General features: G+C 39.0%; 4 protein-coding genes and 1 non-coding gene across 8 annotated transcripts; 1 reads left to right on the top strand and 4 right to left on the bottom strand.

The window, feature by feature from the left end:
- The first annotated feature begins 38,869 nt into the window (after positions 1-38,869).
- On the top strand, positions 38,870-49,150 carry PTGER4 (prostaglandin E receptor 4). Its single transcript, XM_059493178.1, has 2 exons — positions 38,870-39,757; positions 46,989-49,150. Exons 1-2 carry the CDS (start codon positions 38,924-38,926, stop codon positions 47,580-47,582), a joined length of 1,428 nt encoding a protein of 475 aa, XP_059349161.1. The 5' UTR covers positions 38,870-38,923; the 3' UTR covers positions 47,583-49,150.
- Positions 49,151-52,667: 3,517 nt separating this feature from the next.
- Positions 52,668-97,005, bottom strand: TTC33 (tetratricopeptide repeat domain 33). 2 transcript variants are annotated; one of them, XM_059492567.1, is made up of 5 exons: positions 96,973-97,005; positions 96,558-96,786; positions 72,904-72,985; positions 64,557-64,688; positions 52,668-55,956 (listed from the first exon to the last, which is right to left on the bottom strand). In XM_059492567.1, exons 2-5 carry the CDS (start codon positions 96,776-96,778, stop codon positions 55,612-55,614), a joined length of 780 nt encoding a protein of 259 aa, XP_059348550.1. In that variant the 5' UTR covers positions 96,779-96,786; positions 96,973-97,005; the 3' UTR covers positions 52,668-55,611. The 2 variants fall into 2 exon arrangements, with proteins under 2 accessions (XP_059348550.1, XP_059348552.1); XM_059492569.1 differs by having other exon boundaries at positions 96,908-96,987.
- Positions 97,006-98,046: 1,041 nt separating this feature from the next.
- Positions 98,047-119,870, bottom strand: PRKAA1 (protein kinase AMP-activated catalytic subunit alpha 1). Of its 3 annotated transcripts, XM_059492192.1 has the most exons (10): positions 119,671-119,698; positions 119,046-119,128; positions 113,914-114,055; positions 111,984-112,077; positions 110,137-110,281; positions 108,379-108,466; positions 107,272-107,496; positions 103,710-104,196; positions 103,205-103,331; positions 98,047-101,162 (listed from the first exon to the last, which is right to left on the bottom strand). In XM_059492192.1, exons 2-10 carry the CDS (start codon positions 119,122-119,124, stop codon positions 100,918-100,920), a joined length of 1,632 nt encoding a protein of 543 aa, XP_059348175.1. In that variant the 5' UTR covers positions 119,125-119,128; positions 119,671-119,698; the 3' UTR covers positions 98,047-100,917. The 3 variants fall into 3 exon arrangements, with proteins under 3 accessions (XP_059348175.1, XP_059348174.1, XP_059348176.1); XM_059492191.1 differs by lacking the exon at positions 119,046-119,128 and having other exon boundaries at positions 119,671-119,870; XM_059492193.1 differs by lacking the exons at positions 108,379-108,466; positions 111,984-112,077; positions 113,914-114,055; positions 119,046-119,128; positions 119,671-119,698 and having other exon boundaries at positions 110,137-110,230.
- Positions 119,871-127,904: 8,034 nt separating this feature from the next.
- On the bottom strand, positions 127,905-130,637 carry RPL37 (ribosomal protein L37). Its single transcript, XM_059492384.1, has 4 exons — positions 130,435-130,637; positions 129,644-129,779; positions 129,236-129,320; positions 127,905-128,016 (listed from the first exon to the last, which is right to left on the bottom strand). The coding sequence occupies exons 1-4, from the start codon at positions 130,435-130,437 to the stop codon at positions 127,947-127,949; spliced, it is 294 nt and encodes a 97-aa protein (XP_059348367.1). The 5' UTR covers positions 130,438-130,637; the 3' UTR covers positions 127,905-127,946.
- Positions 128,117-128,198, bottom strand: LOC132087148 (small nucleolar RNA SNORD72). The gene has a single exon (XR_009420462.1). It is a non-coding gene; the product is annotated as a small nucleolar RNA SNORD72 (small nucleolar RNA).
- Positions 130,638-144,179: the final 13,542 nt, after the last annotated feature.

The following is a 144,179-nucleotide window of genomic DNA, read 5'->3' as shown; positions in this document are numbered from 1 at the left end:
CTCTTAATGTGAAGAAAAGAGCAGAAATATTTGTTTTATTTCCATACTCAGATATAGAAGGAGGCCACAGTTCTATTCACCCTGTTTGAGGTTAGTTCACCAATCAAGAAGGAATTATAGGGTGGGGTCATTTTTTAAGATTAAGATTAAGATGCCAGTGATCCTCCGATATCACCTCCCAGTCTCCAGTGTATGCACTCTTCACTGTTTGTTTTCTGATCAGGGGAGAGCACACAGAGCCTCCACTGCAGCCAAGGGATGGAGGGCACAGCAAATTGCAGAATCAGGTAAAGACCTAATTGGTTACAGCATTCCAAGGCTGTTTGGGAGGGTAAGAGGAAATCACTTGCTCACGTGAATGAATTGTACAGGTAAAAACTTGGGAATATATCGCCGAATTAGGACCGATCTGAAACTGGAAGTACTATGTCCTTCATGCACTTGTAAAGAGAATGGTCAATGAAAAACTGTCTACCAGTTTATGTAAAAGTACCTGCCTGTTTTTCCATGGCTACATATGGAAAATTTCTGGGAATAAAGGCTTTTAACAGGAATTTTTTACCTAGTTTTTAACAATTTATCATCAATGTCAACCATGTTTGTTAGAATTCACATTTCATGAGCAATGTAGCAAATTTTAGAATTCAGTCTTCTTAACATTTCTTTTCACTTCAGATTCAGTTTGCTCCGCATATGCACCCTAACCTAGCTCCAAGAACTTATGCAAATGTTTAGTATTAAGCACAAAGTGTTCTGTGGTGCCATGACTATGCACTCATAGAAGTGATCAAACATTATAGGATATAAGTATGAAAATATTCAATTAAGCCATACCTAGTTAGTATAAATTTTCCATCTCGGGGAAGGAGGCAAATCTGCACCAAGAATGTAACAATTTAACTTCCTGTTGCGCATTCCAGTCCTCAGAATCTAAAGGGAGGTCTCATGTAATCAAAAAAAAAAAAAAAAGAAGTAAAAATGTAGTGCTTTTCAAGACATATAGTTTTTAACAAATGCCTCATTTATATGGATTTGAAGTTATAATCTCAGAACAGACAGTTTAAGAGACTAGTCCAGAGACTCTTTAATTCCCCATCTCATTCAGATAAGCCACATGGTAAAATTCCTTATCACAGAATATTCAGAATTGGAAGGGACCCACAAGGAACATCAAGTCTACGGGGATCAAACCCAAAATCTGGAGTGTTATTAGCACAATGCTAATGCCAACTGAGCTAACCTGGCATCTGCAGACAAGATGACTCATCATCCACCCTTTTACTATCATCCTGATCAAGAATCTTATTCAACATTTGTGGGAAAGGTCTTCTATGAAGACAAATGGGGAAAAGATTGTTCCCACATCTCCAATCAGTCACCATGATTCAGATTCTTTAACTCAAACAAGGAAAATCTCTTATCAAGAAAAGAAAAAAAATTACTTCTTTGGGTTATCTACAAATCACTTAGTAGAGATTAATCCTTTCTAATGGGTAACAGAGGATCTGGTACCTCTGTTTTTAGGCCCCTTTTGATAGATCTATAATTACCTGAGACAGAACTTGATCCAGGAATTGATCCATTCTTCATTATGAGAAACACTCCAATCTTCCATTTACTCATGTCCACTGTGGACATATTCACTACGTTTTCCCTACCAGCATTCTGCTTTCACCCAAGCAGAATTTTTTCTAGGATTACTTATCTTTTCCCCTCCACTTCTTTTCCTTTGCTTTGTCAGCCGTTGAGCAGAACGCCGAGTACGTGCTCAATCGTCATTTCACTTGCGGATAAGGGCTCATTGTTTTCCACTCAGACATGGAATTTCTTTACGAAAACAGCTTGGATTTTCAGTCTCTTCCAGTCCACTTTACTGTTAAAATTTCCCTTACTCACTGTCTTCATGTGGTTTCTCTCCTATAGGAATGACTCTTGCCGGGTCTCAGGAGAGCGCCGCTGTGCCGCAGCACCTTTCTCGGCTTGCGTCACTAGAACATCACAGTCTGGAACCGGTTTTCCATCTTGCGGTTCACCCATTTTATTTCCCCTGCCCGCCCTGAATTCTCAACGAGGAGATTTTTTGTTTTTTCCCTTTCTTAACTGTGGGGCTTAAGGGATCACGATGTTGCAGTTATTTGTGGCTTGGCTTTCACTCTCTATTTCTCTCGTCTTACAATGCTGCTCTCCCACCAGTTCAAGCTTCTAAGGTAGTTAGTTCTCTCAAGTCATAGAGCCAAGAAAAAAAAATTCCTTCTGGTTCTTTCTGTTCTCATTTAAAGCTATTGCAAGTGAAGTGTCACGGTACCATCTGGCAGATAGGGAGATGCCACTGTATTCTAATTACCTTTGTTATCTGTATGCAAACTCAAAAAAAAATCGAAGGGACGTGGCCCTTTCTGCCTTGCTCCAGCTTTTGCATTAAGACTGCTAATGCATAAAGCTTTAGTTAGAGACATTTGTTCTACCCACTGAATTCATACTTTTGTCAGCTGCATCATCTGTATAGGAAATTTTCCATGAAAGAAGATACTAGGGAGGGAAATTTAAAGAAGGAAGTTTTTTTTTAAAGTGTATTCATCTTTACATACCACTGTTATTATACTTGGATTACACTTTCGCATTTCAGCATTTTAACAAGAGCCTATTTAAAGACATTAACCAACTACTAAGACAGAGGCAATTACTATGTAAGGGATAGTGATTACTTACCTATCCTCTATTTGGAACAAATATGCCCTATGATAGAATACCCTCCATAAAGATAAATAAATATGGTGAAAATTTCACACATGCCTTTTACTTAACAAAAGGATAGATTTTAATTTAAAAATGCAGTGAAACCCCTTTAATAGAAAAGTAAACGTGATGCTGCTGAAAATTCAAGGCACCTAAGTTCACACCTAAGTTCCTGGAGATGATACTGCTGGGACTGACCCAGTCTCAGTTCTTTTGGCAGATTTTCAGTCTGATTAAAAATGCTTATGTGCAAACAGCATTAGGTGAACATCAAGCCCCTGAAAGGTAAAAGGAAACACCAACTTCTGTAATACAAAGTATGTAAGAGAGTTTTCAATCTAATGATAAATAACTAACAGTGGAATTGCTTTTTATGCAGCTTGAAAGCCTAAATAGCCCCAGCATGCAACTGTGAACTCCGTGCGTTTTTCCAGCTTCCTGATGCAATTTTACTTTCCTCAACAAATACCACAGTCCAGTGTGGCAACACAGCCACACTACTTTAGGGTGAAGGATTGAAACACTGAATTTGTTACTTTTAAATATTAAAAGCTGCACATTTTATGGTGGATTACAGCCCTGTTTTAACAGAACAAATGTTCTCCACATTTATCTGAAGCACGCAGTCTGCTCAGATGCACAATAAAGAATTTAAATTAAGGCCTTTAGAATGCCACCCTCAAAGTGGACTCTCAAGTAGGCTTTACCCTTAGAAGCCCATGCAGTCATATAGTTCATTTATAGCAATAAATCTCTTTCAGCCAGTCACGTTTCTCCCTTGGCTCCAATGAAGGCTGGATCACATCCTTAAAGAAAATCAGTTACAGAAACTGCCGTCTATAATTTTGAATAATAACAATAAGAAAGAGTGCAGCAAGGATAGCCCAACAGATGCAGCTACTCAGGCAGTCAGAAAGACCCTGTTCCTTCACAAGGAGGAAAAACACATGGAGGTCTCCTTGATGAATTGTGGGACATTGTTGACATTTCTCTCAGGAACAAAATGCAGAGGGCACAGTGACTGCTACACCACAATAAAATATGAAAATAATCATTATCTAATCATCAAAGCTTCTAGGTTTTGGCTTCTAATGCTTGTAGTCTTTCCAATGCTTTTTAAAGCACCTTATTCCATTTTCTCTCTGAGGCACCAAATGGTACCTAGAAGAGGTTGACAATTTTTTCAGTCCAAAGATTTTTTCCTGAATTCAAATAAACTGTGAATTATAACACATTTAAAAACAAAATATAAGAAGATAGCTACCCATTGCAAATGAAAATGCATAAAGGAACAACATTTTTCATGTTACAAGTTGTATTCCTTATTTATAGTCAAGGTTGTTAAGATCAAAGATACACATTCCTACAGGATACAAAAATTTTCCAGCTACCTACATTGTGAAACACATGTTTTTTTTCAGAAAATTGTACTGGCTTCACAAAAAGTTTCAGAATCAATGATTTTTTTGCTGTGGCATTGCTGTTTTTAAAAGGCAGACTAAATCTGGCATTTTGTGTTTCTGTTTGAACTTTCTCATACTTGCAAAAGATGCTGATGTTGGCATAGAGGAATAAAAACCTTTTCTTCCAGTACTGAAGATCTTTTACAGCTTTGAGAAGCACCTTTCCACCATCACTCAACTTATTTAGGAAATGGCAGTTTGATATTGCCGGTTGTGAAGCAAAGAATACTTCATGGAAATAGTTTCCTAAGAATTTGTCAAAATGCAGACCTGAACTGAAATTGATAATAAGAAGGCCTTATTAATTATCCAGCAATCTTTCCCACTGCCATGTAGTACCACTCTCACTACATTCCACTTCCTTAAGTAGTATCAGTGGCTTATGCCAGACTAAAATGTTATGAATTTATTGTACCCATTTGATTTTTTGAGAAATATTTTTGGACTTGGTACAGATTTACAATAGCTGTGAATTTTACTTGCTCTAAAAAGGCTCTACATGTATGACAGCAGAGCAGCACTGGAACAGGTCACTAAGTTGTGGAATCTACATCCTTGCAGGTTTTTCAGACTTGGCTAGCCAAAGCCTTTGCTGACCTAATATTGATAGTCTACCTTGGAGCACAAAGTGTGACTAGAAACCTGCAGAGTTTCAACCACATTTCCATGACCCATGACCGAGGTACTGAAACAAACCTGGTAAGCACTCAATTAAATAAGTCTCTCACTCTGCAGAGACAGACAGACCCAGCATTACCTCTCAAATCTACAATATCCTTACAAGGCAGATTTTCAAAATACTCCATAGATAGTAAAAGGGAAAGTCATTTATGAGAGTTATACAAAACTAAGTTTTACTTCAAATTACATTTTCTTTTCCTCACACTTATGTTCTCAATTACTTGATTTTAATTGTACCAAAAACATGGTTATCAGATTGGCTCCTTTTTGTGGAAACCCACCCTAAGAGTGGGCTTTAGGAATAAGGATACCCCACATGTTATTGCAAGAGGCTTGCAGTACACCACTGCAGTGGGGAAATGACTGCCCAGCTGCATGAGGAGGACATGGTCATGCAGGAGGCAGTCTAACTCGGTACAGGCCTCAGAAGAAGTGCTGAGAAGTAACAGGGATACTTGAAGAAGACAAAAAGAATGGGTCACTGATAGAACAGCATGCACAAAGGCAGACCAGCTGTAAGATATGATACGGAATATTCCACAGTAGCAGACATCTTTTCACTCTGTAATCGCGAAGTTATTAGATTATTTCTAATTTAATATGAAAGTGAAGATTATGGTGATGAGACAGGAAAGCGAGGGTTACTGAAGAGTTCTTAATGTCCAGGGTATTTCCTGAAGGAGTCTCTTTTCCAGGCTGCATGGAGTCCTGTGCATCTAGAAACAGCAGCAATTGATTGCTCGGCCAATGCACAAGCTCTGTCCAGGTGGCACGGTTATAATGCATTCCCAAAAATGCTAATGGAATGATGTTCATTAACAATCATGAGCTTCTAAGTCTCAGCCTTAGAGCCCTAAGGCTTCAGCTAACAGCTTAGAGCTCAGGGCTTAGATTTTGATCTAGATCATTTTAATAACACAGGAATAACTCCAAGCACCTGAGCAGTCCCGGTGAGGTCCATGCAAGCAAGCACGGAGACATCTGCCTGGACTGACTCACACAAGAGCTAACAACCGAAACTCTGAGTAAGGGCTGAAATAAGACCCTTAACAGTACTCCCTAACAGCCTTGAAAATATCACCTCACCACACCTTTTGAGAGCTTTGTTGAACAAACATCTGATAAAGTTCATTCTGAGCATTTTCTATACATGCTATTTTTTCACAGTACGCTAAGCAAGATTACCAATACTGCATTTGTTTAAAACAAGGTGGTAATCTATGCTTTTGATTAACAAATATTAAATTATACATCTCTTCACTTACACCTTGTGGCTGCACAGCTCTGAAAAGTTGATCCACCTCACAGTTTTTAGCCTCCAAATGCACCCATTCTTCTATTATAATAAACAAGTGGGCTATACCCACTGTACAATTTGTTAACGTCATGTGCAGAAAATCTACATTGCACATTTTGCAAAGTTCTGTCAAAAAGATTTGGAACAACTCTTCACAAACACTAGAATAATTTCCCTGAATAATATTTCAGAACAGTGACTTTCTTATCAAAATCCACTGTTGAGAAAAAAGAGCTGCCACATTACAGGAGCTGTTATTATTTCAGCTGATACTGGTTTTTATCTTCTCTAAGTTTAGAATGCTTATATCACCTTTTAAAAAATAAATCATACAAAGCATTTGATTGAGATAATACCAATTCCCAGCAGTTCCAAGTTAGCAACTGTAATGTTACTCTCATTTTGACTAAATGGGTTTACATTTTTATACGCATAAACTGCTAAGCAGCAAAATGCATGTACTGAAATTTGGGGTAAAATCTGCTATGAAGTGTCACTGTATGTCAGAAAAATATTTTGATTACAGAAAAAACAAAATATTTGGAGTAGCAGGAAAAAAACCCACCAGAACCAGCTGTCACTTTCACCAAAATAAAAAAAATACCAAAACACCTCAATAAGCCCTGATTATGTAACTAGGCCAACCTGGATGGAGCTTTGAGTAGCCTGGTCTAGTGGAGGGTTCCCTGTGAATGGCAGGGGGTTGGAACTAGATAATTTTTAAGGTTCCTCTCAATCCAAACCATTCTGTGATTCAATGACTGTACCAGTTCTTCTATTTTCCTGATAATTTTAAGAAATATAGTAAAAACTGCTTGTTAACAAAAAGCAACAACCTTCCTATCCAACAAAAAAACTCCTTTAGAAATAAGGAAGGTTGCAAGCATTGGAATATGAGTTCTCTAGTAGTCTTTTGCCGAGTGGAATTGATACATCCCATTTCCTTCAGATTCATGATTTGTTTTACTATGCATCCCACTGCAGTCCTCCTTACCTTCCAGAGATTAATAACCAAATAGGTCTAATCAGACAGAGCTCTGATCAGTGCTCTTGGAGCCACCAGGACAGAATGGTCTTGTGCATTTGTTGGTCCAGCAGCAAACACTGATTAAGCTGATCACACTTGCATATGGACAGAGCAGCATTCCCTCAGCCAGCTGGGTCTCTGCAGTAACACCACCTAGCACTGTAATCTAAGAGAAAGCCACAGTTACGTTGGCCTGCTGCGACTCACCACAGAAAGAAGGAAAAAAAAAATCTGGCCAGAATTACTAAAAGGAAAATATTTTTAAAAGAAACAAAAAGTACTTTTTAAAACTCCACACCTTTTCTTACACAGTTAAATATAGTTTGGCACTCTTAATAAAATCCTTCTATCTGATGTCCTTCCCACCCAAGAAGCAGCATTCATGAGCACCACTGCAGGACTTTTTATTGTCAGGTTAATACTCTGCTGACAGAATCCAGGATAGCCATGAATTTATGTGCAGGAAGATTCTCAGTTGCTGGAACAGTTAAGTGTTATATTTTAACTCCAGCCATTTCTCAAAGCTTCAAAGAAAAATTCAGATGGTTCTCTTTGGCTTTTCAAGGATTTTACATTAAATATAGTTAATAAAAACAAAGCACTTCCTCTGTTAAAGTCAGAGGGAGGTCCTTAGCTGACATCGCTGGAACAACACCAAACTATTCTTAAAATTATGGAGAGGTATTATCCTAAATAAATAAATAAATAGATTAAATTTTTAAAATTCACTTTCTTGCCTAATTCATCATCAGCCCTGCATTTAGAAGATGAGATCTGAATTTATGATCCTGCTTATCCAGACTTTATCCCAAAATAGGAAGACTGGTATTATAAACCCCTGGGAAAACAGATGCCTAAAGGAAGTGTGCCTGTATTGATCATCTGTGGGAGTCAGCGTATGTAGGTTGCAAAACCCCTTGATGGCAGGAGCATTTCACAAGAGCATTTCACCTGGCTTGTGAGCTTCCCAATGCAACACTGGAAACTTCTCCCACTTACCTTGGGAATCCACATCCGAATATACCAACCTTAGTAATCAAGATTTGGTGTAAGCTGTGCATGTTTGCAGAACCAGAACAAAGTTTATGTATGTATTCAGCTTTTGCTTAACAAGTGGGCTGAGCCCAAACAATGAGTCTTTGCCTTATGCTGTACTATCAATGTCTCAATTTTCCTACTTGCTATGAAAAAAACAGTTTTGCTGTCTAAGTAGTCTGTTTTGAACAAAATATTCAAATTAATTGCTACTCACAGCAAACAAGAGTATACAAAAGGACCGATTCACTGTATTTTAAAAAAGAAATTAAATATTATTCTACAGTTATGGGCAGGTTATTAGAATATTAGAATATTAAAATTTATTGTATTATTATCTCTGTGGACAACTTATGACAATAATTTAAGAATACTGATAGCCCTAATTGTCACACTACAAGTGGAAAAATTGCATTTTCTTCTAAAAATAAAAACAGCCTAATTTTAAATACGACAGAAGACATTATTCTTTTTTAAAAATCAGTGAAATTATGGTGAATGAAAATCAAATAAATTCACATTATTGTGTCATGCATGCAACACTTGGAGGTTGAAAACCTGAAAGATTGATGATTCCAAATAAATATTTCTAGTTTGCTTTATCCAGAAAGCTATTGCCAAGTGCTTTTGAAATCAGTTACCCTCATTGCTAAGCTCAAGTGGAACATCACATGTAAAAATTTTAAAATTTAACGTTTTAATCTTGCCTGTATAAAAGCACAGTTACTGAAATGATTAAAAATGAATTAAATAGACATTGGTAGATGTAAGAGGAGATTCCCTAAATTTCTTCAGACTTCAGGCATCTACATCCTCTTAAGATCTGAGTTTGCATTCAGTGTGGAAAACAACTACCTGAATCTGATGAAGAATCTGTGAGGCCTCTTACATGCTCCAATGTAGGTGGGTGCTGGGGCTGTGTGGGTGTACGTACTTACCAGCTTTGTGCCTCATTATTTGTCTGTTAATCTTTTTATTAATTAGACGAGTTAATCTCATATTTCTGGCATGCGATCAAAATATTAATATTTTCTCAATCAAATCAGATCAGACATACTTATACAGCTGAACTGTACACCAGACATGACCCACTTTAATGTCATCAGCTCGCTGGTTTCCCTTGTTTCAGTGCAGCCAGAACCAAACAGGAATGACACTGGCAGGATAACACCTACCTACAGAATCCAGAGAGATATTAATTATACACATATTTAAATATGAGTGATGCCAGCTTGAGGAATGAGCTGAGAAGTTAAATTCCTCAACGGGCTTGTTGTCATTTGCCATGCAGAAGAAATCACTGTGGAGCTCAGACAGATCTAATGGATTTATCAGAACCTATCAGCATTCTGGAGAAACACCATTTGCATGAAGCATGTTACTGCAAGCTTCTGTCATTTTTCTCCTGTTCCTTTAAAATCAATTTTACGTAAGCATTATTTCCAAATATGCAAGTTATTCTGGCTATAAGTCTAGCTTACATCCCAGGGATAAGGGATATGAACCTGGTGGTTTCAGTCACCTGGATTTATTGGTCATCATGTCATGACAAGCAGTTTAGCATCACAACAGATGCCAGCACAGATATCAGTGAGTAGGCTGGGATTATTTTTTTCCCTAAGGAAGAAGGATTAATCTTCCTGCCTGATAACTTTTTTTTTTTTTTTTGTGAACCTCAGGCTCATTCTTAGTGCCAGACCTTGTCATTCCACTATGGAGCAGATGGCTCCATTTGTCTTAGGAATAAATTCTGCCTCATGTTTCCAAATTAGTCTACAAATATGGACATCTGCCTTAACGAGAATAAAAGAAAAGAAAAAGCATTCAGTCATACTGATGTCACGTGAGCATAATAGTGCAATAGAAAATTAATAGGTCCATGGGCAGAACTGGTGTTGTATAATTTATCTCATCATAAACCTAAAAAAGCAAGGATACTTATATTTGCTGTCATGACAGAACCTATCATGGCAAAAGCTGAAACAGTGATTGCTCAAACAAATAATTTTGGAGTGGACATTTTTTATCATTGAATACTTTTGCAACAACATGGATTTTGCATTCGATTTTGCTCTTGTGCCTTGTGTCTCAGCTTTATGGCATACCTGTCTTATGCATTTGAAGTAAGATCTATCTTGAAATACATTGGTTAAAAAATGCTAACAAGCTGCATTGATTTAGCCCAAACAGAATGAAATAGCTGTTACAAATGACAGCATAAACCCTTTTCCGCACATTCACAGACTTGGAAGAACAACCTTTCTCAAGAGAGACAGTGAAACAGATAACAATTAAAGCATAAACTGAGCCAGAGATTAAAAGCAAAGTTCACAGAGAGGTAAAAGTGTGTCAATGCAGACAAAGCAATGCCTTTCAGGGACAGCAGAAATGCTTCCACACATGCCACCTCCAGAGCTAGAAGCAGTGTGGTGCTGGCACAGAGCTCTTCGGGCTACAGCCTAACTCACACTGAGCTGGTAATCGTGGGCACTGCTACACCAGGAACATCCCAGGCTAGATCCTGAGAAACAGCTTAAACTGGCTCTGCCCAGCGTGTCCTGAGCCACAACTGCACAGGGATCTCACTGCACAGGGTGGCTTTGGAGCTCAAGGTCCAACACGGCTGGTCACTGAAAACTGGTTGTAGGAAAGGGTAGAAGAGGGAGAGCAGCAGATGCACAAGTGAGAGTTTTCTCCCAAGAGCAAAGTGTTGAATATCTTGGAACCTGTCTTCAGCAACTGTCAGCTGGCACAGAACCATCAAAATCTCAGAGCTCTGCAAAATGCCTGTGGTTGGGACATGGTCACGCAATAGAATCCAGTGCTGAGCAGTTACTTCTGAATGTGTTTACTTGAGCGTTATGCACTGGGCTCTCCTCTCCTAATTACAGTAATCACCTGTGTAGCCGCCAAGATGTGTTGTATATGTTCCTTAAGCATTAATGTACCCTTTCAGAAAATATTGTCCTAAGGGTGAGAAATAAATGTAGACATCCAAAATTCACAGATGTTCAGACTGCTTAAAAGTGGGAGAATTTTATCTTTGAAATTATATCTATGCACATTTAGTAAGAGCTGATAGGTGATAGAAGTCAATTACAGAGTTAACAAGACCAGCAGGATATGTTTAGAAATAGGATGGGAGACTTATGCAAACAAAACCGAGGATGATAAAACTGCCAGGTAGAATAATTCACTGATTCTCAGACAGCCACATCATCTGACTATGCAAGAAGCAAAACAGATGGTAAATGTTAATACAGATGGGTTTATAGGCAGCTTATCATAATGAACAAATATGTACTGTGCAGCATGTGCAAAGGACATTCAACCTATATTGTCCATCCTGTAATAGGAATTCTCTGGATATAGTACAGATATTTCATATCCAAGTTGTGTGAGCAAAGATATGTGCATGTCAGTTGCAGTTGAAATGCAGGAAATCAGAGGTTACCAGGTCAAGTTTATGCATTTTCTGCAAGCCCATGGAACAGAGGGCAGAACCACAATACAGACTTCCCAAAAATATCTACATAGTTTAAAAATAAAAAGATAAATGTGCTCATATTTTCCTAATGGAAATACTTCAACAGTGCTATCGAAAATCTTGACGTATTTAGACTGCATTTAAGAGACTTATTACACCTCATTTACAAACACCAGCTGGCCTGGGAATAGATAGAACAGTACCTGGGGTAGGAAACTGCAACATGCTAGCTGGCCATTTGAGGTTTACATAGCTTTCCAAACACACACTGCATTGCAAGCTCAGCCCCACAGTTATGTGGTTATCAGCAACAGAGCTACTTAATTCTGGTTGGGCATGTTGGTGTGAATTGCTCTCATGCCTAACACTTCAACACAGATTCCTCCTCCCCACCCTCCCCGCAAGAGAGCCTGAAAATCAATTGGTGAAGTTTTAGAGCCCAGGCTCATTAATGTCTGACAATCCTAAAATCCTTGTCAATATTCGAATGCCAGCAATATTAGGACTGCTCTATCTTGCTTGATTCACATAAATAGTGACTTTCCAAGAGTTCCTCAAATTCTGACTTTTATTTAAAGTTACAATGCCTAAAATACATTACAACCTTATCCTCTTCTATAGGATACATCATAAGAACAGCTTTCTCCACCACAATTTGCCAACCTCTCTTCACAGACAAACTGAATTATGTGGGATCTGTAAAGGAAGTGTTACATTTTCCACAAATTTGCTCCGTTACTATACAACAATAGAATAGGTGTAAAAACTGTAATCTAGTTATTTACTAAAAAAGTTGAAAAAGTTTAAGCCAATAATTTACACCAGAGAAGGCATGGGCGTTCTTATTTCCCCCAAATAAGGAAGAAGAAGAATCAGCCCACTAATGAAATGAATACAGTCTTTTATTTTTTCATAATCATCTTCCTTGAAAGCTCTTAAAAAACCCCAAAGATATTTAGCTCAGGTATTTCATAGACTTTTAAACATTGTGTGGAATGATACTGCAGTAGTACTTCTACAGTGAAACTATCAGCTGAGATGCTCAACAAAATCATAATATATAATGATAAAAGTAAACAAAGCCAAATTTGCTGAAGCTATTCATGCAACCTGTCCCAGCAAATACACTTTTCAGTCCCAATAGCAAAGTCTCAGGAGACAAACTGAGATTCAGACGTCAGCTGATGACAGATATTTGGGAACATCAATGGAACCTTCCCCTTGGAAGCATTAGTGGAACAAACTGCAGATTTGGGGCTTTCCTTCTCTCTGACACTCTCAATGTTTTTGATTTCCAATGCTTGCAACTGCCTTCCTGAGATAAGCTTTATGTTACTACCTTCTTTGGCTCTGCTCAGCTTTGGAAAACTGTCAGCTGTGCCCAGTCTGTAGAACTGCACTGCACAGAAGTTGTGCATGATCTGAAAATGATACAGTACAGAAAAATAATAATTAAATATGTAAAGCTCACGAACACAGAAAAAATATTGAGAATGGTAACCCTAGAGAAGAAAAGAATGATGGTGAAATCTAAAAGCAGGCTACAGATACTGTGATAACAAAAAAAATAAAGGAGGAATAATCCATGCCCTGTGTCTTGGATGGACAACCAAAGAAGCCAGTACTTTAAATTTCTGGAACAGTGATTAGGAAAGTAATAAGAAAGTCTGGGAATGTTCAGGAAAATTTTGCAAGAGTAAGGACAGGTTAAGATCTGAGACAAATGGCTTGAGAGGCACCATCAGGACCTTAAAGAATGGGTGAAACAATACGAATAACACAGCAAGAACACAAGACCTCTGTTCTTTTCACCATAGAAAAATATGACAGGGGTGAAAACTAGAGAAGTAGATTTGTGCAGCAGGACTCAGAGAAGCCAGGAGTTCATGTGTTACAAATCACGCACAGAACATGAGTTGGTGTGTACCTTAATAAAACATTCTAAAACATCAGATTTCAAAGAAGTCCCTTTCAAAATATAAGTGGAGCCTGTTAAAAATGTGAGCTGTGAAGTATTTTCATGATCAAAATTTGCTAATACACAGGGAAAAAAAAGCAGCAATGGTGAATGCTCAGTTTGCTTTACTGAAAAAGTTGACCAGTATAAAATCGAGGTGTTTGTTTCTTTTCAAGTATAACTGAAACAAAACTGGGACAAAGGCTGAATAGTAAGCAAGGAAAACTGCAGGTGCTTCAAAGTTATTTAGGGTGGTCAAGTCCAGACAGGACTGTGAGAAGTTTTCAAGAGAAACCAAAATAATCGCCAAAGTGGCAAATGAAACTAAATGTTAGTACTTACAAAATAACCCACATTGGACAGAAGAAAAAAAGAAGAGTGCACTTTCATCATCCCAAATTAACTGTATGAACTTTTGAAAATAGTCTGGTATCACTGTATAAAACTCATTAAGGACCTCAGCTCAATGCTGAGCTGTGGTAAAAAAAGCAGACATGATGTTTTGAAGGATAAGACATAGGATGGTGAATAATGCAGAAACTATTGTAATGCCATGATATAAATCAGTGGTGGAGTCTCACCTGGAATGCTGTACGTGCTTCTGATTACCCAGTCTCTAAAAGGATACTGCAGAACTAGGCAAGGCTCAGGGAAAAGCAGTGTAAATGATCAAAGGGCTGGACACCTCACATACAACAATCAGAAAGAATAAAAAAATATTAACTTCAGAAAGGACCAGGCCAACAATGACAAATGTGATGAAGTATGGAGAAAGTAAATAAAGTTTCTCCTTATTCCTGACTCATGACACAAGAACAAGGTCACTAATTGACATGAAAACATTATAAACTTAAACACATAATTAATAGGTATGAAGCATAAACATAATGCCAACTACTTCTACTTATGCCCTTTTTTCTATACAGTACAAAGCAATTAAGCAAAAAATATTTAAGAACTATCAATGTTACAAAAAAATTTGGATGTAAAAGTAAACCAGTTAGGGTTGAGGAGTAAGCCCAACCTAGGAGGGAGATTACTCTTAGTTTTAGAAGAAATTTCTAATACTTGCTCAACTAACTGATAATGGTCAGAGTTGACTGCAACTTGCTGAAATAAAGCAACAACAAAACTGATTTTACTTTGGTCCTTTCCCCACATCTGTCAGAGAAAAGGAGTGATGGGCACTGCACATCAGGAATGGAGATGGATAAGACAAACGGAAATAAGATATTTCCATTTTCTGTTAGTAAACAGAAATAAACAGTGAAAAGCATTTTAAAAGAGGTTGTCAAAATCCACCATCAAAGCTGAATTTGAGAATGACAGGAATGAATGTTAAAATAAACAAAGGTACAAGGATGCTCTGAGCACAACTATAAAATCTATACATACAGAAAAAAAATTTGCTTACTAAGGCAGAGATGTGAATACACAACTGGCAGAGGTCAAGCTTAGGTAAAGAAGACAAATTGTAGGCCTGTAGAGTGTCAACTAACCTATTTAAATGTGAAAACATGATAAATTATGCTTTCTCTAAAATGGAGCATCTATGCATGAAAGCAAAGGTGTGCTGGCATAGGCCTCAGAAAAAGCATACTTAGGTTTTAAAGTTGAGTTGACACTCTAAAAACAGACGGGAAAATGAAAACTCAGTCCAAAAAGTGACTCAAAGAGAGACTGTAGTTTGAGGATCCACAAAGGCACTTAGTAAACTAACTTGCATTTCAAAGTGTGTGCCTGAGTGACTAAACAACTTTAGCACAACTTTCAGAGACAATAACAGGAGTTACACTTTCAGGGCCCACTGATATTCAAAATAAATTGCTAATTGCATTTGATTAGCAAATCTTCTCTTCACAGAACTAAGGTTTTTGTTTTATATATATGTGTATTTTTTGTTCGTTTATATATGCATATTTTCATATATAAGTATATATAAGCAAAGTTAAAGTGGCCAGGACCATTTTCTGACACTGAGGCCACCTGGCAATGAACTCATCAGGTCTCTACTATGGAAGTGCCTGTGTCTGCAAAGGAGAGAGGGCATAACATGGAATCAGGTGTGAGACAGAGCCCCCTCCCCACCCCTGAAACCTCCAGGCAGTTTCCAGGCAGCTGGGCCAGGGCACAGTGGTGGCTCTGGGGACACAGCACAGACCCAGTTCTAATGCCACCAGATGTCCTGGTACTGCTTCCTGGCACAAAGCAGCCCAGGGAACCCTGCCCCTGACTACCACCGCCTGAGCTACATTATTTTTAAATTATGGGGATATTTTCTTTTTTACAGTGGGGGGAACATCAAATAAAATATAATTAATTATAGTTACTTTTCCTTACTTCATTGCTATTTTTAATTACTGTCATTATGTAAGTCCCAAGCAGATAGATAGTTTTCTCTCTTGCAGGAACCTTCTCCTTCCCCCGTGCTAAGCTTAGTTCACACAAGATGAAATGCATGTGATACTCAGGTAATGTCAGAGCAGGCATATGGCAGCAACACAAAAGCCATATATGGCCAGGGAGGCAGACTGCTGCCTGCTACTGCGCAAGGACTATGACAACATCATGCTGAAGGGTTTGCATGACTAAAATTAGGCAAAACATATCCTCCATGAAAGAAAGGCAAGGCAGTCTACAAGCAGTAGGCAGAGGCAGCTCCAGACGTGTCAATTCAGCTGTGTAAAGAATGTGCCAGTCTCACTCTTGGAACAGTTTCCACACTTAATATACAGAAGGAGTCATTAAAAATGAGGGGGAGTAACATGAAAGGGTGAGGTATATGGCACACAGTGTGCTACCACAGCATACCATATATTCAAGATAATAGCGTGCATTCGAAAATCCGTTTGCACTTTCACTGATGACAAGTACAGCTACTGCCAATTAACTTCTCTCTCCATTTCAATTTCTGTTTCAAGGTAAATTCCTGACCCTAATGAATCAACAGCAAATTTGCTGTAAAGGTTCGTAGGAACAACACTTACTTGTTTGGGATTGTGCAAGTGTTTATGTTCTTCTAATTCAAATACACATATTTATTACATATTTTACTACATATTATTTTCTTTACTCCTCCATATTACCTCCCTCAGCTTTTTGTGTTATTTGGTGTAGCAAAGGCTGAAAAACATTAAACTGCCCACACTAGCGTCATATTAAAAAAAGATGGGTAGGTATTTAGGAGGCAGAGCTCCTGTCTGTCTTATCTCATTTCTAGTTCCAATCCTCCTTTGAGCTTAGGATGAGTGTGTCCCCTGTAAAAGTGGAAAGAGTGAGGCATAAGCAATGTTAGCCAACTTGGATCCTGGAGGTCTGTGTGGCATGAGTTCAACATTTACACCCCTTTACATTTGCCCACTGCAATGACAGCCACATTCTGATGGCCTGGGGCATAGTCCTGATCCACAAACATCAATCCAAACCACGGACTTCTCTTTTAAGGAGATTCAAACCTGGATTACAAGTGACGTTCCAGCGCCTTCTTGAAAAGAAAACAGCAAATATTGCTCATTCTCACGTGATGACATTAGGATTTAAACAGACCTGTTCCATATCTATATGAAAACCATATCACATACCAGATTGTTTAGTTTGCCCTTCTGTACACAGTTGGTATGGATTCATGTTGGCAAATGATTAATATTGATAGTCAGGAGCTACCCACAGTATTTAAAATATTCCAATGTGACAATAGATCACTTTGATCCATTGCACAAGTAAGGAGGTCCGAGCTGATCTAAGAAAAAGGGAAAACAGACATGCAGAAACCTGTTCCAGTTTTGGGGCTGCTGGAATTAATATTGTGCTGTGCACGTAAAGGCTCTGCGTAAACACAGAGCTGCTGAATGGACTGTGATGAAATGATGATACTCACTCAGCATTCCTGACACAGACAGGTGAGCACAACACCAAGCCTCACTGAACACACTTTAACTTCTCTTCCACATAACCCTGAGTGCGGGGCAGTTTAATAATTTTGCCAGAAATGAATGTTGACATGCTCCCTCTGAACAAACTGCAGCCTGTCTGCAGAGCCCATCTGAGTGCCCTTCCAGAGACTCCACAGCCCCACTGACGACAGCAGCACTGCCCACCAGCTCCAGGGGCTCCCTGTAGGGAATAATGCTGTGACTCAGGCTGGCCTGCACTTTCTATTACTTTTAACCATAAATCTTACTCACAGAAGTACAACTGCATGAGCTTTAATTTCATAAACAGAAAATTTAAGTACTTGTTTTATTGCAGTTAGTGTCTAAAAGGCCACAGGAAATCTACTCACTCCAGGATGACTATACATCTTCATATTGTAAGAGAAATTTTTAATTCATTTCCCATGTGAGATTCTGCTATTTGAGGTAAATTAGTTGCTGATATTTAAAAGCAATTCCCTTTCTGTATGAAAAATCCATGGCTCTTTAACATTTAATGATCAGCAGGGAATTTTCTCCTTACATCATAATATAGATTTGCACAGACATTAAAAATTCTTAGTTCACCTTTCTGCCAGTCCTTAATTAAAAACCAAAAACCTTCCGATGCTATTTTATTCTTTCCAACTAATGAGAATGAAAAAAAAAATCCTATTCCACAAATTAATTAGTTTGGTGCCTCTGTACTTTTTTTTCTATTTCCAGGATCACCATTTCCTCAGCGAATGACGAAATTCAGCTACATATTCAGGAAGATTGATGCAAAGACTTTGTGCTGAGGGTGAATGGTCCAGAGGGAAGACCCAAGGTTGTAGTACAATTCTGAAAATGTAGAATTACAGAAATTGTATGATCTAACACTTCAGTTTATAAATGAAGGTGGAGAAGGGATGGAAATATGTCAGATGTATTTCTAGTGCTTCAAACTAATTTGAGGGACTTCAAGGATGCAAATGCCAGCTGTGCTTGTTGAATCAAATGTAGACATCATTTGCTGAGTTTTTTTCACAATAAACATTTTCTATAAAAGGAAAATTGAACAAATATCAAGCTTGAGTCAAGTGCCAAGTTTATATACCTGATGATTGTACAGGCTTTATTTGTCAACCTTCTTTTCATTGGAATTGTCCAAAATGAAACACCAATGAAGAAATGCTAACAAAAAGCAGTTGTTCAAATAGGTGGGACCATCAAAACACATTCATATTATTTAGCTTAAACCAACTCCTCCTTTATTGCATTCTTCTCATTTTTTAGTATGGGAACACACATCTGCAGTCCAAGCCATCAAAAGAGGCAAAATTAAAACAATGCAGCTGTCAAGTAAAACAATTATGAAATAATATCACATTGTTCCAAAATACCACCTTAAAAATGAAAAATCAGGCCTCCTAGATAGAAACATGTTCAATGATTTTTACATTTTTTTACCTCTGTGATCATTAGTAATGGAAGCAGTAATGACAAAGTAATGACAAATGGCACTTTCCCAGTACAGCAGATCAATGACCCATACCCTGTTTCTAACGGAGCCATTAAGGCAATCTAGGAAATTATCCACACAATTTAAGCCAAAGGTGAATGTCAGTAGTTTATATCTGAAGCAACAACAAAAATAGTTTCTTCTATGCAGTATTTTCCATACTTACCATGTGCTAGAATGGTTTATAAACCAGGAGAAGTACATATCAAGGCTCTGGCCATACAAATTAAACAGTCTGAAATATATCTCTGGAATGTTCAGGTCCAGAGCCAGACTAAACTGTTATCTTTATGTTGCACTTAAGCTTTGGTGTCAATCCTTAAAGAAGAAGAAGAAGAATTTTAAGATGGTTTTGTTCTAAGTGCTCAAAAGGCATAGAAAGGCAACACAGGCAGAGGCTGCTAACACATCACTGATAGACAAGATAAGAGTTTCAAAAGCCAAAATTTTGAAAATTAAGCTTAGCTTCAAAGACATACAGCCAGAAAACACCACCTTAGGTGACTATGGTTTTGCATCTTGAGATGGAAATGTCAGTTGTGGAACAACTATCTTACTTTACAGTCACCACACACACAAATGAAAGGCACAAGCAGTGATATCCTGTGGATTTTAATGAACTTGCCTTCTTAAAAAGCATAGAAAAAAGCAGACAGATTTTCTGATATCAAAGAAACAGCTAAGAAAATTCCTTCTTTCTTCCACAGAACAGTGCCACACATTTAATTCCATTTGAATCAGTGACATTTCTCACACATGAAGTAATTCCACCTAAACTACAACGGCAAATTGATCCAAAGAATTTGTACCAGCTGATATTGAACAAGATGAACAGAATTCAGGTCTTGTAGGCAGGTTCCTGAACATCTGATTTTCACTGGCAAGTTTAAAAATTATAAACACGTAAGTTTACAAATTATTTGGACAACAAAGCTTTAATCAGCATTATCACATTCAGGACAGACATTAGGAATGCTCTCTTTTGATTCTGAGATAATGTTTTGTTGAGTTGTTTTTAACAACAGAAGACACTGGCAACAAAAATTAAGAACAAATCATCCCTTTGTGCTTTGGCATAGTCCTCACAGTATTGTATCACTACAATTATTTTAACCTCAAACACACATTTTCCATTATTTCATTTTATTACCCAGTGCTTCAGTGAAGTCTCTTTGTTCTTTAATACCACGAAAATTGGAAGCTCTGTAGTAGCTGTGTTCAGGTCAAAAGCATGCTTCTGTAAGCCTCCTTATTTTTCCTTTATTTTGTTTCTCCAGAATGTGCAGCTCAAAACAAGAGCCAAAGCACACAAAGAAAGTTTACCTCCATGGTAAAATAACATCCGGCCAGAGGACATGTCCATACAAAAATTTCCTAGTCTTTTTCTTTTCTGTTCCTTGGAACAGGTTTGAAAACTAAAGCTGAAGCTCCGTTCCAGATTATGATTAATGAGTAATATCTTTATAATGATTACAGTACAAAAAAACCCTAGGGTTTATTGAAAGAGAACACTGTAAGAGAATTCTGTTTTATTTACAGTGACTGAAGCACCGTCACCTTCCCACAATGATTAGGAAAGTATTTTTTCCATTAAAAAAAAAATTACTATTCACAAAGCATTCTTGGGAAAACACACTGTGGTAAAAAAACCCACAGCTTTTCCTTCTATTTTCTTCACATATTTTTCAGACATCTGAAATATACTATGGAAAAGTTGAAAGAAAAACTACTTACCTGTAAAATTAAACCAAAATCAGTGGGCAAATAGCAATATGAAACACAAAGAAGCTAAAGGATAAACAAGAGACAGATTTCTGAACTACTTACCAATTAAACCCAAAGATATTAATGCTGAAGGCACTGGATTCAACATTAATAATTTAAAGACCATGGGCTCACTCCAAATTTTGACACCAATTTTCTACTTGTTCATTTCATGGTGTTATTCACATGGGCAGCAGTTTTCAGAATCAAACCCATCTTCCATATTTTTTTCTAGAAGGAAACCTTAATCACAGTAAAATTATTTTTTAAGATAAATCAAAATAAATAATATAAAAATTAATTTAATAGATTTCTATAAATATAGAGCAAGCTTAGAAAATGTCATGGAAAATTATTTTTAAATTAATGCTGTTTTCCTAAAGGTGCCTGCCCATATCCTAGCACAAGTCCTCCCTTAAGTAATACCATACTCTGAAACACAGACTTTGGGAGCAGGATTCATCACCCTTGTTTTTACCATTTAAGATAAAGAATAATGCTTCAGCAAGGTAAGAATTTTCTTTCTGTGGTCAGATGAGATGCACTGCCTCTCCCAGAGGACAATTCACATGGTTTCCGGGGACATCTCTATGGCACCTGACAAACTCCTGAACTCAGGCAGCTGCTGAAAGGAACAACCCCATGCTCCCTCAGCTGCACATTCCTACAGGCATTTGTATGCTCACATTCAATGAGATCAAGATACAGATTAAGGTGAAAATTAACCTCCAAATTGAGGTGAAAGCACTCCAGGCAACAATCTTTCAGAAACATAAACCTCAATGTGAGTCAACAAACACCTACAGGAAAAAACAAATCTTCCAGTATAGAGCAGCAGCCTGTGCCCAGTTTAATCTAAAATGGTGACAAAGCTGCATCTTGAAATAGGAGGAAGTTCCAGACTTTCCCTTATAAAAGAAACCTAGATAACACTGTAAGACTATTGGAGTAATATGGAACGTGCTTATTTATCTCAAATTTCTCTACACTACATGGGGCATGGTTATGAGGTTTTTCCCATGGTGCTGGCATAGAAAAAAATTTTACACATCAACCATTCCCATTTTGGGCAAATTGTTTGCCCAAAACTTCTCCCCAGTGAAGATGCAAACATCAAACAAGCCTCTAAATGTAAGATGCTTCTGTCCTTGCCTTTGGTGCATTAGTGCAGCCAGCTAGGTCCATCTAAACGTTCACAAAACTGAAGTCCTAAACTCCTTCATGTGCCATTGAGCTCCACCTCAGAAAGTCCTTGAGCAACAATTTAAGAAGACTTTAGATTGCCACTGCAGAACTGATAGTTATGGAACCTGAGAGACAAAAAGAATTTCATGAATATTGCATAGAATTTCTAAATCCCTGCTGCAATGTGTCACAATTTTTCTTTTTGTTAAAACTTGTATCATTATCATCAGTTCATAAAGTTAAAAACTCTGAAAGCTGATGCTGCAGGGTTTCTAAGCATAGTCTCGATGAATTATTTTTAGGAAATAACTGCATATTTTTATAATAAACAAAAATATTTTACATCTGAAAGCATACAAAATAATTTGATACAAACATTTTTGCAATTCCTGCATTAAAACTTTTGAGATTTAATATTTCAAATTTTTTAAGATTGGATATTTTGTATTTCAGATTAAAGAGAAGACTGATTTTTTAAGTATGAGGATACATAAATGTACATAGTATAAAACTTTATGTTAGGGTTTTCAATTTCCATTGCAATTATGATTTTGGTAAGAAATCCCAGGCTGCTTATAAGGCTTGAGAAGACCGCATCAAATCTTTCAAATTTCCTATAAATCATCACTCTCACTTGGTGCAAGTCCCATTTTGAAACCGATTGCCACCAGCCAGTCTAGCAACATCAAGACCAAATTACTCATCTGTCCTGGAGCTTACAAAGTGATGACCAAGTGCCCTGAGACTGATGCTGGCACAAGCTTCTTGCCTTCCTGAATAAGAACTCTTCAGCCCTGGCCCTTTAGCCTCACTGCCTGTTCTCCAGCCCAAGAAATCTCTATCTGTCAGCAAACCTCTTTTAAAATATATCTGAAACCTATTTTTGTCTCGGGTCTCAGCTGTTTTACACAGCTGTGACTTTTACCACTTGAATTAGCCCCAGTTAGCCACAGGCTCAGAGCACCACAGCCCCTGAAACCGCCAGCACACTCACAAAGAGCCTCTGGTCTCCCTGCCCTTCTCTCTGTCCCTCCTGCTGACACACGTTCACTATTATGCACTCAGAAAGACAACCCCAACCTCAGCCAATTTGTTCACTTTCACTTCTGTTCCAGGATGTTGTCCGGTCCTGATTACAGACAGGTGGCATACTTAATTTTCTAACTACGCTGCCTTTTAAAATAAATACTTCAACCAAGAAATATGATCGTTGAGTGTTTAGAACTATATGTTCTCCAATTCTGCTGGGAGAATGTGTCCCCTTATTTTAATGCCAGAAAATAACTCTTAGCAAAAGTAATCTTATAAATTCTTTTTTTTTCACCTGTTCAAATCTCATTCTGGAAGGATTAACTGTATAAAAAAACAACAGAGGTTTTTTTTCTTTAAACAGAAGGTACTATATGCAATATATACATAGAAAATATTTACATTATGAAGTACTATTGCAATAGGAGCACATCTGTATTTGCAAATTTGGAAAGGGATAAGACAAACAAAACCCCTGGGCATTTTTCCTGGTTTACAGTGTACAGAGAATGCAGATATACATCATCAGGGATACAAGACACATGAGGCAACACCAAGAGTCAGTGTTCAGAAAAGTCACTGACAAATGCACGTATGGTGACAGAAAGAGAAAAAAAAGAAGAAAATTTTAAAAGTAGGAGAAAAATCATTACTCAGAATAAAAAGTACAGAGGAACTCGTGGGAGAACCTTATAACTACCAAGGAAATGGTGACATGGGTAATCCTCTGACTCAAGAGAGAAAGAGGGAAATGCTGGACTTGCCAAAGAAACATTCTTGAAAAGCAAAACTGACGCTACCTAAGAGAGGAGTTATTTCAAAATGTGCCTTTCTTTCACTGCATCACTGAAAGGCAGTGAATTTCCTCTCAGATATTCCTCTCAGTGTCTCATCCTGAGCTAAATATCATAAAAAGTATCTTTATTGTCCCCTACAGCACAGATCATCAAGTATACATCTGGACAGGGTCATTATTTGAGTGAAAATTTCCATATTGGTCTTTTATTTGGAATCTAATCTCTTTGAAGACAAAGATCTTCCTTTCAGTCATTTAAAACTGAACTGGCTTATCAGTGGAATGCAGGTTTAAGCAGGACATCAAGGACATTCTTTGTTAATTCTTCTTAAACAGCAAGTTTATTTTTAGCAAAAGGACAACATCCATCCACCATGGCAAAGGCTCAGAAAAAAAATGGAATATTAACTATCAAGAGCAAGTTGAAAAGCAGAGAGAAATGTAAGAGTATGTACCCCTATTGAGAAGACAAGTTCTACTGAGGTCTGATCTCCCTTTTTAAAAACTGTCAGCAGCATTTTTCAGTGTGCTGTTTACACATAGATCATGCTTAAAGCTAGCAAAAATAAAAATCACCTTGGTAGCCCTTCGTTCCTGAGGTTGTAATCTCCACAAATAATCTGCTGAGTCTATTACTTCTACTGGAAACAGAGCTGCTCAGTTCTTCATTTCCCTAAACTGTTCATCTGCTGTCAGGGTAAATCTCTTGTGCAATATTTGAGCCTTCCAGTTACTGTAACAGCAATTTTATGTTTCAGAAGGCTTCCCCTTCCTCTTAAAGACTGAAATTTGTTTTGCAATTCAGTTCATTTTATTTATAAATATTTAATTTTAATTTGCCTCCCTAAAATTTGTTCTGAGTGGATAGTAACATGAATTTATTATGAAGTGTATTTATCTTTCTGTATCTCATTAGTGCTCAAGAGTTCTGTTGACTCTAAGGATTCTGCTAAACAAACTTCTCGAGGCCAATTTAAAATGCATGGAGGAAATTAAATGTAAATTTAGGATGTAGTTCTTCTTTTATGCCCCCCTGCAATCTTCCCCAAAAACAAATGCCCACAGAAGTTTCAGAAATGGCTTTAAATTTGGTGATCTGAAGACAGGAGACAAGGCCCAGATTAGTTTTAACCCCTCTGCTCTATAGAAAAACTGCAATGTTTCCAGGAATAACCCAAAGTGACAGATTCAGGGGTTATAAACATGCATGCAACATAAGAAAAAGGGTTTTAAAAAGTCAGATTTTAAAATGAAATAAAAACTCTATGTGAGGACTTGTAGTTGTCACACAGTGATACTTTATGCTAGTTGTTATCCAATACTAATTTTTATCAGGTCTGCATACTGTTCACGTCTCTCTGAGGCAATGAACAAATCAGAAAGTTCAAATCAAATGAGGCTGCCTGAAAAAAAAAAAAAAACAACAAACCAATGTGAAGAATGAAGTGAAAAAGACACAAAGAGTGTCAAGATCAAAAAATAACAAAAATGTGAGTGAAAAATAGCTGACAAAAAAAAAAGGTCCCATTTGTGCATCTCATTATGACAATGGTTGATAACATTTTCAACATACTTTCAGTTCTACTAGTCAGCAAATATTCTGATAACATAAATATCCTGAAAGCACAAGCCAGGAACAGCACAGCATGATTTCAATCCCTTTTGACTTAGGAACATCACTGTAGTTTCATAGAAACAGGTCACAATTCATGGAATTTAATTTGTCATTTTAAAACCTTTGTGATGCAACTTTCTTGGCTGGATATCAAAAGCTCTTTTCACTACTTCCCTGCTACAGGGAAATTAGAAAGACATGACTAATTCCAAGCAATTCCAAGCATATCTGCATACTTTTTCCCCTTAGACCAGCATCATAACTGCTTTATTGGTAAGTTTACAAGGAGAAACTAAATCATTTGGGAGATGGAGAATAAAAAAGTGTAGAAGCAGTTAATTCAGATCTGAATTATGATGTCAGAAATTATTGCGAGGCTAAACGCCTTGAGTACAGTAACTGAGTTCATCCCCCTGAATGAAAACCATATTTGCAATTAGCTGGCATAAAGAAGGGCACAGATAAAAAAAATTAAATTAACTGTGGAAACATTAACAAAAGTATTAAAAGTAAATATACCTCTCACTCTGTCTCTGCATAGATAAAAGACATAGGTACTTTATGTTGGGGCTGAATGAAAATGCACTGTGCTTTTTGATCATTTAGTCAAAATTACCTCTACTGGTGCTCTCAAAATGTCATTATGATCCTCTTCCTTTAAAATGGAATGATACTGATATCTGTATGTCCTTCAGATAAAACAAATTGTATTTTTAAAAGTTCACATTGGCCTGCTAAAATGGATGCTGCAGTTCTCCGTATCATTAAAATACTCATTAATCTGCCACGCCATTAGATATTTCAGACAGCTAAACAGGTTTTGGTTACTGTTAAAAAGCACTTGATATCAGGTTTTCTAGTTTGTAGGAGCTTAGGTATTGCTCTAACACATTCTCTTCTCACTCCCAGACAAAACACAATGCTCAGAACTTCCAGTAAGGTCCTGCAAGAAAGAACAGACACACTTTTTCAAAATACTCTTGTTTTTCAAAATATTCAGAACAGCTGCTTCTGGCATTTAAACTTCCTGAATAGGAATGGCTCCAAAAATTGATGTCTGTGACATCATCTTTTATATTAATAATTTCAAGACAGTAGAGTTTACAGATGTCACATATTTTATTACAGATATTTCTGAAGTATTTTATTATGTGGCACTCTCTTAGCTACTGTAAGAGTCTAACAAGCACACTGTGTGTTAGCAAAGCCAGTGACAGTGAAAGCAAACTACCACAACCAGTTCAGTGTTCTTGACTGGGTTCTGCTAAAAAAAATTAGTTTGCAGTAAAGTGCTAACTTTAACATCCATCACAACTTGAAAACAGAAGGCTTTTTTACTACACTTAGTACTTGATAACTAAAAGTACATCAGATTACATCTTGAAAATACAATTATCATCCCAGTTCCTTCTGAACCAGTAATGAAACTGGGATGATAATTTTATTTTGAAACTGAAACAGAAAAAGCACCTTATTTTCTTGATGGTCATACTTATTAAGGAAATAGAACAAAATCCTATAAACTGCATAGTCCCTAAAAACTGGAAGAGATTAAATCACTGATAAAATATTATTAGTACAGAGAATTTCTACTATTTCTATCTTTATATATTTTTATAAGATACTGTGTGAACCATTTATCTCTCAAAAGGTGATTACCAATGACTATCCAGTAAAATACTCATCTAGGATAGTAATTCAGATACAATACATAGATTAGTTCCTGTAACAAAAAAGTTAGCAGAAAGCATCAATACCATCACTGCCATACAAAAACAACCTGCAGGAGCCACTGGCAAGAAAATCAGCTTTGATACATGGCACTGTGTATTTGAAGAAGCAATTTCAGACATGGAATCTAGCAAAAAGGAACTGAGGGATTCTTGATAGAACAAAAGGAAATGGAAAGCTGTGAGAGCAAGATACACAAGGAGGAGGTTTGAGAGATACATACAACACAAAAAGGAGCAAAGCAGTGATACCAGCACAAGAGGCTGCATGGGACTGCAAAAATACCTTACATTTTCAGCATGCATTGACATTTATGGTTAGATCTGTATAAGTGCACTAGAGGTGGGATTTAGATGCTTAATTTGGTGCTTAAGTTCCAAATTAGATACTCAGCATCATCCCTGTTAGTTAAACCTGCCTATCAGCACACTCAGCTGCTATTGCTCAAGAGAGCTGACATTTTTAGTACTATTTCAATTTTAGTTAGTTTCACTTCTGTTCATATCTATGTATAGTTCCACATTCTGCTGCTTCCCTTAACTGTGGCATTCGAATCAAGGACATCCTCAGAAAACCAGGCTGAAGGGGCCTGGATGGCACTAAAACCAGGCAGGAATAACAACAAGCCCTCTCTGGAGCTAGGACTTAAAACTCCTGTCTCTCTGCTCCCAGAGCGAGCTAATCTGCAAACTGGTCTTCTTTCACACTCCCAATTAATATTTAATTATTCCACACACAGCAAAACACCTTCAAGAGAAGACACTGCAACTATCCTGCCTCAGTATTTCATAGCCAGGATACTTTCCTGGAAGATAGGAGATGCTGATTAGAGCTCCCTCAGGCAGAGGAAGGAGCTGAATGCAAGCCTGCTGCCTGTTAACTGCTGAGGTAGTGCATAGCACACGTTGGGAGTGGCAGGCAAGCAACAGAACACTAAGAGCTTTTGAACAAAAAAGGCCATATGGTTGATTTCAGGAAAGGGAGCCTGTCTTGCAGGACACTAGTCCCAGGCAATGACACTGCTCCCTTTTTTGAAGATCTCTCCCAAGCAGGTCTCCATTCAGCTTGCTGGGATTTGCCATTTAACTAACTTTTCCTAGAGGCTTCCTAACCTAACGTTAATGATGCAAATTCAGAAACACCACACACCTAGGTACGGCAAAGCATGAAGCTGCAGCAACATTTCATGCTTTTCTTTGTGAGTGTGGCGCCCAGCAGCTTAGAGAAGAGATCAAGAAGCACAGTGTAGCTGCCAGAGTGGGAGCATACCCCAATCACTTGGAGTCAGCACGACTCTGGGTGCACACAAGACAACAGAGTGAGCAGCCCAGACTGAGAGCATTCACTGTAATCCAACAGAAAGTCTTGAGGAAATAGAGTGATGACAAACTTTAGGATATACAAATAATTAGATAATTCCAATAATTCCAAGAAAAAGAAGCGCACCTACAAAACAAGTCTTCCCCAACTCCACTCCTCCACGTGCTCCCATTATGTTCCTCTCTTCCAACATTTACAGTTTTATCACCAAGCCTCCTACAATTTGTGTGCCACACCAATTCTCTTGAAAGCTACCATCTTTCCACAGCCTTTACAGATAATATTCCTTCTCTCATCACACTAATAAAATTGTCATGATTAACCATTAATCACTAAAATAAAACACTCTCTCTCCCTGAACGTACCAAAAAGTAGTTTAGGATATTTGTAAAACAGACTGTTATTTCTGACATACTGGGCATACTGGCGTAGATTCTGACTTGAGATATGAAGCAGCACATCTCCAAGAAAGAATCTGATTTACATCACATGAGTATCATGCTTGCCTAATTAATATGCATCAAGACATTATGCAGGAATGCTCTCTCCACATGGCACACATGTCCACGAACTGAGTGATACACCACACGCATTCCTGCGAGATCTGCCATGTCAGAGAGGCTGTCCCACAGCCCTGCTCTGTCTGCACCTGCTCAGGGGGGTGAGGCTGCAGCACTACTGCAGTAAGCACATCTCAGATACACATGCAGAAAGAAATTACAAAAGAGATGGCATAAACCTTTGAGATCTCCAGAGGCCTTTATCATCCAACAAGAAATATTTTTCCTTTGCATTTTTATCCTTTTTCTTTCTTGCCAGCATGTCTCAAGGGGTCTCTTATACCACAAAAATACTTACGATAACCTCAGTAATAATTTTTCCTGAGATCATTCCCAGGATTCAACAGCACATGTCATGCATGTGAAATTCAGTTTATCTATGAAAGGATGGGAAGCACACGGACACTCCATCCTAAAGCAAACGGTCCTAAAGTGCAGTCCTTCATGACATGGTTGCAGCTTCAACCTTCTTTCTTTCTTCCCTCTCAGATCAGATGAAAGCTGCAGCCACTCTGCTTCCTGAAACCATAATCAGGTTCTTAAATAATTTCTTCAGCTGAAAGAAAAAAATAATATCATCACATTAAAAATAACCCAAATGTGAAGCACTGTGGAGACACTGTAAGGCACTGCAGTTTTTGTGCTACATAACTAGAAAATAATCACACAGAGCTCCTTGAAAATGTTCAGACCTCAGCAACCAGCAGCCTTTCTAGAATTAATACCAGGCTCAGCAGCCCTGCACAAGATATCACAAGCCTGTAAGATCACAGGTAATTACTCACACGCTGTGAGATTTCAGCTTTCATCACAATCCCAAAACTGTTACAGCTGCACACAGTAGCTGGAGCAACCCAATATTTAGTCAAGAGTACTTACAGTATCCAAATGTCTCATGTGCACACATGTAAAATTCAGCTACAGTTTGGTGAGATACGCATTGAAATTATATGGAAAAGAGAAAGGTGCCAAGGTACATAAGCCAAGGATTATCTTGTGAAGTTAAAATTCCTGTTGACATGTGGAAGTTCAGGCTGTTGCAATCAAAAGGCGTATTTGCAAGTCTAACATTTATAATTACACAAACATTTCCCCACCCTTAATGTCAAACATACTGAATGCCTTTCCAACGGTGAGAGGCTTTCCAGCTGGTGAAGAAAACAGCATCAGGAATTCAATGTGTGTATTATTTAAAACTATTACCTATCTACATTTCTAAAGAGAATGAAGTTCATTTTTTGTTCCAGTCTGTAACTACCATAGCCAAATGTCAGAATAATGAATAAGATATATAAATTTAAGAAGCATCTATATGAATATTCACTTAAAACATCTCTAAATATTACTAAGCTAATACATATATTTAATAAATGGTGAACTGTTGTTATGGAGAGCAGTGGTACAAAGCTTACTTATATTTAAAAAATATTAATTGACATTCCTCATCTGTGTGACAAGCTTACAGTGTCAATTAACCAGCGTTATTGCTTTGCAAATTGCTTACCAGTGAAACAACAAAAAGTACAAACTAAATACTTTGAATCAACTATTAATGGGTCTGTCTCCTTCAAAATTATTTCCCCTTTGAAAGGCAACAAAGCCCACAAGATCAGAAGGGCCTGGCAAGTGGCAAATCTGGCACTAACACTATATATGACTTTGGAAAAGCTGCCCTGGGTTCCTCCTCCTTCTTTTGTCTGTCCAATGTTTAGACAAAAGCGATCTTGGATTGGTATTCAGGTCTGGAATCATCCCATATTAGCAAAATAGCTTACCAAAGTGCCTGCACTAAGAGATTAATTGCTTATGCTTCTTGTAAAATTGGTAGACAGCACAACATGTCTTCTCCAGACCCATGCAAAAGTTTTTCTATATTCCTTTGATCATGTAGAATATTGGCGTAAAAAATGGAAGCAATTTAATTTTGGTTATACCTGTATTGCTCCAAAATAAAGAATTCAGACACATTATTCATCCCTCATATAGTTAGGGCATTTTTACCCAAGAAGTAGAAAATTATAAGTAGAAACCAAAAATGTGTCATTTCTGAAATTCAAAACTAGAAAAGGAGGGGAAAGTCTGTAACACAGAGGGAGACAGCTAGATGTGAATTACAGACCTATCAGAAAGCAAGAAAGCAGGAAAGAAAGCAAGAAAGAAAGCAAGAAAGATAGAAGTCCTGTGAAGCTCCCTGTGCTTCCCTGGAGCACCACAGGGAAAGCTCCAGGTGATAGTAATGCCAAGATCAAGCTAGCCATGGAAGCATAGACATGGTTGGCACTGACCATATTCACAGGTTTCTTACAGGAATGCTCCTTTTATGACTTTTTTTTTAAAAGCAAATTATACAGAAATTTAAGATTAAAATATACAGCATAGTATTAATCATATTACACCTCTTACTAAGATAAATAAGAAGATAAATATTAGTATATTCTTTTTAGAAATCAGGCAAAATAAGCCAATATCCATGAAGAGCTGAAACACTGCTTTGAATGGAAACAAATTCTGAGTAACAGGCCTTCACTGAAAGGTAGCAACTGAACAACTGTGGATCCTCACATCTCTTCTGCTATCCTTTCAAATATTCAGCTCTCACTCATGCTCTCCTGTCAGAAGAGTTTCTGCTGCACCTCAGGACTGACAGCCATAAAAGCCACTTCAGGACTGCTTCCTGATGACTGATGTGAAATAAAATATCACAGAGGAGAAGACCACAGAAAGAGCATCCCCCAGTCCATACCCACTGCCAGTGGGCAGAGCAGGGAGCTGCTGCAGGTGGATATTACCATGACAAACTGCACACAAACATCCTCCTCAACAATAGCTACAGCAGCAGTGGGTACAGTGGCAGAAAGGGCTTTCAAGAAACTGTAAACAAGCCAAACACTCTTCAACTAGAGTGATTTTATGTATTTGAAATAAAAAAATGCTTCATGTTGTAGCTACTTCACTAGCTGACAAATGAAAGTGAAATAGCTCTTAAGCTGATAATGCAACTGTTCTCACAAGCAAACTTCAGTAATTCTTGAAGGGCAATAGAAGCCCTTGGTAGCAGGACAGAAATGGGACTACTGTTGAATTTGGCTGCCTTTTCCAGTCCCAGCCTAAGAACATACCATAGCCTAACAATATGTTTTAGTATTTGTTAATCAGATGAGGTCAGTCTATTGAAGTTAATTTTTATTGCCCTATCTAAAACAAGACGAAATGGGAATCATTAAGTTACCTTTCCCAGTCATTCCTTCAACACACCTAGCTTCCTAGAGGATAAACTACCCTCTGCTGGAATAACAGAGAATTTACAGGCATGAAAACATTTCCTTGAAAACTTCTTTTGGACCTTCTTAAAAACATTCTGCTGCAAATACAGTTCGTCACTTGTTGCAGACTTACTAAAACTAGAGCTTATTCCAGTGATTTTGCAGCCAGTGTCCTCTTAGTGAAAGATAACTGACTCACCTAATACATGAATCATTCCCACAAAATTAGCCTTTTTTTCAGGCAGCTTTAGTAGATTTTTCTAAGAACCAAGCTGCTGAGTAATGGATAATATCCACTAACTTCCTGGTTTCTATTATTTTTCTTGGCCCTGGAATCTTTCAGAATTCAAACTTAATGTAACATAATTCAGCCCACGCAAGAGTTGATCACACATAGTAGTTACACAGTGTACAAACCGTTTTTGAACTGCAATAGCAAGCATTAAAGAAAAGAAATAAATCTTCCCCAAGGAGCCCAGACTTAGAATTTATCCAGATAATTCTTCCATCAGGTAACAGAAGAGCCATTGCACTTCACTACTAGCTGCCAGTCCATCCTGACAGCTGGAAACACTTTCAAATCCAGTCCCACAATGGGCAGGATGGTACAAGAAGAAACTTCTATTAAACTTTCAGCTGGTTGTAACTCATATCTGTCCTCAAATCATATGCCCAAGCCAGCCCTTATACTGTAAAGGTACCACAGACTCAGTACATAATACTGACGGTTTCTGCCCTCTTTCCAAAATGGTCCCAGTACCTTCATGGAAGGTAATTTCACCTCAAAATTACTGACCATCTTCTTGGACCACTTCGCCAGGATAGACACAGAAAACAATTTGTACACAGACAATATATTTTCCATAGAAACTACAGTTTATTTTACATGGAGGTGTTGAACAAAAACGAAGCCAAGTATGACAACAGAGAAAGGAATGCTACAAAACCATATAATGAGTTAACCACTTCCATGACTGTTAAACCAGCTGCAAAAATCACAGGTCCACTGATTTCATCGCAGGTGCCTTTGGTACACAGTTTTTAATACCCAGTAAAAGTTTCAACTTTCAAACAGAAATGCAAAGCTCTGTTTCTTTCTTCAAATCCATAGAAGATGGGTGTATATCACACCCTGACATGATGCTATCACACCACCAAAAAAAACCCCCCAAAATAACCATGAGAAAACCTGATACTTTGCTTAAATTTCTGGCACACAGATACTGTCACAGAACTGCAGTCAGGATCTTTGGAGAGGGTCTTCAGTCCTACGATCTCTCATGGAAAATGTGCAGAACAGCTAGACTGGAACAGGAGCTGCCACACGACGGTTTCCTGTGCAGTGCAGGGCTGTTTCTGCTTCCACCACAGCTGCCAGCCACAGGACCTGCTCACAACAAAATGAAACAGCACACAGCATCAGCCACGGAAAGTTTAAAAAATACAAAACAATTCCAATTACTAATACTAACAAAGCATATTCTAAAGCACCCGTGCAACTCACCCAGTATATATTCTAAAATACGAGTTTCTTCAGCAAAGGTAACAGTTTGTGCCAAAGTGGAATTTAACTCGAAACATCTTTTTCCGCATAGGATCTGGCTTAGCTGGCTACATGTAACACATCAGGTAATGCCTGAAACAGTCAAAAGTCCTTTAAGGGCTCTAAAAAAAGAAAATATGTTGGCAGCTATTTATCAGTGCTCTTCTATGAACTTCCCATTTCTGCTGTTGGCCTCTGAAAGGCAAGTAAAAACTGCCAACTTAAAAATAAATAAATAAATAAATAAATAATACAGCATAAGAAACAGTTGAAGGACAATCTATTTTAACGTACACTGTTCCAAATAAACAGATTAAAAAGCCAAATTTAAGTATTTTAAGCATTTTAGCAACTAATGTAGACTTCATAACTGCTAAAATAGAATTGTGAACTAGCACAGTTATGGGCGTTATTACAGAGGAAAAACCCAGTGTGCTGCAAAGATTAAAAGATTAACAGCATCATTTACACAGTCAAAAAAACCCCAAAGTTCAGTAGCATGATTGACTAATACGGAGCACATGACTGTGGAGTGAATTACAGAGCTGTGTCACAGGCAGTGTCCCCCGGGGGTGCACCCCTGGGTCCCCTGGCAGTGGCATTTGCAGCTCCTCTCTCCTGGACAGGCATGCAGCAGGAAGAGCAGGAATGGGACAGGACTGACCTCACTCCCCGCCCTGGAAAAGCCCACATTCATCACAGTGCCAGAAGTGCTAGTAATAATTCTAGTAATATTAGTAATAACTAGAATTCTTTAAAAAAAACCCTAAAAAAAACTAAAAAAAAAAACCAAGACGAACCAAACTGTTACCATCTGTGATGATTTTATACAAAAGTATGAGGGCAGGAAAATACTCTATGTTTTAAAGTATAAAATTTTTATTGACTTGCAATGCTACTTCTATTCAAGTGGCATTACAGAATTCCCCAATTCCTCTGAAACAGTTTTTCAGCTTACTCCTTGCTTAATTTTTCTCTTCTAATTATTAATTAAAGACTGTTGTGTAACATTTGGTTCAGTCTATCTCCATTGTCTATTAATAATGATTTTATTTTGGCACACAGACAGAATTTACTCTAGCAGTTGTTTTTTTTCCTGAAAAAAACTTCATGTATCAAAAGCACGACAACAAAAATTAAGCAAAAAACCCCCAGAAATAAAGTTTTCCCACAGCCAAAGTTTCCACGAAAGGAGAAAGGCTGACAAATTCTTCAATAAGTCAAGAATGTTACTGAACTCCAAACATGCAATGGGAGTTTAACATGCAAAATGCTTTTCAGGCCTGCAGCACGCTAAGAGCAGTCCCAAGTTTCCAACATTGGCTGTATACACACTTCCACTGCCTGCTGAAGACATCACTCCTCTGGAAGTGAAGCTCATAGAAGCACTGCCAGAAAATACCCATCAATTCACATGTCTACATGGCCCTTTCAGTATAAAAATCACAATTGCAAACAGCAGAAAGCGCTTTTCATAGTTATTTTTTGGCTATGTTCCAGCTGCCCCTGAGCAATGCAAGTAAGGTTTTAGAACCCTCAACCAGCTAAAGGAGATAGAAGGGATACCACGTGGCAGCTGAGACAGGCTGAATAAATATGTCATGGAAGAAAAGAAGTCAAATATTTTAATTAAAATCTTTCATCTAGCTAGAAATATGACCACAGTTATTTATATATCTCAACTGATCAAGCTACAGTAGTTGACTCGTGTGTCACAAATAACCTTCTAAAAACTGTAGCATTATCATCAGGAAAAGTTTATTTGGAGACAATTAAGAGTCCTAATATTTTCTAATCTAGGATTTTTGAAATTCATTGGAGGTTTTTTCCATGTATGATTACTTTTCGAAGCTTTTATTTTTAATTTGTGATATTTGACTTCTCACGTAAGTGGTTTCCTCACAAACAGAAGTTCTTTGGTGGTTACTCAATGCTACAACGTGTGACATTTCTACTATGAGAGGATGACAACTCGTGTTACAAGTGGAATTTCTTCATTTTTTCAGTTCCACTTCAGTTCCACAGTATCTGCTTTGCTCTGAAGAATAAGGATTTCACATGATTATGCTTTTCATCCTGACTAGGAGTTCTATATATCAAAACCATTCGTTCAGTTGGAAACTCCCAAAAGTTACTGTATTTTTCTAATAACTCTGAAAGCTAGACAATAGGTAGACACAGAAAGCTCACATCCCCAGAAACCCATCCCACAGCTGTGTGACTGATTTCTATCCTATTCTCTAATTAAAGAACTAACACTATCAGTTCCACAAAACTGATCATACTATCCTTGCACTCAAAGCTATACTTTTTTGTACAGTTCTCTGAAGCTTTTTTGGGTTGTGGTTTTGTTTTCTTAATGTTGCTTCCTCATTGATTTTCCTGACTTTCCTGTACTTTTTAGTTAGTTCTTAGGGTGTATCCATTATAAGACAGACCTTATAGAACAAAAGATAGCATTCACTCTTTCACACCCACATTCATGTACACACACACACACACACACATAGAGAAGGGCCTGGGCAACCTCTGCTATAGACTAAGCCTTGTTAAGATAAAACATCTGTTATGAGATGGGCAAAATACCTTATAAGATGGGATGTGAAGATGAGAAAGTAAGTGAAAAAAAGGCAGCGACAAAGAAACAAAAATAATTTCCTCTGCCTTTAGTCATGCAGAAGTTTTGCACTGCTTCAGGGCAGCAAGGAAGTTCTTTTTCCATACTGGTAAATATTGCTGAACATGTGTCAAATTAATCCCAGATAATGGTCTCTATTGCCAGAGCTCCGAAGTCCTGGTGTATGAAAAAAGGACTGTTGAGAAAGCACATGCAATTACACCTCCTGAATTCAGAGCTTGCTCTGCATCTGGGTCAGCATCCCTGCAACAGTCAGAAATTGTTTAAAAGCAAAAACAACCTTTGTGCTGCATTTACTATGGAAATTCTCTTGAAGTACTTCTAATTTGCTTCTGATAGTTAGGCAAATGTAACTGGTCAACCTCTACTCCCACTCCTCTGTGCTTGTGACAGAATGACTTTCTAATTTTGTAAAAAATAAAGAGCCACCAAAATGTAAGCAAAAGTGCTGTTTGTTTTCTCTGAGCAGACCAGATCACCACCACTGCTATAATTTATTTATCCCTATACATGTTAAGTAAAAATCAAGGTTTTTTCTAAAACTGCATTTTACTTTTCAAAACAGTTAGATAACAACACTAAATAAAAAGCTGATCAAATAAAAACTAGCTTTTTTTTCCTTCATGTCTGCCCATATAGCACTGAAAACTGAAACTTAGATCTCTTTCCCATAGTACAAAATTATCCTCATATATTTTGTTCTGTCAGTACTTCTGTCATCAGCATATTATGATGTTATCATGACTTTACTGATAGCAAGTCCACAGGCATCATTTTCATAGGCTTAAAGGAAATAAAAGAGATGGAAGATGATAAGACTGACAAATAATAGACTTTTATAATACATTTTGCCTTTGCACCAAAGAAGAGATTCTTCTAAGGATACCAATGTTGTGTTTTGGGACAGAGGTTTTGTGCTCTTTGTAGCAACTAATGTCACCAAGTGTACAAGGGCAATAGACCAGCAGGTGTGAAATTCAGCATGACAATGTGAAGCTTCATCCCTGAGCCAGAAGTGAGAGCACAGGTCACTAGCACAGAAACTCCCATGGCCATACTTGTGGTTGTAGGTCTTGTATGGACATTTCTGGACTAGGGACTACCCCACCACCATCACCGCTCGGGTGAAAGCTTCACAAAGGCACTGCATAACGTGACTGCTGTCCTTCCATCAGCCCAGATAAGACTGGCTATAATCGTAAGGCTCAGCCAGCAAGTGTAACCCTATTTCCAATGCACACACGATCGTCTCACAGTCAAGACCGAACAAATTCTCGGTACAGACACACAAATGCATGCCTTGAACGTACACTTCCTGTGCTGGGACCCACACTAACAGAGGCCAGGAACAGGCAGCACAGCAGATCTTCCCCTGGGCAGCGGACACGCCGCCCCGATGCCGGAGCATCGGCTGCCGCCCGCCCTGTGCGGTGTCTCACTGTCGCACCGCGCCCCTCTCTGTGCTGCGCGGCCGGGCAGCCCGGGGTGACACGGGCTGGGGCCGGCACACGGACAGCGGGACCCTCCCCGGCTCCTACGCTAGAGCGCGGCGGGCCGGGCAAGCGGCAGCCCCGCTCGGCGGCAAACGCCGTCCGGGAGCGGCCCTTTGGGCGGAGCAGCCCGCGCTGGCACCGCGGGGCACACGGGCCGCCCGCTCGCACAGGTGCCCTCGCCGCCCCCGGCCCGGCCCGGCCCCCGCCCGCCCCGCGCAACCTGCCCTGCCCTGCCCTGCCCGGCGCGGCCAATGGGGCGAGAGGGCGGGGAGCGGCGGCGGAGCGGCCCGGGCCGCCCCCGCCCTCCGCGGCGAAACTCGGCGGGAGCGCCGCGGGGACTGAGACGGTGCCCGCGCCCCGCACGGCCCGCACCGCTCCGCGCAGCGCAGCGCAGCGCACCGCCGGCGCACCAGGGGATGAGCCGCGCTTACCGAGCTCCGGCACCTTCTCTCGCCGCCCCGAGGGCACCTGGAGCCGCCGCCCCAGCGCCGCGCTGAGCCCTCCCCGGCGTCGGTGCGAGCGAGAGGCGGTGAGGCGGCTCCGCTCGGCTCGGCTCGGCTCGGCTCGGGCCGCCCCGATCCCCCTCCGGGCTGGGCGCGGAGCGCTGCGGCAGGAAGAGGCAGCCCCGGCTCCCTCGGCTGCGGTCGGTGGTTGACGGACGGCACCCCGGTTCGGACTCATTTTAGGACCTTTTTTTTTCTTTCTTTCTTTACCTGAAACAAACCACTTTTTCTTTTTTTTTTTTTTTTTTTTTTTTTTTTTAATAACTTCTCGCGCATTTGAATTTTTGCTTTCCCACTATACAACCCTCTCCCGTGCCTTTCTCGGCTTCTCCTTTTCGGACCCGATCTTGCCGTCTCTCAGCTCGCCAGCTGCAGCGTGGGCATCATGTCTTTCGACCCCACCACCACCATGTCACCTACGAACGGCTCGGCCAACGGGACCGCCAGCGGGGCCGAAGGCGGGAAGCCCCCCACTATCCCCACTGTCATGTTCATCTTCGGCGTGGTGGGCAACCTCATAGCCATCGTGGTGCTCTGCAAGTCCAGGAAGGAGCAGAAGGAGACCACTTTCTACACGCTGGTCTGCGGACTGGCGGTCACAGATCTCTTGGGGACTTGCCTGGTGAGTCCGGTCACAATTGCCACTTACCTGCAGAACCGATGGCCAGGAGGAGAGGCACTGTGTGAGTACAGCTCCTTCATCCTCCTCTTCTTTGGTCTCTCTGGCCTCAGCATTATCTGTGCCATGTCTATAGAGAGGTACCTGGCCATCAACCATGCCTATTTCTACAACCATTACGTAGACAAGAAGCTGGCAGGGCTCACACTCTTTGCCATCTATGCTTCCAACGTGCTGTTCTGCGCCCTGCCCAGCATGGGGCTCGGCAGATCTACTTTGCAGTACCCTTGCACTTGGTGTTTCATAGACTGGCGAACAAACGTGTCCACCCATGCAGCATATTCCTACATGTACGCGGGCTTCAGCTCCTTCCTGATCCTGGTGACTGTGATCTGCAACATCCTGGTGTGCGTGGCCCTCATTCGCATGCACCGCCAGTTCATGCGACGCACGTCCTTGGGGACAGACACCACCTCCAGCCGTTTATCTGACTTTCGCAGGCGCCGGAGCTTCCGTCGGATGGCTGGAGCAGAAATCCAGATGGTTATTCTGCTCATTGCCACTTCCCTGGTCGTGGTCATCTGCTCCATTCCTCTGGTGGTGAGTAACATCATGCAACCCTTCTTCTGTTCCATCACCCTTACTTCAGAATATTTTCTTCTCCTAGTCTGTTTGTCAAACAGATTCCTGTTGGATTAGGTGCTTATTTGTGGCACCTGCAGTTGGTGTCACAAATTGTTACAAAAACTCAATGGCTGCTAGCATACATGTGTGGTATGAGAAAGTTGAGTAGATTTACATTTACACAAAAAGAAACCTGCTTATCCCAAGACCTGGAGTCCTTTACCTTTTACTTGATTAAAATAGAGTGCCAAAAATCTCAATAATCATTTCACTGTTTAACTGGAATCCACATAGTAAAATCCTGAGTGCTAATGACACTTTAAAGTTCACCTGCAAAATTAATTTGTGATAAGTGAGGCTTGGGGCTGGCCTGGCTGTTCAGTGTGTTTTTAAAATGTGCATGCTGTTGCTCTAGGGTGCAAGAGTCCCTGATGTGTAGAAGGAGGACAGAGTTGTGTTCACTTGGCACTAGCAACATACAGAGCTTTTCACAACCAAAACCTAAGCTAAACTTCCACTCCTCGGGGATTCCTGCCCCATCTCTGGGGTAGATCCCACAGGCATCCTTTCAGGAGTTCCCCGCACAGTGGGAGGAGTGAACTCAGTGGAACCACCTGTCGGTGTGCTGCTCACTGAAATGAGTGTTGGAGGAATCTGGGCCCCATAAGCCTTGAGATCACACTGAAATGTCAGACTACATTACAACTAACTGTGTGCTCATTTTCTGAAAAGACTGATACAATTAGTGTTATTAAATTAAATACGCAGGATCCACTTTTTTCTATTCTTCCACCTTATCTTCAGGAAAGACAAAAAACTCAAATCCACCAGCTATAGGCAGAGTTCTTACTTGCCAATAGCCATCATAAAGCTTCTAAAAAATCCTATCCTACTCTGGCTCAGAGACATTAAACAAATAGTTGGCTTGCCTTATTTGCCATCTTACAAAACACTGTGTAGGGACTAAAGCAGTGGCTGTCAGACAGAAGGTGTTTTTAGAAGGACTTTTTAAAGGAGGTTTCTTGTCAGTAGGGTGATAACTCTGTCATAGAGAGGGGGTGCCATTTATGTCAAATAGATCTGGCCAGCTGGAGATGCAAAACAGTGAATATCACTGTGAGGAAGTTTGGAGAAGGGCATGTGAACAGGACTCGGTGTCAGCGAGTCTGTCCCCCTGCTCAGAGGAGCTGTGATGACAAGGGTTGGTCGAGCTGCCACATTGCTGACAAACAGGAGCCAGTGCAGTGTGCTGTGCTGCAGCACCAGGGTCCCGGCCGTTGCCAGAGGCCATCTCCTCTCCTTCGGCGTTGTCACTTGTGAGTGGCTAGGTGTGACCGAGCGTGGTGCCGTGTGTTCCTTGCCTGACATGCAGAGGAGGTTGAGAGGTGCTGCCTGAGCTGCACACAGGGTGTCCCCGGGAGGAGCACATGCCTTAGGCAGAGGAACTGTGCCAGGCTGCCCTGCAGTCCAGCTCCAGAACGGCGGGACTAAGCTGACTCGCGGCACCAGGATGTATCAGGTGGCCAAAACCTCGACAGTACTGCAGAGAAACAGTACTTAATTTGATTAATCTAGCATCAAAACAGCTACTTCACAAGAGAACAATATTGCATTTTTAAAAGAGGTGCTTGGTAAATACAGAGATTGAGTTCTCTGAATTAAATACATTGTCATACTTAAGCAGCTTCAGAAAACAAGCTAAGCCTTATCCTGTAGCAAAGCAGCAAGAGAAGTGCTGAGAAGTCTGAATGTGAAATGCAAAATGAAATAGTTTATATTCATTTGCACCTAGGCGGTCTTTTAAGTAATACTTTAGAAAAAAAAAGGAGGGGGGGGGGCAGGAATCAAGAGGGAGGGTTTACCAGAGAGTGAACTGGATTGTTGAGAGTTAAAATTAATGAACCTGGGTAGGGCAAAAGGTTTATTATTTAAACGCTAGCTAGTGAAAAACTTGTATATAGCAGAAGTATGTGAAGGTGCAGGTGATAAAGTTGTATAGCTCTCCCAGACCTTGATTTCACTTCATACAGAGGCAGTGTTACCTTGGGAATGTTCACATAAGTTAGCTTTTACCTGGTAAAGCAGTATGTATTTTCTCTATCTAAAATGACGTAAGAAACTCATTTCATTTAGATGAATGACTAAAAATAAAAGGAAGTTTTTTCTAAAAAAAACAAACCCAAATAACCACATATATACACATCATCACAGTGTCCAGTGTTGTTAAATTTCCTCATTGTTAAGTACCTTTTTTAAGTCTTTTGTCTCCCTCTGTGGGAATAAGCCACAGCCACTTGTGCTGCTTTGTGCCATGGTGAACTGCCAGGTATGCTGCTGTGTTAAGCCCTCTGGACGCATGGACACTGAGGTTAAGAATGGGGAAACTCAGAAAAGTGACACCCTTATAGTATAAATCCCTAGAAAGAGCCACTAGGCGAGGTAGGTAGATTACTAATATAGACTAATACGTACTAATGGACTTACATTTTCATGACTCGGAGGAGTTTTAAGGAGTCCTCAGGTCAGCCTGGCAGTCATCAAGAACCATAAAAGTGATGCCAGCATGATTCAGATACACAAAGCAGGCTCAGAGGGTGCTTTGTGACTTAAGTTTTTCTTTTGATGAGCTGACTTTGCACTGATGATTTCAGCTCAATAAACCATCAAGTAAGCCAAAGAAAAGCAACTTCTGAAAGAGACACATAAACTTTTAACATTTTAGAACAAACACTTTCTAAGATAGTAAGATAGGAGATAGGGTCAATCCAACAGGAGTCACTTGTTATGGTTTGATAGAAAAAAATTTCAAGACCTGAAGTATTAAACAGCCCTGAAATAACTGAGTCAGAGATAACAGCAGATTTTAATAATGAGATGCTTCAGCATATGATTTCCATGTAGGGTAATTTAGAGTTTTAGTGATTATTCATAAAACCTGCAAAAGTTTAAAGTAACAAGTGCTGTAACAAAATTATAGGGGGCTATGCAAAATGCTGAATGAACTTGAGAGAAGGCTGAATAAATATATCGAGGAAAAAAAGATGAATGAAAAATAGATTTGTGAGGGAAACTTTATATAAACTGGTGTGTTCTCAGTGTGCAGAAGGGGATGTGAAAGACATGAATCTGACAATAGTTTAAAAATCAAGTAAGAAAAACACGTAACTTACGTGCTGACTCGTGTCTTGACTCCACACGGCTTATGTCATCTCTTAAAATATTTTGAGCTTTTTAGAAGTTAGAATTGCATAGTGTAAAATGTAGGGAATAAGCTATATTATGAGGGATTTTGTCAAGAAGAGAGCAGAAAGTTTTATCTGGCCTTTCTGAAAACACCAGGCTGTTTCAAGAGTAAATAGGCACACACTACTCAAAGTCTGGAATTCATTCCAGCAGTCTGTCAAATACTCTTAAAATTTTTAAGTGTGATCTTCTTCTCATTCTGACCACTGAACATTGTTGTTGAGTTATTGTGATATGAAGAATAAAACATAATATTTCAGGGTGTACATCTTGTTGATTACATTAAATGATTAGGATTTTCTAACTTGATGTTTAATTGATCTAATTGGCTTGGCTTGGCTGGTTTCAACTTTTGAGTATCAGGGACTGTCCGTGACCAACTGCAAGGTGTCAGGCGTGATTTTTTGGCAGCAGAGTAGCCACCAAGCAGACAGTAAGATCTTGAAGGGCAAAGGTTATTGGCTTGTGGAGCTGCAAAACTTGTTCCTGCTTACTATCATATGTTTTTTTAATTTATCATATCAGCATGTGGGGAGATTCTGAGGGCAGGTGGAAGCTGTGGAAACAATTACAAGTGTGACTGTAACTATAAAAGTCACTTTATAATGCTTCATAGGATTAGGAATCATGACTTGCATCTGTAGTTAGTAAAACGGAAAAGCACAAACAGCACAAGGACTCTGATCCTACAAGTGCCTGTCTGGAGCATAAACTTGAGATACCTTCGAGCTGTGTAGTTCTTAATTGCAAATAAACTGCTATTACTCTTAAGATATATTGTCTGAATTCTACAGCTGCAAACTTAATATACAAACCCTATTTTTTCGAGATCTGAATTGTTCTAGTTTGCTTCCTTTTTTAATTAGGATTTCAAATTGCACAAATCCAAGCATCAGATTAGATAATTTAATTAGCATCGCATTCCACTTACTTGGCACTTGCTTAGAAGATGACAGGCAATATCTTTTATTGTGCTGCCTCCTGCAGCCGAGGACTTGTAGCCAAAAGAGGGTACATCTCTTGCTGTAATTTTAAGTGATCCATTACTAAATGTTGTTTCACCAGTAAGTAAAGAAGGATAAGACGTTCCTACACAGATAAATTTTTACTCTATTGTGACTAATGTAAGAAAACAATAGGTCTTAACTGATAAATGCATATGACATTCTGGGGAATCCATTTTCTATGGAACTCTTCTGGGAAGTAGAAACAGTTTTGTACAATCAGAGTTTTCACTGACTAGGTCCACTCTGTGAATCGTTAACCTCCACATGCTGCTTAGCTGTCAAAAGGAAATACAACTAGCAGAAATAGCATAAAAAAGGTGTCCTGTACCATTAGCAATAATCCTTTTCAGCCAGAGTGAACACTGGGAGACATTTTCGTCTTTCGATATAGTCTGCCAGGTAGCAGAAAGAGGTGGAATAGGCACCTCAATTTCACGTGCTGCTTATCAAAAGAACAATCCGACTATTAAATCACTGATGTGTAACTATAGCTCTGAGTTTAAGAAAAAAAAATGTAAGCTAGGTCTCCAGGTTGAATTGAACTTTGTATTTCTTTAGCTGTCTTCAAAGTGTGCCTTCTGGTTTTTGTGTGGTGTGAGTGGATTTGCTATACACATTAGGCATATACTCACGTATACATTATACATCTCTGCACATTATATATATATATACACACACATATTGTACCTATGGACACGTACATTATACATATCTACACTTTATACACATACACACATACATACTGCACATATACACATACACATTATACGTGTCTACACTTTACACACATAAGCACATACATATTAAACATGTGTACACGCGCACCTCATACATATATTCACATTTTATACATGTACACAAATGTTATACAAAGACCCGCACCCGCCGCGGGGCAGCCGCGCCATCTAGCGGTGTTGCCTGGGAGCAACAACTTATTTGTCAGTAATTTATTTAATAATCCTTTATTCACAGCATAAATAGGGAAAGCTGCTTACAGAACAAACAGTCAAAGTCTTAAATAACATAATAAAATTAAGATCTTATAAATAAAATTATAATTAAAATTAATAATGAAAAGTACAATTTTTTTCTGAATATAATTTATATTGTCTGAAATAGTTTAAAACAAAGTCAAATATTAAAAGAAGGAGGAGAGTTTTTTAACAATTTTTTTTCAAAAGCCATAAAAATAGGTTAATCATGCATAGGAATACCCTTTGAAGCACCTGAAGGGCATGTTTGGCCTAACAGATCAATAAGAAAAAGAAATTAGTAGTCAGAAAGACATCTGCAGCGTGATAAATCATTATAAAAGTAACTGTGGATAAAACTGGTATCACTATATTGCTTTATAAATTCAATATTTTCCCATATCTTGAGTTCAGTAGGTTACCCATAAACCTAGGGAAAAGTACTGAGAAAGGAAATATACTCAATCATCACTTTGACAGTCTGTTTGAGAGAGACTGTAGGTGCAGGGCTTCCACAGAGGAACTCTGCGTTATTCTAAGCATACCATTGATAGCTTTGGAGACTATCCCATCTCTGAATACTGGCAAGGCTGAATGCCACCACATTGCCCTCCTGCAAGAAAATTTCTCAAGAATTGAGAAATTTTCCATCAGACTTGGATGGCTTCACATGGAGGACTTGTGAGAGCTGAGCTAATTTGGCTCATTTATTTAAATTCTTGCTTGCCTCCATGACTGTAACCTCATCACTAGGCAGGCCTTGATTCATTTCAGGAGACAAGGATAAGATTCTAAAAACCTCATAATTTTGCTACTAGATTTTTACTGTATCAGATAAATATATAATTAAGGGATCTATTTTGACTAACCTGAAGGAGCCTGAAGTAAAGAGAATCTTCCATTATTAACTTTCCAGTGCCTTTCCTAAGCCTTTCTCTAACTGGACACTGCTTAGGTCTTGCTAAAATGGAGAACAGCTATTTGAGACTAGTCAACACAACAAATTCCTGTGATGCCATTGTGGACTGTACCTTACAGCAGCATTTTTTAAAGTGGCTTCTTAACAAGGAGAGAGACAGCTGAAGAAAAACTAACAGAGTAAGCTGAAGAATACATTTCTATGTAGAAAACAGGGCCCTTCAGTTTTAAAATTTGTGCATGATAAACTAGAATTGCTAATTAAATAGTCACTTCACACATCAACTTCAACTTAAACTCTTAAACTCTTGACCATTTCATCAGTATTTTTGTAAGTAAAACCAAAATGCTGGCTGTACAGGAGAAAAGTGTACTCTAGTCCAGTGCTGAAATAATCTCATTATCTTGGCCAGTTAAAAATCTCCTAGCTGGGGGAGTTGTCTTTTTGGGGGTTTTTTCCTCCTTTTCCTTTTTTACATTTCTATTTTTCTAAACCATGCTGCAGCAAGCAAACACTTGTGGTTATATAAACAGTTCCAGTAAGGACAGGTGCCAGGAAAATACATTTCTAAACTTGGGAATCGACAGCTCAGGACTTGCCTACAGAGTCTGGTGTACTTGGATTATCATGTGTGTTTCAGTTCATTTCTAAATGATTATTGTTAGAGGAACTGGTCAGGTCTCCCCAGTCACTTACCTCTTTGCAGGTTGCATGAGATTTGAGGTATACCAAGGAAGCAGGATACAGGTCTATGTCTTTGTTCCTGGGAAATTTTAAAGACGCCAGCCAAAATTTGGAGGTTCAAGGATTAAATATGAGGTGAAGGAGAGAAAAAAAGCCAGTCTTTTTCTACATGTAACGACCATGTTACAATTTTCATCTGGTTTTATTTTGCTATTTCCATAGATGAATTCATGGTTGCCAATCTGAGGTGCCTAACTGTGCCAGCCTGCTCTTCTGTTGTAGGTTACACCTGCAAATCTAGATCTCTGCTTTGAAGTGTAAGCTTTTCTATCCTGATGCAATTATATAATTTTGTCTTCCTTTCCCCCCTTCTCCTTGGGTAGGTCCGTGTCTTCGTGAACCAGCTGTACCGGCCGCAGTCGGTGGAAGATGTCAGGCAAAACCCTGACCTGCAGGCTATCCGCATTGCCTCGGTGAACCCCATTTTGGACCCGTGGATCTACATCCTCCTCCGCAAGACTGTGCTCAGCAAAGCCATCGAGAAGATCAAATGCCTCTTCTGCCGCATCGGGGGGGCTCGGAGGCAGCACTCGGGGGGCAACTTCAACTGCGTGGACGGGCGCAGGACCTCGTCGGCCGTGTCCAGCCAGTCGCCCTCGTTCATCTCCCGCGAGCTGAGGGAGATCAGCAGCACCTCGCAGACGCTGCTGTACCCCCCGGAGCTGAGCGAGAGCGGCGCCGGGGGCCGCGCGCTGCTGCCGGGCCCCAGCGCCAGCTCGGCGCAGTCCGACACTACGTCCGTACGGACGCTGCGCAGCTCCGACACCTCGGACTCCTCACAGGGACACGACTCCGAGAGCGTCTGCCTGGTGAGCGAAGCCAGCTCTGGTGGCGGGGCCAGCTCTGCGCCCAAGAGTGGCCCTCTGCAGGTCACCTTCCCCACAGAGACATTGAATTTGTCAGAAAAGTGCATATAGATAGCTGTGACAGGCATCAACCCTGGGGATACTTCCTGGTTCATTGGAAAAACTGGTGCAATAGATAGGTGTTCTGCCTATTCGTGGGAGGAGGGGTTCAGCTGTGCCTCAAAGGGCTATTTTTGTCTTGCTGTGTGATGGGTACGTTTCCTTTAGACTACTGAGGACTGTGTGGAACAGACATTGCACTTGGGCCCTGCATTGGAAATGGTACAAAGCAGGTCTGATGGGACTGGAAACATGAACTGCCTTGTCTTGTAGGACACAGGGGAGCTACTGTGCCTGTGGAAATAGAAAGACCCCATCACTTGCTTTTTTTGCTTTTTTTCTTTCCCTTTCCAAGTCTGGTAGAATTGTTATTGCTCCTTTCCCGTGGCTGCTCAGCTATCAAGAGTTTGAGCTTCTGGTACTAGAGCTGAATCTGAGGCAGCTGCTAGTTACTGGACACAGCTACTTTGAGAGCTGCCTGCAGTAGGATTTTAAAGTGTCTCACTAAAGCATGAAAATGTGAATTTTTATCATTGTATATATATCAGGATTGAAAATATTTAAAAGTGTATTCTTCTCTATGAGAAGGTTTGTTATGAATACAAGGTATATAGAAATGATTGCCAGCCTTCTCTTCCCTCAGTATTTCCTGCTGATAAGGCATTCTTAGCTTAGATTTGTTGTTCATGCTAGATTCACAGCTGATGAGATAATTCTTGAGCTGAGAATACATAAGCACTTTCTGAGTGAAATGGGAATATATGCCTTTCTAAGAGAGAAAAAGAAAACACATCCTTCCAGTTAAGAATATTAGTTTTCAGTATATGTATATACTAAAAAAAAAATCCGATTTTATTTATGCTCTGAGAATGTTTTTCCGTGTAACACACACGTGCCTGTCTGAGTACTTTGGCCCACAGTCTGCACACCTTAGGCACACACTTAACATTGCCCATCAGAGTGGTCCCTCTGCTGCCAGGGATACTCCTTACATGTAAAGTTAAGGACATATAGAAGTGCTTTCAATATCAGGGCCTGAAACTTTCAACTCCTGGTTAATAGTCTTAATATTCACTTTAGTTAAAGCATCACTGATGTAATAAAGGTATTTTTTCATAACATTTATCATTTTACTTTAAATAGTAAATAGAATTTTATGACTGTGTAATCTGATACTCCATCAAATAAGTGTATGAAACCATGGAAGCAGAATCTTCATTTAAAATATAGATTATATAGACCTATATCGCAGTCTTAAACACCTTGAAAAGCATTTGTTGCTAGAGTTTTGATGACAAACACATCACCAAAACCAGCTGTTAACCACTGACAAAAAGGAGTTTTGTGTTTTATGTTGTAAGGGTTAGATCTTGTTCCAGAAATACTGTGTATCAAAATAATTCTGTACAGAATTTGGGGGATGTTTTGTCAAATACAAAGCATGTTATGTTGCTTAAAGTGTTTTAGATGTGAATGCTACATTGTAATGAAAATCTTGAGCCTTATGTTGATATGTTTAAGTAGTTGTACCGACCAAAGCAACTTTGGGGATCACAATTAAATGGAAATGTTCTGCTTGATCTCAGATGTCTACATGAGTGCCATTCAGTGCCAACTCCTTGCCTTAACAAGCCTCCCATCTTGGAATGCTTTGCACTCAGCTACTGCCAAAACATACTTTGTCCTGCAAGTTTCCAAAACACCACAGCATGATCACCATCAGCAAGCAGCAGCTGTCTTCAAAACTATCCCCAAGAGCACTGACATAGAGCCACAAAATATCTTTTTTTGAACAAAGACATTTTCCTTTGACAGGGGAGGAGTTGAGCTTGTTTGGCTTCATACATATAGAAACTGAAGTTAAATTTCTACACAAATATTTGCAGCAGCAGCAGCCACTTTACACCAGTTAAGCTGGAGAACAATATTGCCCAAGCTCCTACTGCAGCTACAGATTTGATACAGATCTACAGATAAAAGATCTGCCTGAATTCCTTGCAATTAAACCACCTCACTGTGGTCTGTTGCTTACTAGTGACCAACAAATAGCACAGACTCACCATACTTCCTAAAGCAGGAAATAGCACCTGGCAGAGCAGGAAGGTGGGACTGCCACTGGCAGGTAACGCCACATTTACCAATATGCTGCCACACCCTTGCAGCTGGCCCACGGCAGCACAACAATATTATTGGTACTTTATGCAGTGACAGAGTTGAATATCTACAGTGTGTAAGTATTTAAATAAGCAAGGCCTCGCTATTTTTAAAATTATTTCATTAATATGCCTTTATTACTCCTTGTCATCATTACTAATGAGAACTACATGTGGTGTGAAAGAATTTTAAGCAAGAATAGACCATCTTAAGTAGCTTCCCTTAGCAAATGGGATAGGCCTGAGGTCCGCCTGCCCCCAGGGTTCACAGTGTATCAGTAGTGGACAAGACTCATTGTCAGCATGAACTCCCTCAGAAATTAGCTCCATGATTCCCAAACAGCCCCACTAAGTCTTCTGAGCAGCACTGGAATTGCCTGCCACAGCCCCGTGGCAGTGCACAAAAGCAAAATCAGAGCACCTCTGTTGCCTAGTTGCCAACACAGATGAGCGTTCAGGAGCAGTTGTGCAGGAGAACTGGGCAAGTGTGCCTTTTTATAGGGTGACAGTAGTGACATCTCATTCATCTGCCCCACGGTCCCACTCAGGCTTAGCACCTTCCTCCAGTGCTGACCACAGACACATTACTGGATACATTCCTCAGCCTCCCTGAGCTTAAGAAGTCTAAAATAAGGCTACAAGTTTGAAGAGTCTAATTTGCCACATGGACGTTAAAAGGTTATTTTCTTGCTAGGTATTAGGAGTAGTTTCCATATATACAAAAGTGTTTCCTTTCTCACACATCAATATTTCCCTTATGTTCCCAAACCCCAGAGGTCCATATCCCCTCAGAACAGCATTTCTGTGGATCAGAACTCCATCCACATTCCCCACTCCTCTGTGTTCACAGAAAATGTACTGATTCAACAACTTGTCATAGCAAACTTGTATCTCTCAAACTCTGTCCACCCTGCTAGTCCTGTGACTGGCAGTGCCCCTCCCTCACTTCCAGCAGTGTCCTGCCCACACATCCCAGATCTCCGCTTTGCTGAACCCTTCACAGGGACACGGCTAGACCTCCAGCCCTGCAACCACACCCCAAACCCTTAACCCTTCACAGGGACACTGCTAGACCTCCAGCCCTGCAACCACACCCCAAACCCCAGCCCAAACTCAATTTAAGCCCCTGTCCTGTAGCAGGGCTTGTAGGATCCACCCACCACAGGCAAGATGAGAGCCAGTATCTGTACCAGACAGTGGTTTCTGTGAAGATCTGTGATTAGTTTGAATCTCTGATCCATGGTAAGTTATCCTTATGAACAGTTAAGGGTGTAGGATGTACTGTCAAAGGGCTTGGGCTGTTTTAAATCAGGCTCACACATTCCTGCTGTTGGGAACACCCGGGCTGCCTGACCCGAACTGGCGCTACAGGCCCAGTGCCAATGCACTAACAGGATCAGTGTAATCTGCTGTCTTCAAATGGCACAGCCAACATCCTAAGTCAGAAAGCTTTTGAGGTTTTATTTTTGCTGCCAGACACAACAGCAAACCTGGTCCACTTAAGGCAGATTTAATATTAGAGCTACCAAATACCACCAGGCCTTTGCACTCTAGGCCCTCCTCTAGGCCTGCCAGCTTTACAGACCTAGAAACTCAGTGAATCTCCTGCTTTATGAAACCAAAGGCAGCTCAATCCCCACATCTAATCACTCCTTTTGATTATTTATCCTTTACAACCCCTACAGCTCCTAGCCTTGTGGCTCTTAGGCAATCAGCCCTGAAAGCAGTCACCCATGCCCATCAGCCCCTCCTGCTCCAGAACCAGCCCTTCTGGAGACAGGACAGCCCAGGGACTCCAGCACATCTGGGAACACCATGTTAACATGACAGTGACTGACAGCAAACACATAGCTCCTGCAGTCTGCAAACAAACCAAGCCCCCATGCTTCTGCTTTCCTGTGCCCCAGTCCTAACTACAGTCATAGTTTTATAGCTATTCTGTGAACTCAAAAAATTAAAGATAGCATCTCAATGCTAGTATTTTGCCTCCTTTCCATTGGTTTTAGGATTGAGAGGGAACTTACCTTGTGTGTGCAAGCAAGTTTCCAGAGCTCTCTGATCTTGATCTCTAAACCCAGAGCAAACTGCTCGATTTGGTTTTTATCCCTCTCCATGACTACTTTTAAAACCCACTATCTTACTGTATTATCAAGTAGGAGTCACTGTTGAGTTACCTGATCCTTATTCCTTTTTTACCCTCTAGTATTGTCAGAAAGGATTTCTTTGTCTCTCAGTACGTTTAAGGTTTTTAAAGGTATTTATCTCTGTCTAAGAGAGTGGAAGTCACAGGCCTGGTTTCAGCATTTTAGGTTATGCCAGTCAGTCACCTTGAGCTTCCTCTGTAGTCAAGGGAAATAATTAGGCACCTTGGGAGGCTGATTCAACTCATTCTGATCCTTATCTAACACAAGGAAAATGAGTGGCCGTGTGAGGCTGTGTATTTCTTTCCACTGTATAGAAAGGGACTCAAAGGGAAAATTATATCTGAATGTTTTACTGTAGTTTTTAAAATCAAACAAAATGAATACATCTAACCCAGTGTTGTTCTTGAGCTTTCTTCTTGAAAGCAACAGTTGAGCATTTTAGTATGTGATTCATATGGAAGGCAAACACATGAAAGCTGCTGCAGTCACTGCCACTAATGATGACAGACAATAATTTTTTTTAATATAATATAATATCAAAGAAGGACTGTGTTTCACTAATATCCTGTTTTGGATAACATCTCCTTTTGCTCCATCTCATGTGGATATCCCTGAAGGGTTTAAAAGCTCTGAGCATCACTTTTTGTTAAATATTTTTTCCCAAGATGTCTTCTTTTCTTTTTTACTAAAACAAATTAACATGTTCACCAGAGACAAAAGCCAATTATTAAATGAGGAACATTCAAGAATGGGAAATAACACTTATTTTTGTTATAACCCAAAGAACAAACAGGCATCACTAAGCAGCAACAGCCAGGATTTTATTCAAACCGCAAACCGATCCAGAAAATTACATACATGCAAAACATGGCACGCTGTACAAAACCAGTGTTGAAATCATCTATATTTGAACTTTTCTCCAGTTTGAAAAGAGTGCCCCAGGAACTTAACTGCTCTACAAAACACTACAGTTCTGACAATACCTAGAATTCATAACCAAGCTAATCAGAAGGAAAATACATTTAGTATATGAGATGGAAACCACTACCCCTTGAGCCCGGCGCAGCCTGACGGTGCAGATCTACACCCCTTCAGCAGTCTGGCCCTGCAGTGCTGAAGTCAATAGGAACTTTGTGAATCATTTCAGTGGAAACAGATTCTGTGATAACACAGGCCTCTGAGAGAAGGGCAGCAGTCTTTCCTGTATGAGTAAAGACAGAACGCTGACGCAAGTACAAAGCGCGAAGAAAGAAAAGATGAGGTGGATACGGCCAAGCTCCTTCAAAATGAAAACGTACCCTAGAGCATCTCACACATCTCCTTTTCCAGCCAGAGAAGATCTCTTCTTTGAAGAAATCTGTCCAAATCCCTCTCATGCTAACTCTTTCTAGATTGTATTAAGTTGATAGAAGAAAGATTAAGAAATCCTTCAACTCCAATAATTTAAACTATCAAACCATATCTTGATCAAGTGCCTATCCAGTAAGCATTTAAAATAATTCTGAAGCTAATGAAGAAATAAAAATGTAGCATGATGATGTTTTACATTCCTAATATATTTATGCCACTGTAGTTCTAATTATTTTCAATACTCAGAAGATAGTAAAAGGTGTGATTGTGTGTGAATGTGTGCTCATGCAAGCACAGATCTAAAAATTCACAAATACAAAAAACGTTTTGGGGGACTCTTGCAAAACTTAATGAAAACTTAGTACAACAGGGCAATTAAGTCTTTTTAAAAAACTGTACGTATCCTCTTAAACAAAGATACTCTGATACCAGATAAACAGAAAGTATGATTTGATTTTTCTGCAATGCATTTTCCACTGCAAAAACACTATACTTCTCAAGCAACATAATTTTCTTTTAAAATGTGTTATTTTGAAATTAGAAAATGGACTTGAAAAGTGCAGATGACTGATTTCAGAAGTTTCACTTGTCTACAAAAGTATCTATTATCATACAAAATTTTATCAAAATCAAGTAAAAAATTACATGTTCCCAAACTGAATTCTTCAGGAATTCCTCAGCTGACCATTTTTTCCAATACTGTTAGGATGTGATCATCTCTACGACATCTCCAAGACAATGAAATGAGAACAGTCTCAGCACAGAGCACATCAAAGAAACAGCCTGATTTCACTTCTTTGGATTTCCTGTGTGAGGAGCCAATTGCCACCTTCCCCTGAAAAAAAATCAACATTAAAAAAATTTCCTAGGGTATGCCTCATTGCCCACCACTGCATCCAAAATCCAAAAGGGATAAAAAGGAAGACTCCAGCAGCACTGTCCTACAAAACTCATTCTTTCCCCTAAGAGCATACTTTCAATGGCAGGTCATAAGAATTAGGAAAAGCAAATTGACTCCTTTTATCAGATTAGCCTCACTAGGAAAAAAAGCCCCAAATACAATACAATTCAGTCATATTTCCTACTCCCACCATTCTACTTTTGGTGATGTCTGTAGCACAGCACACAAGATAAGAAAAGGCCAGTTTCAGTCACAAACAGTAACTTTCTCCTTTTCTTTCTTCTGGTGAAACATTTAGTTGTAACTAAGCATTCAGGGCTTTGGTTGGTAAAGCATTTCCTTTCATCTAATCAGAAGTGTTTAACCCACACACCGAGGAAAGCAACATAAAGGTTTCAATAAAATAATAATCCATCCCTGCTTCATAGGAAACTTTCTCATTGAACAAATAATCTTAATGAAAACAAAGACTGTCAAGAACAGAAAAGAGTTCACACTTTTACTGGAAGAAAAGAATGTTAATTAATAGTGATTAAAATAATTTTTAAACATCCCTTTTTCTTTTTGTGCTGGTTTTGGCTGGGATAGAGTTAATTTTCTTCAGAGTTGCAAGTAGGGGGCTAGGTTTGATTTATGCCAGCAAATATTGTTAACACACAGTTGTTTTTATTACTGCTGAGCAGTGCTTGCACAGGGTCAAGATCTTTTGCTGCTCCTCATCCCACCCCACCAGTGAGAAGACTGGGGGTGCACAAGAAGCTGGGAGGAGACAAGCCAGAACAGCTGACCCCAGCTGACAATAGGGATATTCAATCTCACAGCACAACACACAGAACTGGGGAAAGAAGGAGGTAGGGGAAGGGAGAGCATTCCGAGGGTCTTTCCGAGTCACACGTGATGTAGCCTTGCTTTCCTGGGGATACCTGAATGCCTGCCTGCCCATGGGAACTGGTGGGTGAATCCCTTGTTTTGCTTTGCTTGCACGTGCAGCTTTTGCTTTCCCTATTAGGCTGTCTCCACCTAAGCCCACAAGTTCTTTCACTTTTACTCTTCCAATTCTCCCCCCCCATTCCACCAGGAGGCAGTCAGCTGAGTGGGGCTGAGTTGCCAGCTAGGGATAAACCACAGCACTTTTACAGTTTAAATAAAACTTTCCTAATTACTGGGAAAATGTACACATTAACTTGTAAAATTATGAAATACACAAAGATGAAGCAGCTGTTAGAATGCAGTTAAGCATTTAAACATTACATTTGTTCATAAGAATTTAGAATTTTTAGAATCAACTCTTGGGTTTCTTTTTCACAAGTACAGATGGAACAACAACTCAGGTCATTGTTGTTTTTAATTAAGGAAAGAAAAATAGCTTCAGTTCTTTAACTTTTGTAGGCTATCCTACCATTTAATAAAAAAAGAACAAAAACAAAGCAAGCAAAATACAATAAATAACAGCAGTTCTTAAAATTATGGGTATGACAACTCATGAGGTTGCCCTACCGGGCCCTGATGAAAAGGGTTTCATCAGGAGTTGCAGAACAATTGTCCTGCTCAGTAACAGTCTCTACTGTGCCTGAAGCAGACACAATCACCATCGTTTTAGCTGCTGAAAGAGCCTTCTCCTTCTCTGCAATGGCAGCACCGACTGCCACAATTTCATCACTTTCGAAGTCATAGTCTGCGATTGACTCTTGTACAAGCTCTTTTGCCAGGGCTTGCACTGACTCAGTCTTTGTGGCCTTCTGCTGCTCCTGTAGTTTTCTTGCCCAGGAAAGGTCTTCCTTCCATACTTCAGGGTTCATTGGAAAGATGTGTAAGGATACCTGGAAACTTCGGATTGCCTATAAGCAGAAGAAGGAAGAAACAAGGATGCGACATTTTAAAGCCTTCCTTTTTCATAAAAATTGACAACAACAAAAAAGATTACATATATCATTTGAGCAAAGCCAAAAGCCATTTTACTCCTGTCTTTTTTGGAGGAATCCTCCCTTATCTTGGTTCAATAGCAGACTGACCCCCAAACAATTGTGTCTGAAATTACAAAAATGCATTAATAAACTAGGAACCTGGCAACAAGGGCACAAATAGAGAGTTCATATATGAAAAACAATGCTGTTACTAAAAAGGTAATGGAAAAGTGGAATAGGATGGTTTCCTATTCCACTTTTCTCTCATCGTCAGATGTACATAAGGCAAAAGCAGACAGAAATGGTTTAAAGAAATACAGAAAAGGGATGACTGGAATTTGAAGCATCACTGGTATTGCTGCCTTTAAATTAGAATGCAGTTGTTTCACATACAGACTCAACAACACACTAATACTAGCCACATGGCAAAGAGTTTCTGTAATAGGCATATGGTTATAAAAACACATAAATAAATGCACAGAAGGAGCCAAATGAACTCCAAACTTCGAGAGCTGCTCTAAGAAAGAACTTCTATAATCTATAGATTATAATCTTATAAACAACATAATACTAGTAGAAGTAAGTGCACTTAGTGAGGCTTCTCCTTTCTTTCAATTCAGCTGGGAAAATATTCACAAATACAAATCCTCAACAGAGAGGCTGTGAATTTAAAAACAAAGAAATGTGACCATCAAAAATAAGATGTTGCTACAATACCAGAAAAAAGCTACACCAAGAATTACAACTGTATTGTCTTTTAGTTATCTTAACAGTGGTCAAGGCTGAACCTACCTCCTCAAACTTAGGTACATGTACACAAAAGCATGAGTGTATTTCACATTTATGACTGTACAGTCAGTTATGAAAATGGGTCACCTTACTGACAAAACTCTTTTCTGACATGCACAAAAGCCTCCCTGTAAGATGGGAAAACTGTGATGATATGGATTGGGATGGTATTTGGGAAGAGTTCTGGCAACGTGAATATTAAAACCTTAAAGACATATGGTGAATCAGAGTTTACTTATTCTGTTGTAGTTTATAAACACTTAAAGCATGCCAAATAATTTGGAAAATCACAACTTTTCTTCTGCACTGACAGAAACTAATGGCTCATGCTTCTGATGGCACAGATGAATATATGGACTCCATACGATGCGAACTCAGAAGAAAGAGATACAAAATCAGATTTAAGATACTATCAGTATTACTGCTGTTGTAAGAGGCAGCCTTTCAATTTCCAGAGAGAAAAAAAAAGCTTGATTGTTGGTCCACAGCCAGCTCTGATGTGCAGGAGCATGCTGAACTTTAAAGAGAAGAAGAACTGAAGTTTAGTTCTTGTAAAACAGTGTCATTTTATTCAACTTTGCTAGCTTTTCATTTTCAGGGACACATGAAAAACAAGTAAACACTAAATGCTTATTTTTGTATTTCTGTTGAAAACAAAATATAAACAAAGACCATCTGCTTTTAAGCTTTCCATGAAAGCCAATTAAAACCTGTCTATATAGTTATGTTCATGCACAATAAATAACATTTGGTAAGTGTCAAAGCTGCTTTGATGATTCATACAATACAGCATAAAAAGATCATCTAAGTAAATCTATTAGAAAAGAGTTTTTGTGCTTGATATTTTTACAAAGAAATAACAAAATATTAAAGTAAGTTTTAAATGATGCAAAAGATCAGAGGGATTATTTTAAAGCAGCGATGTAAAACTGAAAAATATACACTTGTCATCCATTTGAAATTTTATGTTGCCACTGGAATAGTGCCCTAAGCAAGTAATTTCTATTATGAAAAAAGAAAATAACAGTGGTATTTTTAATTCTTCCCCTAATGGAGATGTAAATCTCCTTCTCAAATTTCCTGTTGCATTGTAGGAAAACACACTGACACTACATAAAATCAATATTTCTAGCCTCATTTTAAAGAGGAGCTGTGATTTTAGAGACCCTGCATATAAGGACTATAGGATTTTTTATTAGTACAGTCATGTATCTGCTTTTGCTTCTGTAAGGAAGTGCAACGTAAAACCTTCTGCAGTACATTCTTCCCTGTGGAATTACCGTATTTCAAAAATCTGTACTTTTGAAGTATCTTACATTTTTGTCTCACTAAATAGTATTCTGTAGCAAAAAATCTTCCATTTGTCCCTTGAGCAGAGTCTCTTCTGCTGCTTTGCACACCCTTCAAGTGTGAAGGGCAATTCTGATCAGATTGCACTTTTTTAAAACACACGGACTTACTAACTGTCACTATATATAAACCCCCAGAAAAGCCAGAATTTTAACAGGTTGCCTCTGCCACCAAAGCATGTGGCAGAACTTTATGTTACACTAGGCAGACACTTTCTGACCTGTTTCAAAGGATGTCTATCCGTGAAGTAAGTAATCTTTTTCTGTGTTGAATGATCTTTAATATGGATTTTTTTTTTTTTGTTTGTGTGTTTTTACAGCACTCAGCATAGTCCTTGGGGGTGCTGATGAATGAAAAGCTGCACATGGCCCAGCCATGGCACTCCCAGCACAGAGAGCCAAACGTGTCCTGGGCTGCACCCAGAGCCCCGTGGGCAGCAGGGCAGGGAGGGGATTCTGCCCCTCTGCTCTGCTCTGCTGAGACCCACCTGGAGCCCTGCATCCAGAGCTGGGGTCCCAGCACAGGAACCACAGGGACCTGCTGGAGCCAGCACAGAGGAGGCAACAAAGAGAATCAGGGGGCTGGAGCACAACTCCTGTGAGGACACTTTGGGAGCATTTGGGCTGCTGAGCCTGGGGAAAGAAGGGTTCAGTGACACCTTACTGCAGCCTCCCAGTACCTGTAAGGACCCACAAAAGACCTGGAGAAGGATTTTTACAAGGACATGCAGTGATAGAACAGGGGATGATGACTTTAAACTGAAAAAGGGAAGATTCAGGCTAGATGTAAAGAAGATACTGTTTGCAGTGATTTACTGATGATATGGATTGGGATGGTATTTAGGAAGAGGTTGCCCAGAGAGATGGTTAATGCCTCATCCCTGGAAACATTTAAGGCCAGGCTGGAGAGGGATCTGAGCAACCTGATCTACCTGAAGGTATCTTGGCTGATTGCAAGGAGTTGGACTTACAGGTCCCTTCCAAACAAAAGCTTTCTGTGATTCTATGACAATATATTACTGGAATTTGAGTCTTACTTTTGTACTACTCACCATGAACATAAATAACTAATTTTTACAGAAGCATTTATCACAGTAATGTAGAAAATAGGGAAATAAGACATTTTAGTATAGTTAAAGACTCCTCATGACATTTCTCTCCTTCAAACAAGAAAAAAAGTCCCATCCTTTCAGGTATTTTCACTCTAGTTTAATTAGTTTAATAGTTTCTATGGTATAATCTGAATGGCAGATTTTTAAATTTTTTTTTTTACTTTAAACTGTCATATTCAACTTTTCTGTATAACTTTCTGTTCAGATTATTTCTGCTTTTCAATAAAGAAATTCTCCCTGAAAATTTCATCAAAAGTAATTCTGGTGTCTTAAAATATGAGGTGAACACAATATTTTGCACTTCTTACATTTCCAAAACCATTTTATTCAAAGTATCTGGAACTCTCATGTTCTGGAGAAAGTACTTGAAATATAGCAATTTTCCAGATGTGAAAGACTATTTTTGACTTATGCTTACTGGGATTTGGTAAAATTCCAAATGCATAAGAATCTTTGTTTCCATCTGGTAGATGTGTGTGAGATATCCTCACTTCCACACCTTCCTTCTTCTCTTTTTGAAGAAGTTTGCATCCTCCTTATCCCCCTCCTGTACTTTCTTTTGCTCTGGTGATAGATTTCACAGGTGTCACTTTGCACCAAGTCATTTCCTCACATTTACCACCCTTCTGCCCTCGGTGCACACCCCTGCAAGGCTGCTGATGCTCTGGTGAAGTCACTGCCTCAGGCTGCCTCCACCACACAGACCTTTTACACTGTGCTCTACCAGACACAAGGATATGATCCAGGAGAGCCAAGGAAACAACAACCACAAAAATCAAACCCATCCTAGAAACTGACATAGCCTAAGAAAACAAAGCTTAAGTGTAACCAGTATTTTCACCTGACAAATCAGGAAAATCCAGGAACACATTTACCTCTTTATTACCAAATTATACTGCCAAATTTATTACAGGCATTTTAAAACAATGGTGAAATGAACTTTGTTCAACATCCCTGTTTGTCTTACCCTGTGCATCTGATTTAGCTAAAACGTTCAATTACAAGGTGTCAGTGTTGGGAAAGGCATTACTCGAAAGTCCTAAACAAAGGTAGGCACCAGCTAAATCAGCCACAATCACTTACAGAAACTGCGTACCCCTGGCAGAAGCGGAGCTGAAAAGGGCATTTAAACTTTTGGAGACTTGTTTGCCCTTCAGCTCTCCTGACGGAAAACAGAAAATCACCTTTGACTAGAAGATCTTTTTGTGCTTTAACAATCACTATCACAAAATATATTTACAATTTCCAACAGTGGTTAAAAAAGAAAAGGGGTTACTCTGCAGTAGATGGAGAAAGCAGGATTAACAAAAGACTTTCCTGGGGAAGCTTATATTACTGACTATTACCTCAATAACTCAGTAGGACTATTTAAAGCTGTTGAAAAGAATTTAACAGAACCCTACTTTAAATGAAAAAGCATGGTACTTTCTCTCTTATTAACTTGCTAAATACTTTTATTTTTCAGTGGAAGGCCAACCACCAATTTCCTTTTTATTACCAAAATAGTCTATGTTTCTAAATGCTAACATTTGTAAAATGTTGAAAAATTATCTCAAATTCAGATTAGTTATGTTAATTAGCCGCATTCCAATAAAATACCGACATTTGTCTCTTTGGGAGTATAAAACTCCCATCATTATCTAAAAGACCAAAAACTATTTCTTTCAAGAGAGATGAAAGGAAAGGACTGATCTGAGGATTCATATTGTCAAGACATCATTCTTTTGACAAAGTGTTGTGTCACGATTAAAAGACTGCTAAAGCACTAACTACTTAGGAGGAATACAGGAAACCACATCCTTCAAAACATCAAACAAAACCTATGCACAACTGGTGCATATTTACAGATCTTCCCTCTCAACTTTGTGATCCTCAGTCCCCAGGTTTGCCAGAGACCCAGAATGGGCTAAAGCTGAAGTCACAGAACCTCAGGATGGCTGATGGTGGCCAGGACCTTCTGAGGTCACCTGGGCCAGCTCTGCTCAAGCAGGGCCACCTGAGCTGGCTGCCCATGACCATGTCACAGGACTGATTAATTTCTGCATGATGGGAGACTCAGGGCTTTCATTCAGTCCTTGATTTTCTTGTGATTAGGTTTGGTTTTCTTTTTAATATTGCTTTTTTTTTCCCTCTTGATTAATCAAAGCACAGGGCTCACAGGAGGAACTGTTGTAATGAAGCTATTCATGCAAAATTGTTAACTAGTTAAGATGTTATCAGCAGTACAGGAAATTCAATTTGTAAAACCAATATTTATAAAATATTTGTAAATATTTACTTTGTAAAACCAAGTATTTGCAATGAAATGAGAGAAACACTGCAAGCCTGGCTATATTTCTACAGTTACTACATTCATGTTGTATGTTTACTCAAGTGTGCTCTGCACATTGATTTGTAGAATTTAAGGAATTTCTGCCATTACAGAAATAAAGTTTTCCTTGCTCACATTTAAGTAATACTGTTGAATTACCCTATTTAGTAAATTCAGGGGGGCAAAAAGAGTAAACAACTTTCATAAAAGCTAAATAAAAAGGGACTAATTTATCTCATTCTTTCTGTCACAAGTTTGACAAAAACTATATCCAAGCAAATATTTTTTTTTATTATTACACATAATATACAGATTTGTTTGGAAGCAGCATTTTAGACCTGGGAAACTTCAAATTAAAATAGAGTCAATTGGTTTTTTCCTAAGGAAAAAAAATGCATCATTCATTGTGAAGCAATAAAAGTATTCACAACAGAACATTTGGCAGGATGTGGGTAATGAAGACAGATGTTGGTGGGGAAGAAACTAAACAAGGAACCAGAAGAAGCAATTCTTTAGAAGGATAGTAATTCCCAAATCTAAAAAAAAAAAATTCTAAAAAAGTCTTGATATTTATGCTTTATTAACTTTTCTTTGTAAAAAATATGACACAGGGAAAACCAGAAAATCATGGCAATGAAAGACTAATGGAAAAAGCATAATTATGACTTAAACCACTTGGTCTAGAGGACTCCAGAAGTTCAGTAAGTATGAATTAACTTCTTATTTTAAAACTCCATTAGTCTTAGCCTCTTAAGATTCCTTAAAAATCGCTTGGTTCAAAAACAAATAGTGAACATCATTTGCATTTTAGAAGAACTCCCCAACTTCTCTGTATGTGAAAACGTATTTATCAGAAGGCAATTCAACCTACAGACAGAAGGCAATGAAGTATGAACACACAGTACCACAGCACTGGAGACACCAACAGGCTCCCTGCTCAGAGACAATCAGAAACTAAGAGGGCAAACTACCTGTGATAGCCCCCTCTCCCTCCCTCTTGATCACAGTAAGGTCAATTTAACAATTACAGGAGCACCCAGAGTAGTGTTTCAGATGAAGTGCTTTGATGCAAATCTCTGATTGTTTCCACTTAAAATGCTTTGCTTTGCATCACTGAATAGTCTCAGATAGATAAATTAGATCCCTTTCTGATTAAGCTCAACAGTGCACTATAAGAGAACTCTGAAGTGCTACTCTAAAATAAGACAAAATTAAAATAATATGAACACTAGGTCCCCAGCACTCCAGATACCCAGTCCCACTGGTGCTTCATGACTTGTCATGAAAAGAAAAAGCTTACAGGATCTGATAAATCAAACTGCTGGATATATCTAGTACAGGTATATTACTATTTATAACTGATATTACAGCAACTGTACCATTTTTTACAGAATAAACAGCATCAGTCCTTGAAAGAAATAAAACTCTAATTTTCCTGAGATTAGTGCATTTAAAATTCTCAGGCATAATTTACAGTGACAGTTTCATACACTTAAAAGGAAAAGATCCAGACAGACCAGACCATCAACCCTAACCTTCTACACCACAAAAACCATGGAATGTCACCACTGCTGAAATGCAGATATGCATGGATTTATTTGAGGTATTTCATATTCTGGTACTGCACCAACAAAGGGTGCACACTGCACATCTGTAGCACACAGGTTTTTTCTTAGGTTTTGTCTAACAGGACTGGAGCACCTCCTCACTGAGGATGGGCTGAACAAGTTGTTCAGCTCGGAGAAGGTTAGGTTGTGTGGAGACCTCACAGCAAGCTGCTGGTATCTGAAGGAGGAATATAGGGGAGCTGGAGAGGGACTCTTTATCAAGGAATGTAGTGACAAGCAGTTATAGGAACAAACTGAAATGGGGGAAATTTAGGAAGATATTCTGTACTGTGAAAGTGCTGAGAATCTGGAACAGGTTGCCCCATGAAGCTGTGGATATTCCCCAGAGATGGGGAATATTCAAGGCCAGGCTGGATGAGGTTGGAATTAGATGATCTTCAAGGCTCCCTCCAAGACAAACAGTTCTGTGACTCTATGTGATTCACATAGTTTGCATTTGTTTTGGTTGGTTTGGGGTTTTTAACACTGCTTCTTACTACATTTTAAAAATTTGTTTTGTATGAATGGTTAACCCACATCAAAAAAACCCCATCATTTTTCAATTCTTGAAAATTTTCAGACATTGTAACTTTGTAAAAACCACTCTAAATTACCAACAAAATTATTCATATCAAAACAGCACACAGCCACTTCTATTCAAAATACAACCAGTATCTTTTTTCATCTAAGAGGTCATGACGCAATGTTTTTCTAATTGTTTTCTAATTCCTCTGGGAATGTGTCTGAATTTGAAAGTTCACCTGTTGTGTTTTCACAGAAACTAGCAAAAAATTATTATACCCCAGAAAAAAAAAATGCACTTCAGCTACTGCAGAGCTTTTTGCTCTCTTACTAAATGAAGAAGCACCTGCAGCCAACATTTGAGGTCAGGGAGCCAGACGAAGGCAGGAATGAAGACACATTATTTGCTGCATAAGCAAGACACAAGAAGAACAAGACACTAGAATTTTATCAGCAGGCAGGTGTAAAAACTGAGCACAAATAATCAGCTCATCCTTGAACTTCACATTACCCTAACCTTTAAATTATGGTGAGCTGCACTGTAGCAGTACAACACACAGAATGTAGTATGTGCAGTTATGTCAGCATAATTCTTCTATTGCATAAAGCCACCACATAAATAAAGTACATGACACAAAAGTCTTTGAGCTAGACTGGTCTTCCACAAGTCCAGCAACAAAACCACACAGGAAGCATTTGTGAAACACAAAAAAGCAGAGGGAACACTGGAGACAAATAATAATGACCTTTCTCCTTGTCTGTCTTCAAGTTACCATAAGGATACACAGCAACCTTGGCATTTCTGTACTTTCCTTCTCACACACAATTAATTCTGTTATCCTACCAGTGCTATCTCTCCTAATCCAAGCTGGGCACGTCCCAAAGTCTGCCAGGCATCCCAGGAACGTGGGTTTCTCTGGACAGCCATTTCTGCTGCATGCACTGCTGGAAACATTTCATGTAAAGACATCAGGACCTGTATCAGAAATAGAAAGAGAAGAGGAAGAAAAATAAGCAAAACTGAAAAACAATTTAACTTTTCTGAGATTACCCAGGCAACAACCACTGTTTCAATAACTAAGATTCATCTTGCCTAGCTTTTTTTAGTTAAAAATTGCTTGTCTGACCTCAGATAGTCACCCAGACTCATGTCAATCCCCACAGAGAGAAACAGGCATGCTAGAGGACAATTCACCCAAATTATTTAAGCAATGCTATTAGAAGTAGATTAACTGCTTCTGAAGAGGTCTCTCCTTGTCAACAAACCCCACAGTCTATAGAAGCATAACAGAATAGTCAGAAGGACAAACACCTGGAGAGCTAAACATAATAAATGCGCAAGTACTGTTGAAAAACTCCTGGACTGCACTTATTCTTTTTAATAGAGAGCTGCAGTCTACCAGAAACAGTGCAGTGCACATGATATAATTATAGAAACAATCCCTGTAACTCAGCATGGAAACAGACCTTAACAATGACTGCTGTATTTAGAGAACAAGCATTCTGCAGAGCCTAGCTTAGACATTAAGTCACCTATATTAAGTAAGAAAAAAAGTGGTTTCTGAATGTGAAAATCTCTGTTACTCAGCAGTTACCACAGGATTATTCTCCTTGCATTGAATCTCCATAACTAAGACAATAAATCACAGTTAGCAATACACAGTGTGGCTCAAAGTTTGCCTTATGTTTCCAATACCACCATGAGATTGGCACATCACCTGAAGACATGCATCACTCTGAGATCATGATTTCATGCTATGGTGATAGATACCAGTGTAAGAAACAAATGACAACTGCATTCTTGCAGTATGATGAGAATGTCAACCACAAGAGTTAGACTCATGTGTGGGCAACCACTTTCATCCCAACTGACCATAACTACGATGAATAATATTAGAATATGTTAGGACTATTGCTGAAGTTCAAAACAGATTTATTTAACCTTACTGTTCTATGATATATTAAATAGATAAATATGAGTGTGAAGTAGAGGAGGAAATGTTATGATCTTGAGTATTTACCCTAATTAACAAATAGTACATGCACAGCATAGAGGTGAGCAGTACACTGAACAAAAGAGGAAGAGGGAAAGGAGAAGGCAAAGATTTACTACAGAAAGCAACCCCGGACTGAAAAAAACCAAGAAACTGTTGTAGTGTGCTGTTAAGTTTCTTGTTTCACTCCCCCATTTTATGTATTGTTTCCCCCTGTTCCATGTAAATGATTCTGCCCTCCCCAGTTTTCCCGCCATAGCCCTACCAACAGTTATGTTGCTATGGTTACCCCTGCCCTTGGTATTGTCAGTTATCTAAGTTATGTAATTTCTCCTCCCTCATATCTCCATATAAGTAAACTTTCCCCCCCCCCCTCCCTGGACCCAGTCAATCACACCTCACTCCTCCTAGCTTTCGAGAACCTTCTTCTCTCTGGGGGTTGTGGTTGGCTGTGGTCCCAGGGCCCCTCCCCTACTTTGTATTTATTGGGTTCCTCTGTATGTCAGTTATGTTAAGTTCCTCCCTTCACCTTTCCCCATTGGCTCACTGTGGATCCCTCCCTTATACACCCCCCCCCCCCCCCCCCCTTTCTTTAAAACCCTGCTTCTCCCGCTCCTTGGGGACATTTGCTGGTTGGTGCCATCCCCTCGGTTGGTGGTCCAGTTAGATCAATAAACCGACCTTCACCCCCAGCGAGTGTGCCGCTCCTTATTCTCGTCCCTTCCGATGTGAGACCAGTCCGCAAGCCAGCCCAGGCCGAGGCCTATAGACGCCAAGGGGGGCTGGCAGTTCATGCAGCTGGGTGTCGGCCACAGACCACCTGCTAGCCGGACTTCGCCCTAGTGGCCGCATACGTTCTGCCGCAAGAAACGTCATAAACACGGCTTCTAAATAGCCCTTTGGATTGATGCTTCTGCTGTTCTGTGGCTAAACTTTTCTAAAGACTAGTCTTATGGCTTCACTTCAATTCCATCGATGGACTGTACCTTAGAATTCAGAAGTATCTAAAAAATCTTCAGAAAAAAAATCTACAGCACTATATCATCTTCCCTCTTTCCTGCTCAACTCTTCTCAATGTCTGCATTTTGTATCAAAGTCTATGATAAATTTTATGTGTTTTCCAAAATTTTCAGATTAATTACATTTCTATTGGCAGTTTCCCCTATTTGCAGCAGATGTGTGAAGTGAAGCAAACTGTTACTAGTGGAGAAGCATACATTCTACCAAGATGAAGGGATTCTGCATCTATCAGCTATCTTCTACATCCGTGTCTTAATGTATTTATTCTCATAAGAGAAAACAAATCCAAGTATACATTTACAGGAACATTTTTATGTATCCCAAGTACTCCGTATTTCCTACCAGTACTTTCTACTGCAAACTAATTACAAAACATCGGTGTAAGTGCTTAGGAAATCATTTGTAGTATTTAATGAATCTTACTGGTTTGTTTACTGAATTATTACTTTGCTAATAAAGGCAGTTATTCCACTTTCATCTATTTATGAGTATTGTGTGCATCAGCATAAACAGCTGCTTTAAAAATGCTCTTCCAGATCATGTAGTAATTACTTTGCTCCTAATAATTTTGGCATTAGATTCTCCAAGTACATTCAAACAAACACACATTTGAATGTATATGCATTTTTATCCAACACAGGTAGTTTTTTTTTAGTTATTAATAAAATGACTCAGGTACAGTTGTCAGTCAGTATAATGAATATACTTATTAATGCACACTATTTTCCTACACTTTTTTTTTCAGGTGAAGAGGTCATCAAAATAAACCTACAATGGCAGACATAAATGTGTGCAGCCTCGTCTTGGCTTACTCTGCTCCAATCTATCACGAGTAGATAATCATTATCTACTCATTATAATGATACCAATATCACTTTAATAAAACATCTCTGTATGCTACTTGGAAACTGAACCAGCAAACCAGCTATTCCACACCCAAAAACCACACTGAACAAGGAATAAAAAACACTGCCAGCACAAAGATTTCCTGTGCACAGATTTGACGAGCAGTGCTCAGTCCTTCTGGGGTACAGACACATGGCAAGACAAAGCCAAACAGGAACCACATGTGCTGTAGCCTCCTTGTCACACAGCGTGCCTGTCACATGCTCAACGTGCAGCCACATCAAGTATGTGTTTGTATACATACACACACACACACACACACACACACTCTCATAATATATTTACAGTGTACATATGAAGTGATGCATATATATATAGTGATACATATGTATAGTGATAACACTCTATTAGAAAACATTCTTAAAACTAATAAAAAAAGTAGGAAAAAAATTTATGAAGCAGAAAAAACATCTCAAGACTCTCACTGCGGGCACACACACACACACATATGTATGTGTCAAAAGTGACTGGAGGGAAATGTCTTATAAAGATATTCAGTAAGTGGATTTTCAGGACTTGCTTTACTCAAAGAAATTTATCTTTATTACACGTTTTAAAACAAAAACATACCCATGTCCTATAATAACTTCATTTATCAGACTTTTAGAAAAAGTCATAGAAGATAAATTAGAAGAATTAGAAGAACTCAGTGGCAAAAAACCAATTAAACATAGCAACTCTCATCAGGAGACTGACCAAGTATTAGAAATCCAGGCAGCAGACTGATCCATCATGTTCTACCCACAATATTTTGGAAGTGTTATGAATCTGAGTAAGTTTTGGTTTTTAATGAGCTCAGTGGATTGAGGCTGAATCACTATATATAGATACATTCCACTTCCAGTGAAAATGACCAAATTCCTTTTTCCATCCAGTAACCCATTTCAAAATACAGATTAATAAAATTCATCCTACTCATAAGTAGTTTACATTTACTCATGCTCTAAAGCTATTACCATTGCACCATACAGAAATGCTTTATTGCAATTTAGATTTCTGGAGTTCACACTAATTTTTTGACAGTTTACTCTTCTCTGTACACATCCCAATTCAAGAAAAACAAATTTAAAATAATCAGCACTTACTAGCTGACTTATTATAATCTAAACTTGGGATTCTAAGTCTGGTCATGTCTTAGAAACCTTGTAATTTCTTAAGTAGGAAGAGAGATCGAAGTAGATATTATTTCTTCACTGAGTTCAACATTAAGACAGCCTTTAGAAGAGGGGATATGGAATCATTCGAAGATTATGGGTTTCATATATAAAAACAAAGAAGTGACACGTATCTCATAGCCTGGTCCTGTTCAAATGAATGCAAATTGAGGATGTAGCATTGAAGGAAACTGGATGCTCATACAGCTGATGACAAAACATCCAAAAAAATTATAAAAAGGAACTTAACTTGACAGTTTACATTTGAATTTACTTGTTTCTAAATATATATATAAAAATTTACTTTTTACTACTTTAAAAATTCTGTCATAGTTGCATAGTTATCTGAGATCTGAGGTGCAACTGTCACGAGATAAGCAACATGAGCCAGGTGAATTCTCAGGAGTAGTACTAAGTTTGTTGTATAACATCACAGTTTGTTGTATAACATCACAATGTATCAAGTCTTTTGATATCTCTCTTCATCCAAAAATGTCCCACATGGTCCAGTCACCAAACATTAAGATAAAAAATCAGAGTATGCCAAAGTCTGCTCCTCCATCTTTGTAGTTCAAAGTAGTAAAAAAATAATCCAGTCAATATTTAAGAAATTCAGTCCACAATTAATTTCAAGCAGTCTTAGTGGCTCCATTAATATAGGCAGTCTTTATATATTCCTTTGAATATACTTACAATACTACTTAAATTAGGCTGCTGTTGTTGGGTCTTTTTAAAGATTTTTGTTTTTCAACAAAAATGCAGAAATGAACGAGCATAAGCATTTACTTTCCACTCATTGCTCTTGCAATGGGGAAACAGCTTAGGCTGGTGATGAAGTATCAAGTATGTATACTGACAGATCTTGCATGCAAAGAAAAGTGGACCCCTAACCTCTCAAAAACCATAAAAAACTGTTTTTAAATGGATCAAAGAGTAGCTGAGAGCAACAGAAAAAAATCTCATCAATTTCTACGTTTTTTTGAAGCAACTGAGCAATTCCACAGTGATCCATGTGATTTCCTGGAAATACACTTACTTCAAATAACTTTGACAACTAGGAACTTTAAACACTATTTCTGCTCTTCAGAAGTACTGAAAGACATTTGTCCTACATCTGTTAAAATACTTCAATAAGGTCTTTGAGAACTTACCACAAACATTTACAGATTCCTACAGCGCCATTATCATTATTATCTGAGCTGCAGTATTGAAAATGTTAAGTTTGCTGTTGAGAAAGGAAATACCCAACATAAGGTTATCCTAATAAATGTAAGGGCATAAGAGAGACACTCAAGCCTGTGCAAAACAAAACCCACTTCATCCTCCAATGCTAATTCTCCAACAGATTTTCTTCATAACATTTTCTCGCTGATAGAAAATTAATACAGACCATAAGGAATCTTTGCATATTGCACAAAGTCTTTCCTAACATGAATCTCCTCCTCTAGAATGTGACACACATATCAAGACAGGGGGATTTTTACAGACCCAGAGCTGGTCAGGCATTTCTGACGCTGCTGTACAGTTCCTCCAAAACATTTTCACTGAGCTACACTGTAATAGCTGCAGTATTTGTGCTGGTATGCTGGACTGGAACAACACAGTCAGCTCTAAGACTGTATCTCTTGAATATTGGCCACAATATTTTTTGAATGAATTATGCATTTCTGTTATGGCAAAAGTGGATTTCTACAGCTCACATCAATGCTTTTAGAAGTACAAAGGTATCAAATTACACATTCTACTAAACAGCTTCCAGTAAGCATAAGTCATACTGCAAAAAAAATCTGCAATAATTATTTGCATGTATGAAAGAGATGTTACCAACTGAAATATTACATGTTTTATTAAAAAGATTCAAGAAATAGTTTTATAAATGTGTATTTTGTACACAAGCTTTTCTTGTGTTCTCATTCACAGTGTAACAAGTGTTACCCAATACAAGAAAGTGAAATCAAAAAGAAATGGTGCAACTGCTGAGAATTGCTTTTTTTCCAGAAAGAAAGCAAAGTCATGGCAGAAGAGAGGGCTGGGCTCCTTCAGCATTTTTTTCAGCTTTCATTATTCTCCACTTGTATCATTAGACAAGAAGAGAGAACTCACAAGATGAATCACAGTAACAGAGCTGTTTCTCAGTTCCTCTTGGTCAGCAGAGAAGCTGTGTGTCTCTAACTCACCTTTGCCATTTTGCTGAAGTACAGGGACTGGGGAGCCAAGTAACCAACAACCCCTCAGAACTATTATCTGGAGCACAGATTGAACCACACTGTAGCACTCACCTCTTTGGATAATTCACTGCATCATAGCTCCAGTCCAGGTAAGCTTACACACTTCACAGCTGTCCTGCTGTTTTCAATGTGAAAATACTTACTTTTGGTGTAATTTCAATTAAACAGAATGCTTTTGGAGACCTATCTTAAATTCTTGCATTCACATAAGACCATAATAAAAACAGTTACAAGGGAGCTGTTGACTAATTTGTCCCACTGAGCAGAACTGCTCTGAAATTTTTAACAGCTTTCTGTTTATTCGAAACAGAGTTAAAACTTTAAACTATGATAAAATTTACCAATACCATCTTCACATCCTAGCAGATGTAAAGACCTTCTTTACTAGTAAAGTTAAAACTTAAACTTATAAAGGAACAGCTATGTAAGTTAACACCCTTTAGAGCAATCTGGAGTGCTGCTAATTAAAGCAGAATTGCATTATCCTGTGTCTTCCAATAATGCATAATCAGGATTTGAAATTCCTTAATACATAGCTCTGCAGATACTAGAAATTGACACATGAACAGAAAGCAGTGAAACAAATTTGTTGAAGAAAAGTTTTCAAGCACTTCTAAACACAGAGAAGTCCCAGGCCAAAGCTTGCTGGAGCCTGAGAAAAGGATCAGGAGAGTAGTATTGCTACATGCTCATGCCATTTGGGCAACTCTTTTCCAGCCATTCCACTAGTCTAGACAGATCTTTCACTTACACTAACACTTATGGTTGTGTAAAATACTTCTCCCAAAACATGTTAAAGAAAAACCCTTAAGCCATAAGAATCTCTCAAACCAAAAACATAACCTAGTAAGAGCTAAACCTTCTGCAGCTACATAAAACAAAAGCATCCTTCAGAATGCATTGTCTTGAAATGAAGTCATGATTATTCTATTAATTCTTTTGCAGAATCATGCTTTCTTCACCAGACAAGATGACTGTGAGAAGCAAATGTGGTAATATCCATCAGAGAAAGCAGCCACCACACCTTGGAAAAGAACCAGCATTGGTTCTTGGGGTTTGTTGGGGTTTGGGTTTTTTGGCTTCTTTTTTGGGGAAGTAGGGGTGTTAGGGTTCTGATTGGGGTTTTTACACAATAAAGAATTAGAGTAACTACAAAGATTTTAAAGCTAAACAGTACAGCAAACTTCCTAAAAGTTACAAAACACATTCACCAATTTTTTTTTCTCTTTTCCTCTCTCCCAAACAATTTAGCTTTTCAAGACCATTTGCTGAAACTCAATAGGCACAGCTTATGGGGCCTCTTGAGATGCTTCCTACAGTCCAGAGGGTGCCTATGGGAGTCACAAGAAAGCTGGAGTGGGACTTTTACAAGGGCATGTAGTGATAGGACAAGGGGGAACAGCTTCCAACTGAAAAAGGGCAGGATTAGAGGAGATATTATGAAGTATTTTACATGACTGATTTATCTATGTAACACTTAATACAAAACCAGATTGAAGCAAACCATTTGCACACAGTACCCATGTTTAATACTGACAGTAGATAGTATTAAACCCCATCTTTAGAAAGAGCAGGCAGATTTTTAATGGTCAGATTTGCTAATCTATCACCCTAAGGCTCTCCTTGATCCCTCCCTCCAATATAATTTTTTTCTCTGCAATGTAGCAACCCAATTCCAACCCAACAAAGATGTTTACTCTGGCTGGCTGGGATAACAGCATTATTTCAATTTCGGTTAAAAGACACCCTGTTAGTTGGTAAAAATGAAATACCCAAATTGTGTTGCAGTTCCTGCGCACAACAACTAAATAATACTGCCCAGTACTTGTTCACAAGCACAATGTTTTCTTTTCTAATTTCTAAACTGGCAAAGAATTGTCATGCCTTACCTGTGATTTCATCTCATAAAGTGTAGCATCCTCTGGAGTTAACTGAAGTGCTTCATCCCACTTGACAAGAGCCTCTCTGTACCTGTAGTTAAAACAATATTACAATGTCAACATATTTAAAGGGACTGGATATTTCTTTTTATATCCTGACATTGTCCTTAAGAAAGTGCCATGGCATATGATTAGCATTAATAATTTTTCTAATTACTTGCCCATAAGAACTGTTTTCAGGAACCGGGTATTTTCTGTTCTGATCAAATGGATACTAAGTATTCTACAGAACCGACCTCAAGTGAACATTGGAACATTGGAACCTGAGATAAAGCTTAATGACTTAAAACTACAAATCTTGAGCTGAGTCCAATTTCCCTCACTGTCAAAATCACCCTTAGCCAGGCATAAAAAATATATTCTGAACTCAACATGCCATGATACAGTCATAATTTAAAACTTCTTTTCCATTCTTAAAAGCCTACAATTCTGCACTGTAAGATATTGTAAGACTCTAAACACATATAAACAACTTTGGTGTACAACTGTAAGAAGGAAGTGAATAGTAAACAGCTATACTGAAATCACTTTTTGGGAAAGCATACCCCATGTTGCTCTTTCCTAGGAGAAAGAACAAAACAGAAGAGTTAACTAAAACAAATAAAAAGTAGTCTTGAGCAAACCGGTAAAACTTGAACCACAATGAAGAACTGTATAAGAATAGTGAAATGCAATTACAGACTTTCAACAATAAAGGTGGCCTTTCATCAACATTAATGAGTCTGTGGGGTTATCACATATTCTCTAAACTTCAAAATCCACATTTATTATGGAAGTGTGTGTGAATGCCTGCATTTATATAAATTACACTGCAAAGGTCTGAAAACAGTTACTCTTGGGAGATACACATGCTTCAATTTTAATATAGTACAGGTAAAACTACAGCAATTTTCACATGCCCTTCATATGAAACAGTTTTTATCTTCCCCTGCTCCCCCCATTGTTCCTTCCCTTTCCTTTCCCCAGTTTTCAGTCCTCTGGGCTGTATTACAGCCGCAGGTTTGCCAGAGAAGTCACATAAAGACTTCAGAAACTTCTGAATCAATTCAGAATAGAAAAAACAGACTGGAAAAGCAATGCAACTGAAGTCAAACTCTCACCATGATTCAGGTATTATTAGATTGTAAATTACACTAATAAGTGTGATATTTGAATGGTAAGCAAAGGATGTTTCAATAAATTTTCAAATTTCCTCCAAGTTTAGGCACCAGCTGCACATTTTTCATCTCAGTTCATGCCCCATGGGCAGGTGCTCACCCTAAAGAAAACATGACATTTTCTACATGCCTCAATAGAAGCGTTATGCTGCTATTTACTTAGTGGGAACTATTTTGGGACAAGAAGATTACAGTTTAGCTCAAGACCTAGCACAGATTTGCAAATAAAGCCTACATGAATAAGGGTCTTCAGCTCAGTTAGGTGGTGTCCTGGCCATGCAGAAGGTGCAATATTGCGAGTACAGAAAAAAAGTTTAGTTAAAAAAAAGTTTTGGAGAACAGAGAAATTATAGTAATAACATCAGGAACCAGAGAGGAGAGACCAGCACTGGCATTCTGCAAGTAAAAAGATGTAAGAAAAGAAGCTGCATTTCAGGAACCTTCATTTTTACTTCTACGAAGGGAACAAAATTGCTCAAAGCACCAATCTGAATGTGATAAAACTCAAAGCAAGAATCTGCTAACTCTGAAAGAAGGATCAAATATAAGCTAAATCCCCCAAATCCTGCTGGGTTTTGCTGCTGATTTGCCAACAGTCTGCCAAGAAAATAAAGATGGACATGGGAGAAATAGTACATTCACAGAAGCACTATGCTACATGTGTTTCTGTGTGTGAACAGTAAATATGTATCTCTGCCTGTGAACCTCAGAAAGTGTGATCCCAGAGAAGGAAGAACAGAATGACAGAATCACTTCCCAGACCAAGAAGACATCAGCAGAGGGCAGGTGAAGGAAAGGCTCCACCTACACAGGACTGCTGACTATCAGCTTACAGTCTGCAGATACCCACAGGCCTGGGAAATTGTCTTCTTATCAGTGCGCTTATTTCCTTTAGAAGGTCTGATAAAACATGTCTTCTCTATTCTTTAAATACTCAGAAAAAAAGATCTTTCTATTGCCGCTCCAGGGGAAACTAAGGATACTGTCCTTACTAAGCAAAAATGAGCCACTGTTGCTTCCTCTAGAAATGCAAATTTAGGAAAATTTCTTTATATAATGGTAGTCCATTAATCAAAGAATGTTCTATCTTATTCTTCTGAAAGAAAAGATTACAGAAAAGATTATAGTAAATATCAACCACCATTCTGAAAAAGATTCCTAGGGATATAACATAAGATTATAAAATCAGTGTTCCAGGAAATGCTTTATGAAAACCATAAACCTTGGCTGAAATAAGAAGGGAGCTAACACTGGGTAGTGTTGCAAAATAAATAATTTTAAAAATAGATAATTTTACTGTTTCCCAGGATCTTTTTGTTGAGCTGAACTGTACAGCTTTACCACTGTACGATACCATTGTGAGGAGAAGTAGTTTTGAAAAGGAAAGCTTTGATATAAATATGACATCTGCTTTGGGCTTGGAGCATCTGTCATTTAAGGGGCGGCTCAAAGGAATCTTACCATGGTGCAAAATTACCCAATTTGGAAGTGGGGCAGGCATTCAGAAATGGAATCAGACTCTTCTCAGTCATGCCCAGTGACAAGACAAGAAGCAATAGGCACAAACTGAAGCACAGAAAATTCTGTTTAAGCCTATCTCCATCACTGGAGATATTCAAAACTCAACTCACAACATCCTGAGCAATTCACTGTAGTTCACCCTGCTTCAAGCATGAGCCGGAGTAGAAAAATCTTGAGTTCACTAGGATTTTATGACACTAAAATATTAGCAAAATCAGTGACCATTATTTATGGTATTATCATCTCTTGGCTAAATAAAAACCAATTTTAAGCAAAACATAAACTGACAAAAAATAGATCCATTAATTTTTAGATCTCTGGGGTGGCTATAAAAATTTATCTATTGTAGTAGTAAAGTCATGGAATTCTCATAATGCACATAACCTGTTTTTAATAGGTTATGAAAACAGTATTTCCAGAAAAATTAAAACCCTTATGCATACGTTCATTATAACTAAGCACCTAAACAGTAATACAAAGCATTGTTAAGATAAGACTATAATACTTTGAAATGTAGAATTCCTGTTACGTAAGTACCCAGACACAGCATACTTATCTACCCAGTGATTTCAGCCAAGTGGCATACTTCACTACAAAAAACTATTTTACAGTTACAATCAGAATTTAATTAGCATTTGCTCTTCTTTATTGCAAAGCTTGAAAAAGAAATAAATTACTGACAACTGGATACATCTGGAATGGCTTCAGGACAAAAGACCTGATAGATTTAGACATTTTTTATTTAACAGGTCATGAAATCCCATAGCTCCAGTACCCCTAAAGTACTGGAACTGCTCTCTTTAGATGTGCTCCTGACCATCTGGGAGCTGCAGAAACTTGGCACTTTTTTTACAGCTTGCCAAACTTTTGAAACAAGTATCTCGTGCTTGCACTTAACTTTTTCAACACCACTCATGGGAAAAACAGGATCTCTTGAACTCTTAAATAAGATCATTAAAACAGATTTTAAAAAATGTTTGAGGCTTCTTGGTAAAAAACTATCATTCAGATTACACAGAGATCAGTTTTTGAATCACATACATAAAATGGTAAAAAGCAGCACCACAACTCATGAAGGATTTAGAGTTCTATATTTTCACTCTCAGGCTTGCTACAGGCTGATGCTTCAGGAACAGAGTGAGACAGGACATAATCAGAATGACACTGAAAATATCTGCAAATATAGTAAAAAGAGGAGATGGTATCAAATTCAGATAAAATGAGACCTATCCGCAGGAGAGAGGCAGAGTACAGGAATACAGTGTCAGGAGAAGAGATGAAGACACCTAAGATCTGGGACTTCTTTTAGACTTGGATGGATAGTCCCACAATCAAACGTTACAGGATAATGAGGAAAAACACAGACAAAGCTAAAAAAGGGACAGCAAATTTTAAAAATAATATGCCTAATTGTCAAATGATCACAGAGGAGGAACATGAATGGTCTGCAGCCACCAGCAATACCATCTAGAACAATTTTAACCTATGCAGGGTCAAATTCAGAATTTGTTGGAAACCAGAGGAAAAGAACACTAGTAAGTAATTATACAGACTACACAAAACCAGAAATGAAAACTAAAGCAGAAGTAGATTAGAGGAATAAACTTCCCTTTTTAAGCTGGGAGATGATGCAGGCCTAGACTCTGGGAGAAAAGATATAAACAGGTAAATGTGGAAACTAAGAAGGAAAAAGGAGAATGAACATAACATGGCTTTTTTGTTTAACATGGTTTAAAAACTTAATATTTCTCGAACACAGATTTTCACAGTAAAGTACTTCCTCTGCTGGGGATGAGGAGGGAGATGTACAGCACTTAGTAGAATCATTTACAGAAGAACAGTTCATAAATGAGCAACAAGAAGTTGTTTGCTTAAACACACATAGAAAATTTATTTCCACAGCACATATAGCCTGATAACAGTCGTAGGATTAGTACACCTTACTACCTTGCTTCATCTGAAGTTTTAGCAACTTCCCAATTTTCTGTCAGACAATTCTGACAACTATTGGTGAAACATGCTCACTGCAGCACAAAAACATGGCCATTTTCTGATAGTGTCAAAGGTCACTTGTGATTATGCATGAAAAAAACAGCTGTTTTATTATCCACTAAACATTTCAACAAAATGTTTTAATTTAAAAGTCTCAGTTAGATGTGGCTACACAAGAGGTGCATGCAATTGTTCAAAGGCCATACATGTGGGTCTTACCCCACAGTAAAGGAGACATAAACAAACTCACTGCAGTTACCCTTTGAGAAGATAAACTCTTCTGAATTGACAGTGGGGCAAAACAGCATGAACATACCTGAAGCACATAATTTCAAATCCCACATATTGAGAGTTACTATTCTTGCACACATTAGACCATTTAAAACCAGGACATTAACACCTGGACACTTGCAGTGTTCAAAATGAAAATACATCTGGTTTATATAGTGAGCACACAGCTCTGTTACATGTGAATCAGCTGAACATACCATAAAATTAAATAGCTACACAAGTATTTCAGACACTTCTCTCTCCCAATGACTTCCACAGAAGAGCAGATAGGAATTATCATTTCATCATGTGCCAAAAGTAATTACCATCCACCATGACAATGAACTACAAGACCAAATTTTTCATGTAAGCTCCACTCACCAGTTTCCTAATTTTAATTCCAGCCACAAATGTAAATATGGCTCATTTCTATCACTGTATCTCATAGGCAAATGCAGTTTGGAAACTACCTTTGTCAAAGAAAAATTGTGAAATACAATACTGGAGAAAGATAAACAAGTTAATATAAAAAAATCAAGTACCCTAAAGCAAAAGCCACAGAATCAGGATTCTGGTACAATCTCTGACACATGGCCTCTCTCACAGGAATAACACTGAATTTCCTCAAACATGATTTACTCGTTACTTTTTCACAATCACTTTCTTGAGACACAGGAATGGAGTACATTACAGTAAATAATTAAAGCAACAAATACAGATGAGATGGGGAGTGAGCAAACATGTCTTTCACAAGTACATTCTACACAGAATTGTGAGCCGAAGGCTCTGCTGCCTTTGACTTACAACCCCCATTCTTTACAACCTGGTCAATCACTATTTCATGCTCCACCCCACTCAGATACCTCGCTTATCTGTAAGCGGACAAGAAAATTTGCAACACAAATGCAAATTTTCATTCCCAGGCCATCAGTGTGTGCAATTTCAGGGCTTTGTTCCCAAGGGAGGCTTTGGGAAGCATGCATGCATGTGCCTACACTTGTCTTTAGTCTTCAAAAATGACACCATTACTTAAGCTCTGACTGAAGAGAATTATATAGTTGGTTAACAAGCAAGTTCAAAGCACATGTTTTTCTTTTAAAAAACCTTTTTTGTTCTGGGAAACAGAACAAGTAAGTTGCATATTACTGAAAAAAATCTTAGTTAAAAGACACCAGTCATATGCAAAACTCTATATACTGGACATTCTACATTTTGTTCCTGGCCTTGCTGCAGATCCTTTCTGGACTCAGCACTGCTACTTCCTATTTTTCTCTCAAAATATGGCTTTAATAGAAAACTTATATAACACAGAGGAATTTACTTACCTGCAATAAGATTACATCATGCTGACTGTCAGAAGGGCTACAAATACACTGCTAATCATTTGCAGTAGTCCTGAGAACTCGATACTGTACTTTTTAAGTGAGAATAATATCTCAAGGTCTTGCTAGAAGCTGTTGACTCAGACACCAGAGCATTATTCAGAGTGCAGGACAGCAACTCCAAGAAATCACACTTCTTTCAGTTAAGTAGTGGTTTTTCTGGTTTAGTTTTGTCATGGAAACCACAAGTTTTCAATCAGAAGTGACTACTGTCATTGACTGGATACCTGCTTAACTATAGAATTATTAACAGACAGACTGTGGTGAGAAGTATTTAGGTTTTTACCATGTAAAAATCTGAAGGTGCAGTATGGATAAATGTTTGACCTTCAGGACAAGACAAAAGAAATAATCCATTTCTGCCTGTATTCTATTAACGCTAAACTGTCAATTACAAAATAGAACACAAAGATGTGTAAAAATGCACAAGGAAATATCTTAATCCACCAGATAGCACGCAACATTCAAGAACTTCTCTATAGAGAGGCAAACCTTTTATCTGTATTTCTCCAATATCTATAGCTGCAAGTTAGGTACATATCTGTTTTCTATTTAGAAAGGCAGTGCTAACAACAGACTTGCTGATACAGAGGAAACAACAGCTATATGCACATACTGGAAGTCATATTAGAGTGCTTAAGAACAGCAATTGTCCAGACATTCCACACCACTGAGAAATATTCTCATGCAGTTAGTACATTGTATAAATAGTGTTCATTTACAAACATTAAAAAGGATAAATATTAATTACATTCATATAGTTAAAATTCAGTTACAAATGCTTTTATGTTCAACATTAGTATCAGATTAGACCACAGCTAGTAAAAAAGACAACACCTAAGAATCCCTCTACAGGGTCTAAAAGCTGTATGCTTTCCCACCATCTATAAACATGTGGAGTGTTTTGTTAAAGACCAAACTTGCAATTTAATGTAATTAGTATTGGGTATTGAAAGTCATTTCACAGATTAGAGCTCTGTAGGAAGCCCAAATTCACAGGGACAAACAGGAGCAGCATGAAAATACAAGAAGGAAATCAATTTTTATTACACCTCAACCTGCTATTTTCATTATCTAAGCAGTAAGAACTGACTATCCTAACCCTGCAAGCTTCAAACTAGAATCAATTGTATTGTTTCAGTAAAATCAGTTCACTATTGTAGTATTCTAAACAGAAGCTGCAAATTAATATAAATCAAGTATTAGACATTGCAGTAGCTGTAGTATTTTAACTATTCACAGAGAAGTAACACATTTTTATTGCTGGAATGAAATTCTAAATAGAAAACTTTAGTTCTTCAAAATATTTTCAACTGCAGTTCCTCTGAAAGCAGCAAGAAGGAAAGAGCTGTTATGCTGCCTTTGAAGCAATATTCTGGTCTTGAGAATCACTTGTTCAGATACCCTTTAGACACACAGTAGTAGATGCCATAATGATAGGTGTCAATTCTTTTGCTGTTAGCTGTGAAGATATTTATTCCTTTTAAGCTTTTAATTATTTGTCCACAGATAGCAGGCAGTTCTCACTTACTTAACATTATGATCCTAACACTTCTCAGAAATCTGACATAGAAATTAAGGCTTCAAGTCAATAAAATAAATGCTGGGCTTAAAACACCAGCATTCCTCTATCTTTCTCAAAATTGTTTACTGCCAAATTATGATGTTCAACATAGGGTATTAACATTACAAAATATTTTGGGAGAGATGATTCAAGAAAACAACAGTCTGCTCATATATTAATCTGATCAGTTCCATTTCACCTAGTTGACATGCTTTTGTTATCTGTGTTAAATAATGTAATTTTGCTTCATTTTCTTTTTTTCTATTACTTACAGCCACTTTACAATATTTTCTGATGAATAATAAAGACAAGAAGTTATAGACAAAGACAAAAATACAAAGATAAGGGAAATGTATACTTCTCTAATGTATTTTCATACTTGAAAGGCAATTTTATTTTTTCATTAAAATTCCACTAAGTTAAGTAGGCAGGTGCTCTATAAACCTCCCACACAGCTGAAACTACTAGAGAGTAATGATTTCAAATGACTACAAAGTACTAGTCAGCAATAGCCATGAAGTCTCCTGAAATAAGTAAAATATAGATGTCTAAAGAACAGAACAATCTATCTGCAAGGACATAATATACATAGATATACAGACTGTATGGATACTGGGTGTCATTACCTAGAATTAAGGAAACTATCACAGTTCTAAATCTCACAATAACCAAGAATTCATCCACATGAAAGTGGCAAGAAGAGCAGCAACTTTTCACTACCAGCACTACCACAGCAAGGAGCGGTGGCCTTCAGTGTCACTAGACACAAACGCTCTACAAAGGGTCAGATGAGTCACGTTTGTGCTTCAAGACCCATGGCAGAGCTGACAAATCACTTATAATGCTGTTCCTACTGAAATGCAACCTCACAGGAACCATTCAGGCTGATGGTTTTGGCTGGCACTGTCATTTTGCACAATAAAGCAATGCCTGTCAAAAGAGGAACAGCAAGAACTGTTGGAACTATCTATTTCAATGTTTTTTCCACAGTACAGCATGCAATGCAAAATAAAACATTAAAGATTCAACAGAAGATTAACATATCAGATGTTTTTATCTGCACTGACTACTGGATAGGAATACTTCAGTGACTTGTTCAGATTATCCCATGCTTCTGAATTCTAACTCGTAAAATCCATTCTCCCTCTTAGTCTTAATTTATGACTCAAATCCTATGTTCCACCTAGCAGGAAACATCTACAAGGAATATTTTGAGTTCTGAAAGATAGTACCACCAAGAGATTCACAAGACACTTTCAAGAAAGCAAAGAGGGCAACAGACAAAAGATTGCTGTGAAAATGGTTTTTTTTCCCTTCTGGGAAAAAAAAACACCAAAAAGGAAGCAAAGCTTCATAGCTTCCTGCATTCTGGACAACAGACCTGTGTCTCAATTATAAAAATATGCCCTTTAACACATACTCTTTACACGTCAGGTTGATTGCACTGATAAAATGAACATACTTAAGTCGACTTACAAAAGTCTATCTCTACAATTACTTTTCCTGAATTTATGACTCTACAAACTCTAACAGCACCAATGAATGTTCCTTAACTGAAACACCATACCTTGGTGGTTTTTTCCCAGTTTTCCTCAATATTTATGATTTTTCTCTCTCAATCTCAATTCATTATCAGAATAAAGACCAAAACTAACCCTCCCAATCAGTTAAATTAAATAAAAACCAACAAATTACGCAGAGAAAAAGGACCAGGTTAAAGATTTTTCATACTTACACAACGTTTAATGTAATAATACCATTAATTTGTATAAAACTTCCTTAGTTTTTATTACAGCAATTCCGCAAATTAATTAGGACATTTTAATTATTTTTGTTCAATTTTAGTATCAATTTCCTTTTTTCTTTATACCAACAGCACTTCTAAATTTTTTCCAATATTGCTTACAATTCCCTTCTCACTTTGGAAAAGGGAGAAAAATAATCTCTTTTCTTCTCTCACAAAAGAAATCAGTTACAAAAATATGTAATTTCTGAAATCTTACTCATTCAATTCCACCCACAATATCAAGAATTATCAGAATTCTGCCATATTTCTGAAAGGCAAATGTTTTCCAACAACTCCTCAACCTTCTGGTAAGTCCTTAAAAGTTGTTCTGCACTCTCCTCACCTACCTCAGTTTACTTTCCTGTCCCTGCTTTGATCCAGTTTAAAAGCTCTGGTTCCTTGAAGCAAATCAACAGCCTAATCAAGGTTATGACCTGTCCAACAGTTTGTTTTAAAGTACCAGGCAGCTCCCTGGTGTAGTTCTCCATTTGGAGAACTGCACTGGAGAGTGTTATACTGGAATCACATGGCAGAATTACTTCATCAATCAAAACAGCTGTTGTGATGGTAATGAAACTAAATGCATTATAAAAAAATGCATTTTAGGAAACAGCATCCTATCACTTTCATACTCAGAGCTCTGCAAAAAAACTTTCTAATTTGACAGCAACAGGAAGATAGTGTAGCAGGCACTGACTAAAACAAAATTTATTTTCTGGACTAGAAAATTTTCATTTCAATCTCAGCATGTGATCCTACCCATAGAATGCTATATGTACACCTTTTCGTTATCAAGCCTCTATTTCAGTTCTTTTTGAGGTCTGAGTAAATATTAATCAAATTACAATCAGAAATGCTCTTTGAGGAGTGGAAATTGGAACACTTAACGGAATGACACTTAACTGAATGACAGTTTAAATCTATTTTAAAATATACAATATTTCAAATATATCCAGGAAAATAAATTATGTGAGCAACACCAGGAAAGGTTAACCTTCTAGCAAACAGATGACTTTCACTCACAGCCTAGAATAAAACCAACATAAAACATCTATGTCAACATCCAAATTCACTGAAGGCGGATTTATTGTCACAAGAGCCAATTCCCAGGAAAAGAAAAGTTTGTATTAAATCTTCCAGACAAATACAGCTTACTGCAGAGAAGTCCAGGCTGCAGACTCCTTTCATAAGTCTGTGCTATTCAACATATTTAACAGGTGTCTCCTATTTTTAACAGTAAAAACAGGACTGTGGAGCCAGCTGAATTCAATCCATTATTCACTGCCAAGATCTCTTATCCAAAGACTGTTGCTGAAAAAAACCCACAACTATGAAGTGCATTTTGTTTAAATGTAGTTTCCTAATTTTTGCCAAAGACAAAAAGCTTAAGCCATGCATGGTCTACTACATTGGATTTCTACTGCCAGATGACAGGTCAAAGACAAAACATAATAAAATTTGGTTTTATTATGTTTTTATTATTTGCTTTAATAAAATTTATGAAAGCAAAAAATTGCTTTAATACTTGTCATTTAGTTGCTAGAGCCAGTAAAACTCCAGAGACTGGCACGAAAATATATCCAATTTGTTATAAGAATGGCAGCCTGTAAAAATTATTAATTAGTTTGAACTGACTGCAAAATAGCAAACTTCACTTCTTCATAAAAACAAAAGGAATAAAAAGAAAGAGAGGAGGCTTGCACTACCTCTTTCACAATATGTTACGAGTGTACTGGACAGCATTCATAGGTGGCAAGGTATGGTTCCTGTCTAAAACATCTGAATTTCAGAATTTAGAAACAACAGTATAAAATTGAGGATGATACTGTAAATACTGAGTCTTCTCTATGAGACCAGGACAAATGTACTGGTCACCCAAATTACCACTAAGAAAAAAACACAATGTCTATCACCAATTTCATACGGATCAGATGATTTACCAGAGTACCTGACAATGTATTTTAACATATTGTCATGTTAGGACTCTCTCTGCACCCACCCCACATCAAAAAAGTGTACTTTAGTTTGTACTGCTAAAATTCTGGAAAACTGCTGGTAAAATCCCTATTTAGGGACTTTAGGGAATTAGAAGTAGTTTGTTCACAATCTAACTATGGAAGTTAGACTCATTTGAAAACAGATGAGTGTTTTGTAAGTGTAACAAGTGCAAACAAATTCACAGATAACAATTACAAATTTTATGGGCAATACAGCAACGTAACACAGACAACAGCTAGACAACATAATAGCATAAATGAAATAACTTCTCTCCTCTTCCCCTGCTGTTTGGCCACTCACTCCCATTTTTCTGGCTCTTTTGTCAAAAGCATTTAGGAACCAGATCAGAAGCAGCAACCAGAAAGAGACTGTTTTCCAGCCAGGCTTTCTCTGCAGTGCTGTGACTAACTGGTACTTTGAGTTGGCTTCCCCCAGGGTAAAAACAAAAAAAAAATGGGACCATGGCAAAGTAGTGGAAACGAAAGAGCAGCAGAACTGGGTCACATTGACCCCCAAGTCAGATCAGTTTATCCAGTGGTAGAACTGCAATCTTTGACCAGGTACTTCCATCAACCAAAGCCAGGGAGAAGGCACACACCACCCTGGCTTTCGATTAGCTCAGCCCTGACATTATTTAACAACTGTCTACAAAATTACTGCATTGTTAACTGCCACATAAATAAATCAATGGGACAAAAAACAACAGAGGAAGTCAAGATACACAATAAATTATATTTCTATAAATTTGATGTCCACATGTTACTTTACAGGACCCTTCCAAGCAGTCATTCTTGTGGTAGTAGTTAATGTTATGAAGTCAACTCATTAACAACATCAAATATTTCTACAATGTAAACTGAGAATACACCACTCTCAATTTTCCCCATTTGCTTTTTGAGTTAACCCTTCAAAAGACTTGGCTGAACAAGATGTTGATAGAGAGTTTTGATTCTAAGTCTTTACTGCCAAGCATCATTTTTAGTTTAGGGATACTTTCACAATATGCCACAGGATATGGAGGACATTTAGGGAACTATAAAACAAGCTGACATGTGTACAGGAACCAAGACCTTATAACAAAGTACACTGCAATATCCTGCTTCTGTAGAAAAACACTGAACCAAATGGGCAATTACAATCCTTTAAAATCAGTACATTTTAATTTTGGAAGATACTGACAATGAGTACACATCATGTTCAGTAAGGACTGGGCAAGAGATACTAAATTACTATTTCAAAATTAAATTCCATGAATGAGAGAGACAGTTAAAACAAGGGCAGTGGAGGGGGATATTATCTTTGTCAGCAACAGTAACTAGACTTAAAGAGCAACTGGCCAAAGTTATTAAATTAGGAAACCACTTAATTTTTTTCCCTACTGCTTCCCCTATGAAGAGAAATAATATTAAGAAAAAAATATTTCTAAACACAAAAGTCTCATTATTCAAGTAAAACCAATTTCATGTATTTAACACTAGATCTGAACAAAAAGCCAAATAACAAAACCATCACTTAAAAAAAAGATATGACCACATTTTACAGTATCCATGTTATAATACATGATATAATTAATGCAGGGGACTCTATGAAGGAAGTGCAAAAGGCCTCAGTTTGTATTTCTCTATAAAAACTGCTTAGATTATTAATGTAAATTACTAGGTTTTGCTAAATTGTACTATGCTAGCCATATAAATAATATAAATGCCTACATTTAAAAGCTGCATCATTAGAATTTCTAACTGAGGTTATAGCAAAATCTCTAAGCTCAAACATGTTCTTTAACCTGACAGGTAGACTTTTGCATCCAAGAACTCACACGAACCTCTACTTGCCATCTACCAACACCGACCTGCTAGCATAAATTGATTTTTGCAGGATGGCAGTAGTGCTGGCTTTACTCCCACCAAGTCACCCATTTTAAAAGACTATCCCTGTCTCTGGCAGTTTATTCCACTAACATGCAGGAAGAGAAAAGGAATGAAGACAGTTTCAGAAATCAAGCCAGCTGTCAGATACACTCACACTGAAGCACTTCACCTCAACACAGCACTTGGGAAGAGAAAAAAAATTGCGCCAGTAGCGCTCTGCTAGGTACACTCATTGTCCCTCGTATGTAGCAGAAGGTTGTAAAAGTTCATGCGGCAAAACATCTCAAAAACTGGCAGGTGGATATAAACACGAGATTCAAGGAAAATCAGACTGCCAGACAAATTAAGTAAAAAACTGTAGAGTTAATTACTCCACTTTTGTATACTGTACAAGGCTAGAAATATGCCAGCCCATGTATATTCACACATTTTAATTTTTCAAGCACAGCTATGATGTGAGTGATAAAAATTAAATGCAGAATATTATCATAATGAGTAACAAAAATAAAAGTAATGCAATATCAATATTTATATTTTTATGTAATTTATTTACAGTCTGGTGTGTGATATAGTTAAGAAGTACCACAGAGATATTCTGGGATTAGATGTAACTGTCCTACTGGGTCATAAACAAAAGGAAAGCATGCTAGGAATGGGACAAAACAAGAGGACCAGCAAGTAATGTTAAAATCTAGAAACTATTAGTTACTACCTATAAAAATCTGAGACAAGTATTCATTCGTATATCTAGAGAAAGGATAGAAAATAGAATGAATACTTTACACGGAGACATTAACATATACATGAAAAATCAATACACACTGATGAAACACGTAAGAACCTTTTTTTAATGCTTCTTTGGTTCCAGCAGCATTCTCTACATATTTAAGTATGAGGAGAAATGTTAAGTAAACAGACATATTTTTGAAGAATTTGCTTTAAAAAAACACTGCACAAGACATATCCAGTGAAAAAACACAGCTTTTCATTTATAAAATTCTGTAAATTACATTTCATGCATAGAAGGAACAGACCCTCTAGACAAAGGCCGGTAACACAAATTACCCTTCCTTCACCTCCAAAAAAGCACTGATAAGCCCAATTCCTTTCACGCCCTCACCTGTGTTTAGGTACCTCACCTGAGGTGTTTACAGTCACCACACAGGCTGTACCTCTTTCTCCTCACACTGTGAAGAGACCTAGAATGAATACTGATTCTTGTCCTGGCTGACAACTGCCTAAGCTATACAGGATCATACATAGGCTCCAAATAAATTATACTTTCTCTGAATAAAAATATAAATATATCTATAAAGACATATATAAATGATTCTACAGTCTACAGCTGGAATATTCCTTCTGCTTCTGTTTACAAATACATACATACAGAAATATGCACACATTGAAATACAGATGGCTAGTATGGTGTCACATTTCAATATCCTCAAGGAAAAACAATTCTAACAAAAAAATACTCTCAAAACTATTCAAACTCTGGGTACAGCTTAAATAATCTACAATTCTTGCACTCACTCTGAGAAAAATCTGCACTAAATTAGTAATAATTTCATAACTGAACTCCTGCTTTGACAAATAATAACCAGATGTTGGAAAATAACATTTCCCAGAACGAAAAGAAAATAGCTAATTTAAAGATAAATTACAACTTAAACACGAATAACTACTCAGGCAGTCTGCAAAGAACTTCCTTCTCAATGAAAGGGGCCAGCTAGATGCATCACCAGGAAGCAGCAACTCTATCAGTAAGTGATGAACAAAATAAGGCTAGCAATAAAAATTAACTTAGACAAAATAATGAATGTCTTACTTTACACAACAGCTTACAGGACGGTTTTACACACTGCAAAACACTCTCTGCACTTTTTTAATTCTGTAGAAAGGTTATGAGGCCTGAAAAAAATCCATACATTCTGACTAATAAGAGAGAAGCCATAACATGCTTTCTCCAAAAAACAAAGGTACAAAGTCTGTACTTGTTCAGTCTTTTCTGTTTCAGCTCATGTGTTCTGCACCCAGGACTTCCAGCTTACACACCCTTTGTCTCTTTAGTAGCATATCATGTGTATAGCATTGCCAAGGAAGTGTAACAGTTAGGAAGTTTTATATAGATACAATATAGACACTAATGCTAAGCACAGAAGAACTTTAAAAAGTGACCAAAGTCTACTTTGACTAGAACTCCTGACAGTTTTTATCAAGCCTCCATTTACTGTGTATAATTTGACTTACAGTGTGAAACCTACTTATGTTCTCTGCACTTTTGCATGACTGACCCAAGAAAACTCTCAATCAAATAATTACTGATGTTAAAACTTTTCATTTTGTCTGCAGAACACTGATATTGGTAATTCACTCTGAAGGATGTAAGCATTACATATAATAGCTAATTGTACCTGGTATGTAAATTACATCCAAACTCATACTAAACAGTTATTTTCAGCCTACAAAGAATAGTAGGCATAAGTACTTACTACATACTTCAGGTTTCATTATAAGCATTTTCCAGCAATTTCTCCTACACCTAATCATAAAAATCCAAACTCTGTAGGGCTTTTAGATTACTCTGATGAAAGAGTCAACGCTGCCAATATACTTTAACAGCAGCCAAACAGAAACTTAAGACTTTATTCTTGAAGCCAGACACTAAAAGTTCATAGACTCTTAGACTATCTACTGAATCAATCCTTCTAATTTTTTAAATTTAAAACACATATTTGCTTTAAATGAGATCAGTTAGCAGAGATGGTAAGAAGGCAGTCCAGTTTTTTTAATTTGTTTCCTCATCGAAAGTATTCCACCAAAGATACCTGTACTGGTGAATCCAAATTTAAAAAGCCACAGGAGCTACCTTCTGTGTTATAAATTCTGAAGTTTTAATGGGATATACCTACAAAAAGGCCAAGAATGGAATGAAACTCCAGAGATCATCTAATCCAATCAGCTCCTCAAAGCGCAGTATCAACACCATTCTCCATCAGTCTGCCAGCTCCCAGGAACCATGCCCTGTTGTCAAAACCTTTCAAGTACAGTTGCAGATTCTTTGTGATGACACCAAACAGCTCCTGCAGTACTCTGAGATGGACCCCATCAGGTACCATGAACTTCTATACATCAGGTTTATCTAAATATTTTAGTCTGACTCACAAAGGGTAAGTCTTCCTTGATCCAGACTTTCCCTGTTATCAGTTGGACGTGGGGCTCCTGAACGAAACACAGCAAGGACTAAGACAAAGTAGACAGTGAGTGCTTGCTCTGCATCCTTTGTCACTAGATTCTCCACCCCTGCCAGTAGAAGACCCAGATTCTTCCTTGTTTTCCTTTTGTTGCTGATACATCTGTACAAGCCTTTCTTCTTGCTGCCCTTCACATCCCTCCCCAGACTCAACTCCACACAGGCTGTGGTTTCATCCCTGCCCCTGCATACTCAGACACACAAGTGGCTCACACAACTCTGCCCTCACCTCTTGTAAATTTCCATTTTAGATCTGGATTTTGTCAGGGGCTGCCTACATCTCCACATAGCACTCTTATTTACCTTTTCATGATTTCATCAGGAAAAACTCCTATTGAGTTTAGAGAGAAAACTTGAAACAAATGCTACCTGCTCTCCCTGGATTCCTCTTCTCTCAAACACAACCTCTTTTTTCTAGGCTACTCTGTAATGTAACTCAGCTGATTAAACTGATGAAATGTTTTTGCCAAAAACAGCTGCTGGGATCTTCTGGGAAACCTCTTTATTAACACGGTATTATGTAAGTACCATCAGTTTTATTGACTGAAACTTGAAAGGCAATTTCAACACAATGATGTCTATCCTTTGCCATCTTAGTTACATCAAAATGAATTAGTAATATAATCTGAAAACAATTTTATTATTCATAACTAATTTTTAATCAAGTACTTACCATAATCTAAACCGAAAACACATGGGTAAATGGAACAAATGCAACTGCTAAAATCTGCTCCACCTGACAGACATATTTTTTCAGTAAATACATAAATTACCACTACACTAAGCATACTTTCTAAAGGTGTGTGCCTCATCATCTGACAACCTACAATGTCTAGTGAGAAAAACAAACTCAATTATAGTGTATATAGCTAAAGAATCACTAACTACACATCTGGGAGTCATGCTGGCATTCACATCAGAGAAAAATCTCAGCTGCTGAAATGTGGAAAAAATGACCCTTCAGAAAAATTCCATTCTTTTCAAGATTAGAAAATTAAGCAATTCTAAAAAAATTAATCCCTCTAGAAAAGTAAACAGTTTCATGAAAACTGGCCTGCTACCTGGTCTAGTCACTGCACTTTGACGTGTCCTTGTTTAATTTGCTATTGCAAAAGCTAAGGGAAATAAAAAGTAAAATATTATTAATCAGTCTAATGTAGGCACCAAATGACAAAGTGAAAGAAGTTTTTTTAATATAGAGGAAGCTCTAATGCAGGAGTGTTCCAGCTGAAAACATGACCTTCCCAATCAAGATGGAAATTTTTACTTTTTTAGCACAATAAACGTCATCAGAAGTGAGAGCAGTATTAACTTGTATTTGACAAAACTGAAAAAAACCCCCACAAAACATTGAGAATTTTAATCCAGCAGCGTCTATTTCCAACAGAAATCCTGCACCTCTTCAGGGCACTGGAGAAGAGTTCTATCGCCACTTGCTGGGCAGCTACAGAAGTCTGAGGCTTGAGAACAGCACAGGGACATTTGCAGAGCCACTGCAGGACAGGCAACCCAGTCACACTGAGGACACAAGTCTGACACAAGTTTTTCTTCCTGCTTTTAGCTCCCACATGCCATGTGTTTAAGGACATCATACTTCACTGTTTACCTGCACCTCAACCATTTCTTAACCATGTGGCCAGAGCCAAAGGCTTTCCTCCCTCCCAGTCAAATAACACTGCAATTGCAAGTTCCTGTGTTCAAAATACTAAGGCAGAACATGTGAACTTACATTGGATTTCAAACAGTGTAGGACTACCAACACCAAAAAAAATTGTCTTTTTTTTTAACTCCAGTGTATGTGCGCACATCCATACTTGGTGTCTCAAGATGGATAATTCACCAGTATTTCAAGTTTCCTATAAGGAAAAAAAGTGTCCTCTAGAATATTCTCCATACTTTCCACCAACAGACAATACTCTGTTTATAGAAATCACAGAATACCCTGTTGGAAGGGATCCACAGGGATCATCAAAGGCCGCCTCTCTGCCCTGCACATGACAGCCTAAAGAACAGCCCCATGTGCCTGTTCCCAAAAGACTGTGTGTATGTTTGTATATATTTGTTTCCCTGCTCCTTCTCACACATCAAAAGAGCATACAAATGTGATACTTCTTCCACACATCTGCCTTTTCTTGCTGCTCTGAAAAGAGAATCAATTTACAAGCCGCCTTCAACACTGCCTACTTATCAAATTTCTAGGTCAGAATCTCCTTAACAGTGTTTTTCACAGTAACACCCCCACTGTGATGATCAGCTTAGTTTAACACATCTTTCTGGTAGACTCTTAATCTTTCTTCCATCTCACAAAAAATGCAAAATACGGATCAGAAACTGTCATCTTCATCACTGTTTTTATTCTGTTTGTCTGTCTCAGCTTACTAGGTTCACGCACACACACATTACAGCAGGTACAAATACTCCTCAAACAGTTCCATGAAAGCTGAAAACCCACAGAGGGTTTTCACCACTTCCCAAACATTCCCCCACTGCTACTCCCAACTTTGACAGCAAATAACACAGGCTGCATAAATTCTGGTGCCTGAGAATCTCATTCATTATTCCCTCCCCCAGAGAAGCACTGAGAACCCAGTGAAACACCAAACTGAGATCTCACTTTTCCACACAAACAGGCTTTATGGTGTTCACAGACAATAACAGAACCATGGTGGAGCTTGTAACACCATCACTGCCTCCCCTTACCCAAAAAGTAAGCTGAGCAGACTAATAAAACATAAATGTGGTAATGACTATTCTAGCTAAGTAATAGTGGGTCTGCTTATAAAATCCATTCTATTAATTTCTGCCATGCAAGTTACCTCAGAGTCTCTCCACCATAAGAAATTAATTTATTACTTTCATTCTTTCTTTTTTTCCGTCCCCTACTTCTTCACAAGTTTTTCTTCTAGGATCCCCTTCACTCCACAAGTAACACCAACCAAGAACCAACCTTTGTTACTTTCTAGTGCTAGGTCTTTGCTTTTCTTCTAGAACGCTACACAATCCAACACACATATTTTTTTAACTATTAGCACACTCTGATATTTCAGGACACAATCCACCTTAAGTATATAATTATTTACATGAGCCTGCTTTTGCTGCACAAATGCGTATTTCAAGAAATAAACCTACGTGGTGTAGGCCTGAACACAATCACAGCAACCACTTTCTGTCAGAAAGAGTAAAACCTATGTGAATTTTTTTTTTAAAGAGAAAATCTGTCTGAAAGTTATGTACCCCAACAGCACCTTCACTGCCTGAACTGTAGGGTGTGCTGGAGTAACAGATGGAAACTCTAAGTTCAAGTGGGAATTTCTGTTGAGCCTCAGTTATGAATGGTAATTTCTTTAGCATACCTATTGTAAGCCATTGAGACTTTCTCAGCAGTTCTTATAAGCACTTCTGACGAGAGACAGTCCTCCCTAAATTCACAGAAAATGCTTACATTGCTACTTATGGGTGGGTGAAGCTTTTGTATTGTTTTCTAACTGACACGTAATGGAGAACTCAGTTTTTAAGACCAAGTGAAGATACCAAAAGCATCAAAAATTACCTGCTGTTCAGTATGCCCCCAACCTAAACCACATCTACAACAGAATATCTGCCACTCTCTCTGTCAAGAGACTTACTGCACTTTAAAAAATACACCAAAAAAACCAAAAAAGAACATAGAGAAAAGATAGACAACATCCAAAGTTAAATACAAGGAAGGCATATGTATAACTGAAGACAGAAATAAAAAAAAATCAATCCGTTTTATATACATAAGTACAGGATGTACTAAGGATTCAAGATTAGATAAAAATATTTAGCAATCTCTGTATTCCTAAAAAGATAGATTAGATCTATCTTATGTAGACCAATCTGTGATTTATTTTTGGTGTTAAAAACAGAGATGTTAATTGACTACTAATTTGTACATTCTGAGTTTTCAATTATTAACATTAATGAAACCCACTTATGCAACTACTGCATGAAATCTATTGATTAATACAATGGCAGAATGCTTAAAACTTATTAAGTTTAACTTGGTTTTAATTTAAACTCAACTTGAAAAGGCTTCAAAATTTTATTCAGAAATTACATGCCTCAGGAACACAAAAGAATCAACTGAAGTCACTCACTGAACAGTGTCACTATTTAAAAGAGGGAACTGTTAAAAGACTAGTTAAAAGAGGAAACTGTATTTAAATATTTGAAAATAAGCCTTTTCTCAGAGAGATTTTGTATTTCTTTATTACTTTTTTTAAAATCAGACCCAATCATACTCACAGTATGTTTATTATGATATATAAACTTGCCTGCATTAAACTTCCAAGTTGTTCTCTCTTCCACATCACCCAGGAAACACTTTTTTTAGTATGATACTTCTGAAGACAAAAAGTTTAGCAGCACAGGAGCAACTACTGACATCTTGGTAATATTTCTACCAGGAAAATAATATCTCTGATCTGGGACAATAAAGATGCTCTTAAAAGTAAAGGAAGGATAAAAATTCACATGTCAAAGAACTCTGAAGATTTTAAAGGGACTGTTCTCAGAACTGTTTCTTCCCCCTCCAGTGAAGATCTGGCCAAATTATCTAGCTGATGCACAATTTACAGTCCACCTCTCCCTCTTCTAACACACCTCAACTCCAAAAGGACTTTATGCTTGAACCAAAAGAAGACAATGGAATCACTCTTGCAATATCCTTCCAGAACTGGCAAACTCCCAGTACTCAGAGGGCACTCACAGCAGTTCTCTGTACCTGACTTCACAAAGCACTAGGCAGATTAGCAGTGCATTAGCTGCTTGGCAGTATTGGCCTGGACACTGTGCACAGGACACTAGGCTTACTCTCAGTAAGGGAAAAAAGACATCTTCCAGAGTGGCTAAAGTGTTACTTATAGTATGGCTTATCACCCTGCATCCTATTTACCCTTTCAGCTTTCAGATCCAGTCAGTTTTCATCTTTCAACCTCTGTAATCACAGAATCACTGGGTTGGAAGAGACCTTCAAGATCATCGAGTCCAACCCATGCCCCAACACCTTGACTAAACCATGCCACCAAGTGCCACATAAATACATGCAGGGATGGTGACTCCACCACCTCCCTGGGCAGACCATTTCAGTACTTTATCATTCTTTCCATAAAAAACTTTTTCCTAATATCCAACCTACATTTCCCTTGGTGCAGCTTAAGACTGTGTCCTCTGGTTCTGTCAGTGCTGCCTGGAGAAAGAGACCAAACCCCCACCTGACCACAGCCACCTTTCAGGGAGTGGTAGAGAGTGATAAGGTCACCCCTGAGTCTCCTCTTCTCCAGGCCAGCTGGCTGCAGCACCATTCACCATTGTTCTCTGGGCTCATCCAGCCAGTTCCTAACCCAGCACAGAGTGCTCCTGTCCAAGGCGTGGGCTGCCAGCTTTTCCAGGAGTGTGCTGTGGGAGACAGTGTCAAAGGCCTTGCTGAAGTCCAAATAGACAACACCCACCAGGCAGCTCACCTGGCCACAAAAGGTGACCAGGTTGGTCAAACACAACCTAGCCCTCCTAAACCCATGCTGGCTGGTCTGATGCCCTGGCCATCCCATAAGTGCTGCATGATCACACTCAATATAAACTGCTCCATCACCTTACCACCTACTGAGGTGAGGTTAACAGATCTATAATTACCAGGATCCTCCTTCAAACTCTTTTTTTGTGAATGGGCATCACTCTGTCCAGCTTCCAGATATCTGGAACTTCACCAGTGAGGCAGGACTGTTGGTAAATTAGGGAGAGCAGCTTTGCAAGCTCATCTGCCAGCTCCCACATCACCCTGGGATGGATCCCATCTGGTCTCACAGATTTATCAACATCCAAGCAGCTCAGCAGTTCTCTGACTGCCTCCTCCAGGACAACAGGAGGACCATTCTGCTCCCTGACACCATCTACCAGCCCAGGAGGACAGTTGTCCTGAGGACAAGCCGTCTTCCCACTAAAGACTGAGGCAAAGAAGGTGCTAAGCACCTCTGCCTTCTCCTCACCTGCAGTAACAAAGTTCCCTCCCACATCCAGTGGAGAACAAAGGATGGTCTTACCCTTCCTTTTTGCCATTAATATATTTGTAAAAACTTTTTTTATTATCCTTTACAAAAGCTGCCAAATTAAGTTCAAACTGAGCTTTGACCTGCCTATTTTTTTTCTACACCCCCTAGCAAGCCCCTTAAATACTTCCTGAGAGAGAGACTTGACCCACCTTCCAAAGATGATATTTTTATATCCCTAGGAATATTATTAATTCTAATTCCTAAGTTCCCATCCAGCCTGGATGTCTGCCTCATCAGCTCATCTTTCAGCACACAGGGACAGCCTGTTCCTGTGTCCTCAAGATCTCTGTTTTGAAGCATGGTCACCTTTCCTGGGCTCCTTTGTTTTTAAGGGCTTCTTCCCAAGGAACTCTCTGATAAGTCTCCTAAAGAGGCCAAACTTTGCGCTCCAGAAGTCCAATGTAATAGTCTTACTGACGTTCCCCCTAATTTCACCAAATATAGAGAACTCTAAAATCTCATGATCACTATGCCCCAAGTGGCAATCTTCGCTGTTGCTGTTATGAGAACATGCAAAAATAAGAATGGAATATATACTTTGTTTCACAACTGACAACACCACCAAAAACAAAAACTTATTTAGTACCAGACAGTAAGGGCAAAATGAAAGAAATTATCACTTTTCAAATTATGGAAACTATCAATGCAGATACTAGGAAATTACTAGTGTTTAGAGAAAAGATTAAAATATCATGAAGCAGCTTTTCAGTCAATGAAAAAAGAGTAAGACGACATTAGTACCTCCTATTTTCAGCCAAATTTGCACCTTCATCCTTGAGCTCCTTACTTTTCCTTACACAATCTTCTAAGAGAACTTCCTTTCTCCTCTTAGCTGCGAGCACCCAGGTAGCATCATCATCGTCACCCAGATCCTTGTCATCCGCAGCTTCTGCTTCGAACTGCTGAGAAGTAGCTTTTGAGACCTTCTCACCAATCTTTCTCTTCCACCTAAAAGAAGCCATCTGGAGAACTAGGAAGAATGCATTTTAAATAGTTAGGTAATTTTGCTTTTAAGTACACAGCAGGACAATCAGCCCTCGCTCATCTCGAAGCTAAAGCAGTAGCTGAGCGCGGCACTCCCCCACACAGACCTGACCCGACCGGCTGCACTGAGCAGTCCCTGCGGCACGCAGGGCCCGGAGGCCCGCGGCGGTACCTGGCGCTGCCGCCTCTCCCGGCTGGAAGCGCCGCGCCAGGAAGCGGAAAGGCGGGGCGGCACGGCCGGAACCGGGCAGGAGCAGGAAGGAGCGAGGGCAGCGGCGGTGGCCGTGGCCCCGGCAGGGACAGCCGGGAGCCGTAGTTCGCCCGGGCCGTGTGGATGCCGTGAGGCGCCCGGCGGACGCCCCGTTCCTGTGCGTAGGCGGCAACGGTGGAGAGCGGGACCGGAGGGGACAAAACAGGCAGGCCTGGGAGTGCCACCGCCCGCGGTGCTCGAGTGTCACCCGGGGACAGGTATGGGACGGCGGGAACGTCCCTCGCCCGTGCCGACCGCCCTGGGACAGCAGCTACGCACCACAGAGAGGCGGCTCCGGCCGGGAAGGCCCCTAAGGAGCAGTGCGCCAGGCTCACAAGCACGGCTTTTTACACGGGGGAAAAAACCACCACCACAACTAAACACACACACACACACACACAAAATAAAATAAAAAAAAAAAAAAAAAAAAAAAAAACAAACAAAAAAAAACAAGTCCCACCACACTCCAGAAACCATAAATGCATTTTAAAAGCCCGATACAAAACAACAACAAAAACCCAAACAAGAAAAAAAACACCTCAACCCCTCTCCCCCACAAAAAAACCCCAAGCACAAACAAAAAAAAACCTTAAACAAAAAGAGAAGACAGGGTTTAGAACTGCAGGGCGGCAGTGTTTAAAACTGGTCCCTGCTTGCAGGGACCGATACCAAGCGAAAAGCCCCATCCGTGGTGGGAGGGAAAGGCTGAGTGAAGATGCCAGAGGAGGCGCATCACCACAGGGGCACAAAAGACGCGATCAGGGTTTGTTCCATCTCGAATTCCTTTTCTGCCGCAAGAGTTCACAAGATCGAGGGGGAAAAGCTCAGTCGGATCAGGCGAGCACAGCTAGTGCACCGGCCTGGCCAGCTGGGAAATCTGCTGACATTTTTGTCACGTTGCTGCTTTTTCTATAATTGTAATAGCTGTTGCTTTTAAAACGAGCATAACAGTTCTTGTCCACTTACATATAACAATAGAAAACAGCAAACACACAGTTTCAAACAAGATGGTTCAGTATTTTATGTTTACTTAGTTTTTAGTTTTGAAAGGTTAAAAAGTTACACAGTTAGAAACAAGCATTTTTGCCATTCAGCTTTGTCAAAAGAAATTAACAGGAAGTAGGCACATCTTTGTTAAAGAACAGAACTTTGTATCTTACAATGGTAATCAACTGGTAAAATAAAATTTAGTTCGAAGTTTGTATTAAACACTCATATCAAGACAAACATGAAAGGATTTTTTTTCTTCATATTGCACCACCAAGATGAATTTTTATCCATTCCTATTGATTTATACTGCACATGGACAGCCCAGATTCATCCATGTTACTGAAAAAATTACAATACAAAGACAAGGTAACTCATTGTACTCCATCAGGAGTAAGCTTGGGAATACAGAGTAACACACTTTACCAATTTGTGTATCTGCATAAGCTGCCTTACAACTCTGGCAGCTCTCTCAGTGAAGTTTCATTTCACAGCCTATTGGCAGCTTCTAGTGCAATCCTAAAGGTCTGCAAGATCAGTAGGAACATGTGAAGAAAGCAATTTCAACAGCAAGATCTACAAAGCATAAGAAAATCACACAACAGGCAACTGGGTTCAACTGGGTTGTTAGTGTCCCTTTCTACCCTTCCCCCTCTCCCTATAAAAATCTCAATTCAATCAGAAAACCTTTGGCCATCAAAATTGATCTACCATAAAAATGCACTTTTATTTACAACTACATATATTGTACACTTCTGCCAAAAATTGTTTTAACTTCCTGATACCAAAACTAAGGACAAACCAGGGTTGTCTTAAAGCACAAGAGGGCTGAAAAGGTATATAAAATTAAGAACTATTTTGCATCTTTACACCTTGCATGTGTTGTCAGCATTACAAGGAGCAGATAACATTTATAAATAGTTCAATACATGCAAGTGATCCCAAAACCAATTCCAGATGAGGAATTGATACAATTTAAAAACCTGTGCGTTTGTAATGTTTATACAAGTGCAGTACTTAATTCCAAAATAAAGGGTAACAAAAATGAACACACTGATTTATTCAGTACATCAGTACCAATTCATACCAGACAAAAGACAGGACTTCTTTGTAGGATTTGCAACTGGTCCCTCACATTGGCATCCTAAAATTTTGGGGCTCAACTTCTGATACTAACTTCCACTTTGGAAAATCTTCCAAAGATTTAAAGTACAGTGATACAGCCAATGTCCCTACAGGGACCATCTGTGACACGTGAGGATAAAAAAATGAAGTTGTAAACTTGTACCCACCTCTGAGACAGACCTCACTATCACCCAGTTCAAAATACAGCAGTTCAGGGGCTTCAAAACAGCCTTATGTTTCTTCAGATTCTGTGCATGCAAATTTCTGAGCTGCAGCCAGCTGGCCAGAATTTAACTGTCCCTACATCTGTAGCTAGCAGTTTCCCATGGATAAAATCTCTGCCATTGGCAAGAATTTCCACCCATGTGAAGAGTCCAGGTTTCACTGCTCAGTAATGCCTGGAAGTTCCAGCCTCTTCCTGGGGGAGCAACCTTTGAAACTCTGTAGGTCATGAATTTTATTTTGAGGCAAGCATTAAGTCTTGAATGCAAACCATGGCTAATTATATCCAATTTAAAGAGACTAAAGATATTCATGCAAGTACTACCTGTGATTTTAACATACAAAGTTCAGTTTTTTTCCTGAACTGCTGCAAAAATCATAAATGCAGAATGACTTTTATTATGGATAATTGCAATCTACAATTAAAAACTCTAGCACTCAAGTTGTCATGACAAGTTTTCAATGTTCAACTGAAAAGTTAGACTGTTTGATTCAGTTAAATAGCTAAGTTTCCTACACAGGTTGCCTGGGAAATATTAAAACTGTGTATGTGGTTTTCACTTCATACTGAATACTATATAATATAAGTTAAGGTGATAACCAGCTGTATCAAAGTATAAACATATATGTTAAAACCCTGTAAATTTCAGATTCTGGAATAGCATGAAACAGTCCTTAGGCTCTGCTCTTAACTCCAGGGACATGTTTCTAAGGAAAAGGATTCTTGGTCTGCAGTTACAGTGGGGAGCTGCTGTGCTGCTACCACACTAAGATAACGTGTACAGATAAGGAGGAGCTCCCTGATCAGTTCTCCACAAAGAAACATTTTGGTTTAGCCCATGGGATGCCACATCTTCTCAGCATTAAGTTTTCTGCCACTGTTATGGACTCAATCATTCTACTCACTGTCCAGAGTTTTCACCCTCAATTACAGAGCACCTACACATTTCCAACTGGCCAGATTTGCATGCATTTAATAACACTTTTTGTTAGAAGTAGTACATTATAACACATCATCACATTCTTTATTATTTTTTGTCAAATAAGGGGGGAGAAACATAGCAGTTTTAACACATTAACATCTGTCAGGAGATGCTGATACTTCTGTATCAGTCACAACTGTAGAGGGTGACCAACAAATCATACTAAGATCACTGAACTAGGACGTATATGTTAACTTACAGTGCATCAGATATATGTATAACTAGATAAAAAAACAAGGAGGTCCATCTAGCTTAAATGTTATAGGCAGCCTATTTTGCACTCCAGGTAAAATGTTACAAATGCTACCCAAAGGGCATCTTATTTCCTGTACCTGTGTTATGCTATTGGACAGCAGGCAATCAGAATTCACTCCAGCTTCAAAATAATACATGTTAACTGCCCATAATTTTTATCCCCGTGCAAGTTGCATTCTGTGGCTAGCTTTTTCAGCGCCTTAGTTAATTTCACTTGATTATAATTGGAAGCATCTATGATTCCTATGATTTAGGCATGCTTATTGCTCTAAAAGAAATAAGCCCATCTTCAAAATTACTGTGCAAGTATTTTAATAAGATTTGCACACATCTCAAAAAACTCAATTGTATGACTCCCTGGTCTTGGAGTTACGTCAGCTGTAGAAGAGTCAAGCGAAGAGTTGACTGATGAGGTAAGGGATGTATCCGCAGATTTTCCTTGAGCATCAGCATCTGAATCTTTTTGACAAGATTTATAGTTGCTCACAGAACCTGATCTCTGTGGAGTTGCAGTCCCAGACTTCGCTTCAGCAATTTCATCTGGAAACAAGGGAAGAGAAGAGGAAAATTTGGTTAAAAAAAAAATTCAGTTCTAGGAAGAGCAAATATCACCCTTCTCACACTTCAATATCTTGTCTTTTAAAATCTTGATTAATAAGTGAACAGCTTTTGCAAACAGCATTTGATACAAAATAAAAGCTCGTATACATAGTAGCACAACAGCAAATGTTCTTATGCTAATTCTTTCTGCGCTCTGAACCGTACTTCAGAACTATTTACACCTAGTTTAGACTAGAACTAGATACTAGTTGTATTTTTCATGAACTGCTTTCAGCAGCCAACTGTTCAATTTAGGTTACTCAAAACAAAACCAGGTCAGCATCATAAGATTAAGTTCAATAGCAGTTTGCAGATGTTTTTTCTACAATCTACTTTATTTTTATTCTATTTTTGTTCTCTTTTGGGTATTTATAAATTGTTATTATTTGTATTTTATGATAATTCATTACAACATTATACTTGTTAGCATCTTCACTCATTTATTCTTCTCTTTTGAAAGTTTTTTACCATAGAATGTATATTTAGGCTGCAGCAACTGATCTCTACCTTCAGTATGAAGAGAAAATAATTTCATTTTAATAGTAGTGTTCTGATGAAGCATCTCTATTCTTATTTTAAATACTGAACATTAACCTGGCTCTAAGCTGGCTCCTGAAAATTATTTCAGGAGAAATTGGTGAAAAGGCAATACCTCTTTTTTACACAAAGCTACTTAAATTTACAAATTGTTAAAAGAACAAAGAACCATTAACTATGGCAGAGAGAAGGAATGTCAGATCAGTTTAACTACTGGAGGAGATAAAACCCAAGGGCACAGATTTGTTCTATTTCCTCAAAAGTGGAAACCAGAATTGTAGCAGGCTGCCCTCCCAGAGCTGCACAGCTCTAAGCAGTCAAAAAAAAATTCCTTTTTTCCACACAATGTTTTCCTAGGCATGTCATCTACACCAGTGGCAGCAGGTAACTTTCCTTTAGTCTACTATGCCCATAAACAAGTGTTCGGTCTCTTTTAGCTCCTATGCTCACTTCATCTAACCAGGCTTTGTATACTGTTCTACTGTCACTCCATAAAATGTATTTTTGTACAGGTTAAACTATATGCTTTCAAGATTTTAGTTCCTTCGAGCACAAAATTCCTACCTCAAATTTTACCTGTTAGTAGAACTGGTGGGTTAACTTTGCCTTACAGCTGATATCTCAGAGCAAAGGGGAAGAAAATTGGAAGGGCAAAAGTGAGAAAACTCACAGGTAGAAATAAAGAGTTTTAAGTAAGGTGTTGGGGGGGAAAGTGATGCAAAGGCAACCTCTCACTATCTCCAAGCAGGCTGATGCCCAATCAGTCTCACGGTTACCTTCCCCACAAGCCCTTTCTTTGCTAGGCATAACATAATATGGCATTGAACATCCATTCGTTCAATATGGCTCAGCTCTGCAGAGCTGTTGCTCCCCTCCCAACACAGTAGTGTGGAAAAAGAAAGGCTGGATACTATGCCAGTGTGTTTTCAGTACTGTTTTAGTCACAGATCCAAAACAGCACCATGTGGGCTGCTAGGAAGAAAATTAACTCCATCTCAGTCAGACCCAGTACAACGAGGTACAGTCCAAGTCAAATTTAAATGCCTAGATGTCACACTTATCTTCACTAGAAAACACTGTTCACATGCTTACTTCCGATCTGAATTAATGTTTAAATTTGGGGTAAGGCTCCAAAGGCAGCCTAAGTTGCCTCTCCTCCAACAATCCTGTCCCTTTTGCACTACTGTTTTGGTTCTGATGCAGACAAAAAATAGAGCTCCTCAGGAGCTGACATAGCAAAAAAGCAAATGAGATGCAGCAACTAAGCACATATCACAGGGACACTAGTCCAGGAAGGAATAAGGAAACACTAATACATGTTAGATTGATTTAAAATAAAAAAAAGGGCAACACTTACTTCACTTCTAAATAAGTAAATGATGACATGTTTGCAGATAGAACGATTTCACCTAGAACTCAATTAACTTAAGTAACTCTTCACATACCATCAATACTACGGAAGTCCAGTAAGTATGTTCTGCTGTCCACCTGGTACAACTGGAGACTCATTTTGGAATATGCACTTGTTACTGGATTCTTCCTCCGAACACGCAGATAGTATGGATTTACAACCTAGTATGGAAGAGATTTGAGTCAGTTAACCATAACTGCTTGAAAATCACTGCATACTGTTTTTGTCCTTTCAACTCACTAGTATTTATCAAGTGATTTCAGACTTCATTGCCTGTTGGACTTGGGGGTTATTGGGATTTTTTTTTTAGCCAAGAGAAATATATTCCTGCATCCCCAAGAGAAAATTTTAGCTTTTTTTTCCCTGTCAGCATGTACATTCTCCCCCCAACACCCTTCTGGCACAGCAAACACCGACAGCACAGGCACATGAGATTAATGCCAGAATACAAAAACAGTTTCGGTTGTCTGGGCTATGTAATTACACAGGTCAAACCAAAATGCATTGTTGTTTGCTGTAAAGGTAATTTATTTTGTTACCTTCCATTCATAATCCAGTTGTTTAATTGCTCTACAAACTTCAGCCATGATATCATTTGGTCGACTCTGACTCCGTATCCCCAAGTGCCATTTAGCCCGCCTTACACCCTGGTGCTTTGACTTCTGTGGATTCAGCTCATCAAGGGTGTGGCGAGGGCGTGGTGCTTCAGCTACTAAAAATGGCACTCGTTCAGGGTGAGGGCGAGACAGGTGGTGATCATCCAGAAAAGAATCTGGTGGACTTGTGGCCAAGTAGAAGTCTTTGGCCTCGTTCATTATTCTTCTGTTATCTATAATGAGGTGATAAGCAACAGCCAGAGGATCCTGATGATTTCGGCTGTACAGACAACTTAGCACTTCCTCTTCCGTGCACTCAAACTTCTCACACACTTCTTTTAAGGCTTCATCATCAATCATGGTAGAGCTATATGATGGATCTTCAGGAAACAAGTATTTTGGAAGATCCTGCTTAAACCATTCATGTTCCCTAGATTTAAAAATAAAAAAAATCTGAGTATACATAAGTAAAGAAAACATCTTTAACAGGAAATTCCTTTAAAATATAAAATTAATTTTAGTCTGTGCTGGAAGAAAGAATAATGGTTGCCAATCCAAGACCCTTGTAGCACAGACAATGAAACAGTACATAAAATAAGCACTGCCTGCACAAGATTTTACTAGACATTTTGCAGGAAACTGAGAAAAATGTTTTTGTTATCTCACAAATTGCTTAGTGATAGGAATCAGGTGGTTACTTTCTCATTTATAATTTCAGTACCTTCCTCCTCCTGTTCTTGTAACTGTTTTGCTGCACAAAGAGCTGATCCTTCTGATTCCCTCTCCTGTTCCCTTCTAGAAGCTTCTTCATTCCTGACCAAACAAAATTACTTTTTCTTTGGGTGTTTACTTTTAGTTATAGGAGCAAGTGATATAGTTGAAAGCTGGGTTTCTGTCCTAGCCAAAGTGTCTGTTGATATGTTTTCAGACTCAAAAATCCCATCTTCTCCTTGAGGGTGCTGGTTAGTATTGAGCAATGTTCAACAGGAGCAGGCCATGTCCCAGCACAGTGTTAATTAGCTGGGCCTGTTTGCAACAGCATCATTCTTTCAAACATTCTATCACTTCATCATAAAATGCCATTTCTATCATGTCCTACCTGCACATTTTTTCCCACGTGCCTTACGACACATAACCACACTGCTATGAGGCCTGGGAGATGTTCCAAAATAGCTTGTAAATCTTCCAAAAAAAGTCTAAATTATGCTCCTAAGAAATACCAGTACAAATATTTTGACTGCCCAAGGTTTTCAAGATACTGAAATTATGGCAATGAGGGAGAAAACATCACAGAAGAATGTAGCGAAGGTGCCATTCTGTATTTGCTGCTCAAAAAAAAAATCTTGGACAAAGATATGTAATTGTTAATTGTCTCCCTAAGATGGTACTCAAAGGACAGTCACAGCTTCAGTAGCAGTAGAGAGCCCAAATACCAGATGAAGCTCAAGGCCAATGTTCTAATTAAAAAAAAAAAAACCAAAAAAAACCCAAAAAAAACCACAAAAAAACAAAACAAAACCACCTCCCCAAAAAGTCACAAAGCACTACATAGCACAGCAAATTGCAAAAAGTCTCCTAAATCTTCAACACGTACAGCAAAAAATGGAACATGGAAGAGATCCTATAAATCAATATTGAGAACAGAAAAATCAATAGTCTTACAAAGAACCATTATACAGACAGAATTTATAATTATTTTATCTAATATGCTCTGTTCAAATCTGTTTTTAACTCAACACCTTCAAGCCCCATACTGGGTACCAAACAGGATGGTTACAACTGCTTTAAACCCAGCCAGCAACTAAGCACCGCACAGCCACTTGCTTGGTCCTCTCCAGTGAGATGAGCAGAACCAGAAGAGTAGAAGTGCAAATAATTTAAGGGTTGAGATAAAAACCAGTTTCATCATTAGAATTAAAAAAAAAAATTCTAAGCAGAAAAAAAATCCAAAAACACAAGAGAGGTGAAAAGGAAACCCAAGAAAGACAAGTAATGCAGATAAAAACAACTGCTCATCACAAAATGTCTGATGACCAGCAGACCAGCCCCATCAGCCTTCCTCTTATTTTCACTGCAGACTATAAACCTACATGGTTTGGAAAATGCCTGTGCTCAGCTGGGGTCAGCTGCTCCAGCAGTGTCCTCTCACAATTCCTTGTGCACCCCCAGCCTGCTCTGTTAGGACAGTGTAAGAAGCAGAAAAGACTTTGTCTCTGTGCAAGCCCTGCTCTGCAGTAACTACAACATCCATCTGTTACCAAGACTAAATTCAAAACACAGTTACTGTGAAAAAATTCAACTCTATTCCAGCCCAAACCAGCACAGTGAACTAAACTCCACTCAGTGTGATCCTGAGAACACTGTGCCTCAGCAGGAACGTGCTGAGCAAAATATAGTTTAATCAGAAAAACAGTCCATTTGGAAGCAGAAGAATATTTTTCCCATATCACAACAGCTATAGACTCAGCCATAGCTGGGATGACTGAACCCAGAGGAATACTGTTACTGTTCATGGCACCAGGCCTTTCCCCTTGCATGAACATACATACAAACCCCTAGAAGAATTAAGGTATTCAAACAAACTCAGTTTGTCCTTTAAACTGTGAGGTGACATGTCATATGGGTAATAGGACAGAGCTGTTCCAGATTCAAATTCCAGCCATGCTCTGTAACCAACATTTTTCAACATCTGTTTCACACCACTCCTTTACCACAAACTATTTATTTAAGACAACTGAGGTTGCTCATTTCCTAACTTCCAACCCTAAAAGGAGCAGCTTTTTCACTATGGTAGTATAGCAACACTCTTTCCTTAGAGCTTCTTGCGAAGAAAATTAAGCTGCTGCATAAAGTACATTTGTCCCAGCTACCTTTATTTAATTTGATCCAGCGCACATTTGTCAACACAATCAACTGCTCCAGAATTATCTCTTGGAATCTGGAGCCCATGACGCCTCTCTCTAACTACAAACTTTAACTTGTCAGTACTTGGTGAAGTATTTACCATTCATACACAAATTCATGCCAGTGCTTTGAAGCTAGAAATTGTTGCCTTGCATGTGGCATATTCACAGTTTTAACAAATAACTTTTCAGACTCTGAAGAAATATGAATAAAACCAGTAGTTATCAGATTAAAGAGACATTTACAGTAGAGAGCACTAGTTCCTAACAGCAAAGACAATTTTCTTCCCCCAGATAAGTCTATATACTGTAATTTTTGCAAACCATTATGCAAGTAAACAGCTTTGCTATGGCAGTCTTAAACCTAAAGTATCTCAGAATTTCCATATATAGTATAAATAATTTGTTTTACTATGATCTCCAAATAGATACTTAATTGTCTACTGCAGATCAGCACTATCAGAGCTAAAACCAAGCCATCACAACCTGAATTTTTCATCTCAGTCTAGAAAATATGGACAAGCTCTATGAATAACTTCTTTGTTCTGCATATTTGTGCTACTGTAATTCCAGCATGTTGTGATCAGACATCAGCGTTTTACCTAATGTCTCTGATTGTTGCTCTTTTCATTGGATCCACTTGCAGCATGTGCTTCAAAAGACTAATTACAGATGGATTCAGGTACTGAGGGGTATAAAAGATACCATCACATATCTTCTTAAAAAGGGTTGGCACATGATCATCATCAAATGGAAGTGTTCCACATAACAAAGCATAGAGAATAACTCCACTGCTCCAAATATCTACTTCTGGACCTGCATATAACCTGTGAAAAAAAAAAATTATTAGTGATTTGTGTTTAATACATTTAGATATGTTTTCTGTCATTTTTCCATTGTCTCACAGTAATTAAAAGCATGTGAAGTCAGGACAACTGATTTTGCAAGCACTATACCATTTCAGTTCTATCCTGTAGCTCCCTTGAACCTCAGTACTCTTCCCTTTCTAATATATAAGAGAGGACAAGTAAAGTTTTCCTGTCTAATGTGTAACAATAATCCATAATGCAATTTTGCACAATGGCAAATTGAAAGAAACATGCATCTACTACTAAGAAAGCCCATGTTATATATTGCTATCAATGTTATAGAGAATCTGTGCAAAGTCAGTTATCCCCCAAATTGTGGCTGAAAAGTTTAAGACAAGTCCATATAGCTGAACATGTCACATATTCTGTGCCCCTGCCAGAATAAAAGAGACATCTGGCCTCCAATCAACAAGAGGCAATATTAGAGTAGGTAGCTGAAAGCAGATTTGACAAGCATGGTTTACAAAAAGGGAAGTTACCTCCAAAATTAGTATCTACTCTGCAGCATGCATTTCACTGATACTCAACTTCACAGCAGACTCTGCCTGAAACTCTGCACCTCAGCTTCCAAGATCTCAGCTGTACACGAGATTTTTACAGCAATTCAGGCAGAGTGTACACAACACATTTGGGGCATTAGACATCTCACCTCTACCTTACAGGAACTATTCAAAGCTAGCTCACAGAAGCTTTAAACATTTTAAAAATTATCAATACCAATATCAGCCCTCAGTTTCTCAGCATAAAGCTTGTCAGCTGAACTACTTTTGTACCCTTTAACATCAAGTAGCAACATGACAGAAGTACATGCATACGTGTATCCAATATAAAAGAAACTACCTTCCAGAAATTACTTCTGGTGCAGCATAGTTAGGGGAACCACAGCTTGTTCTTAAAAATTCTCCATCTGACATCATATTTGATAGACCTGAAAGTGTATAAGAGTAACTACTAAAAATTGAGGGAGCAAAATTATTTCACACTGCATATAGCACCTAGAACAAACCACTAGTGATTCAAATTAGAAAACTAACAGATTTATTCCAGTTAAGAAATAGCGTTGTTTGGAATTATGGAATTTTATATGAGCATGCCACATAATCCTCCATGTATTTTATCAGAAATCCGAGTAACATCAATCCATTACTGCCCACAGCCTAGAGATATTTGAGAACATATTTAGCCCTAACTAGAACAGCTAAATTTGGATGACACAGGCATGACAGAGAAAAAAGTTGCTCAAAGGGAGATGAAACAGTATAGCAAGACAGGATTTTGGTCATTAACAAGAAAGTACTAAAATTCCTATTTGCTTCTAAAATGCCAAAGTGGGAAATGCTACCAGAGGATTCCCTAAAATTCTGTTAGAGGTTACACAGAAGAAAGGAGTAAACATGAGGAGTAAACGTCACTTAGGAGTAAACATGAATTTACTACAATTTACACCTGTACATTATGCACCTGGTTCCTGCATCATGGCAGTTTAGTAATTTGCTTTTCAGATACTCTGTAAGTGCTTTAGAACCAGGCCACCTGCATTCACCAGCACTCAGTATAGTCTAACAGCTGTAGAAAATTTCTCCTCGTTTCCTCAGTGAGGCTGCATGATCAAGACTACCATAAACCAAAGAACTCAATCTCAAGAACAAATTATGCCCTTTTATGGGTCAGCAGGGAATGTGGAGGGGAAAGAGTACAGCTTGGCTAGCTTTCATATTCTAACAAACAAAAACTTTTATTAAGCTCTTGTTTAATACACCGCTCATGAATAAATGAGTGCTACAGTTTTACTGACACTAAGTTACAGGAAGATGTTTTTGTAAGTTACTGAACTTCATTTCTTTACCATGTGAGCCATTTCACCCAAATAATTTCTTCACATGAGAAACCAGTATGATTTCCAGGGCCCACACAGTTGAACACCATACTTTTAAAACATACTTTGCATACTCAGCATTACCTAACACCTTTCACAGGAGACTTACAGGTATTATCCACAATGTCTACAGAGATCTGTCATGACACATCAATATGGATACCCCCCTTACTACGCTTATATGTGATTAGTCAGGTGAGGTTTCCTGACTCAGATGGTTCCAAGACCCAGCTTCAAGGCTTCTCTGCAGCTGTGACATGAAAAGCTGGCATAAACAAATCAGGAAGACTAGTGTATTTTTCTCTAACACTGTAGCTTCTTGAAGATGATGAACTGCCCCTGCACTGTTCTTCCAGGAGAACTAAGCATCTCATTTTACAGATGGTGAAACAAAAAAGGAGTGAGTTTTGAAGAAGGTCAGAAACTAAGTTCACTTAGCATTTCAGACAAAATATTGTTAAGTGAAACCAAACTAATCAGTTCACAATTTCAGCCAGTCACAGAAAATACCTCAAGAGAAAGCAAGAAAGCTTGAAATGAAAACAAGTTCAATAAATGTGCAAGAACATTATTTTGCTTTACATCTATTTTCTTTATGTTCCTCTGTTGTATCCCACCACACAGATATTAAACTATACATACTTTGTTTAACATTTCCTTTTGTTATTAACAAGATCTAACACCAGAAATGCAATCAGATAGAAAAATAAAGCAATACTTACCAAAGTCAGCTATCTTAGCATTCATGTGTGCATCAAGAAGCACATTTTCAGGCTTCAGATCTCTATGCACTACCATGTGCCTGTGACAGTAATCCACACCAGAAAGAATTTGCTGAAACAGACGTCTACTTTCCTTCTCATCAAGCTACAACAGACAAAGATTTTAAATAATTAAGAGACAGTGGAAGTTAACTTGTTTTTCATTTTTACTAGCCAGAGGAAACTTTCCCATTACCTAAACTATGTATAACTATATATAACTCTAAATTATACTTATCATTTGATAATTTATATAGCTTTATAGATACTCTATCAGAACTAGTAGCAAGCAGCTTCATATCTTATACCATGTTTGTTTGTACCACAGCTGTAAATTGACTCAAACAAAACATACCCACTTACTCAGAAAGTCACTGGAAGTTCTTATTGACACTTTTGAAATTGCTCACTAAATAGAAACATAAGCACTGAAACATTTAGCTTTGTATAACTGGAATCATCAGTTTGATATTTAAGCACAGTGCAAGACTTAAGCTGGCAAAAGCTGCTGAAATGCAAAATGCTACAGAAATTATTAACTTCAGATGCTATTTATGCTCTCAGCAGCTGGTCACAAACAGCAGACTTAGGAGGGTATTTCATACAAAGACCCATAATCCATATCAGTTTGTCCCAGCAACTCTAGTATTCTACATATCTAGTCTGTAAAAAGGGACTTCAGATTTTTCACGCAAGCTGTTCTAATAGTAGAAGACAGTAATAAGGGGACAATGGTCACTTTCTAATAATGGGATATATAAAGAAACAATTTTCAGCTCCTCCAATTGGGTACATATCCATCTGGTTTATTCCCAGCCACTGTAAATTAACAGATTAGTAGAAAGGAACAATGCTATGACAAAGTCACACATGAAGATTTTGAATGTGTTAACATATAACCATTTCTACTTTCAAAAAAAAAAAAGTCAAAAAATATATTTTAATTGATAGCAGCAAAATTGAAACTGAATACAAGAAAACACACCCACATTTAACAAGGTGTAACCAATACCCCTTGCTCCCAGCCCACGACAATGTGGTTAGCTTAATTAATGCCACTTAGTGAGGCAAGCCACCATTCTGTGACCATGCAAGTCATGTGTTCATCCCCTCTGCCTCATTATCAGGTCCTGGAGGTCCTGTGAAACAAATAAACCAATTTTCTTCTTCCCTTTTCTTCTTCCCCTCCCCACCAGCCTCAAGATTCCCAGGTGCCAGGCTGATTATCTGCTGCATTACCAGCCTTTAGTCCTCAGGCACAGAGCCATGGATGACTGTCATGGCATACGGAACTGCAACAGCAGCCAGAGTTTGATGTCTTTAACACCAGCTATGAGTCCTAAATGGGAATGAAACCTGGGACTTCTCAGTGGCCACAGACCCCTCCAGCACCCTCTGCTTCCTCTGAACTTGAGTTCATCCCTAGACTTTCTAGACTTTCAAGGCTAGACTGTGACTGTTATATGAATACAGCAAAATATGCTTTAAGATTTGACCAGATGTACAGAGGGTCTAGGGGAATAGACACCCCAAATTAGGTTGTGTAAAACTTCTGTACTACACTACTTATAAATTATAGTATATTCATTCTGCTCATAGAAATCCTGTGCTACTCTAATTATAAATCTTGTGCTACACTAATCATAATATTCTTTTGAGAAAAGAAAACTTTTTATTGTACCATTCTGATAAAGATACCCAAAAAGATGCCCAAAAATCTGTCCCCTCAGTGTGGAGTGACACTGGAACATTGCAAATGCAATAACAGAATGCAAGTCCGTGATTTACAGAGCTGGACTACTTCTTACCCTTCCATTTTTACAGATATAATCAAACAGTTCTCCTCCTGAAACATATTCCATCACCATGAAAATGTCAGTAGGTGTACTGATGACCTGGTACCTGATAAGAGAAGGTATCTATTAGTCTACGCACTCAGTAAAACACTAGCTACATTTGGTTAAAACCGAAGTCATACAAAAAATCAGATAAAAAATACACTTTAAAATAGTTGCAATCAATCTACAGCTACTGGAATGACAATATTTCTCAGAAGCTTTTTACCTTCCTTTCATTATGTGATACCATCTTTGCAAAGACTAGCAGAAAATCTGTAATCCATATTAGGAATATCAGTCTTTGCTCTTTCAGAGGGACAAGTGATTTCTTTAAGACTATAAGACTGTGTAAGACAGTGCTGCCTCATCAACAGCTTGATGCAGTGAAAAGGGACTTCAAAAGGACTTTGCTAGTACTGCAAAAATACACACTTTTCAACATCAACATGCAAAAAAATTTATTTGCCATAAATGAAAAAGTGTACTTCGAGACTAGGAAAAAATTCCTCTTAATAATTATGAATATTAAGAGTATTGATCTCTGGTTGTTATACTTTTATCATTCTACTTCAATTATATTCTAAAAACACAACTTTGAAGCTTTGAAATAACAAGTTTAAGGACAAAATAAAAATTTAAGAAATTTTTTTTTTTCTAATATCCTTACCTAAAAATTATTTCATTTATTCTCTTTACAGCATTCCACATGCAAAAGAAAAAAATTTTCCCTGTGATTCCTTGAGAAAGAAACTGTCATCTCAAATCTGCTAAACTGGCTTCAGTTTATGTGTAGGAATGTGTAACAAGCACACATTCCTCTTTCACCTTGGTATGTCACTTGGTGCACTGACACTCCCTATTCTGTTCTGGCTATGGGTATGCCCTTTGGACCCATTCACAGATTAACTGAAAGCACTATCAATTCTGCTGACAAATCAGCTCAACAGCCTTCTGAAAACTAGCTCACTGAAGAAGTGGGTGAGTTGACCTTACACAGTGTAATTTAGCTTCAGTGTAATAGCTGTTGCTCAATTAAAGGGAGTGCAGAAACGTGGCATCTGCCAGTGACAGTGGGGTAGACAAAATTCTACCAACAAAACAACCACCCACATCATGACTAAGACAACAGAAGTCACCCACACTCTGAAAGTGCAGAATATTTTAACAGGAAATTAGAGTCAAAGAAAATCAATGTTACTTATAATTTATTACCACAGACGAGACATGAGGGGTCTACTCTGGGACATAGTTTTACTCTGAAATCACTGATGAACTATTGATCAACTAACAGATGTAATCAGGCATATTTTAAATACTACATTTAGACAAAGGGTAGCCACTACACTAAAGATTTCTGAAATAGCAATCATATTTATTAAACTTTACATCCTTAATTCAGAAAAATGTTGCAGAGCATCACCTACACTGAAAAAACATATCAATGACCAGCACATCACTAAAAACACTTTGAAAAGACGTAATAAACTTGCTATAGAAATGACCTTTACACTCTTGCTCTTAGTAACTCATTTTCCAAGCAGGGGGAAAACAATCAAACATAAACAGAAAAAAAAAAACTGAAGTAGCCACTAAATTCAGAGATGACTGCTACCAGAAATACCTGTCATGTCATTACCTTTCATACACCTGTCCAAAGAATGTCTAAGCAAAGATCTAATGGAAATTCTCCAGCCCGCAGTAAAACCCAGCTTTGTAAAAACACATTACAGAGGGCACAGTTGATACTTTGAAGCTGGTTACTTTTCTGACAAGATAAATATCCTTATAATAATAAGTAATACTACTGTTTGTAGTATTGCCCTTTAAATGTGTTTCAGAGCAGTGACAGCGAAAAGAGATTACTACCTAAGTAAGCTTGATTACAGTAAGCAAAACTTACAGCTTAATTATATGAGGATGCCTGAAGAGTTTGAGGTTCTGGATCTCCCTGCGGATTTTGCCTACAACATCAAGGCTGCGAATCTTCTGTCGATTCAGGATCTTCACAGCAACCTTGTGCCCAGTTAGCTCATGTTTTCCAACTGCAAGAAACAAGGAAGTATTTAGTCAAGGTTTTCAATTGCTCAGCTAACACATTGTTTCTCCTTTTTGAATGTAGCCAAGTTAAGACACTAGCATTCCACCTATCCCCATTATCTTTAGGAAGGTTGCAAACCTGCTGATATGGAATTTCTTCAGCCCTACTCCAATTTCTTCCCCAATTCTATCATTAGAAGATGTATACATGTAAGAAATTCCTTAATCCTAAGCAGCAGGAGTCTTGTAGCATAACATTTTTTGTAATATTGGTTTAAAAAAAATAAATAAATAAAGCAAGGCATATCCCCAAACCCTGCCATCCTTGCTAATTAGAGAGCATTTCCACTCACTGTGTAAGTCACTCCAAGCTTTTGGCTTGCTTGGCAACCCACTCAAACATGTTTTCCTGCACCTCCTCTACTTCATCTGCAAGGATCACTCCTATCACTCCCTCAAGAAGCCTGCTTCAGCAATTGCTCTGAATTACCACTGTAAGTACCTGATCAGTTTACTTATAAAAATGTATCTATCCTTGGAGCAGTCTGACAGCTCCACATTCTGTGCAGTTAACACCAGAGCTTTATTCTGTTTAAATAAGTGGTAAATGTGACAAGAAATGCACAAAAAATAGAACAGAAACAAAGAAAAACAAAGAAAAACATGCAACCTAATGCATTCCTAGAAGTGGAAAAGAAACTAAGGATGGTTTCACTGTTCTTTAAACAGAGAAACTAAAAAAATATAAACTATTTCACAGTTAGTTACCGCTCTCAAAGTCCTTAACTTTGCAAGTGCTATTGGGAGTAGACACAGCAAAATCCATGAGAATATTTTTCTTAAACCCAAAACACGATCACAGATGGAACACCAAGAAGCTAAGTATCTCTTTTACTAGAATGCTTCTCTGTCTGCATGGCTGCCACACACAGTGATTATAACATCACCATTTATTTGCCCCCCTGACTTCTACCTTCCAAAGATAAGCCAGATTCTCCAGACACACACATGGCTTATCCTTGTCCACATGAATAAACATTTGTAACAGAACTTGCTGAACACAATACTCACTCATTTGGGTGCCTACCCTCACTTGGGAATTTAAATAAGCCCTGGGCTTCAAGATTTATTTTTATATATCCATGGGAAGCTGTGATTAAACAGCAGTGATGCACAAAAATCTTTCTGTGTTCAACAGATAATTTGGATAGAATAAACAAACACCCATTGATCTGTAAGTCTCATTCCAGCACAATACACCTTCCTGCTGCCTTCTGCCTCTATATCAAGCTAAAAACCAATGCAAGTGAGAAGTTCTTAGCAGAGGCAGAAGATAATGACAAGCATCTGCATGCTTTTTCTTACAAGACAGCCACCTATAAAATTAAGCAGTCTGAATTCCTGTAGGGAACTGAACAGTGGATTACCCAAGACCCAGAATCATCACAATGCTGCACTGAGATACATTTAGCACATGGAAAAACAAAAGAGCTCTGATTAGGATGAAAAGACATCCCCTAAATTCAGAAGGGCCAGAGTAAACAAAGTGCTGGCCAGGCATGTTTGCACTACTGAGGAATGCAGGACAAAGCTGGAATCCATAGCAAGTTCTGGAGAGACCACAAAGCAGCGGCAGGTGAGTGCCTAGAAATGTATGAGAATTATTTGCTTTGAACCAGATTTACAATCAAAGCAGTTACATTCCCTTTATTTTCTTCAAATGTGATTGCAGTTTAAAGGAATTAAACAAATTATATCACCTACGTTCAAACACTCAGGAGTAAAGAATCATCATAAAAAATGATAAAAATTAGAAAAGCAACTACTCTAATTGCAAAGTCTTTGCTCATCTATAATGGGAACTGATGTACACCAAGATTATTGGAAAAAAAAAAAGAAACCCAAAAAACAAACAAAGCAAACAAACGAACAAACCACCCAAAAAACCCCTACAACTTTAATCAGTAAGTTAAAATGTAACATTGGTTTTTGTTAGTAAGAAACAACTTCTTAGAAACCAAGCAAAAACCTTTTGGTCAAACACATGAATCTGCATCTTCTTTTGTTGTACAAAGTACATTTAAGATGGTGTTTATTACAGTAAGTAGCATACATATTTGACCAAGTCTACAGCTTAGGACACAAATACACAGTTCTGATATGCACTGGGTTATAAAATCTCCTTTTTAAGCTGCTTTGCTTCATTTCTGATTTGTCAGTCTACCTTAGACCGGAATTCCTTTAGCACTCAGAAAAACATTAGAAAGTAATTTATTAGCTACAATCTATGCTCAACATGCAAGGCAAATAAGTAAAGAGCATTTCAAAACAATTTTCTTTCAAAGCAATTAAACAGTAACATTTGCAATTGACTGAAACCAACTCTAGCTGTCACAGCCTTCAAAGCTGCGAGCCTCAAGCCTCAATTTTATTCACTGACTGGGAGAAAACAAGATTTTCTGCTTCTTCAACTCCACTATCTCTGAATAAATTATTGTAATGAGAACATACTGTGGTTCGGTGCCAGTGCAGAAAGATCCCAAAAAGCCTATTCTCTTGCTTAAGACATTTCAAATTCAATCTCTATTTTCTTCAGAAACGTTTGGCTTATTTTAATTCAACTTGAAATTATAACAAAACTAGCCTTTTAAGATACATGTAGCTTTTCCTGGATACAATTCAAGGTATCTGTTACCAGTAAAACAGCAGATGCCAACTGGTAACAGACTGCAGACACTTTTGAATTCAACATTAGGATAGAAGTGAAAGCATCACCCCAGATGATAACATCATGTAGAAACATAAGCAGACAGTGTTACCTTCCTGAAATCTACTTTGCATTACCACTTGATGGAAATTTTACCTATAAAAGGGAATGCACCCTAATCCTCAACTAGCTATCAGTCTTTCAAAATAATCTCTGGGGAAAAAAAATTAACAGATCTAGTATATGCCTATATTTCTTTTTTTTTCTGACAATACTAATTGCCTTCAAACTTCACTATGGCTTTGCATAGCATCAAGATTTTCACGACAGTGACAGAGTCTCAAAGCAGCAATGACTTATTATTAACTGTAGAAGCACAGGAGGAAGAGTCCCTATCTTGTTCAACAGTTCTTCAAATGGAAAAAAACTTATTTTGAGGCCATGCAGACAAATACCACATACTTATGAAATACAGGTATCAGTCATTAAGTTTTTAGAGAAAAAAAGTAATCTGAAGGCTATGCTGTATTTCATGAAACTATTTGTAGCAGGCCAAAAAGCCAATCCAAAGCTCAGAGGGAAGCAGTTTTAAAGAGTATGATCTATACAAATACTTTCACTAACGTGGGAAAAACCCTAAACAACAATAGTTTGTGCTGTGCAAAGCCATCTTGCTGCACAACATTAGATACCATACTGACTTCCCTGTTCATTTCCAGGTGTGTCATTGCTGCCTTGACCCAGACCACTTGGTTTGCAGTCTATACAGAACAGTGGTGATACTCTAGATATAGAGAGCTGGAATGACTATTGTGTACTCAGAGCCTTAAGTAACATCCCTTATAGTCTCAGTAAGGACCACTGGGAGCCCTAATACCCTTCCTTTTATCAAAATAACTTAAAAAAAAAAAGTATCTGGAAATAAGTTTGCATCTAGTTTCAGTAGAAAACATTGGCAGTGCTAAAAAAATTGATGGAAACAGGAATAGATGAATTTACACTGAATCCTAGTGAACTCTGAACATGAATGTGTCTCATACAATTGGTTTATATTCAGTATTCTGCCACGTCAGCTTTCCACTTTAGGGACATTTTAGCTTTGTCTAGATGATGGCTAGGAACAGCATTTCTGCAACTGCCCATCTGAGGCAGAGTCAGGTAAACCAATTCATTCAGAGCGGCACAGCCAGGTGAAAATGATAAAGTGGACAGAATCACACCAGCGACAGCTACCAGCAGCATGAATTCATCTGAAAGCGACAGCAGGAGACCTTTCACAATTGCCAAGTAAAGCACTGATCTTCCAGTTCGATTTTTTTTATTCTAACAGTTGGCTGCCTCCACTGTTAGAATAAAACGTTCACTTAGCCATTTGCCTGACCCCCAAAATTACATGAACTCAAGGTACATCCTAATTGAATTTCAAGAAGTGAATGTTTTTCACCTTATGTATATTGATTAAACCATATCACCAGAGAAGGAAATTATGAAAACAGAGAAACAATTGCAGATCCGGTATTAAATGAAGAAAATGTGTGGTCAAGAGGAAAATCAGTGCATCATAGATAAAATGCTCTTTATTAAGCACAGCTGAAGCAAGACAACAGTACATCATATGGAGACAAGAAAAGCAGTACTGCAACAGTGCTCTCCTAAACTGAGGATCATACTAGAACACTGATAGTATGTCAATCCTAGTCTTCTGCAGTGTGCTGGATAAAAAAAACCACGGAACAGACACAGCTTTGACCCCTTCCCTCAAGCAGGCATCCTTCCATGAGGAAATAGAACCTAATGCTCCTCTGCTGCATTACTTTTTTTTCCTCTACTCAAGGAAGTACCAATTTCAGTACAGAAAACAAATGGTACCCCAGCTGCCAGATGGGGCTGGGGGAATTTGTCTCTGCTCCCAAATGGCTGGGGCTGTCCCTTTTATAAGCTTCTCTTGAAAAAGAGACTCGAAGGACTGTGCTTTCCTAGTATTTTTTACTGCCTTCCTAGAGCAAAATATCATCCTATTTACTATACATTATTAATTTTCTTCAGAACATGTCAATAGCTAAAAGAGCTTGTGCAGAGCACATACAATGGATTATCCACACTGAAGAAAAAAAGCTGAGTTTTTAATGCACCTATTAAGTTAACAAAAAAAAAAAACAAAACCTAAAACACCAAAAAAAAAAACTCTAAAACCCCCCCCCCCAAAAAAAAATGCACAACTCTTATGAAGAATACAGCCTAAGCCTAGCTCTACTCATTTGAGAAAGGATGTTTTTGGATTTGCTTACCCCAACATTTGAAGTTTTCACAAAAAAACGCAGCAGGCACAGTGTAAACTAATGCACAGTCCTGCCATCTGCGGTGCATGGCACTATGGGGAAGTTTAAATTCTACGTTATTTCTACTAGCCTTCAAATAAGCCGTATAGCATCCATAGCCCTACAGTGGAAAATGTTTAAATATGAGCTGAAAAAAACAAACTTTGCCAACCACTGGTCAAGCAGATTAAACATTAAGTTCTTCCGTATCTGCACATCAGCTGTGTTACCAACTAATCCAACTATCCCGGGCCCATCTTTTTAAATTTATTTCTCTGTAGAGAGAGAAATCTTGCCTTCCTTACAAGGGCATCGAGACTTCGTACTGGAGCATCAAAATGCAATACACGAAGCTCCGAGGATTTAGACTCCCTGCTTTCGCTACATGGCCGGTGTTGTTCTGTACAGAGGCAGCCCTTAGCTCCCAGCGGTTGTTTCCGCAAGCACCGACGAGGAAGCTGTTTCTGCCCCAGCCGCTGCCTCCTGCAGCGGGACCGCCAGTCCCACCCCGGCGGCTCAGCCCGCGCAAGCCCCGCTCCGAGCGGCGCTCCCGGCCGCGCTGACGGGCCGCCAACGGCCCCGCGGCCCCGCTCACCCTTGACTTTGCCGAAGGTACCGACACCCAGCGTGTCGCCCAGGATGTAGTGCCCGATCTTCACCCGCCCGTGCTCGTGCTTCTGTTTATCCGCCACCGCCGCCATCTTGAGGCAAGGGCTGAGCCTGCGCATAGCGCCCGCGAGCGCCGGGACAGAGCGCCGGCGGGGAGGAGCAACCACAGAGCGCCCGCCCGCACCCGAACCCGGAAGCGAACGGCGCACAGCCCGCCCGCCCGCCCTGCCCCAGGACGAACCATTGCGGCTCTCGGGGGAGGTCAGGCCGGCCCACGGGCCCTGCCCGGGGGAGAGCGGGCCGTGCCCGGCTGCGGAGCGCGGAGATGGCGGCGCGTACGGGGCTGCTGGTCAGGAGTGGCAGCCCTGCAGCGAGGCCGCTCGCATAAAAATGGACCTCCGAAATCTCCATTTGCAATAACCTTGTGTGAAAAGTACATATTATATGACTCTGCGCAGATATTTACTATATGTATTATGTTGTATTGATTAGTAGTGCTGTATTAACATTTTAATGGTACGGTAAATGTAGTTTTGTAGTTAAAATGTAACTTTTGTAGTTAAAATAGAAACTATGTATGTGGGATTTTTTTTTTTAAATAAAGGATTGAGATGTTCGCACCAGATAGCAGCCACAGGACACCTAAATCTTTCAGAGAAAGAGAATGTATTGCTCCATTATCAGAGAAACTAACTTCTTCCTGCCTCGCTCAGCTATGAAGACGCCGTCAGGATTAAGAGGAGGAAGTTGACGATGACGAGACAGAATCCTGTGTTTGAATGGAATTTATGCATCATGTATGAGGTGTATGAATATGCAACAGGCTATTGCTTTTAAGAGTTAATCCTCTGTTAATGGGTGTCCTTTTTTGGGCTTATTTTGCCCAGAAAGAGGTACCCGGATAGTTCGTAACTCTTTGTTTTTTATTGTCTCGTATTGTCCTAATCTCAATTGTTCAAATGTTTATTACTCTAATTATATTATTATTTTTATAACCATTTTATTACTATTAAACTTTTAAAATTTTAAAAACAAGTGATTGATATTTTTCACCAATTTACTTGTAAATTAAATTCGTTTGTTGTCCTCAGTTCCTCTTCCCACATCCTGATCTTATTATAGGAATACAAAGTAGAGTCTCAACTCCACCTACCTTGACCATATATCTTGCCCTCTGGCCTTGCCAACCACTCATGCTGCTCATTCACTTTGCATTTAAACCACTAACTTGCCTTCCATTCCATGCATTGGGTATTTTCTCTACACCAAAGACCATACCTCTTCTTTTGTTCACTGTAACTGGATTAATTTTTTTATTCACATTCCAACTCCGCATTGAAAGAAACACATAAACCTGGAGAAGAAGTGACTATTGGATGGGTATTTCCAAACCGAGATATCATCAATTGAAGAGGAAGGTTATGGGCAACTCCCATGCCTTTACTTCCTTTCCCTACTACTCCAGACTAAGACTAACTCCAGACTACTTCAGACTAACTGAATGATTAAATCTAAAATGGTTTCTCTTGCCTCCCCTACACACAGCCCCTGAACATGTTTGCAAATAGATAAATACATCAGACAGCAAGAAATTTTGGACAATTTTATTATAGTAATGGTCTTAAATCCAATTCAGACAGCCTTCAATATTACTTATGTTATAGTCATTAATTTAACAGTTGGAAACCAGAAATTCTGGTCTATGCTAAAATTGTGTTTAATTAAATTTTATATTTAATTAAATTGTATATTTAATTAAATTAATGTTTAAATTGCATATTTAATTAACTAAATTCCTCTATGGTAATGGCATAAAAAATTTTGTAGGCAAGTAACCCTGAAGGGTGTTCCTACTCAAAGGATAAATCTTCATACCCTCACTCTGGAAAGGGAAGGGATGTGTCAGAAGTGTGTCCATTAAACAGTGGGACTGAGCTCTAACAGTATATAAAGCACACCTATAAAATGATTGTCAGTCAGAAGTTTCTAGGTCACCTGTGTCAGCTCATCAGCCTTTAGCTCAGCAGCTTTAATTCAGTTATCATGATTTGTGTGTTCCTTTCTCGGGAACTCGGCCACATCCTCATCAGTGCCAATTTCTGGCAGGAAATACTGTTTTTCACATCCTCAGGATGTTTAATTTTGAGCAGTTGAGTCAGGCTGCTCTCAGTATTCTTCAACACCAAAACAGTGTGACACCCCTCCTCCATCCACCTCTGATAACTTTTGCTAACAAGAGAAAGTTTGAGCAATTCACCCAACTTAGAGCATCCTGCTATACTACAATAGTAACATTACACTAAACTACAATAAAATTGTACAAGCTTTGAAGTGTAATTATAAAAATTATTTAGCCTGATGTTAGATCTTGGCCTCTAAAAATTTTGTACGTCACAACTAATTAAACATGCACACAAATCAGAATGTACAAACCAGCATAGTTCATGATCAGAGACTTTGGGGAAAAAGGCTATCAAATTTCAGGGTGGGATTGGATAGCAATCTAACATCAGGAAAAAAAAACTCCCTTTTGTGATGTGAAAAGCATTACTTTAACCTTTTGGAAACATTCGTTGTAGTATGAGGAGAAAATCATGTGTTGAATATCACGCTGGGAAAAAAAGAATGGATTAAGCCATATCTAGATGAAGAGGGAAAAAATATTTGGGATGTCTGCCGACATCTTGCAAGACACTTCTTAGTGTCTTGATACCAAATGATTGCAAGTTATTTTTCGCTTCAACTCAAGCTGCTGTCCTGATCATGACAACATAATGAGAATTCGAAAAGCTCTACAGATCTATACTACAAAATGATATCATTTAATGAATTACTAAGTAATCTCTTAATCACTTAGATACCAGAACATTTTAGAAAATTAAAATAAATGAGCTGTTAAAGTCAAGATAGGAACTAAACTGTAGAAGTCATTCATTACTTTTATATTTACAGACAAAAGTATTACCAAAATATTTTGAGTATTACCAAAATATTTTGTCCATTTGTACTGTGACTTTTATGCTTATGTCACTGCATTCAGCTTTACTCAAAGTTCTTTGTTACACCTTGAGCATTAACTTGCTTTTAAAGAAAGCATAAAAGCATAAAATCTACAATAGATAAAGTCTCCCAGGCTGAGTCAAATCAAGCAAAATCTAGGCCAAGCCTTATAGTAAGATCACAATGGATTCATATTTTAATATTTGATATACTTATGTACAATACATAAGTATTTTACATAATTAAACCTACACATCTTACTTGAGCTTTACTCAGTGTGAAGGTAGTGATAAACACTTTATAACACTAATCAGCAGCACTGCTTCCTCTCTTGCCTTTTGCATATTAGACTCATAAGACTGAGCTTTTTTAGCCAACAGCACAACTTTGAGTAATGTATTGTTAGGGTGTGGGATGCAGATTGTCCTCTTAGAGTAGCTGTAGGAACAAAATATACTAGAGGAATTCCTCCATGAGTCTTTGAGGCCAGCTTGCTTTCTGATAACCTCTCCATTACACTATTTATCTTGAAAAGCCCGTGCACTACTTTAAAAACACTTTTTTTATTTGTTTATTCACACTGGGCATGCCTCTACTTTTAAGACAGAATTTTAAAACAAAAAATGAACTCAAAGCTGACTTAATAGTTTCTGTCAGTTATCTCCATAATCTTATTTTGAGACGGAAAATTGCTGCTAAGTTCCCCTACTACAGTTTATTTCTTTTAAATGTAAATTGTTTCTATATTTTCAATAATTTATTCCCACTTGTGGGAAGACTCAGGATACTCTAGTGTAAATAGAGTGGAAACACCCCCAGCACTGTTACCCAGGGCGTTACAAGTGCCACCAGTGTGGGACCCAGCACGTGTGACACACAGGGAGCCAGTGCTTCTGTGGTTCAGGGACACAGCAAGGCTTTCATGACACGAGTCTGCCCGGACACTTCAATGCCATCAGGGCCCTGGACAGCTCAGGGCCAGCAAGGAGACCAGGAGTGGCAGATGATGTAACAATCAGACAGTACAAGAAAACAAAGGATTGAAGACAAAAGGGAAAACATTCTCAGCTTTACTAACAATATGAAAGGGGGAATGCTAATGCAGGTTGTTTCTACTAGCTGGCATTAAGACTTCCTTGGCATCATTGGTGCATTTTGCAAACAGGCACATGCTTCTTGCCCTTTTCTCTTTGACTTCTGACTCTACATTACCACTGAATGTACATTTCTTCCACAAGAACTCAGCACTATTTCCACTTTCCCTCTCCTCCCCCTAAAAGAGTATGTTTTGCCCAGCTCTAGGCTTCTATCGCTTCTGCTGTTTCTAGCTTCTAAGTGGAAGACACTGCAGAAATCACAGAATCACAGAATGGTTTGAATTGGAAGGCATCTGTAAAGATCCTCTAATCCAACCTGCCCTGCAGTCAGCCAGAACATCTTCAACCAGACCAAGCTGCTCAGAGCCCAGTCCAATCTCTCCTGAAACACTCCCAGGGATTGGGAGTATTATAGCTTCTCTGGGCAGCCTGTTTGAATGTCTCAGCAGCCTCAAAGAAAAAGACTTCCTTTTACATAGCCCGAATCTACTCTCCTTTAGTTTAAAACCATTACCCCTTGTCCTGTAACTGCCCTACTAATAGGTCTGTCCCCATCTTTCTTCCAGGTCTCCTGAAAGTTTTGAGTGGCTTCCTGGAGCCTTCTGTTCTCCAGGCTGGACAATCCCACCTCCCTGGGTTCATAGGAGACATGCTGCAGCCCCCTGCATCTTCTTTGTGGCCCTTCTCAGGGCATGGTCCAACAGAAACATGTCTTTCCTGTTCAGGAGACCCCAGAGCTGAATGCAGCGCTCAGGGGTGAAGTCTCTCTATAGATGGAAGGATAGAGGGGCAGAATCACTTTGCTTGACCTGCTGGCCACACTGCTCTGGATACAGCCCAGGATGTGGTTGGCTTCCTGGTTTCTGGGCTGCAAGTGCACATTGCTGTCTCATGTCCAGCTTTTCAAGCACTGTTACCCTCAATCCTTCTTCATAGAGCATCTCTCTATCCCTTCATCTCAGCTGGCATTTGCCTTGAGTGCAGGACCTTACATTTCACCTTGCCAAGCATCTTTAAATTCACATGGGTCAGCTTGATCTTGTCTGTGTCCTGCATGGCATCCTGTCCCTTGGACATGTCACAGCTGGGACCACTCAAATAGTGCAAATTCTCAGAGGGTGCACTCAATCCTACTATGTCACTGATGCCATGTTCACTGTGGGGGAAGTTACACTTTGACCTTCTCTTATGGCTCACATGCCTACAGAAGCCCTTCCTCTTCCTCTTCCATCCCTTGCCAGGTTTGCTTTAGCCACACCTTGCCTTCCCAGCCCTATCTTGTCACAACTGAGCTATGTCCCCATGCTCTTTCCAGGATACCTCCTCCTGCTTCCCTTTTCATTTCCTTCTTGCCCTTCAGTTTGGCAAGCAGGTCTTGACTCAGCCATGCTGTTGGCTTTCCTTTCCTGGTTTCTTACAGATGGAGATTGAGAGCTCCTGCTCCCTGTGGAATGCACACTTCAAGATCTGCCAGCTCTGTCCCATTCCCACACTGAGGGCAGCAGGTTCCATGGACTAGCTTCTAGAACCTAAGAATTGCTGAACTCTCCTGCAGGGAGATGCTCATGCAGGCTGCTGTTCTGCCAGGGAGCTCTAAGGGCCTCACTTAGGACCACTCCTTTCAGGGGTGCAAGATGACTGACTTTAGTCCTCAGGCAGTTTCCATATTGGCCGCCATCCAAGGTGGTTATTACTGGGCATTTTCCGAAGTCTGTAACCATAATGTTGTTCCTCTCAGGCTATGTTTCAGGCAAGTAACATTCCTAGGCTATCAGGGGATGATTTACTGTCTCTTGTCACCTTCCTTGGTTAGGCAACAAAGACCCTGCTATGGCCAGTATTTCTGGTAAGTTCAAGGGCAGTTTTGGTGGGGGAGGGGGTGGAGGAGGTGTTTGAAGACATAATACATCACCACAAAAGGATTTTTAACCAAAGGCAATCCATCTTTCACCACTGTAGTCACTTGAACACCTCTCCGCCTTTAAGAAACCTTCATCCAATACACTTTTAAAAAGCGAGACTTGTACACTGAACAATAGGAAATGTAATTTCTGATGTAATTTGGACTACACCACCTATCAGTCTGAAGGATGCAAAAATCATACTTTACAGACTGGGTATGACAGTATTACTGTATACATAAAGTATACATTAAGGATTATGCAGAGGTTCAATAGGTAACACTCAAGTTAAAATGCTTAATGAGATTTCAATAAAAGATTATACACTCAGCAACCAGCAAAGCAGCCTTTCAATATTTAACAACACACTACAAAGAACAGAAAGGCATCAAAATCTACTTCCTGTACAATGCAAATATAACTAACACAAGTACACAATCCTTTCTGAACAGGACAAAAAAACCCACAAAAAACTGATTTCCTGCCCTTCACCAAGAATTTTAAAACAATTAAAAACAGCTGTCAAAATTCTTGTCCATAAAATCCATTCTTGATGAAAGTAAAATTCTTTCTGAAATAAAGAGTTTCAGTTACTCCAAGTCATTGGAAGTTTCAATCACTGCTACCATGGTATATTGCTTCTTATACTAATGCTCATTTTCCAGGAGCACAATTCATGAGAAGCTAATAGGTAACAGCAAGCAGCTAAGCACTTGCCCTTACAGTGCTTTATCATGTCTGCAGGTCTAACAGGTTGTTCATAGCACAACCCCACGCTACAGAAAGATCACCTAAGACCTGTCAAGCAAAGGCTTTCACTCCCACCCATAGTTGGAATACCTGCCATACCACCAATCCAACATCACTGAAAAGAGCCTTTCCTTAGAATCCTGCTGACCTGCTTTTATAATGGTCTTGAGTTTATTCTCAGAGAATGAGGACAATTATGATTACTTCCTCCCTACATGTGTTTCCCTAACATCACCAAAAACATTTCAGGGGCACTCCTTAGCTCTGGGAATACATGGCCAGTACTGTGCACTGTGCATTTAAAGAGCATCACTACCACTTAGGATTCCAACTTTCTCAAATGGACCAGTTGAATCTAGGGCAAGTAGAGTCTATTTGTTACATGCTACAGAAGAGCGGCAAATTACTTCTGGTTTAGAAACAGCCCAAGTTGATAAGCCAGATTAGCCAAAAATTCTAACTCCATTTTAAAACATAGGAAAATGCAGTCAGGCAGTCCAACTTCACCTGGCTGAAACTTTCTGTGATTTTGAAGGTGATATATTAACTGCTGATCATACAGAGACAAAGCAATATTCTGCTTCTGGAAGTTCATGACAAAACTAAGAGCAGTGAGAAAAGCCTCAGAAGCTTAAAGCATCTCAAGCTTTTCAGTTTCTAGTATTGTCTCTGCGAGGCAATCTGAAAGTCCTGTAAACCCTCACAGTAACTACTGCAATTCCCCAAACTGGCATAGCAGCACCTTATTATCTCTTTCTCAGTGCAAGTTTGAATGCCAGTAACACACAATGCAGGGTACAAATTCATTTATCTATAATCTTTATGTAAATCAAAGTGACTCACTGTCTGGTATTACTATTTACAAAACACCATTAACTCAGATCTGTGTATCTGTTCCACACCAATGCCATCAAGCCATTCAGGTAATTTTGTCCTACCCACAGCAGATCTCCAACCCCCTGTATCTGCAGTACACAAGCTCCATGCTTGGGAGTTTCTTTTTGCCCAAGAAGCAGCGATGCACACAGTAAGTAATACCTCTGTAGGCTTTCAAGTACCACAGAGCAGTGAAAAAAGAACAGCACTGAAAATCGCTCTTTCACTAAAGCCTCCCAACACAGCACATAACTACAGTTACACCGTAACTACTATTATAGTTACTATCTTCAAAACAAAATTCTGGCTCTCCGTGCTACAGCATACTGAGATCAGAAGAACACAGGGCAAATCCACAGTACCAATATTCCACCTCTCTAGCTGCAGACCTCCTTTGAGTAATACATACAAGCTTTTTTTTCAGTTCAGTGAAGAGATTATGGTCCTTTTCAAGACAAAGATACTACCTAATGAAGACTCAATTAAAGGATTGTTTTAAATTAATCAGTTCAGAATTTGTGTTAAAAGTAATTATGTATTTTCATGAATACTACATTTCAGTGAGTATGTAAAAGTATGTAAAAAAAGGTGACAGATTTTCTGGTTAAGACCATTTATTTTAACAAATAGATGAGTCTTTAAGATGAACTGGAGGCTGCAACAGCTGCTCTCTTGGGCTTCGGTGTGGTTCCCTCACGGAATCCATTCCTGCAAACAGAAATATGGTTACTACTTTTTAAAAAGTTGATTCCTGCTCCAGGTTATTTTCTGACACTCATGTTTTAGATTAAGCTCACTAGCTTTTTACAATTTATCTCAGTAATGCACTGAAATCACAACAGAGTTCATCTGTTCAGACATGTAAAAAAAAACCACATTATTAAAAATTGTCTTGAATAAGCTGTATGGTTTTCATTCTTGTCTGCTGAAGTAATGTGATCTCTTGAAACTCAGATTTCATTACCTGAGTGAACCCTGCAAATATAGCTCACCTACTGAAACCACATCTTAGTACACACTCATAATGTGGCTAAAGAGGTCCTGTTTCTGAAGTCTATTTCTTACAAAAATCCTCTATGCCTCCAACCACACTCTTCAGCCCTGAGCTTGATTTTGGATGACATTTCTACCTCAGCAACACTCAGGTGGGAAAGCAAGCTACAGCTGCACACTGGATGGTGTTTTATGGCTGCAACTGGAAAAGAATGAGCCAAGCAAAACAAATTGATCCCTCAACCACACCCACAACTGAGACTTAAAAATCTCTTGCCTTTTGCTAATAAAACCAATATACATTTTGAGGACATCACTCCTGAATTACATGATACCGTTCATATAGCATTCTTGTGCTGTGGACAAGAAGCTACAGAATTCCATGGGATTAGTAGAAAATGGGAATCATATAACACCCCCAATACCTCCCAAGTGCAACTCAACTCAACTTGCAACTCAAGATCTGATGTAATAACTAATTAATGCTGACTGAACTCTAAATAAAGAGAGGGATGAGATGTTATCCCTGTCCTGAACCTTTTTCTGAGTGAGCAAATGGGGACTGGAGTGCATTTGAGACTTATCTCAATAAACCTTTAGTGTAACCATCTATTTAAATGAATCACAAATAAAAAAAATACCACACAATTTTTAAAAGTGAGCTTCTTACTACAATAACATATATGTGCTGTACTACCTTCATTCAGTATAAACATTGGAACCTTATGCACACCTTTTGTCTTACCAGAAAGGTTTTTTTATCCTCAAGGGAGGATAAAATGCAGACATTTTTTCATGACATATTTAGGAAGATTGTACTCCATTAAGTGGTACTAAAACAAAATTAAAATGTAACTTTGAGTGGTGAATTTTGTCATTAAATAGTACCTATGCAGGATTTCACAGCATGCTAGTTGGCAATAAAGTGTTATACCTGAACCGACGGTAGACCTTTTTCAGGTGCCTCATGCGACCAGTACCAGTGGTATTGCGTCTTTTGGCCTTTGCACTCCAGTTATCTAAAATATGTAAGTCACTGTTATTTGTCTGCACCAAGTAAATTTGGTTGCATCTTACATTTGTATGGTACAATTATTCAAGCTGACAAAGAAAAAAAAAAAACCAAAACTATAATTTAAGTCATTTTCTATGGAGTAATACTGCAGATTAGCTGGCATATAGTTAAATCATCATTAACTTCAACAAAGCTCCAAAATGCAAAATGACAAAACTGCAAAACGACACTGCAAAAAGTTTTCCTCCTTGACTGGAAAACAAGTCAAACTACTGAAGAAGAAACACGATTTTTTAAACTAGAGCCAGTTAAAAGTTTGTTACTTACACTTTCTCTTACGCTTAGCAGGGTAACCACATTTCCCACAGGTCGATTTTTGCAGATGGTACGCCTTGGACCCACATCGACGACACAGGGTGTGTGTCTTATTTCGTCGCTTACCAAACGACGAGGTACCCTTCGTCTAAAAAGCATTTCAAGACATGGAAATATCACTAACACGTCCGAGTCACAAAACTAAAAGAACAAGCCTTAAAAAACCGAGCGCAAACCGAGTCATATAAACACGTCGGAGGGACATTCAACTCTAAGCCACAACTCAGTTTGAACTACGAGCAGCCTCCACTTTCAGGACCCGTTGCCGCCATTCTTTTATGCGCCCCCGCCCCTGTGCTGAAATAAAACGGAGCCACAACGCGCTTACATGGGCTCCCCCCTCCTCACACCCATCACCCTAAAGCAGCAAGCTGCTCTCTCCCGACGAAAAGTGACTCTATTCACACGTAGCAGCCGCACACTCACCCCTGGGGAGCGAAACCCCTCCTGCTACTTTACCGCCCGGCTGCTCGGCCACGGCGGCAGCAGGTACGAAGCCGGAATCGCTGGAGCGTTCGCGGCCCCACACCGCACCACGGCCTCCCTGCCCTGCCCTGCCCGGCCCGGCGCGGCAGCCGCGCCCGCCGCCAGCCCCCGGCCCCAGCCCCGCCGCCCGGCCCGGCCGCGGCATAGCGGGGGCCTTTCCTCGCGGCCCGGCCTGCCGCCGCGGCGCCCCCGGCCCGGCGCGGCGGCGGATGGCGGCGGATGGCGGCCGATGTCCCGAGAGCGAGCACAGCACTCACCATCTTCGCCGGCCGCCAGCACCAAAGAGGCCGCGCCCCGCCCCGCTTCCGCCACGGCCCCGCGACCGCTTCCGGGGGCGGCCGCTTGGGCGGGCCCGGGCCGGGCCTGGTGTGCGGGGCGCCCGGCGAGCAGAGACCGGGCCCGGTGTGCGGGGTGGCGGGCGAGCACGGACCGGGCCCGGTGTGAAGGGCGGCTGGCGACCACGGCCTCGGCCCGGTGTGAGGGGCGCCTGGCGGGCCCGGGCCGGATCCGGTGTAGGGGGCGCTTGGCGGGCGCAGAGCCCGGCCGGGCACCGCCGGCACTGCGGGCACGGAGCGGGGCGCCGCGGGGGTGCAGCTCTGCAGCAGCGGTCGCGGTGCCAGGCGAGTGGCTGAGCGCCAAGTCCTGACCCTGCTCACAGCCACAGTCGGAGTTACTTTTACAGAATCACAGACTCACCGATTTTGGAGATCTACAAGGCCATACAGTCCACTGGTCCGCCCAGCACTATCCCTGTAACCCTAAGCCCGTAAACTACATCAACCAATGCCAAACACAGACGCCTATTGAACACCTCCAGGGACAGCGATTCCACCACCTTCCGGGTAACCCAATTTCTGGCAACCCGAGCAGTGACAAAATTTTTAACGTGAATCTCCCATCTCTCAGTTTCACACCATTTTTTGTTCTCTTCTGTGTAAGCACAGTAGAAGAGACCAGCCTTCACCTCACTATACCTTCCTTTCAGTAGTTGTAGAGAGCAATAAGGTCTAATGGGTGAGTTTTTATGAGTAAAATTCAGGCACAGGATACTCCTGCCTGTAATACACGACTTTCAAAGTAAGCTGCCTTGAAGAACAGGGGGCCATCCTGCACTCTCTGTTTGTCCATGCCCTCCCCCAGACCCCTCCATGGAGCTACACAGTCTGCCTGAGATCAAGTGTTGCAATGGACATCGTGGGCACAGAAAAGGGACATGGTCACCGCACCTAGGCCGAGTCCAAGAAATATTTGGACGTTGGCACCAGGACAATGCTCTAGACACATTGTGTGAGGTTGTCTTGTGCAGGGCCAAGAATTGGTTGATAATTCCTGTAGGTCCCTTCCAACTCAACAGGTTCTGTTATTCTCTGAAAATCTGCTATTTAAATTCTCACATGCCTGCCTGCTGTGCTTCTTCAGTAGACTTACAGTCTATACACAATTTTATCTTGAGAGAGTTCATTTCAGGGGAAATTGGAGAAATTTGTGTGTACCTTATTACCAGATCATTACCTTGTCATTCCAAACAGAGCCAGAAATTGATGCTATAGCCAGTTTATTTGTCTTTGATGGTAGAATTATGTAACTTGTCTTACAGTACTTGATGAAAGAATGTCTTTTTCTGGTAGGCTAGATGTCAGTCCTTGTTTGCTGACTAAAAATGCAGCTTTTCCCAATCACAGCTGTCTGGGCCCATCATAAGCCAACAAACTGTGAGCAACCCTCCCACTATGAATGAGTTGAACCCCTGTGACATGGAGCTCATTGACAGAAAAAGGGGTAGTCCCACAGCACAGTCCCCAAATTAGTAAAGCTGTGTCTGACCCGCTGCATTTTCACTCCTGGACAAATCATGTTGATATGGTTGTCTAAATAGTGATTTGTCCTCATTTCTTTTGGAGTCTAGCCCCTTGTTAATTCTTTTGGTGCTAATTTATGTAGTGGGAGGCCTTTGACCTCTGGTAACGTTGAGGGATGGGGGAAAAAGCCATTTTGACTTCAGCAGCATGGCTTCCAGACCCAAAAACATGTGGCTCAGGCTGTTCACTCAGTTCTCTCATTTTTGGGTGGCAATTTCTCTTTCTGAAATAACAGAAGTCCTTGCCTGTATTAATTTTACCTCACATGAAATCCGGACATTTACTCCATCCATGGTCCTGCAGTAGTTAAAAAGGAAGATTGATTCCAAATGGTAAAACATCCCATATTAAATTAGGTGTCTGAAGTAGGGTGAAGAAACAATCCTTGGGAGGAACCCTTCTTCCATGAATTCTAAGAGAGAACTAGGCAGGCCCTTTAGGCTGGGCACATAGGTAGCTGAATTTAGGTAAAATTAACTTTACCCTGACTTGACTCAATTAAGATATTTTATAGCAATTCTGTCCTCCTTACCAGAAATCAGAATAGAAATCACTGTGTTCTATGGATGAAGTACCATTCAGGAAAAAAAAAAAAAAAACCAAAAAAACAAACCACTTAAATAGTATGAATACATTTTACAGCTTAACTGAAGACATATTTCTCCCAGCAGCCTTGCTGTGTCCCTTTTATCTAGTGCGTCCTTTGCTCTTTCTTTCTCACTAAATCCCAGAAATCTGGAAGATGGCATGGACATTGGACAGGTGCCATGGCAACAGCCTCTAAAGGAGGTCTGTTGGTTTGGCTGCCTGCAAGAATGTGCAGGAATTATTCCTGTCCTTTGTGGGATAAAAATAATCTTCTTCATTTACATGTCTTCAAACCTATTCAGAAAGAAAGACTGTTGGTGTTGTCATGCATTTCTCTTTAGTATTCAGGAATACTTTTAGGGTAGGGAATGGGCAGAGCTGTGGCTGACCCAGTACTGCTCCAGAAGATCTTAAGGTCTTAGCCTGTGTGAAGTTCACAGGGGAGCACAGAGTTCATTGCCCATTGCTCAGAACCCACAGGCTCATGCACTGGCAGCTGCTGAATGACACCAATCTAAATTCAGCACTGACTAATTCATGCTGTTTCTTTGTTGCATAGGAAGTAATCAAAAATTTAGAAGGTGACATGTCTGGATTTCAGAACTGTCTTTTTGATGTAGGAAATGGGAGTCTGTCGCTGCAGCTGATGTCCCGTCACAGCTTCCGTACAGCAATTTTGGTCCAGACAGGTCTGTTGATGGAAAAAATCCTTTGTTGTGCCAGCAAACAGTGATCCTATTAATCTTCTAGGCTAGGGTTTATTGAATACCATATTCTGGACCATGTTCCACAACTTGGCTGATCTGGTTGGAGTTAAAACACTGAACTAAAAAAATAGATATGCTTTTAGAAATAAGCCTTAGAGTTAAGTCTAGTTCAAGGACAGGGAGACCAGAACCAGGACTGGCTAGGTATTATAGAGGAAGGGGGTGTGTGAGCCACAAGTAACCTCAGTGGCATTTGTTTTGCTCAGGTTTGATGTCATGCTACTACATCACACCGTCACTGGGGTGCAGTACAGCCACACACACCCTGTGATGTGACACAAAACAGAGGAGTTGAACTGGTTTTACTGAACTTGAACTGCTGAAAGGACTAGTGTGTAACAAATGAGCAACTTATATCCAAGCAAGTTCTGTCTAATGTCATCATGTGGTATCACTCGTTTGTGCACGTGTAGCACCCTTTGCTCAAGCAGGGACAAGTTAAAAGAGATGGGAAGAGTGACAATGCAACTTTCAAATATAGATGTTTGAAGCTAGTCAGCACTAAATATTATCTTCAATTATCTTCTGTGGTGCAGACAAACTGAAGTCTTTTTCTTAGTGTGGTCTCATAGATCAAAGGCATGCCTTTTGGTATCCTCCTGAATATCAAACACTTTAATATAGGTAACAGCATCTCAGGAATGCCACAGGAAAACTGAGGAATTCAAGGGAAACATTTTCATGAGGGTTGGTTTGGTTGCCTTTGTGTCTGGTTATCATTCTAATTTGCAGAGGTAAATGTCTTGGTTGGAATTAATGGAGAAGACACGAAATATTTGTTTCCTAGCAGGCAGAAGCAGCATAACTTCATCTGTATAATATCCAGATTCTTCAGTTTGAAAACTTTTGTATGTGAGTTTGAACCAGAAACATTGGTCACCACAAGATGACAGTAGAGTTCAAGTTAAACCTTTCTACTAAAAAACTCTCAAACAGTAACAGTATATTAGGTTAATAAATTGAAATATTAATGAATATTATCTGTACAGTTCTTACATCTTTAGGACAATAAGAAAAGATTTTAGCAAACAGTGCTTATGAATAAGTCTGTTGTATCCTGCTAAGAAACTAATAAGCATAATAGAAAAGTCTTTCTATTTTTTTAGGATGAAAAGGAATACAAGAAAATTAAACAGCTGACATTAACTTCTGAAATTGCTTGTTAAAATACTGGAAGTGATAAAAAAATTTTAACAACTCATTATTTTTTAATTACAATTCTATGGCTGTACCTAAAGGGTACTTACAAGTAGGGTGAAGGGAGACTTTTTACAAGGGCGTGTAGTGGTAGGACAAGGAGGGATAGCCTTAAGCTGCAGAAAGGCAGGTTAAGATTAGGTATTAATAAGATATTATTTACTGTCAGAGCAGAGATATGCTGGGACAGGTACCTTGCCCAGAGAAGCTGTGTGTGCCCCATCCATGTAAGTGTTCAATACTATGGAGCTGATCTAGTGGAACGTGCCCATGCCCGTAGCAGGGGGGTGGAACAAGATGATCTTTAAGGTCCCTTCCAACCCAAACCATTCTGTTCCTCTATTGCCACTCCTCAGCCTCAGAGAGAGAGAGACTAGGAAATAGCCTTCAGACCACCTTGGGAGTAGCACTAATACTTGTAGATCGTGGCAAAAGCCATTTGTGATGGCAACTACCATCACAAACACAGCAGGAGGAGCTCCCTGCTCATTTCCTCAGCTGCCTTTAACCTTTATCTTAGAGTCGTTGCAGGGGGAGATCCTGGTTTCTTCCCCACTAGAAAGCACACTAGAATCTTTCCTGTTCCATCTGTCTAGGGGAACAGGGAGAGCATATCTCTTCTCAGCAGAGGTAGGAACAAGCCTGGGACATGCTTGCTACACAGTGCAACAGAATTCAGAAAATCCAGAATTTTAAAATGACCCTATTTTTTGTTTGGTTGGTTGGTTGGTTTGGTTCTGTTTTTGTTTAGTTTTGATTCTTTTTTGCTTTCTGTTTAATCTTATGCTTAGATACACTACAAGGCTGTGGGGCTTTGTTGCACCAAATTCTCAGAGGGAGTTTCCCTGTTTATAGAGGTGGTTGGATGGCAGTTCAGGCTGAGCACCAAACAGGGTGCATGGGAGAAAGCCAGAAGTTCCTTTTCAAGGTGACAGCCATTTACTTATCATTTCTATAGCAACAAAATGTTCTTGTTGGTACTATTTTGATTAAAAACAACCTTTATTGATCTTGCTTTGTTTGACACTGTTGTCTTAAAACTTTGTTGCATTATTCATGCACAAATGTATGCACACACAAGCCTGGAGCAAAATTTTCATTGAGGAGGTACAAAAAGCATTTGAGCTACCACCATCTGGTATTGTAGTCTGAATCACATTCCAGGTGGAAATGCCTAGCTTCTAACCACATGCCTTTTGCATTGCAGCAGAAAAAATTTCAGTGAGTTGTGAGGAAAATGTTTGTACCAGTACAGACTGCAAAGTACGGGACTTAATTTTCCTTCAGATGGTTCTGGATTTTTTGAGAAAAGGCTGGTCAAATGGTTGTCTGAAATGGCATCAATTTGGTGGATCATTTAGTGGGAAGGCAAATAAGCTGGATGACCTTCTGAGGTTTCTTCCAGCTGTACTTCTGTCATGCTGTGATTTCATAAAAGGCCTCTAACTATAGAGACATAACTGTATCTCTAACCTCTAAGGCTGTCATTTTCTCAGGAAAATGCATTTGACCAATTTTATACTTGGGAAAAAAAGGTCAGATCTTCATTAATTCTACTTTCAAATTGTGTCTACTTTTCTCGTAGTGGTAGTTTTTTTCTTGTGGTGGCTGGCCAAATAAGTGCTATGTCCCCTTTCTTACATGTCCAGTGATAGACCTTCATTTTAAACATCCATCCTTTTCCTGTGTTATGTAAGTCTCTGAATTGCATTTTTGGAGTTATTCTATTAAACCCAAAAGATTTATTATTGAAAATTAATAATAATTATATAACTGAAAAGCAAATGTTACCTAGTCATGATCCTGAGATTAGCTCAGTAGGTCAGAGCATTGTGCTAATAACGCCAAAGTTGTGGTTTTGATCCCTGTATGGGATAAGAGCTGGGCTCAATCATCATTGTGGGTCCTTTCCAACTCAGAATAATCTGTGGTACTTGTGTGTGTCTTTCTGTGCAGACACATGCACAGATGGTACACACTTAGCTGTTCTAAAAATGTTTTCTTTCCTTTCTTTTCCTACTAAAAAATATCAAAACTTATAGCTAGACATAGCCTATACCTAAGCCCAGGCATTATGGTTGAAATTTGCTAACTTGGAAGCCGAATGTCTAAACATAACTTACAATGTCAATTCTTTTATATTTCCAAATGTTCTGTATGAATGACACACGGGCATAATCTTTGGAAAAATACAGTCTCAACTGGCTGGGAAAAAAACTTCTCTTTCCTGCAGAAGTGTTGGGAGTAAAAGTCTTCAGGTATTTTACTCTCCCAATTTTCTCACTTTTTACATGGAATTAAATGCTTGGTTAGGTATGTCTTTGGTATTACATTCCCTCCTTGTGTTTCTCAGCTATGCTGTAAATGAATATGTGAATGACTATCTTTCATAATAGTCTTGATTTTACTAAATGTGAATGAATTTACTTCTCATCACCCATTCCTTAGAACATGACTTGATATTCTCTTCCTGGAAATGCTGGAGAAATACAGAGACATGCCTTTTTACAATGCTTTCTGTCTCCCAAGGTAAATAGATAATTTAGTTTTACAGGACTCATCCCAGTTTGGCACGTATTAGTGTTAAAGGAACTGCTACAGCAACCACATGGTATATTTTCAAATTTTCCATGTATATTGCAGTTAGAAGTGTCCACCTATGTGAGTAAATGCAAAGCTGTCCACAAAATATAAGGTATCTGATTGTCTTTTGGAAAAAATCCATTTCTCACAAATATTTATTGTTTATAAATTTCAAGTTTTACTTTAGATCTAATACTCAAGAATAAGCTCACTTTAAAGTATAAAAACCTGTCACTTTTTTAACACTCTTTACCTTGTATGAATTTGTGGGGGTTGCTTTTCATTTCTGGATGTGAGACACAAGCTGTAAAAAAAAAGGCTTTGCAGAGGAACAGACAAATTTGAGTTTTATGTTTACCGAAGATAAAGGCTTGTTCCTAAGTTCACTTTCCTTTTTCAAAATCACTGTTGCATTTTATTATTTTCACTGGCTGAGAACCTTCCTTAAGTACAAATGAATTGCTAACAAAGGTCAGCTCAACTTTGCAGTTACAAATACTATCTTCTGTTTATTCTGGAATATTTTCCCTGGATCAGGCATTTTCAGCTTTGCATTTACTGGAACTGAGGCATACTGGCTCCACCAGGGAATTCCCCTAAAGCCCATGTACAATTTCCCTCTTACACTAATTCACTTTACCAAAAATGGAAGACAAAATAGTGCCTAACCTTATTAATGTGTGTAAAGAGGACACAGAAAAGAAATGGAGCTTTTTGAACTTTTTCCTTTTTGATCACAAAATAGAACTTTCAATCCTGTGGCCACAAGACCTAGATTAGACTAACAAACACATATACAGTCTTCCAGATGATGCAGGGCAAACTCAACTTCTCTGGCAGATGGTGGAGAATACGCCAATACGTACAGTTTCAGATTTGGGTTATCCATTTAGTTAGTCCTTGTTAACTAATTGCACAGTTTTGAGCAGAGCTTGAATATACATTAGGAAGATATGTGGCGAAAAAGTGTCTGCTCAAATAGGGAAAAATGTCTGAATGTTGCACTGTGTAAAGGTCACAAAACTGTGACAAATCTAAGCCTACTTATTATATTTTAACAGCAGAATAAATATGGTAGTTCTCCCAGTAACAATATCAGTACTTTTTCTGCTCCATGTCTCGACCATTTTACAAGTTGGTAATTGACTTCAGTGCAAAACTGACCACCAACCTTTCTCAGGGTACCCTTCTCATGGATGACGCATGCTTTTACATGGAAGTATTTCCCTGTCCTGCTGTCCCAGCTTAAAGCCCAGCTGGCAACTAAGCCCCATGCAGCTGCTTTCTCACCCTACAGCAGTGGGACTGAAGAGAGAATTTGAAGGGTGAAAGCCTGCAGTCTCATGGGCTGAGATAAAGAGGGTTTAACAGGGGAAATGCTGTGCAAACAAGCAAAGCTAAATAAGGAATCCTTTCACAGCTACTCATGATAAGGCCGGTGTTCAGCCATCTCCAGGAGAGAAGAGCCCCCTCACACATAATGGCTATGTCTTGTGAAGACAAACATCATCACTCCAAATGTTCCCCAGTACCACCTCCTTCTCCCCTCTTTATGTACTGAGCATGATGTCATATGGTCTGGAATATTCCTTGGCTCAGCTGTTCCAGCTGTGCCTCTTCCCAACCTCCCACAAGCCCCAGCTACCTTGCCAGCATGTCAGTAGGAAAAGCAGAAAGGGCCTTGGCTGTATGCAGTCCTGCTCAGCAGTAATACAAACATCTTTGTATTGTCAACCCTGTGTTCAGCACAAATCCAAAACAGCCCTGTACTAGCCACTGTGAAAAGATTAACTCTACCCCAGCAAAAAACAGAGCACCTGCTTTCACTGCTGTCTCAGAAGACCAAGTATCTATTCAGCAATAAATGAGCAGAATCGTGTACCTCTCTGGCCATGAGGCCCTACAAAGGATGAATTAGGAGGCTTCCTTGTCTGTTGCTATCAGAAAACTTATATTTTACATTCTCTCATTGAAATTATTAATATTTATCTCTTTAAAAAAATAATTTTAAAAAATCTCAAAAGTTATTTGCTAGCTCTGAAAAGTTTGGAGATTGCTGTTTGCTGAATACTTTTTTATAGCTATTAGAAGTTCTACAGAGCCTCCACCTATATTAAAAACACCATATTTTTTATTACTTTCATGATGGTCTTTCAGCCAAATAAGCATAGAATGGGATGTCTTCTCAGGCTAAGTAGGGACAAGTCTAATCCCCAGAAATGAAGATTCTTTGTGAGATGTTTACTGACATGGTCTCCACTCTCAGATAAAGCATTTCCTATTTTATATAACTCCAACTAATCAAAACTGTTACATAAAAAATTACTTAAAAAAAATTACGAATGGCTGGATGGGAAGAAGTTTTCTGAGAATTTCATATGTGGAAATAAAAAAGTACATCGTTAATATGGTCACAGTGACCCTGTGCTTCAGCCTTGCTCCTTTTAACTGAACTGCCAGTACAGAGAAAAACCAGAATAACTCACTACACTTATAAGCTTGTTCTCAAAAAGATAGCAAATGTTGAGCACATCTAAACTTCGCTGGGCTCAGGTGAATCTCTGCAACAGCATTATCCCATTCTTATTACTGGTACATGTTTTCAATTATCACAGTCTGATGGTGGTTGTATGCACAGTCAGTCCAGAATGAGGGAGAGCTGGAGTCAAGGCTGTGTCGCTTCTGTTTCTGCATCTCTGTTGCCTCTATGAAAGTTTGCAAAACATTACTTTATCTGTTGAACTTTGTTTCCAGGTGGAAGATATCCACAAAAGCTTATTCCAGGAAGTTTCACAGTAGCATTTAGGGTTAATTAGTGACTTCTCAAGTAAGCTGAGAAATGAAAATGAATTTCAGCTGGTCCTAAAAATGCTGTAGTTCAAAAAGATATCCTAATAAGATCTGTTTCTTTGAAGTCCTGCCTTCCTTTTGTTCCCCAACTCTTCTTTATAGGAAAGGAGACTTTGTTCTGCTTATTGGAAAACATTTTACGGTTTTAATTTCAAGATACTTGGAAATTTTCAGAGGGAGACTAATGGACTTTGATGAAAGATTTTGTTCAAGGTTTGGTGCTTGAGGGATTTTAGCTTTTCAGCTAGTTACAATAAGAAGTCTAGAATATATTCACTGATTCAGAAAGAACTAGAAATATAAAAGCATGGGCAAGGTTGCTAATGGTTGATATTTGACATTCTATTCACTCTACAGAGAAATCAGAAAGAGATGATATTTTAAAAAGCACAAAGACCTCAGGCCAGAAGAGGTCTGGATTATCAGTGTGAGATACTGCTCTCTCAGGCAGTCATATAAAGCACCTCATGAATTTATTAAGCTGTAGGAATTAAACTTAGGGTAAACAATGTAGAAAAATACAAGAAAAAATCAGTAAAAATCGAAATAATTGGATTCTTTTGAAAAATTTTCTTTGTTTGGGCCTGAGGAGTAATTGCTTAGAACAGTGTCTGCAGTCCTCCCTGTAGTTTAACCTCTAATGCATACTTTTATATGCTGTGTGTGGTTCTGTGTCGCTATTAGCACAAATGGAATAATACTTTCGCTCTAGTCTGTTTCATGTTACTCTTTCTGTGTTAGCATATTTTAAGTAATAAAATCATGATATCAGCCCTCTGGTTCAATAAATTCACCTGTTTTATGTAGGTAGGTGTTGCTGGACACACAAGAGCATACAGCTCTGCTGCAGACGCAGCACTGCTGCTTCTGCACACAGCTGGCAGGTGAGTTCTCAGAAGAGCTTGTGCAGAAGCCCTTGAGCTCTGTGGACAAGATTTTCAGGCTGAGAAGAACTCAGAGCGCATCCAGTCTTTCTCCCAAACCTGGTGATGAAGACCATTGAAAAATCCCTCTCATGTTTATTAGCTATACTTTGTTTGCTGTCGTCTCCCCAGACAGATGATCTGAATCTGAGCAGTTTTTGTCAGCCTGAAGGTAGAATGTCTCAGGAGGGGGTATCAGTAACAGTAGCAACGAAAGATAAATATTCACCTTCAATGAACAGCTAAATCAGGCCTGTCTAGGCACCTGATTGCTAAGATAATATGGTGCATTTGAATGCCACAGTCCTGTCCAGGGGAGTCCTTCGAAGCAGTGAGCACTATCTGCTAGTCTAGGATGAAGAGAAACTGGAAGAGTCTGTGCAAAGGGGTGGTACACTGGCTCTTGAGCAGATGCAGTGGCTAGCTGCATCTGCGAACAGAAAGTTCTCCTCTTGCCCTCCTTATTTTCCCACTTTCCACCTCTTTTGCCCCATCTCTCTTTTCTGTGACTGTGTATGTTTTACCCTCTCTGTGAATCTGTTGCTCACCAGACCTTTCTGGGAGAAGACCTGACTCATAGTCAAACACACACAAACTTTTTCCCCCCCCGGATTTATTTTCTGCTCTTATGATAAATTAAACTGGCTCAGAGAGGTCTGAAGTGTGCCAAAGCCAGCACCAGACATGCAGAAGAAGCAAGCACATGCTGGTGATTTGGAATAAAAGCAGGCAAAGATGTGGAACAAACAGAACAGTAACTCAACTTTGGGCAGATTCAAGCTGCAGAATTTATTCACCATGCCTTTTGTTTTAAGATCAGAACATAACTTTAAAGAATAGTAATTATTTATTTGCCCAGGCATGATCTTTGTGTATATACAGCCTGAAATGTCTGTGCTCTGGACAAGTCTCATGTATTGCCAGTATACCACTAAAGCTCTCTGAGTTTTGAATCCTAATAACGTGGGCTCTTTTGTTCTAACCCAGCTCTTTCAAACCAGAACCCTGACAGCCCTTATTTGTTTGGTGTTGTTTCTGCAGCATACAAATTCCAGTATCTAAGGCAATATCCTTCTACAAGGTCCCCTGAGAGAGAATAATTTGCATTAAAGTTAGCACAGCAGTAATGCTATTTGACATATTTCATGGAGATACATCCCAAGGCATTGTCATTAATCCCTGAAACACGGCAAATATATTAAAAGCAAAATAGGCAATTAAAAAGCTTTAAAAAAAGAGAGATTGCCTTAGCATACAGAAACAAATACAAAAACTCTCCCAAGTCAATTTCACAATTCAAAACCATAATAACAGGATGTTCTTTCTCCACTCAGTTGTCATTGGAACCTTGGCATTTGCAGTAGTCACAGAGCACAGACTGTCTTTAAGGCTGTAATACATAATGAACTTGGACAATGAAGACACGAGACTATTTAAAGCTTGGTAAACTATTGAGTAACCTTGGCATCAATCCTATAAAAGGCCAGAAGTCTACAGGGAAATATCATTGATATAATTATATTCTGGCTGACCTTAGTGTGAAGTAGAATACAGACAATACCATTTCAGACTGTCTGTAGACCAGGCAGGATATCATTAACCCAGCAAATGAAGCGTTGCATTAATCACTCCTGTGCTAGGACTATCATTTGATGCAAGACAAAAAGTGCCCTGGCTTATGGCTAACCCTTTGTGTCTCTCAAACTACTCCACTTTTAATCCCCTAAAACATCATTTTTGATTCTAAAGAATTTATTCATTTTATTAATTCTAAAGGTTTATTTATGAATAACATAGTACAAATGTTTAGCAAGAATAAAAGTTGCTGATGAGACAGTAAAATGGTTACTAGATTGTTGCCATTTTCACAAACAGTAAGGGAAAAATCAGATTCCACTTCTCTGTAAGTTGCACTCTGATCTTTGCTACTCTGCCATCAGGGGAAGTCATTAGGGAGCTCCCCAGTCAAGCCTTTTATTATAATTGATGTTATTGTAGAATCACATGTCAGTCAACCTGAGACTGTACTAGGTGTTGCACAGTCACAAAATTCAAGTGTAAGTAGATGTTTATGCTACTGCATATTGCCTTAAGTGTCAATAACACACACAAAAATGTAGGAAACTCTATAAATGGTTCAGAGCTTAAATGCTAAGTAGAAAAAAGCTGCTTTAAGTACCCTATGAAATGAAATAAGAATCAGTCATTCCCAGTCCCACTGCTCTAGAGACACTAAACACCCATCCACTGCAAAGAAGTGAAATGCCATTTTTGCTTTCCTAGGAACAGCAAAAATCCAGCTCTGCCCTCGTTCTGGTTTGCATCATATTGGTTCAGTTTCTTTGCCTTTGTTACTCTGAAGACAGGGTCAGGAAAAATCAGGGTCCTGTTCCCAAAGAAAAGAAGATAAAATCCTTAGGTTGAAGTATACCTGAATATACAGCATCTGCCAGAGCAACATTTTTGTCTTGCTGAAATACTTTTTGTAGGAAGACAGTCTATCAATATAAACTCATTTGAATATGATAGCAGTATCGTAATGATTTGACTACCTATTAATTGAGACCAGATCCCTGCCAACACACACACTTTCTTTGCTAGCTCTACTTGTCCTTTTTTATATTTACTTGCATGTTTTGTTTGGGAACCAAATTACAGTATATCTTGGTCTTGAGGGTCATTATAGCTAATTATATACTTACAAAAAGTTAAATTGCTATCTAAGCCATTAAAACAGCTGACTGAAATATTAAGACATATGTCTGGATGGATAAAATATTTTTTGCATTTCCTGTATTCTGGGCCAGCTATTAAAGGTCTTAACTCAGTTTTAATAATTTCATTCATAGGCAAATGATCACAGTCAGTGTTGCACAAATTGGTCATAAACTAAATGAGAGCATGAGGATTTTGATGAAAAGCAATAAAATGCTTGACAGAAGTGTCAAAAGTCTGTGAATTACATTATCAAAGAGATTCATAGTTGCTAAACCTAAAAAGTCCCAAAGAGAGGTTCTGGCTCATCAAAATTGGCTCTGAAGCATGGACATAGTGTGATCCAAGATCTAGGCATCTTCTTAAGGAAAGCAGAGCATGCCAACAGAGTGCAGGGCTTAGAGCTCACCATATTGTGATGGTGTGACACGAAGCATTTAGTTTTCTGAGGACTGTGTAGTCAGTTAAAAATTGGTGTAGTAGCTGAGATCTAGTATATAAGACATCTTCACATAGGGGT

Source organism: Ammospiza nelsoni, chromosome Z (assembly GCF_027579445.1).
Source record: "Ammospiza nelsoni isolate bAmmNel1 chromosome Z, bAmmNel1.pri, whole genome shotgun sequence".
Classification (NCBI taxonomy): domain Eukaryota; kingdom Metazoa; phylum Chordata; class Aves; order Passeriformes; family Passerellidae; genus Ammospiza; species Ammospiza nelsoni.
Note: the sequence above shows the minus strand (reverse complement) of the source record. Positions and strands in the feature narration are given on the sequence as shown.

Coding starts and splice junctions, on each gene's coding strand:
- TTC33 (XM_059492567.1), bottom strand. CDS start 96,778: ATGGCTTCTTTTAGGTGGAAGAGAAAGATTGGTGAGAAGGTCTCAAAA. Junction 72,986..96,557: donor AATTTGGCTGAAAATAGGAG/GTACTAATGTCG, acceptor TTTTAACTACAG/GTACAGAGAGGCTCTTGTCA. Junction 64,689..72,903: donor TTTATGAGATGAAATCACAG/GTAAGGCATGAC, acceptor TTTCTGATACAG/GTCCTGATGTCTTTACATGA.
- PRKAA1 (XM_059492191.1), bottom strand. CDS start 119,803: ATGCGCAGGCTCAGCCCTTGCCTCAAGATGGCGGCGGTGGCGGATAAA. Junction 108,467..110,136: donor TGCTAAGATAGCTGACTTTG/GTAAGTATTGCT, acceptor ATACACTTTCAG/GTCTATCAAATATGATGTCA. Junction 101,163..103,204: donor GGACTTCCGTAGTATTGATG/GTATGTGAAGAG, acceptor CCTTGTTTCCAG/ATGAAATTGCTGAAGCGAAG.
- PTGER4 (XM_059493178.1), top strand. CDS start 38,924: ATGTCTTTCGACCCCACCACCACCATGTCACCTACGAACGGCTCGGCC. Junction 39,758..46,988: donor TCTGCTCCATTCCTCTGGTG/GTGAGTAACATC, acceptor CTCCTTGGGTAG/GTCCGTGTCTTCGTGAACCA.
- RPL37 (XM_059492384.1), bottom strand. Junction 129,321..129,643: donor TGCTAAGCGTAAGAGAAAGT/GTAAGTAACAAA, acceptor TACATATTTTAG/ATAACTGGAGTGCAAAGGCC. Junction 128,017..129,235: donor AAGGTCTACCGTCGGTTCAG/GTATAACACTTT, acceptor TTCTGTTTGCAG/GAATGGATTCCGTGAGGGAA.